This window comes from Perognathus longimembris, chromosome 6 (assembly GCF_023159225.1).
Source record: "Perognathus longimembris pacificus isolate PPM17 chromosome 6, ASM2315922v1, whole genome shotgun sequence".
Classification (NCBI taxonomy): domain Eukaryota; kingdom Metazoa; phylum Chordata; class Mammalia; order Rodentia; family Heteromyidae; genus Perognathus; species Perognathus longimembris.
The window spans coordinates 32133368-32277546 of NC_063166.1; the positions used below are offsets into that span (position 1 = coordinate 32133368).

A 144179-nucleotide genomic window follows, 5' to 3' on the forward strand; every position below is an offset into this window, starting at 1 on the left:
ATATTTCCAGTACTGAGAAGCAACCAAGAAGTTCTCAGGCCAGGTAAAGTAGCTCAAGGGAGTTCATGGGAGACAGAGATTAGGAAAATGGTTTGAGGAAAGCTTGGGCTAAAAGTTTTGAGAGATTGTATCTTAACCGCTGATTGGGTGTGGTAGTTCACACACGTCATCCCAGCTACGGGGAAAGCACAATGGCTGAGCACAGAGGAGCAATCTGTCTTCCCTGGTGACATGGGAAAGCATAAGAAAGACTGTAGTTTAGGCAGGCTCAGCCATAAAGCAAGACTTTATCTTGAAAATGATGCAAAACAGATTTGAGATGTGCCTCAAGTTGTCTTAGCAAGCATAAGACTGAGTTCACTCCCCAGTACCATAAGAAAGCAAAGGAGAGAGAGAGGGAGAGGAAGAGAGAGTAGAGGAAGAGAGGAATGGCGTGGGAGAGGGAGAGGAAAGAGGAGAGAGGGAAAGGGGGAGAGAGGGAGGAAGGAAGGAAGGGGGAGGGAGAGAAAGAAAATATGATGCTCTCAGTAGTAAGTTGGTTAATAATGATGAATTCTAAAGAATACAATAGTTTGAGTATTTCTGGTTTTAGACATTTGTCTTATTAAGCAAACTGTTATCTGACACTAGTTCTCTTCACTTCACACAATACAGGAAAACTTAAATTTCTGGTATAAAATATATAAAAATTTAAATCTAATATGGGGCAAAATACAAAATACACATGACTTTTTGAAAGGAGGATCTGTGTTATTCTGCTAGCCCAGCAAACACAAGACTCTGCATTCAAATCCCCAGTACACAACACAAACAGACAAAAAACAAACAAAAAACACCCAACAACAAAAAGCCATGCACATATTTGGAAATGGAATGTGGCACAAGTGTTAGAGTGCTAGCATTGAACAAAAAACCTAAGTGCATGAGTCCATGAGTTCAAGCACCAGAACCAGCATGAAATAAAGATAGATAGATAGATAGAGAGATAGAGAGATAGATAGATAGATAGATAGATAGATAGATAGATAGATAGATAGATAAGAAGCTGGGTATTGGTAGCTCATGCTTGCAATCATAGCTACTTAGAAGACTGAGATATGAGAATATTGATTCAAACCCAGCCTGGCCTGGAAAGTCTGGGAGACTCTAATCTCAATTAACCATTAAAATACTGAATGTGAAGCTCTGGCTCAAGCGGTAGAGCACTAGCTTTGAGAGAAAAAGCTGAGACAATACTCAGGCTCTGAGTTCAAACCCTAGTATCAGCACAAAAAAGAAAGGAAAGAAGGAAGGAAGGAAGGAAGGAAGGAAGGAAGGAAGGAAGGAAGGAAGGAAGGGAGGGAGGGAGGGAGGGAGGGAAGGAGAGAGGGAGGGAGGGAAGGAGAGAGGGAGGGAGGGAGGGAGGGAGGGAGAGAGGAAAGAAGGAAGGAAGGGAAGGATAAAAGGAAGGAGGGAAGGATGAAAGAAAGAGAACCAACTTCTAGCTCAATGTTTCCATTCCCTCAAAGTCCAGCAGGGTTTTATTTGTTTTGTTTTGTTGGTTGTGGGGCTAGAACTCTGGGCCTGGGCACTGTCTCTGAGCATTTCAGCTTAAGGCTAGCACTCTACCACTAGAGCCACAGCGCCACTTCCAGTCTTCTGGTGGTTAAGTGGAGATAAGAATCTCACTGACTTTCCTGCTGGGGCTGGCTTTGAACTATGATCCTCAGATCTCAGCCACCTGAATAGCAAGGATTAGAGGTCTAAGCTACTGGCGCCGGCAAGAAAACTTTCATTAGGAGAAACATTAAGGGAAAAACAGGATTTTTTTTTTTTGAGAACTTTCCTGAAACCATTAGGAAGCTGATACTAAATTATTGTGTCAATTGCCATGAAAGAAACTATTATTAACTTACGATTAGCAGTTGGAAATAACAGACTGTTGTTATTATCTAGGTCTGTGGGTCAGGCACCTGGGACTATCTTAGCTGAGCAGTTCTGGGACAAATATCTAATGATAGAGGTCAAGCAAGTACCAGTGCTGCAGCCTCACTTTAGTTCTTTACTACTTGGGCCTCTTCTAGGAATATCCTCTCACTATGTAAGCTGGCTTTTTCCAAAAATGAGTAGGAAGAGGAGAGAGAGAGAGAGAGAGGAATTTAGGAGTCAGCTTTTAATACAGTCTAACCTAGGAAGTGACCTAGCATCACTTATCACTTACTGGTTACCAATTTTAATTCATTGTGGAAGGAAACCACGCTAGGGTGGATACCAGGGATGAAGAGTGATTGAAAGGCAGTCTACCATATCCATGATTGGATATTTTTAACACAAGATAAAATTTGAAAATATCTTTATATCACTTTCATCCTTCTTCCCACTTAACCATTTTTAGCAATATGCCATGGTTGTCGGGAGGCCTCACATACCGTGAAGGCTCAGCTCAGTCAAGGTGATTGTGTAGGTCCAAGTCAGAGATGATGGCTCAAGGGCCCCTTGATGTCTACCCCAAAATGGAGCCAGAACAGACTATGCTTAGGGGTACAGAAAGAATGTTCTAGAGGAGCTGATACTCAGAGAACTGTTCACATTATACAACAATTGGAGAAAACGAAGACCATGAAGAGAGAGGAAGGTAATAGAAGCCAGAAGTGGAGAGGCCCACTTATATATTCAGCTGGGTTGAGGTTGAAATCTGAAAACACGACCGGCAGCACACTCCATAGCTCTGGGGAACTTAGAGTAAGGATTCAGGACTCGGTGGCACCCAAGACAGGCATTCCTATCCAGCACAAGCACATCTTACAGCATCTGGGAATGTAAGTAGGGTTTTTTGTTCCATCTGTTCTTCAAGGGCTTATATATTCCTAAACAATGCAGGTTAACTATTAGATATTTACACTGTGCTTATCTACACATGCCCAACTGCACTCCATCTTTGTATATGTGTCTGGTGCTGCTTTTTATCTTGCTACACTTTTGATGAGAAAGTCTCATATGAGAAATCAATGAGAGAAAGGGTAAAGCTGGCTCAGTGGTAGAGTGATTCCAAGTGTGCATGAGGCCCTATATTTGAGCCACAACACCACACAAAAATAATCAGTTACTATTAATCATTCTGTGATCCCATTGCACAAGATCAGAAACTAGTAAATGAGTGCAGACATCTTCCAATGGTGTATTCCCAGTCAGAAATGCGTGTACACGGTTAAATCAGGCACCTTTCCTAACAAGGTGGTTAGCCTTGCTCTGGTTTGAGCAGTCTCAGAATATACAAAGCAAGTCTAACCATGAATTTTGTTCACTAACAAATATGTCCTTCATCCACACACTCTTTGAAAGTCAAGGTTCTGTGGCCAAAGTGCCAAAGCAGTCTTTGGATGTACCTGGAAGTATTATTTTATAGTCTAACTTCACTTTGAAGCCTGATCCTTAGCTATCAATATGTGCTGTCGACCGTAATTGCCTTGCTTAGAACCCACAAGTTTGCTCTCAATCCCATCCCACTGTTAGAACTATGCCAAGTTCAGGTGCTACCCCCAAACCGATGCCTGTGATTGTGTCCACTCTAAAACCCAACAATACTATCGTTTTCTGGAGATTGGGTAATCAAGATAGTGAGGGAATGTACACTCTAGAAAGCTTTGCTAAGTGGTCAGGAAAAATTCATGAAAGGAAGTTAAATCATCATAAGCCAATAGGGTTTGTGGACCTGATAGCTATGCTGACATGCTGATAAAAAACCTCTAATTAAATATTTCTGTTACATAATTACAATTTTATCAAAATGCATTACACAAATTGCATTACTGAGTTACAGATGACCTTTGTTTTGATCTTTGCAATCATTTCTCATGAGAATATGGGGCTCCTGCTAGATGTGGAGTTTGAACATCATATTCTTATGAAGTGACAAACCTGTCCTCTAGCTCTTCAATAATTGATACAGAGTGACATATACTTAAGAATCTTTTAGATGAACATGCCTTTTTTTTAGATCAAATGCAGCCATGAATATAAACTTCATAAATAAGGAAAACATCTTTGAAAAGTTAAGCATGAATGGGATCCAGCCATTAGAAGCAAGCTGTATATTTCTGAATTTTCTCAGCACTCAGGGTCAAAATGGATCTTCGTTTCATTTCTTGTTCCTAGATATATTGATTAGAAACAGATCCCCTCTTTTATTATTCCATTTTACTGAGTGGTGCCACCATGTTTTCCTGGAAGTCTAGAAGGGAAAGAATAACCCTTCTAAATAACTTAACATCTCTGGAGGCGTGTTGAGGCATTGGCTAAAATGCACACATAGTTCTGCTGATAGAAAGTAGCATAAAGTATACTCTAGCATTTATTATTGTATGTTATAAGTACAGTTCTTTCCTTCATCTTTGTCCATAATATCACAACATTGATGTAAAGAAGGTATCTGGTCAACTTCCTCCTTGTATTCCATAAAGCAGAGATGACAGTGAGAGCCCATACTCAAGTCAGCAGCAGCTTCCCTGTGCTGATTAAATGAGAGAAGTGAACATTACTACAACCCAAGCAGATTTTGCATAATCATTATTGCATTGTATTTTGTGTTGGCAACCTGCAGTCTTAATTATTAGAGCAGTAATGTGTGTATGCGTGTGTGCGCATGTGCGTGCGTGCGTGTGTGTGTGTGTGTGTGTGTGTGTGTGTGTGTCTGTGTATGGGGGATCTAACACAGGGCCTCATGCATGCTAAGTATGTGCTCTGGCACTGAACTATTTCCTAGCCCCAGTACATGCATTTATGACTAAAGGAAAAGTGTGTATGATTTTTATCATATAATGCTCTTTATAAACTACTAACAAGTAGTTTCAAAATTAATAGTTGTTTAAAACTAGTTGTAAAAAGAAACTAGTATTTTCCTATCTAGGAACTCCGAGTCTATGAGTCACCTTCTGTCCAATGTTTGCTTTAAGGGTTGGAGGAGCTTGGATTTCTACATTATTTTAGCATTTTTCTTGAACAGAGTAAGTATACAACACAGACTTAGATATGCCAGATTTTAAAAGTTCTGAGACTTAGTGTGGTAGTTTTTACTGTTATGTTTTCTTTGTAATTTGGTCTGAGGGCTCTACTTAAAGTAAACGTAAACCCAGAGTGTTACTCCGTAGGAAAATCCTGACCAGGGGAACCATGTTAGTCAAGAGAAACACAACAGAAAAGTGAAAACAAAATGCAGAGAGTCAATTAGTGAGAAGGGAACAAGAAGCAGGGGAAGTGCTTAAGGGCCCCATAACTTTGGTAAGGTTCAGGAACATTATTCCCATGCCTCTGGTAAGGTCCATGGACGTTATCCCTTGAGTCTCCCAAAGGAAGAAGCTTATTTATATGAATCTGGTATTGACTGATAGGTTTTTTTTATCATAGTGAGCAGCTGGGCTTCAAATAACTTCTCTCAGGCCCAAATGGATGCTGATGAAGCAACTATATTTAAAATTTGTTTATGGCATTTAGTATCCTCTAATGGAAACACAATCTTGGTGAGTGCTTTCTTTTTCAAGAAAAGATGCAATTTTTTATTAACAGGACAAGTAAGGTAGATTTAAACAAATGTACATAGCAGGAGCTGACCATGTTTTTCAGGGAATTTAGAACACAGGACATTGGCAAACAGGTGTATCCAAGCTCGGGGCAGAGGCAGTGCCATTCTAGCTTCTGTCCTTGGTATGTAACATTTGGTTTTTATCTCCTATTACTAGCGTGCCATAATTGGTCATTTCCCATGAAGTATAACATTTCTTTATTAAATAAATTATTAGCTTATTCACTCAAGGCTGACCTTTAGCACTTAAACCATGCTTCATCTTCCAGATTTTTGCTGATTAATTGGAATAACATTCTCAAAGGTTTTCCTGCCTCTGCTGTTTTCAAACTGGGATCCTCAGATCATAGCCTCTTGAGTAGTTAATTTTACCTGCATGAGCTCCTTATATGCAGCTTCTTTAGTCTTGTTATGGATTTAGATAGTGTTAATGAGCTGATTGTATTGCCCCCAAATTGGTCTGTTTAAACTTTAAGCAATTTATTACAAGTGAAAGAAACTGTAAGGGGTTGTAAGAAATGAAGCCCCACAAGAGACATCATTATGCATATGCATTGATGGCGGCCGTGTGAAGACACCAGGAGAAGCCAGGATTGCCCACACCTTGATCTTGATTCTAGAATTGGAAGGAAACAGACTTTTGTGGTTTCAGGCACTCATTGGAGATAGTCTGTTATGGCACCCTTAGCCTACTAATATAGGGAGCTTTTCCATTCTTGTGAGAATTGCAAAAATAGCAACCAATTAACCTTCCTGTAGCCAGCCTCTTTGCATTATGGCTTTGCTGCTGAGGAAGTAGAGACTATAAACTATGATTCAGCTTAGAAAACCTTCCGCTCTAACCACCTGAATGTGCCTAATGTGATTTTCATGTGAGTCCTTAGCTGCACTTTCAGAGGTCCTGAAGGCTTCCATGGAGATTATTTCTGTGGATAAGAGCAAAGTAACTCACCCCCTGATGGTCCCAGCCAGCTAGAAAACTAAAATGCATATGTGAGCTTGACTCAGATAAGCAGAATTGTCCAGCTTAGTCCAACCCAAACAAATGGTTATTAGAAGCTGCAAACACTTGATGGTTTTGTTATGCAGAAACACTATCAGACACAGTCAGGTTCTGATCTCATCAGGACAGGTCCTGAAAAGCCCTTTGGTGTCTCATCAGTTTGCATAATTTATGTTTTCACTGAATGTAGTCATGCTTAAGCCCCATACCTACACCCAGGTCAGGAAGGCACAAGAGTGAAAAGTTACCTCTGCTAAATGTTGAATTATGTTTTCATAGTTTATCCAGTATGTACAGATGAGGGTTTCTGTTCCTCTCCATGCCTTCCAAACCAAGCCTATCCTATGACTTTGAGCTGGAAAGTAGTTTGCATCTAGAGAGGTTTGCTAGCTTTGATCCCTGTCTTTTGGTAGATACATTGAAGACCCTAGGGAAAGGCATAAGCTATTATTTTCCTTTTCTGAAGTTAATTTCACCAGTTGCTCTCTGACTTCCTTTCCTATCACTGAAGTTCAAAGGGAAAGGGAACTGTGGTTTTGTTTGAGGAACACATTTTAGTTCTCACCATCAGAGAGCTTTGGCTTTCTGGTATTTTTGCATCCTTGTCTCGAAGGAGAATTTGTAAAATGGGTCATTAGAGAAATGAGCAAGTTTTGTATCTATTAGAATAACATGTCCAGTAAGTCTGGTCCCAAAAGGAAAGCAGTAGTAAAGCTGACTTCTAGGCATTTTCAATTGCCCTCTCTTGGCAAGCATGGACAACCATGGGGCTCTGCTCCTGTCTAGTGCTCTGGGCATGCCTTCCAGAGCTGTTTTGGGAAGGTAAGTAAGGTGAGCTGCATGGAGGTCCTTCAGAGCAAATGTGTCGTGTGGGCTCCTTGCCAGGTAAAATCACTGCTTTTCACTGCTGTAGGGCTATCATCTGTACTGCATCATGTACATTTTTTGAGACAGCAGTAAAGGAATCTGCTCCAGATCATTAAAGTCCTGTGTGTGGGCGGTCTGTGTGGGGGAAGGGACTGCTGCAGAGGATATGTTTGACATGACTGTGCCAGACCCAAATCCTCCAGGGGAGAAAAAGCCTACTGCATGGACGGTGGGACTTTTCTAAGGCCAAAGTATTCATGTCTGTACATTTATCTATCATTTATCATCTACCTTCTATCTTTAACTAAAGCCAAACTATCTGCAATGTAGCTCAGCATGTACACCCCACCCCCCAAACACACCTTTCATTCCAGCCTCATTCATCCCAATAAAAATACATCAAATGTTTTGGGTCCAATTTCTTATTTCCTGTGAGTAGTCTCTGGCATTATTTTACATGGAGAAGTTCATTGGTAAGATGAGCAAATGCCTGTTAGCTCCATTCCTTGTAGGAAGTTAGGCCAGCAGGCAACAATTCTTATTAGACTGATGCCAATTTTCTTCTTAGAGTGTAGTCCTTTAATTCAGAACAGAAAGTTTTTGCTCTTTTGAATTTGTTTTACTACTCCACTTGATTTTCATTCAGAATTTTTCCCCCTTGAGTAGAGATGATTTGATCTCACAATGCCAAGTAACCTCAAACTTTCCTACTCCATAGTAAAGTGTGATTGGTTTTTAAAAAATTCAGAAAAAACCTAGGAAGTTTAGGTCCTTGGGTGAATTAATGATAGAGAATGGAGAGCACAGAATATTTAAGCTTTTTTCACATTCAACAATAATAGCATCTCTGAAACATTTTACATATTCCAGCTCTCTTCCATTTACACTCTCTCCCAATAGGCCTATAACATCAATGTGTGTCTTCATCAGAGGAACAAACAGGCATGAGCATTGTTCTGAAAACCTTCCCACTTTACACTGTGCCCATTTCATTGCTTTCTTCCATTTGCTTCCTAGTTCTGTGGTATCAACTAGGAATTATTTTCTCATTATCATTTAATATCAGGGTGCTCCTTCCAGTACTCAAAGGAGGGTCCTACAATCTCAGGGGTCTCATATGGACCAATATTTGGAGAATTTTCTCCAGCCTTTGGCTTCAATAGTTGCTGCTGAAAAAAATGCTACTCTCCCTTTCTGTCTAGTCCCTAAAAGCCTTCTGAAGCTCAGTTGATTCAATCCCCCATGTGAGGATTCCCCAGGAATCTTCACTCAGGGACTTGTGCCAAGGAGATGTGGGATTTTACATCCCATTTTAAGGTCTTGTTACCTTCCAGGGCCCGGGAAAGCAGGGCTGGAAGAAGGCTTCCCTGCTCTGTTCCACTTAGGCAGTGTGTCTTATTTTCTTCTGTTTCCTTCTTGTTCACATTTCCTACTATAGCATCCTCTGGAAGACCCACATTTTGAGAGAAAAAGAGCCAGGAAGCAAAGAGTAGGCAGAGTTTGTACACACAAGTTGTGGCACCACCCACCTTCCACATCTAAATGAGGAAAGTCACCTACAAAGAAGACAAATCACTAGAGACAACTGCTCAGCTGATAAATCACCCAGTTGGGTACAAATGAAGCCTTCTGAATCCAGGTCACGTGTTCCTTTAAAGTTATTATCTTTAAGTAGTTGTTTCAATTCAACATGTCAGTTGGTGAGTACAGGGCACCGTAGTCAATGTTATCCCTTTTATCATTCTCCCTCATCAGATCACATGGTTTTTAGAGACAGGAAAAACGAACCGACTGCAATTTCTGAGCTCAGAGGACTTTAGACATAGAATTATATGTGAGTGGACTCTGACATAAACAGGAGTCATTTGGGGCAGTGGTAGAGTGCTTGCCTAGTATGCATGAGCCCTGGATTCAATTCCTCCGTACCACAGAAATGGAAAAAGGCAGAAGTGGCACTGTGGCTCAAGTGGTTAAGTTCTAGCTTTGAGCAAAAGAAGCTCAGGGCCTCAGTTCAATCCCCGGGACTGGCAAACAAACAAACAAAAGAAGTAATTTTTACCCCAGAGAGAGTTTGACACACTAATTAACCACCTTTTCAATCTAGTCCCAAGTCCACAGAAGTTCAACCAGCAATGCCAAGACTGAAGGAGCTATGACTCCTTCTCGGCACTTATTACCTTTGATGTAGGACACTAGCCAGTCAAGCATCTGGGTGTCTGCAGACAGTGTGTAGCAGACTTCAATCATAGTCTTATTTCTCCAGGATTAGCTGTCTATTTTTCCATCTCATGGGAAGCAGGAAGTATTGTAGTAATTTTTACTGCTCAAAGAGAGAAAATCCAAAATGCAGAAGATCTGTTAGGACCACAGACTTTAAAGGTACTTCAGGGGTAGAGAAGCATGGGAGGGAAAACAGAAAGCTTGCTAATCTTTCGGAAAAAAGAAAATCAATTATACATTTTATTCTTTTATATTAAAATGATTTCAGATTTCTCCAAATGAAAATGAATATAGACTTATCAAAAAGAAGGTAGTATTGCTACAAATCATAGAAATCTTCTGCCTAGGGCATTCTGGCTTTCCTAGCTCAATCACCTTAAAAATGTGGCTTCATAGACATGATGGAACAGTGGGAGGCACAGGTAGGAAGGTTGTCCTCAGAAACTAGCCCTGTTAAAAGAAAAAACAAAAAAATTCATTTTCTAGCAAGCTGAATTCAAATCTCAAGACCACCAAAAAATGTAGCTGGGCATTCAGACCTCTTGCCTCATTTTTAACATTGTTGGATTGGTTTTCTCAAATGAGAGAAATTAAAATATGCTATAAAATATTATATACTTAAAATAACCCAGATGTAATAATTAAAATATGTGAACAAAGCCCAACCTCAACATTCAATAAGCTAAGGCATTAGCTGATACTATGAAATGTGCACATAAGATCAACAGATCAATAGCAACAACTAAATGTGTCATTTACTGCCTGTCATCAACATACCAACCTTTCATCCATCTATCCATTTACCAACCCATTCAATCATTCCTATATTCTTCTGCCTACATATCATTTATTCATTTATCCATCCATCCATCTGTCCATCCATCCATCCATCCATCTGATAATCCAACTTTCCAACCATTCACTCATCTACTTATCTTCACACCCTCCCACTCATCTAGACATCTACCTGGTGATCATCAACCTGCTTATCCATCCATCCATCAATCCATCCATCCAACCATCCATCCATCTATCCATCATTCTCTCAATTTAAAAATTAAGACAATCACAAGTTCCAACTAAACAAAATCCAAGTCTATTAGTGAACAAGATCTTGCAATATGGAGGTCCAGATAAGAACACTACTACCTGCTAGTGCCATGGAAAGAGTTTGGGTAGGCATAATACCGTGTGGAGAGTATATTGCATTTGTTTAAAGCAAATATTTCAGTAAGCTGAATACACTCTAGGGAAAAAATGTTCTAAGGGATAGGATGGTTAATGAGGGAGATATTAATTTGTTGAGAACTAAGATAAACTTTACTATATAAGACTTGGGACAGAAGAGTTAGTTGAGAGGAACTGCTCCACATAAAGTAGAAAAGATATGTCAGAGGCTAGCTTGAGAGGGAAGGGGAGAGGAGACACTTCTAGTACATATCAGATGTAATGTACAAGCTTTCTTTCTCTGGCTGATCTGTGAAACCTCAGCTAAGTTATGTATCCCTTCCCATCACTTGCTGCCAGTAAGCTCTTTTAGAAAGACAAGGTTTCTTTGTCCATGTTCATATTGGATTTTGAGTAAAAGTAGAGAGCTAGTTCTTGTAAATAGAAGGGCTGAGGATGATTTGGAAAATACATCACATATATGCTGTTGAATTCTGATATGACAGGAGTGGAGACTGCCCCAGATCCTTTGATCCCCTTTAGAGACCTCATCAATGTAACTTCATCAACCTGATTTTATGGCCTTATATGGTTTAACACCCATGATGGGAATATTTTATGAATTAAACAAAAGTAGGGGCATGGCTGTTATTCAGTGATTTACAGGTGTGTTGCCCACAACACAGAGGGCCTAAGAGAAAATATTTTAGTGAAAAAGGTCCTGTTGGAAAATTAACTGAAGGGAGCATGAAGTTGAATTAAACATACAAGTTCTTTGCTGTTGTATTATTATTTGTTTGTTTTTACAGGTGAGAGATTCAAACGCAGGCCTCACAAATGCTCTACCATTGAGCAAGACTTGCTCTAAAATTAATGGAAGTCTTTAATAAGATTTTATGATAATGTGTCTCCAACTCTCAAACTTTCAATTTCTGTAGCATTTTAATCATGGTCTATTGGTGGCAGAGAGGAGGAGGAAGAAACAGGTGAAAGAGAAATTCATATTTGTGGTATGGTTTGTGGAATAACTTGAGAATGTTTTATAGAAAATAGCTTTGGGGAGCTCAGTGTGTTGTTGGAAGGCAGGGAGTAGGACTAACATGCCCCTCCCTCAATTTACCAAGTTCTGGCTCCATCCCAGAAAGCAACTTGGTGCCACATTCTTTATTATCCAAATCTTTACTTCTGGAAATTGTCTGCTTGCCCAAAGCAATATTTAAGTCAAGTGAACTCTTCCAGGTGTGCATAATTCTTTGGGATATGTTAAAATGAGAGTTTGGAAGGAGGATCATGAACAGTGATGATAAAGGCATCTTGAGTCCCATAAAGGACTTTGAAAATGCCATATAGAAAAGTCCATTTGTGGCTATGTGCAGGAAGGAGTGGCTGCTTCTTGCCTTGGTTCCAATTTTTATTTCCCACAGCATTTGTGATAGAGAAGTACCTTAGTTCACTCAGGATTTACTAGGGGCTAGGAATACACCAGTGTATGAAAAGGCACAGGAAATTCTCAGGGATCACCCATGAAGCTGTAGGAGGTGAAAATAATCCTAGGCCAGAGGCCACATGAAGGCAACCTCTGGGATCATCTATTGCCCAAAGGTGTTTGAATCCTGAGAGGGTCTCTGGAAGTGAGGTCTTGAAGGATGAGGGGATGGGAGTAAAGGCACTTAAGCAAACTTAAAATCCTGAGGCTTGCACAGGGTGGTCACCTGGACATTACTTAGCAGTTAATTCTCCAGGAATGTCTCCACCTCTCCTGCCTCCTATGGCCTGATAAGAAGGCCCTGAAGGGTGTGTCGGCTGTTTCTAGACTGTATTTTCAAGTTTAATTTACACTTTCCAAGGGCTAATTGCCAGTTGGATTTCTCATGCTGACTGTAGTAGAGTATACCCCCATTTTAGAATTACTTTATCTTACTTAAATAAGGACAGTAGATGCCAGTCCCTGCACAAGTTCACACCTTTACCAAAAAAAAACTGGTGATACTATTGAAAGAGCCCATCCTATCAGCTCCTGTTTCAGTACTGGCATTTGGAAGGATAAATAGTGATACAAACAGTTATTTAAGATAAAGGTTAAGTTGGTCAGAATAGTTCTGATGGCTGAACCACAGCATACCAAACCCATTATTAAGTAAGTTTATCATTAAGAGAGAGAGAAAAAATGAGTAAGAATAATCAGTGAAACTAATGAGTAAAGAAAGGTGTGGGCTAGTTTTAATGTACCCTTTTTTTTCAGTCAAAAGAGAAACTAGTTTTTCTTGGCTTGTCTAGGCAATCATTGAGCTCAGCCTCTTGACTGCACGCTTGAAGAGAAAGGGGAACAACAGCAGCTGTGGCTAGCTGGTGAATTTCAGTTCAAGTTCGTCAGTTCACTTAGCCCTTGCTAATGGACCATTGGTTCAGAATTCCAATGGATGCCAACATCTGAGGGTGCGCAAGTCTCTTACATAAAGGCTATATTTGTACATAACCTATGAAAAGACTCCCCTAGACTTTAGATCTTACTTAAAAGTCAACATCTTTTTCTAATTTTTTGACCCATGGTTGATTGAATCTTAAAAAGAGGTGATAGTGCATTGCTACCTGCTTCCTAAAATTGTTAAAATTTTCTCTCATCCCAAATCATCTGGTTTAAAAAATTACAAATTTCTTCCTGCATAGAAAAAAGGAATGAGTTTACTTTTGTGCTTTTGTGACTGTGTCCCCCCTCCCCCGTCCTCTTGTGCTTGAAACAAAGCAAATTGATATGTGTGTTATAGGAAGACAGAGATGAGGACAAAAGACCCTGGTATGGTACGTTGAAAGTCTTAATCCAGGTTTTAGGTTCTTTGTGGGTTTACTTATCAGAATCATCTGGTAGGAAGGCAGGCCAGACTGCAGGTCTCAGACCACTGAACACATGAGCCCAGAGGTTTAGCCAATATGTAATGTAACTGATTACTTATTTTATGGGCTTTGAAACTGAGTGTGGATTTTTAAAGATGCATTTTATGAACAAGTAAATCAAAAAGATTTGATAAGCAGAACATTTTAAAACACCAAATTAACCTATGAACTGTATTATAACTATATATTTAAATTTCAGGAAAACAGGGAGAAGAGGTCTCTTGAAGAGACTCCACAAAGACTTCTATCATCTTTCATTCTTAGCAAATGTTTCTTGATATTTGCCATCATTGGCCACTGCCAAGGTCAGCTGAATCCTGGCAGGCTTCAAACCCCTGACAGGCAGCCAGGCCTCACTCCAGAGAACTCAAGGGTCCAGAGGTGGCACTGATGTGTAATGTAACTGATTATTTTTTGTGTACTTTTAAAATTCATTGTCATGGACAATTAAATGAAAATGATCTTTTAATAAAGAGAAAGATGATTATTAAAAATATGAATCTATTCTTAAAGATGGATTGTTTGGCTTTCTGGTTTTATATTTGTTTCATTATCCAATGACATCAGTCAAACTTGATCTAGACCTTGAAACCACAGACTCTTACTAGTTGGCTGTGGCTTCAGAGACCATTCGGACATTACTTTATGGGAAATTTTTGTCACACAATCTTGCATGTCAGCCAGCTCTGCCTGGTATTGTTAGTATGGGGCCTGCCTCCCACCTGGAACTACCTCTTCATTGTGAGCTTCTCCCCACATCTTGGGCTCTCTGTCAGTCTATGGATCTATGAGGACTTCAAGTGCTGGCCTCAGTCTTTCCAACACTTCTCTCCTTAGAGGAATGTGGTGTGTTCTGTTGTTTATGACATGACCTGGTTTTGAAACCTTCTCTCCCCTGTGGCTTGCATGAGAGGCCTCTGAATGTGACCAGCTCTTTGCCTCTAGAACAGTGGAATTCTGCTATTTGAATACTTCCCCATTCAGCCCCACAAAGAGCTACAGAGGAGAGAAAGCATTTAAGATCATTCTACTCACCAATTCTGACTAGCTATTTTCTTACCCTTTCCATTTCATTCCATCTTTGGCATCCAGGATTGTGACTGGCTGACCTAAAAGTCAGTCATTCCAGTCAACAATGAAGAAAATTACACTTAATTGGGGCCAATTAGGACCGCAATCCATGAAAACAGATATAGGCAGTCTTGAACATGTGCTTCAAGGTTTACAAAATGGTGGCTGCATTTATAACTGCAGACTAAAAGGGCTTGAAAGTTTGATTACTTGTTTAGGAGTTACACTTGGTACTGGCAAAAACTCACCTATCTTTTAAGAAAAGGATTATGTGCAGTCTCAGTCTCTGTGTAACATGAGTTCTTTGTACAGGGCAGCAGAGGTTAGCAATATTTCAAAGTTCAATTGTGTGGAAGGGCCATGTCCATAGCCTAGCTGAAAGGTCCAGCTGAGGCTGTGTCTGAGATTTAAAGTTGGTCTCTCAACTTTATTTTGAGTTTACCAAACCAATATTACTCCATTTTTTTTATTTATTTTACAGAGTGAAGACCTTCTTTGTACACCAGTAGGCTTCTCTCTTTTTTTTTTTTTTTTTGCCAGTCCTGGGCCTTGGATTCAGGGCCTGAGCACTGTCCCTGGCTTCTTCCCGCTCAAGGCTAGCACTCTGCCACTTGAGCCACAGCGCCGCTTCTGGCCGTTTTCTGTATATGTGGTGCTGGGGAATCGAACCTAGGGCCTCGTGTATCCGAGGCAGGCACTCTTGCCACTAGGCTATATCCCCAGCCCCAGTAGTAGGCTTCTCTTGAATCCCTATTTCTACCATGTCTTAGCTTTTGTAGTACTCTGTGAGAATCCTCAAGGCTGGAAATGTGAGTAGTGTTCACTCAGCATCCATTGTACCCTCCCTGGGTCCCTCCCTGATCCTCTCTGTTTAAAAAAGATGGAACAGAACATAGATAACAAGCTGAAGTCTTGGCTTTGGCATTTCCAAAGCCTAAACTCTGGTGAAAGATTGGACCCGAGGATTTGCATCATCAGAAATGTGGGCCTTCTCTCTGGGATCTTAGTGGTAGTTAGAATGGGGTTGGTAGCAAAGAGGTAGAATTTCTGTGTTGCCCGGCATATGTGAAGGAGTGACCTTAAGAGCCCAGATGTGCATGGATGTGCATGTCCTGGAGTGATGAAACATCTTAGGGCAGACAATGGACACGAGGGGCTTCATAATTAAGAAAGAGTGAAGTGACTTCCAGGATCAGTGACCAGAGGCCTTGAGTGTCTCAGCAGAATTAGAATGGGTGGACCCAATACCAAACAGCTGCATGTTATGCTTCCTGTCCTACCCTGCACCTGACACTTTGCACCCTTTCCTGGAATCTTCAGAAGACTCCGAGTTGGTGTAGTGTTCCTTCCACTTGTAATAGAGGTTTTCATTAGAATCTATTCACTTATAGAACAACTAACATCAAAAACACTGTGTCAAGAACATTCACGTTTGTGACCTGGGATAAACATCAGTGAATTTAGGGCTTGAGCATCCCTAACTTCTGAAATTTTTCAAATATGAAAGCTTTTGAGTATCAACTTATGTGTATGAGGAATATATGAAATATAAATGAATCTTGAATTTAGACATAGACCCCATTCCTAAGATGTCTCAGGTGTCTCCAAAAACATTCCAAAATCTGAAAAATAGCCCCAATTACTTATAATTTTGCTTCCAAGCATTTGAATAATGGTTTCTCAACCCTTTGAGGCAAATACATCCCTTATTCCGAATTAAATTATGTATCGTATGCATGAGCAAGGTGGGAAATATGAATGAAACCACATTAGGCTCCTCCTTGAACATGTAGCATATCCATTTCCAAGTGGTGACATCTTACATGAGTCAGGATAAATGCTAAGGTATGCAAATTTGGGAAAACAACAGGTGTATTTACTCATAAACATTTATGGAACATTCACTATACCAGGAATACTAAATAATACAATGCTAACTAAAATAAACAAGTTGTTTATAACCACTTCTATTGAGATTTCATCCTCTGAGTGCATAATACCCTAGCTTTGGAAAGCAGTCCACCTAAGGTTGTATGACCAGCACTGGTTTCTTTTCATATTTAACCACGCTTTTTCTTGGTGTGGTCACAACCATCACGCTTAAGGAATAGAATGGAGTCTGAATTTTGCTCAGTAGTTTACATATCTTTCTTACAGCTATATCAGTTGAATTTACAAATACATTAACTATCATTTTCTCTTGTGAGTGGAACTAAAAGAAAAATATCGTTATAGTGTTTTTAAAGACTCTGGGAATATGTAAAGAGCCATTAAATGAACTAAGGTTGCCATTTTTTGTGAGGGTACAGTTCTTTCATAATAGCCTAATTGAAATATAGTTTATAAACTACATATATTCCTATATAAAGTGTGAAATTAATGGAATTGAATATATTCACCGAGTTGTGTCATCATCTTCATAATAATTTTTTTTTGCCAGTCCTTGGGCTTGAACTCAGGGCCTGAGCACTGTCCCTGGCTTCTTTTTGCTAGCACTCTATTACTTGAGCCACAGTGCCACTTCTGGCTTTTCTATGTATGTGGTGCTGAGGAATCGAACCCAGGGATTCATATATATGAGGCAAGCACTCTACCACTAGGCCATATTTCCAGCCCCTTCATAATCAATTTTAGAAATGTTCATAATGCCTCTGAATACCTTGTGCTTTGAATTGATTCGTCTTTTCTTCTACCCAGCCACATTCCTTGAGAACCACCAATCCATTTCCTGTCTCCATAGATTTGTCTATTCTGGACATTTGAATGAACTGACTATGCAAAACAGGTCTTTGTCTGATTTGTTTCATTTAGTATTATTTTTTTAAGAATTGAAAATATTGGATATGATACCTGCTATATTAAAGATCAATATTTCATTCTTTTCATAACCAAATAATATTTTTGTTGTATGGATAGCACATAAAACCTACCCATTCGTCAGGTAATGGAATATAGATTGTTTCCACTTTTTGACTATTAGGAATAATTTATATATAAGTTTTGTGTGGATATGTTTTTTAAATTTTTTTTTGGTTATGGATGGAATTCCTGGATTTTAAGGTAACTGTTAACTTTCAAAACTTATTTATTTACTTTTTTACTTTTCATTTTTAACATTTTGTATTATATTTAATTGTACCAGAGGCTTCAATTCATCATGTCATTTTGTGAGTACAAGTAACTCTAACTTTTGAGAGGAACTTGCAAATCAATACCAATAAGTGGAATGCTTGTATTATATGGTCCTTGGCATTCTTTTCTTTTCTTTTCTTTTCTTTTTTATTGTCAAGGTGAAGTGCAGAGGGGTTATAGTTACATTTATAAGGTAGTGAGTACATTTCTTGTCAAACTTGTTACCTCCTCCCTCATTTTTCTCCCTCCTTCCCTCTTCCTCAACCCCTGCCCTCCTTCCAAGTTTTACAGTTAGTTTACAATGCACTGTCTTGTAAGTACTGTTGTTGCATTGGTTCACCTTTGAAGAACTTTCAGACAATTTTTCAAAGCAGGTGTACTGTTTTATATTCCTTCCAGCAATGTAAGAGGGGTCTAATTTTTTTCATACAGGCAACTGTCTCTTTCTGACTTCAGCCATCCTAAATGGGTGGGAATTGGTGTCTTTACATGGGAGAGAGAATTGAATATGTTTTCATAGGCTTCTCTGACAATTATCTGCCGTCTTTGGAGAGCTATCTATTGATACTCTTTGCTATATATATATATATATATATATATATATATATATATATATATATATATTTTTTTTTTTTTTTTTTTTTTTTTGGCCAGTCCTGGGCCTTGGACTCAGGGCCTGAGCACTGTCCCTGGCTTCCTTTTTGCTCAAAGCTAGCACTCTGCCACTTGAGCCACAGCGCCACTTCTGGCCGTTTTCTGTATATATGGTGCTGGGGAATCGAACCCAGGGCCTCATGTATACGAGGCAAGCTCTCTTGCCACTAGGCCACATCCCCAGCCCTCTTTGCTATTTTTAAATTGACTAAGTATTATTGTTTATGAGTCCATATATTTGAATATATAATGTTCAAATATTTTTATGTTCAGTTAATTGTTTTTATGCTTTTTAAATTTTGGGGGGGCTAGTTGTGGGACTTGAATTCAGGGTCTTGGGGCTGTCCCTGAGCCTCTTTATGCTCAACTCTATCACTTGAGCCACAGTGCTGCTTCCAGTTTTTGAGCGATTAATTGGAGATAAGAGTGTCAGGGGAACTTTTCTGCCAGGGCTGGCTTTGAACCTCAGTCCTCAGATCTTAGCCTCCTGAATATCTAGAATTATAGGCATGAGCCACCGGTGCCCAGGTTTTTTTTTTTTGGCCAGTCCTGGGCCATGGACTCAGGGCCTGAGCACTGTCCCTGGCTTCTTTTTGCTCAAGGCTAGCACTCTGCCACTTGAACCACAGCGCCACTTCTGGCCATTTTCTATATATGTGGTGCTGGGGAATTGAACCCTGGGCTTCTTGTATCTGAGGCAAGCACTCTTGCCACTAGGCCATATTCCCAGCCCCAGCCCAGCTTTCTTAACGCTTTCTTTATACTGTCTTTTTGAAACAAAAACTTTACAGTTTGATCACACTCAGTTGTCTATTTCTCTGACGTGTGTGTGTGTGTGTGTGTGTGTGTGTGTGTGTGCTAGTTCTGGGGCTTGAACTCGGCCTGAGCATAGTGTTTGAGATTTTTTTTTTCCTCAAGGCTAGTGCTCTATCACAGATCCTGGAGATAAGAGTCTCACAGACTTTCTTGCCCAGGCTGGCTTTGAATTAGGATCCTCAGATGTCAGCCACTGGAATAGCGAGGATTACAATTACTTCTATGAAGACAATGCATACAATTTTTTTTTCATTTAGAAATGTGAATATGTAATAGCAAATGGAATGTTGATTAGCCTGTTTGGATTTGATCATTACTGACTGCTTTAAGCAAAGAGGAAAGGTGTTTATCTTCCTAGCTGACATTTGTAAAACATTTTTGTTTACCTTTCAGTTTGTTATTAATATGAACCAAGGAAGTGGTTTCTTATTAGTAACAGTTTGTACAAGAAGAAACTGACCAACTTCTCTAAGAAATTCAGCCAGTAGGTTGCTGGGGAAAGGCTTTGAACCCAAGGCTCTGACTCTAATTCCCTTCTCCCTCCCTTCGAAATTACATTCCTGGAACTTCTGGCTGGTTGTGTTTCTGGGAAAGGTACTACAAGTTGAAATGATGTAAATTTAATCTACTTTATTAGTAGAAAAAAATTATAATGGAGGTTATGGTATAGACCAAGTGCTTGATTCCCAAACGTTATACTAAGAAAAAAATACCATATGTGATCAAGTTCAGGTTATGCACCTATATAGCACATAGTGAAAATTGGCAATGTAATACCTGCTCTTATAAAACTTAATTTCATTTTTTAATATAATCCTCAGGAGAGGGCCTGGTGGAATAGGATGAAGGGCTACAGGTTTTGTAGAGAGAGCTGGAGATTTCCTGACCAGGAACTCTAGAGGTTTTGTCTAAGGCTGAAGCTGAAGTCACCCACAAGAAAAAGCCATGGCAGGAGGGGAGGCCAGAGGAAGGTCACTGATTCAAATACTAGAACACTGCATTCTCAGTGGGGCTTTTTGGGAGGCAGATCTGTAGGCCCTGACACATAATGGCATTTGTCAACATGGGAGTCTCTTGAGCATTCAGGGAAGTTTCATCTGCCCTTTGACCTCAGGGTTAGCCTAAGAATCAGCATTGGACCCAGGCTATTTTGGTATTCATGAAGCTGCTTCTCCTTGCACGAAACTATGAAACCCTTTTGTACAACTTCTTAAAGATCTTAATTGATTTAAAAAATCACCTAGAAAGTCAATAACAAAAAATGTATGGAAAGTTGATAAGTGTGTATGTAGGAGTAGAGGTGTAGATCTTGGCCCACCTTGGAGGCTATTTCCCAAGCTGTTGGAGTAGGTTTCCAGAGAGAACCCCACTGCTTCTGGTCCTCTACTGAGCACTATGACCTTGATGCCCACTAAGAAAATGTCATAGAATGGAAAGGTGACTTGTCATGTTGCCTTCATTGTATTGTAAGACTTTTCCTCAGGACAAAGCCAAACTAAGAAAGAAGAAAAATCTTACAACAGCCAAGCTAAAAGAGAGTTCTGGGGTTTGTGACAAAACTTCACTCAGCACATTATTAGTGAAGATACATGTTCTTCAATATTGTCTTAATTTTTATTTCTATATTATATTCTATTTTATGTACAAACAAAACAAAAATACAAACCAGCAAATGAAACTTTAAAAAAAAAACCCAACCAGCTGATGATTACTTGGTCATTTTTCTCATGTTCCCTTCCATTCTCTCTTATGATTTATCTATCATCTATCTGTCTGTCTTTCTATCTATGTATCTATCTGTCTGTCTGTGTATCTGTCTATCTATGTATCTATCTGTCTATCTATGTATCTAGATCTATCTATCTATCTATCTATCTATCTATCTATCTATCTATCTACCCAAACTTGCAAAATAAACACAAAAGGCAGTGCAGATGTCTCTCCTCAGATTTTTCAGTGGGAAGTTTTGTCTCTAACTAGCTATGATAACATTGCTCCCTTGACCTTTTGACTTATCTCAGGGCTTAAACATGTGACCCAATAGTGCCTTATTTTCTGTAGCCCCTTTGAAAAAGGATATAATTTTTTTAAGGAAGAATGATAGAACTATAAGATTCTTTTAATTCAACTCTAGCCTCTTTGTAGAACTAAAACTTCTCTATACATAGATGATGAAAATGATTTTCTTTCAAAATTTCCTGGAAAACCTCATCTCCTTTAGTGATTTTTGTTTTCTGGAGTTGAAATTTAGCATGTTATCTGTTTGTTTTCACTTTAACAATATCAAGGTGGGATTAGATATCCCACTGAAGTGAACTTCTAATATTCTGCAGGTTAGAGTTTATTTGAAATGTTTGGGACCAGAACTTCAGCTTTAGAAGATTTTCAGATTAGAGATGCACAATATATGATAGTTAGATTGGTTACATTCTCATTCTATTCTCACGCTTTAGGAAATGGACATTTAACTGACCTGAGAGTATAATGAAAGGCTGGCTTCTTTGGCTTAGTGATTTGATTGCCAGTGAAATTGTCTTCTCCTATACCTTATTGTAAACTGACAATTTAGTACTCTTAACTCTTTAACAAGTTCATAGTCTGAGCTTCCATTCTCATGAGAAAAGCCAGGAGACGGGCAGGAAATGGGACCCCAGGGGTCTGTTCTCATGACATGGATTCAGTGGAAACAATGGGATGGGCCCACTCATTTCCAATTTTCAGCTGATGTTCTTTGATGAGCTTTCTTTCTCCTGACCTTTTTACCAACCCCAGTCCTCTCCCAGGGATGGGAAGCAGGATATTTTCAAGTCTGTCATCCTGGGAGGAAACATGCTTTTTTCCAGCCAGTCTCTCTCCATTGCAACTGCTCAGGTACCATAAACTTTCTGTGGGTTGGGCCCATCTCTGGGTAGTGAAAGCTTTCTTGCATATGTTTTAATCAAAAAGGAGGAAAAGACACCCTCAAGCCTATGTTAAGTCCTACATTATTCTTACAAAAAAAACCCAAAAAACAACCCAAACCAAACTTGAACACATATCAAAACAGTAACTTTGTTTTGGAAGTACTAGCTTTGCTTGTTAGGTAGGTGCTACAAAACTTGAACCATATCACAGCCCTTTTGGCCTTAGTTACTTTAAAATATGCCTTATATTGTACCTGGGTAAGCTTGGCATGATCATCCTATTTATTCTTTCCACATAGCTGGGAGGATAGATGCGAATCACCACACTAGCTTTTCATTGGTTGAGATAAGGGTTCTATGAACTTTTTGCTTAGACTGACATTGAGCCACTATCCTCTTGATCTCATCCTCTCAAGTATCTATGACTATATGTGTGAGACACCACACCCAACTCTAATGGTCCTTTTAGTGTCAAGGAGGAATTCATCTAACCTGTTAAGGGAAAGCAACATGTCAGTCTCAAGGAAAGAGGTCAGGAACTGTAACTCAAGCTAGCTATGATCCTTAGGAGGAGGTGGCCATCAGAGTTCAGGGTACAGAAAGGGCTCTACTACCACCAGTGGCCAGACTTGACAAGGAATGGAAATCAAGTGTGTGAATGCTGGTTACAGAATGAATGTTTTCTGCAACTGACAGAGAATACTTCAGTGAGTCTCTGTAATGTTTTCTAACATCCCAACTCTGCTCAGAGACATGCAGAATAGGTAGGATGATTTACTCCATAGTAGCTAACTAGTCAAACTAGACTCGGAGGTTTCGTCAAAGCTTTCTTCATCCGGCTTGCAAATGTAAGGTTGATTGCTCTCTACATCATAAGTTGTGATTTATGACCTTCCAATTATATTCTCACAATGGCTTATTGAATGGTATCCTTGAGTTTCCCACTAAAGAAATCCCACTTTCCTCTATCTCAGTTTTGATTTCCTTTTTGCAGTGCCCTTGGGTAGACTTCAGGGCTTGGAACATGTGAGACAAGTGCTCTGTTACTGAACTACACCTCTGACTGCACCCTATTCCTTTAAAGACCTACATTGTAATATGGGTTCAACCTCATTCTTGCAGAAGCAAGTAGATCCTCAGCCTCTGCCTTCAGAGATGGCCACACGTCTTTGTCTCTTTCTCTGGCACATGTCAGAAGCGTCAGTGGGTTTGTAAGATCACATCCCTCTGTTATTGCTATATTTTGCTAAAACTATACTACTAGGTAATCATTCTCCATGCACACAGTTCCTCTCTATCTCATCTTACATGGGTTATATATAGGAATTCAGAGTGGCATCTATCTGTTTTATTCCTCAACTTAGAATCCATTTCCTTGTGCTTGAAATAGGAGATGTTTGCTTTACCCCTGCTGGAGAGTGACCCTTCTTCCTCTGGAAACTTGCTTTGCAATCAGTTTCTGAAAAGGTGCAAAGCATTTGGAGTACTCAGAATACAGGTGAGAATTTGAAAATGAACAAAGATAAGTTTATGAAGCCATGTAGCAGGGATACAGATAAGATCCAGAAAGTTGTCCATGTTGCTTGCCTCCTCCTTTCCTGGCCACTCTCTTCATTTCCCAAACAGTTTTAGGTATGGAAGTCTTTCCCCAGCTGCAAGTGATTCCAGGCCCCACATCTGGGCACTATGGGCTATGTATATTAATTCCCTTAACTGGCCCCATAAGAATATCCATATTCTAGTACAACTTGTGAAACTCAAGGTACTACAGAGGTTCCAGGGGTTTTCCTGATTCTGTCCTGCAGGGAAGTTATTGATGTCAGATACTGATAACAAAAATAAGTAAACTTCCCTAAACCAAGCAAGATTTTTCCCTCCTCAAATGTTGCATGGCCCACTGAAAATTGGAAAAGAGCCATATGAAAACCAGGGCACATCTTAGCACCACCTGCTAACCCCAACTCAGATCTAATCACACAGAAGAATGTGCTTACTTGTATCCATAGGCATTGTTGAACTCTGCTCAAGGCTCAGTTTGCTTAGCTAGATAAACTAATTGGCTGCAGAAAAAGATACCTGCTCTTACTCATTTGTTTTAGGTTCCTGACTGAGTTTATATCATTGGTGTAGGGATCTAACTGAAAGTTCCAAGTGGCTTTATCTCATTTAACACAGTATCACTAGAGCTAATGTTCAGAATGAACTGAACTGCCACTGCCCTACGCAGGAGATAAGTTGTGAAAAAAGGTCTGCTGAAGTAATGGCTTGTAAAGTAAACTGTTTCTCTCTTTCTTCAATGTTCCTTAATACTTTCCTTGACCCGAGTTCTAAAAGAGAACGTGAAGGGAAAAAAGACAAGGCATTGAACCATCATGCATATTCTACTATTTTGCAAAAGCAGGAATATTTTTACTTTTACTTGAAACAAAACCAAGAAGTTTTAGTAAAATAAATATTTTAGCTGGGCATAGGTGGCTTAAGCTTGTAACCCTAGCTACTCAGAAGGCTGAGAGATTCAGGATGATGATTTGAAGCCAGCTGGAGTAGAAAGGCCCAAGAGACTCCACCTATAATTAAATACTGTCAAAGCTGGACTGGAAGTGTGATTCAAGTGGTAGAGCACCATTTGTGACTGAGAAAAGACAAGAGACAGAGAGAGAAAATAGAGAGACAGAGACAGAGGTAGAGAGACAGATACAGAGACAGAGGACATTGTATAAGCTCTGGTTAAAAAAAAAGAAAATTCTTTGGTAGATTTAATCTATTCATGTGAAACATAAACTTTTGATTTTGCTTCAATACATGGAATCTTACTAATATTCACTGAATCATGAAATTTTAGATTTAAAACTTTGGAAAATATATCCAATCTGATTTCAAATTCTGATATTGCTGAGAAATGCATCGATCTTGAGACAGAGGCCCTTGTGTAGGGAGAGGCATGACAGAATTTTAAGGAGACACTACTCCATTGATTGTAGTGAGGCCACGGAACAGGTAGTTTTACCTCTGCAGGAATGGTGGGATGAAATCTCACAGCTATTATCCTTGTTTATCCAGTGCTAGGAGTTACTATTTTCACACACCCTAGTAAGATGGAAGAATGAGGTCACATGGGAGTGCAGGAGTAGATGGATCATAGAGGCAGTGCTTGGGAAGTACTTTTCCAAACTTCAAGGCACCTTTTACTCAGATTTATTTTGTTTGGTTTTGTTTTGCTGGTACTGAGGATTGACCTCAAGGCCTCAAGCTCTAGTTTGACATATTTTACTCACAGCTGGAGCTCCACCACTTGAACTATACCCCCATTTCCAGCTTTTTGCTGGGCACTGAAGAGTCTGAGGGATTTCTCTGTCTACAATTAGGAGATCTCAGCCACCTGAGCAGCATGAGCTGCTACTGTAGATATGAGTAGTGTGATTGACAGGTATGAGCCATTGGTGCCCAGCTTTGCACTTTAATTATTATATTTATATTGGATTATAATTATTACTTTATATTAATTATATTACACTGGCTGTGGCCCTGACAACCTACACTTAGAGGCTCGCAAGACACAGTCATGGAGGATGATGTTCACTATAACACTGACACATCTGCAAGGAGGTCTGCAGAGATGGCAGCTGACTGCTGGCTCTATCCGTATTGATGGATGGAAAGTAGGAGAAAAGAGTTGTAAACTGGTACAAGTTGTTTGTGGAACCCCCTGGTGTGTGGCTTTCTTCCATGATTACAATGATTTCAGTGCTTGACTTTAAGATTTCTTACAAAAAAAAAAAAGGTTGTGAAGGTCACTTCTACCCTTAGGTTAGCATTTGGGCCTCACTCTCTTCTATGAGTTCTCAGTAAAACAAATTCTACTTTAGCAAAAGAATAAGGGCAGTGAAACCCAGTTCTGCTTGCTAACTTTTCATTAAGGAAATGAGAAAAATAAGTAGCTCTCTCCAGAGCTTTCCAAATGTTTTAAAGTGCTCATTTTTACCTCTCTGTTTTGTTGGTTTTAAGCCTCTTAGAATGATTTCTTCAAACAAGCAGAAAACATGCAGCTGCTTAATTCTAAATCAAAGCCAAACTCATTTTAAAATGAGAGGCAAGTGACAGCTCTCCCTTTTCAAGATCAACCAAGGGAATGTGACTTACAGTACTTTTGAACTCCAGTCAGTAGTCACCCTGAATATAGAGGCCACCCGTTCTAGTCATATCTAATTGAAGTTGTTCTGTGCCATTTAGTTTCTAATGATAACTATTTTGCCATTTCCCACATTAAGGTTGGTCAATTTGCCTCAATCTATCATCAAGCTTTCTCAATTAGTAGTAGTAATTACATCTCCAAAGTCAATAGCAGTATCAAAGCAAGGTCATGTAAACACCATAAAGTTATTAGGGATGAAAATATCTACAGACCTAGACCTAGAGATGTTATTGACAGACATACAGTAGACTCTGAGTACACCATCAGTCATAAGGCTAAGAATAGAGAATTTGGAGTAATGGAGGAGGCTGTGCTTGGGGCCTGTGAGGATTATGATAGAGTGGGACTGTTAACATCTTTCAGGCCTTTGTGTTATAAGTTACAGGTTTAAAACCAGCCCAAGAGTTGGCAATGGAATAATTATAGAAGCTTTTAAATGATTCATCAATGAACAACGTTTAAGCCTGATCTTGCTGATCTTTCCTTTGGAACAAAAAAGAAATGGAGCCCAGATTGCAAGCAACAACTTTAATCTATGTTTTTGTTAATGAGTTTATGTAAGGAGAGGAAATGAGATTGTATTGACCTAGCTGTCCCCTGCCCTTTGCTGTGGGTATTTCTCAACCAAATTGAACTTCAGCCCACACCCTGGAAGGGCAAAGAAAAGGTATCATTGTTGGGCACTCCCTGCTCTATTCTTTTATGAATTGACAGAGGACTTCCTGCTCTGGAGGTTATAAATCTCAACTCCATGAGTGTTTAAACTTTACTTAAAGTTTTATATCAACAAAAGGGCTTTGGACTTAAATTCTATTTCTCTGTTGCTCACATCTACATAGACTGACACTCACTAGGTGGCATATGTGTGCTTGTGTGAACACCTGTCTGTGTCAGACACTTCTTTGTCTGTTTGTACATTTAGCTGTCTTAGCACAGGCTGCTACAACAATATGCCACAAAATGGGCAGCTTAAACAGCATATTTATATCTCACAGTTCTGAAGTCTGAAAGTCCCAAGACCAAGATGCCAGCGAGGTTGCCAGCAAGATGCCAGCAAGGCTCCATCTCTAAACTCTGTTACCTGATATCTGTGGCTTCAACATACAAAATTGGTGGGGGGGGGACACACAATCCAATAAATAGCAATGACTGATTGATCAAATTTAGTTCAATGTTGTAGATTAACACAATTATCTGAGCTTTATCTGAACCTGATGCAGGGGTGTGGCTTTTAACAATGAGAAAGAACAAATAGTTATCCTGAAATATTACATTCATTCCTGAGGGAAATACTGTTAGGCAATGAGAAAGATTGAGATGTTCAAACAGGCTGAGATTAGATGCCCTTGAAAACAAAATAATGAACTTCTCTTTCATCAAATGACTTGTTTTTAAAGTTTATTATTGTTGTTGGCTTGCTACGTGTGAACTCTGCATAAAGCAGACAAAAGCAAATGCACCAGCTCCCTTCCCTGTCTAGTAGGTATCAGCACCCACAGGACTCCTGGTAGGCTATGTTCACTTGCCCCAGGCCACTCACAGGCAACTCAGAGTGATACTGTAGCTAGTGGAAGGATAGTGACTATATTGCCATACTCACTAGGGTTTAATGCCAAAGAAAGAGATGGGGAATTCTAATCAGAAGAGTCCCACTTCTCTTACCCAATTTGTGAAACAGAAAATTTCCCATTTCCAGTCAGCATCCACAATTGGGTCCACCATGGTGAGAGGTACATGCCTGTAAGCTTCTTTCCTTGGAGAATGGCAGTGGTGGGGACCGTCACACTCTCTTGAGTTGCCAAACTGCATAGTATATATCTTTATGTTGGTAACTACAGCAGGCTCCAGTTAATGAGCAAGAGTTGGTCTCATCAAACTATAACTTTCAGGCTCAATCTGTCTTGTGGTATGCTTTGGAAATAAAATTTTATAGGAACACACCCAAGTTTGTTTACATATGGTTGATGGCTATTTTCCCTCTACACTGACAGACTTGACTGACTGTGACAGACACCTTATTGTCTACAAAGCCAAAAATACTTAATATCAGTCCTTTACAGAAAAAATGTGTTGACTCTTGAGAAAGGCTAGTAACTCAAATTCATTACGTTCATACCATAGGCATCTGATATTCTTTGCATAAACCTATCTAGTTGCTACAAAACATCACTCATCATTTCTACATGCTTGGGAAGGGAAAACATTTGATGAAGTGAATGTAAGAGAAAATGTATTTTGTACTGTGTTTTCTAAAACTTTTTTGTTTCACTTCTTCAGTATTCTTTTTGTCTAGATATGACATCAATTAAAAGGATTCTCAAGGGCTGGGGATATGGCCTAGTGGCAAGAGCACTTGCCTCGTATACTTGAAGCCCTGGGTTCGATTCCCCAGCACCACATATACAGAAAATGGCCAGAAGTGGCGCTGTGGCTCAAGTGGCAGAGTGCTAGCCTTGAGCAAAAAGAAGCCAGGGACATTGCTCAGGCCCTGAGTCCAAGGCCCAGGACTGGCAAAAAAAAAAAAAAAAAAAAGGATTCTCAAGTTAAAAGGATTCTCCAATCCAAGAAAACCTTTCATTCCTTCCCTTTAAACCCTTTGCTTTGTTAATGGTTAATGCTTGTTTCTTGCCTTTCTTTCCTCTTTTTTTTTTTGTCAGTTGTGGGGCTTGAACTCAGTGCCTGAGCACTGTCCCTGACAGCACAAGGTCTTTCTTTCCTTTTTACCACTCTAATTCTGAACCATGTTGCTTCTCTTTCCTCATTAGTTTGTACCAACACTGACAAAACAAAATCTGGCAGCCATTAGGGAAAAGAATGCTCACAGAAGGTTGAGCCAGAGTTAGGAAGTATTTTGCTTATAGAGCATTTGACTCTTAGGTGGTCTGCATGTAAGTTCCACCTCTGTTATAACTACCAATCTGACCCTGATGTTATATACATAGGTCCTAAACCATGAGGCATATACAATACTTCTGTCACTCATGAGCAAATTTATGAATGACTTTCCTATATCTGAGTATTTATGAGTAAAATTATACCTGTACTATACAAGTGCATTTTTTCTGTCATTTAGTGAAAGTAATATTGAGTATCTGCTGTGCATGTTAGAATACATTGACATAGTTGTGTTTAGCAAATCTCCAGGTTGCTGTGGTAAACACACTTGTTGGGGATAGACAGGTGTTGTTATGTGGCTTCCATACTTGGTTATATCACCACCACCACTTGTGGAAGGAGAAGGGAAGACAGAGGGACACACATAGGAGATTTTGTGACCAGACTGCATTCTTCTACCTTCACTTTCCTTATTTTATATCACATGGCCTCAAAGTGCAGGATGACTAGGCAGTAAATGTGAGGGATGGGAGCTTACATTTACCTGTGAGACCTAGAGAAAAGATAGAAGAATGGTAGCTTAGCTATATCACTAATATATTTATATACTCTTATATACATACATTTACTCATATACACATTAACTCATACAACCATATATGCCTTTACTCATATACACACATATTTATATAGGCCCAATATATACCACTGTCAAAGGGGTTACAGAGAGGTACAATGCAGAGCTCCTCTGAAGGTTCATGGTACCAGGGCAGGAATAGGTCCTTTTCTGGTAATAATTTGTTTCTGATCCTTAAGCAAACATTCTGTAAGTAGAAGTTCATGGTTGGGAAAACACCCATGGTGTATGCAACAAAATGTCTTAAGTTGTGTTATTAAATACTAGTCTTTTCACTTCATTTATCTCTTCCTATTTTTGTGGCACTGGTGGTCAAATCCAGGGGCTTGCATAGTTAAGTAAGTGTTTGACCACTGACCCATATAACCCCAATTCTTGTCCTGTTGTTTCTCTTTCAATATACTGCTGTGTGCTCTGCTTTGTGATAATGGAGTTGGGACAAGCAATTTTCACTGGCCTGGGAGCTTATCTGACCTGGACAATAAGGAATACTGACGGATAAAAATCTAGAAGAGAGCAGAATGACTTTCTCCTCCCTGGCTGGTTTTTCCTTTTGGGTACCATCTTTTCTTTTAGATGCCAGCTTTTTTTTCTGCAGTCCCAGATGCGCATGCTCATCCTTCAGAAGTCCCAGAACTCTGCAGTTTACCTCAGGGGAGGAAGTCTGAGCCCCACTCTGTAGGGCCCCTTGTGGGCCCCAAGTACCAATAATGCCATTAACTTTTCTCTGTGTCACAGCCCATGGTACTAGCTGCTCCCTACAGTTGTGACAGATTGAATGTACCTCGTCCAAAGGTTTGAAGTGCTCCAAAGTATAATACTTTTGAAGTCCTGACATTGCACTTAAAAATGTCACAGCCAGCTTTCTGTGTGATGGTTGTATCTGAAATGCTGGTGCACCAACAATATTGTACCCAATCGCCTTCAGACTATATTGAGAGGATTCATGAAATACATATGAGTTTAACATTTAGACTGAATCCCATCTTCAGTCTCTCTCTCTCCCTCTTTCTCCCACCCCTTTCTTTCTCTCTCACACACATATACAAATTCCAAAATCTGAAAAAATGTCCCTAATTTGAAATAAATCTGGTCTCAATAAGTTCAGATAAGGCATGCTTAGTTTATACCAAGGTGTACATGTGTGCTTGTTCAGTTTGTACCAAAGGGTGCATGTGTGTTTGTTCAGTTTGTACCAAGGTGTATGTGTGTGATTTTACCAAGGTGTATGTGTATGCTTGTTCTTCCTGGCACCCAGTCAGCAGAACGTCTCCATTAAATTCCTTCTGTAGAATAAAATAGTCTAATTCCAGTTTTCCAGGTTGGACCTTGATGGAAACAGATGTTTTACAACTAAAAAAGTACAATAAATGATGAATCTTGCATTTTATTAGCTTTTTTGAAAGAACACTCAAATATCCTCCATGTTAATGACCACCCTGCAAAAAGCCAGTCTGTTTAGAGGACTCTTCATTTCTTAGCAAAAAAAAATCCCTCTAATTTCAGCATATGAAGTTGATTTATTAATATAATTAAAAAACTACTGCTGGCTAAGGAGAATTAGTTGAACTATGTACTCTCATAAAGTAAAAGTCAATTACAAGCTGAAACAAATATTGTTTGCATAGTTTAGAAGACCATATATAAATTTGTCCTTTTCTGCCTTTTGGTTTGAAAAACAAAATCAGTTTAAATGTAGGCAATCTATAATAGCAGTCTTTATAATGGTTTGAAAAACAAAATCAGTTTAAATGTAGGCAATCTATAATAGCAGTCTTTATAATCTAACAGGATCTTTATGTAAGCTCATAATCTACAATCTAAAATGTAAACAGATAATGATTAATGACTGTCATCTGTTCATTTTATACCAAACCCAGCAGATAGTATCAATGTTTGATATGGAGACCCATTCATATCATATGAGGGTATACTGTAAGCCCGTAGAGTGATCAACATGCTGGCTCTTTCTCCATTTCTGTTTGTAGGGCTGTCTGCAAAGCCACTCTCGCTGGCTCTGTGTCCTCTATGCTTCTGTGAATGTATTTATCAGGCTCCACTAGGATAATCTATTAATGAACCACAAAACCATAAATAACTTAAGTCAATGTCCTCCTTGTAAATCACTAGCCTGGCACACTTCTTGGCACTCATATTGTCAAAGAGGGCTTGTTGAAAGAAGCACTGGACAATGGGCCCTTTCTCAAGTCCTTCATTTACAAGGCAAGTCCCTAGCTGAGAACTGATGGGCTCAGAGGTGGTGAACATGCATCTGGCCACCACCATCAGAAATGTTGCAAGGTGGCCCAGTGCTTTTGTTCCTAGAGGTCTGTGCTGAGGACCTCAAGAAACAGGTAGCAGGCTGTTGCTGAGCTAAGAGGCAACCCTCAGTGAGTACGGGCCTTTTTTGTCCCCCTGCTGGGATTTGAACATAGATGAATGCCAATGGGCTGAGTGCTGCCATTGGAGTTTGCCCTCTTGGACCACCAAACTCAAAAGGCTGAGGTCACTTCAGCTGCCTCCAGCAACAGTAGGCTCTAGGCAACCCACTTTGCAGGTCCCCGGGGGCTCACTGGGAATCAGCTTGATTCTAATAGACAGAAGCTGGAGAAAGGGTTCTTTTCTGTTTCTTTTGGCTGAAATGACCTAGTATGGAAAGCTCAGACCATCCCTAATTCTGCCTTTGTGCCTAACCACTCATTCCCTCAAGCCATTCCTTTTATTACCCCAAGTTTCATATGAGTAATCAAAGCTGTTTTGCAGACAGCTGCTTTGAGGGTTACATGCACTGTTTTTTAAAGTTGGTTAGGGTTTAGACTGGTATGACTGATACATTTACTAATGTTAGAATTTAATTGAAATATTTAGTTTATTGGCACTAGTTAATCCAATTTATTTTTTCCTAGTTAAGGAACATGCCAAAAGCTGTAATTTGATCATTTTTATAGGAACCAAAATAGATTTTGGCTTCAGGATGGCAGGGGGGACAAAGATTTTATTTTCTTTCAAAATGGGCCTGACAGTTTAACTAGCAACATTAACAGAAATGAGAAGAAAGACCTTTCATGGGGGGAAAAGCTTTGAAAACTCCTTAGATGTTGTCACAGGGACCTGCCTGGGGAGTTGCCTGATGCAACCTTCAGGCCTTGAGCTGGACCTCCAGGGACCTCTTTCTCTCACTTCACACCTTCCTGGCACAGTGGGGCTGTGGCAGATGGGTGGCACTGGGTCCTCCTAAAGTTGGAGTGGCAGTGTTGCCTCTCCTCCCTCCCCACAACCAGTATCTGGAGGCTAGCAAGGTCTAGTGACATCCCTCTGTACCTAGCACACTCCATAAAGCCTGTTCCATGTCGGCGTTGCTAAGTGACTTTCCCAGTCTCTTCCTTACTCCTGTACCAGCATGAACTTCTCAGCCACAGGGCTGGCTGGACTGGGCTGACTCACCAGCAAACTGCTTTGTTAGCCCACTTCCCATGATTGTAACAAATACCTGAAAAAGAGTAAAGGTATACTTTAGTTCACTGTTGGGGGAGTTTTAACTCCAAGGTTTATTGGCTCTGTTGCTTTACACCTGTGGTGAGGCAGCATATTATGGTGGCAGTGGGTGAGAACAAAACTGTTTACCTTACATCTGGATTTTTTCAAGGGAGAGAGGAAGGGGAAGGAAATGGAGTCTTAATTCTTTCAAGGATGACCTCCCCCCAATGATTTCAAACCTCACATGAGGCCCCGTTTTTTAAAATTTCTTCCACCTTCCAAGTTGAAGACAAAGCCTTTAACACATGGGCTTTGGGGGGGGCTTTGGGGGGAACAAAGGCCAAACTACAACACTTCCATTCTACCATGATTGACTGTCTCTGTACAAAGCCATGTACTGACTAGGAGTAAAAGTGGTGAGTGGTGATAAGAAAGAGAACCCCTACCCTCAAAATAAACTGATTATTTGAGCATCTAATATATGCATATGTTGAAAGTTAAAACACTATAAGATGAAATGGCTGAAAGCATAGGTATCAGCCATCCCAGAAGACCATGCGGAGATAATCACAGACAGAAGAAGGTTCATAAGGTTTATTAGTAGGGCCATAGTTCCCATGGGAGAGGGAGCTACATGGCGTCTGCACCTTATCCAGTGGCAGCTTCTCTCTGGGGGTAAAGGGGAAGTAGGTAGGTAGGAGTAGCTCATTAGGTATGGATGGATCTGGGGGCTAGTGGGAATTGCTGAGGACCTGAGGCTAGGGAAAGCTAACAATGGCAACCAAAGATGATCATGCAGAAGAGGTCACTGGAAATAGCATGGACAGCTGCCAGATAAATGACATCGATGCAAGTGATACCTCTTTTAATGAGAAAAGGGCAGTGGCCTTTGAAAGGCCCTGTCACATGCCACTGCTTCCAGCGACTCTTGTACATGGCTAATAAGTGAAATCGCCTCTATTCCCAATTGGTTCATTCTTTGATGCCAATATGAGAGTGTTTTAGGAGAATTCTTATAGGTAAGGTGACATCAATCAATCATCACCATCATCACAATCTCCAGGTATGTGACCATTATTATCTAACTACGTTCATGAAACCTTTACTCGTAATGCCTTACCTCAAGCCAATGTATCTCATGAGCAGATTCAGCCTTGGTACCCATCAAGGTCAAGGCCTCCAGCTTTCCTGCTTTGGCTGTGGTGACATCTTTGGAATAACAGACTGGATTCATATTCTAGCTCATTCCTCAACCTGTTTCATATGGTTCTTGCACTTGAGCTGTGGCTGTTATAATCATACTTTCTCCTGCTCAGTGTTCAGAAACATGCCAGTATTAATTAGTAGGAAAACAAAATGTATGAAGGGCTTGAGGGCTTTTTATACTAACAGATGAGAGCATTTAATAAATGCATAGCACTGCTTTCCTTGTGGATACTGGATGTTCATATTTTTTTAAACATGGGATGTGAAAATGCTTTAATCAAAAGCTTCTTACACTAATGAAAGACTTAAAATCTGTCTCACTAACAGAGCAATACTTTCAGTGAGAGGAACTCTCTGACTATACCAAGTAGAGTTGGCTCTGGATCTTGGTGTGTGTTACATAGGAAGTCTGGGTGGAGGATGCGAGTACATGCTAAGGGGTTCTGTCTTCCATTCTGCTCAGTCCCCTGAGCTCCCTAGCCTCTTACCTGATGTTTAAGTAGCCTGGTGGGCCTGCATGCAGCTGACTGCACTTTCCCAGAGGACACACATTGTCCTCATTTCCCTCTTGGTATAGGCATTTCAGTGATAAGTAGTCTAGCAGCAAATGTTTCTGAAAGGCCATATTTTGGAATTTTCTGCAAAGATGTTAGGAGGTGTTTATGTTAAATTGTCTGAAGAAAGTGCTTGGGAGCCTGGTGTTGCCAAAATCTGGTATTATTTTACCCTAATGTAGGTCCTGGCAAAGGATGTGATGATGTGATTTGGCCTCAGCTTACCTTATTTCCTCTTGAATCACATGGTTTTCAGTGTCGATCCTCCCCCTTCCTTTGCACCCCAGGATCCAGCTGTCCTGGTCAGGGCTCATGGCTTAGGAATGGATGACAATTCTCCTGTCTCTGGGCTGGCTCTAGAGTCCTGTCTTGCTCCACTGTGTGCAGGGAACTACCCTCCCCCAGTCCCCAGATTTCCAGGCAGGAGATGGGCCCAAGAGGAGGACAGAGCAAAAAAATTCCACTTTGGTCCACCTGTGGATGCATTTCTCATCTGGGTTCAGATCTTCTCATTTCCCTCTGGAAAGAATCACTTCACAGCTCTATTCCAGTTGCAGGCCTCTGTTTCTAGTTTCTGAAAGCCTGAAGCCTGAGGCTCTTTACAACCAGTATGAAAGAGAAAAGAAAGAAGAGATCAGGAATTCACAATTCTCCTTGAGGACACCTTTAAAATAACCTAAAACCACCAACTAGGCCCTGTCTCCAGAGGCTTTATCACCTCCCAAGAACACCATAGGCTGGGAACACATAGGTCTTTGGTCAACACTGTAGATCCAAAAAACTTGCCTTTTGTTGTTGTTTGTCAGAATCTCATTAAATAGCCCAGATTCTCAATCCTCCTGTCTCTGCCTTCCAGGTGCTGGGATTAATTAGATCAATTATAGATATGCAACACTGATAAGTTCCTGTGTTTGTTTGTTTTGATTTTTTTATGTGTTGGTCCAGATGCTGAACTCAGTGCTTGGACGCTGCCCCTGAGCATTTTTGCTGAAGACTACTTGAGCCACAGATCTACTTTCAGCTTTTTGGTGGTTAATTGGAGAAAAGCATCACATAGACTTTCCTGCCTGGGCTAACTTTAAACTACAATCCTCAGATCTCAGCCTCCTGAGTAGCTAGGATTACAGGTATGAGCCACTTGCTTTAGCTAGTGTTCAGATTGGTTAGCCAGCCTTTCCATCACCCATGCTGCAGCTATCTATCATACTAGAGCTTCAGGGAGCCTAGGGTCTTACTACTGTCTCTGCTATAGTTGCTCCTGCCCTTGGGACCATATATATATATATATATATATATATATATATATATATATATATATATATGCAGCGATATATATATATATGCAGCGATATATATATATATATATAATATGCAGCGATGTCTTATCTGCCTTCTCCTACTGTTGTTTAGAAGCCTTATGTAGCCTTTCAGCAACAGCATGTTAGAAAAATATCTAAATCTAAATGGATTGGGACAGTGTTCAAATTGTAGAACGTGAGTTCAAACCACAGTACTAAAAACAAAAAGAAACTATCATTAAATCCATCTAGAAGTCATTTAGACTCGAGAATACTTTTTTTTCACATCATGAATGGACCAACTTTAGAGCTGGGAGGGAGAGTGGGAAGGGAACCTATCTAGGCACAAACAGGGCTTAAGGATCAGGCTTTCTCTGAGTCTGGCACAATGTTTAGCACGACATCCAACACATTAGAATGCCCAGCTTCCTTAGGGACCCTGTTATTCAACTTTCTATTCCTGAAAAAAAAAAATCTCAAGTTGAAAAGGTAAATTTATTTTGGCCCATAGTTTTGGAGGGCTTAGGTCATGATTGATTAAACTTGTTGCTTGGGCCTGAGGCAGCACATCATGGCCAGAGGAAATTGACCACCTCATGGCTAAGTATGAAAGAGAAAAGAAAGAAGAGACAAGGATTTCATAATCCTCCTTGAGGACATCTTTTAAATAACTTAAAACCACCAACTAGGCCCAGTCTTCAAAGGCTTTATCACCTCCCAAGGACACCAGAGGGTGGGAACACATAGGTCTTTGGTCAACACTCTAGATCCAAACTACTTCACCCTCAAAATTGTTTCCTGGAGTGGATTTCAGAAAGCATTGCTGACAACCAATGTGTACTCGATACTTTCCCTGGTACTTGCATTACCTCTGGGGACAAAGATACAAGCTCCCTGCCCTCATGGATTTTTCCTCCAGGAGAAAAGAAAGGGAGAGGGAGGGGGAAAGTAAGAGGGAGAGGCTAAGAGAGAGAGAAAGGGAGAGTGAGGGATAGGTGAGGGGGAAGGGGAAAGGAGAAATGAGGAGAGATGAGAAGTGAAGAGAAGAAATAAAATATGCATAACAAATAAGTAAATGATAGCATAAGATGAAATTTGGGACCCATAGACCTTTCCACAAAGGACCAGATAGTAAACCTTATAGACATGACAGGTTCTAATCTGTCTAATCTTTCTTTCCTGCCTCAGATGCTGCATAAGGACCCATGTCGACCCCAGATTTTCCATAGCCACGATGTTTGAAGATGCAACTATGATTGGATCACTGCTTTTCAGACTACCTGTGGATGGACTGGTATGGAATTTTTATTTGAAAAACTTAACAGGCCAAAAATTTTGTAAAATAGAGTAAAATGTGTTACTAGGAAGTAAGTAATGACACAAAATACAAGCACCATTATTTTATCATTCAGGACATGAAGCTACCCTGTCAAGTTGTTCCTTCGTCCTTGTCCTCCCTGTTCTTTCATCTCCCATTTCCGTCCTTGCTCGTCTTCCTTATCTTTTCTTGAGTAGGCCAGCACCTAGCCTGGAAGAGAGGAGGTGAACCTCTATGTTTTCTTATTGTTGGAGAAAGAAGTTACATGCATGTTAAAGATAAATCTTAGAGTGTTGGATTGGCTTGGGCATATTATGATTGCACTTTTTTAAACTGAGATAAAATGTATATATGTAAACATATATACATATTATACTGTATTCATGCATATATGCCTATATATCCTTGCTCTATTTCTTCTGGAAAGGCCTGGAAAAAATGGTACCCTGGTAACAGTACACATAATGTGCTTATTTTGTGTGAGGTGCTTAACTTTGAACTCAGGATCTTGTGCTTGCTGGCACACAGAACTACACCTCTAGCCCTGTTTTTTACTGATTATTTTTAGAATAGACTTGCTTCCTGCCTGGTTGTTAGCCTTAGATTCTGCATTAAGCTTCCCTTTGTAGTTAGAATCACAAACATATACTTCTGTGTTTTGCTTCCCTCTGTAAAGATAGAGTCTCCTAGACTTTTCCACTTGGACTGACCTGGAAATGCAGACCTACCACTCTCAGCCTCTCATATAGCTTGGGATGCCAGGCATTTGCCACTGATCACAGCTATGTGTTGAGAAGGAGCATCTGAAATGTCTCTCCATGGACTGGCCTCAAACTGTGATCTTCCTGTTCTCAGCCAAGCTAAGATTAGAAGTGTGAACTCAGCTATAGTTTGTATTTTAAATGTCATACCTGACTGAAAAGATTGAGAGCTTCTTGGAGACATTGCTGGGTTCTGGGGTAGTGCACAGAAAAATCAGCCTTATCCTAGAACATTTTCTTTTTGACCCAGAAAAACAGACAGGTGTTCAAAAAAAATCACAAGCCAGTTCAAAGTCATTCATGTATGTCTAATGGGACATCTACACATCCAAATTAATAGTGATGGCCATAGTTTGCAATGCTTTGACCAAGGTAGGAATCTGCCAGGTGTTTGCATGACGTAAAAGACTAAATAGAAGAGATGAGGGAGTTTTGTCCTCTGGTTGAAGTTTTAGTGGTGAAACTTTCTAGATTTCATCTTAACCAAGTGATAGATATCAATATTGCTAGTCTTAGGAAAAATGAATGTTGGGGGCCACAAGCATGTCACACTGGGGTTATTTCTAACCTTGCCCCAGTACTGAAAAAGAAGAGTCCAAATCTATTCTGAGGGACATTAAAAAAATCCATTATAAATATTTTGTTTGTTTACAACAATATCAAGATTATGGAAAATAGGGAGGCTGAAAAGCAATTTTAGGTGGAAGAAGAAATGTGTGATCCTGAATTGGGTTTGGAAAGGGAAATCGTTGGTACAACCAGAGACATGAGAACAGGACTAAAGTCTTGGTGGTGGTGTGAGAAGAGCGTGAATCTTGATTTTGTGGCTTGTACTTGGTTATGTAGAAATTGTCTTTGTAGGAAGCACACAATGAAGTAATTTAACAAGTAATGGGGCAGCAGGTCTGCAACCTATTATTGATGGTTGAGGAACACTGCCCCCCACCCCCACATGTGCACATGCTCACACGCACACATGCGTACACACATAAATGTTAACAACTACTCAGTCTGTGAAGAATGTATAGGAGGCAACTGTAGTCTTTCAGGAAATGTCTGCAAATTTGCAATTATTTGAAGACTTAAAATGTCAAAATGTGCTCGATAATTGTCTGTTCTCAATTCCTCCTCACACTCCACTGCAAGGGAAGGGCAGATAATGGTGAGAACTTCCAGGTCAGCATGGTACTCAACTGACTTTGATCTATATATGGCCAATACCTTGGTCAGGGCATGGAGACTGCGATGTTCTGGTGGTGATGGCACAACTCAGAGCCTCTGTGGGAGATAGGATCATCTGTAATGTCAGTCTTGCAGTTGGAGAAGTCTCCAGGATGCCCTTACATTAATATCCACCGGGGTTAACAGCATCTCCTGAGCAGTCCTTACTCTAGCTTCTGATGGAAATCTCCACTGGAGATATTTGCTGGGGACAAAAAGAGCCTTGCATGCTGTCCAGGTAGAACTCTCTAGAATTCTGTAAAACTCTTAAAAACTCTTGCTAGAGGACAGTGCCATTGGATGTTGTGACTGAGCCCATCAGGATTTTCTTTTTGTTTCTTTTTGTTGTTCTTGTTCTTGTTCTTGTCAGTCCTGGGGCTTTTGCCTGAGCACTGTCCTGGCTTCTTTTTGCTCAAGGCTAGCACTTTGCCACTTGAGCCACAGCGCCATTTCTGGTCTTTTCTATATATGTTATGTGAGGAATCGAACCCAGGGCTTCATGTATATGAGGCAAGCACTTGCCACTAGGCCATATTCTCAGCTCCTAGGATTTTCTTACAGAAAGCAAAAAGGGAGTTGGCAGAGAAGCAGCCCATTGTTTAAAGTTTTCTGGATACCACTTTTGTGTAACTCATTCAATTCCAATGATTTTGTGGAGTTCATTGTGGGATCCGTCTTATTACATTCTTTAGAAGGCAGCTTTGCTTTAGGCTGGGACACCTGTCCATATGAAAGTCCACAAATGCTTTTTAACAGGTCTTCAAACAACCCCGGGCACACAGCTGGTCAGATCTTGGCTGCAAGGGGACAGCTGTTTGGCTGACAGAATTGGAACCGGGCACAGGACATGTGCAGGGACTATAAACAGGAATGAAATTTCCCTAACCTTTATGATTCAAATATTTATTTTTAGAATATTAACAAAATCAAAAGAATTGCCGTGTTCTTTTAATTTTAAGTCAAAACACACTGACATGTAACTTTTAAGACATTTTATTTAACAGGGTAATCTTAAATTGAAGTAGAAACAAATTCAGAAACACTGCGGATTTCTTTCCCAATATATATAGCACTTAAGCAACATTTTAAAAAATCCTTAATGCTCTATAAAAGAAGTAATGAAATTCCTCTTTTCATAAACTATCCCTCAGATATTGATGAGCATAGTAAAAATTCCCAAGTAGGCAATGGCTAGAAAGCTCATGGTGTGTGGCATATTCCTGTATGTTGTGTGTATGTATGTATGTGTGTGTGTGTGTGTGTGTGTCTATGTTATTGTCTGTAACCCTCCACCCCAGCTCTTCTGTTCTCCTCCATTCCCTCCTGTCCCCTACATTTTTTCTCATGTGAGGAGAGGTAGAAGTAGGAACTGCACTTTTAGAGACTTGAACAGGAAAGGGGAGCTCTAGTCCTCCATGGTAAAACTCACTTCCTCAAATCTTGCACAAAGGCATTTCCATGGAGTATGATTATAACTAAAGAAAGAAAAAGCAAAAATAAAGGTATTGTTTATATTTTCTTAGAAGTTTTTACCTCTTTTACTTGGTTTCCTTGTAGATATAGGTGTTTCTGTAAAAGCGACTTTACATTTAAAATGTCCAGGACTAGCCCCCGGAAGCTTGGGGGCCCTGTGCAAAATGAACATTTGATGTCTGGTATTCAGGGGAGACAGGAACAGTAGTATTGGCTCAAAAAATCAGTGCCCCTCTGAGCCAGCTGCAATGGCCACCTGGGTCCCATACCGTCAGGATGTCCTACACACACTTCAGGATTTTGAACTGTGAGGTTCAAAGGAAGAGTAAGAAAGCCTTGTTTCCAGAGGAAGCAGTAGCCAATGACCCAGATGCTGCTATGTGTGAGTTTTAATTTGGGCCTGTAGCCAAGTTCAAATAGAAGCTATTGTTTTTAAACTAGGAATTGGAAGTAAGAATTCATAGTCTGGGTAAAAATGTTCAGAAACTGTCTCAAGCTTGTCAAATACAAGCCTCTCTTCTCCTTTACAAAATTGAAGTTTCAGGGCTGAGAGAATCTTCAGCGGTCACCCAAGTCCACCCTCCTATTGTATGGTCAATTGTACTGTTAAAGTTGTGGAAATAAAGGGGCCAAGAAGTTCAGTCTGTGGTGCTTGTGCCCGAGCCCTTGATTCTGGATACTGGATGGAACTTTTCTATACTTCTGTCTGTCATGAGGTTTGTTTCTGACTCTATGGTGACAAACAAACTTACAGAATAATAGGGGAGGGTTAGATGGGGAGGACAGACAGATGGAGGGAGGAATGGTGGGTAAATACTATTGGTGGGTAAATAATATTGAATGTGCATATGTGAAAATAGAACCACATAACTTGATGGGATAGAGGGGTTGGGAGAGATGAGGGAAAATGATAGAAAGATGAGATTGCTCAAGATGCATTGTACTCAAATTGATACATTGAATTGACACCTCTCTATACAGCTACTTGGAAATAATAATAAAAATTTAAAAACCTCACAGACTGGATGGTACAACTCTATAGACAGGAATCCTGATGAATGTGTCCAACAACTCAACCCATAGAGAACACCCAAGACAGCTTTTCTGGCCCCTTCTGCCATGTTGTACCTGACAAAAGGAAGGAAGTATTCATGAAAGCATGAAACAATGAAAAATCTTGTGTGTTATTGAGAAAAGTGTAAGTCACTACAAATTCCTGAGCTAAACTTTGCCAATCTATTAACAACTTAGTAACATAGCAATTCTATTTATAAATATTTATAAAAATAGAACCGAAAATATATTTCAGGAGGTAGTTCTAAAATAATCATTTGTAATCCACAGCTATTTGAGAGGTAGAGAATGGAAGAATCAAGGTTCAAGTCCAGCTTGGGTGAAAGATTAGTGAGATCCACTTCTCAACTAACAAACCAAGGGTGGCAGATTACACACGTAGTCCTACACAGAAAGCAGAGACAGAAAGTTCATGGTCCAAGAGTAGATTCGGGCCAAAAAAAAATTGAGACCATATTCTGAATAATAACTGAAGCAAAGAGCTCAGTGGTAGAGCACTTGCCTTGCAAGTATGAGACTCCTAAATTCAAACCTCAGTATCACAAAGAAGGCCATAAATAAGCAAACAAAAACAAAACTCATAGTAGTAATCTTTGTAAAAGTGTCCAACTGGAAACAACAACCCAAACTGTACAGACAATGAATAAATATATTTGGTATTTTTGTATCTTTGTAACATAACAGCAAAAGTGAATGGATTATAGCTGTATGGAATGATGTATTGAATTTCACAAATGATGTTTGGTAAAAGAGGAAATGAGTGTGATACCATCTATTTAAGTGTATGTAAACAAGATAGCATAAAGATAAACTCCTCTAAATAAGGCCAAAGAAATAACAAATAAAACATATCACAGAGGTACCAAGAAGAATGGAGAAGCACCCAGGACATAAAAGGGGGAAGGACTGTTATAAATATCTTAAGCTATTGTTGGTACATGCTTGATTACTACTCTCTGTCTGTCTGTCTGTCTGTCTGCCTCTCTCTCTCTCTCTCTCTCTCCTATTTAGCTATCATCTATGTATCAGTTGTATTTATCCATCACGGCTGTATATCATTTCTACCAATTATCTATTAATAGTTCAACAATATATTTCTTTTCTAGTAGTATTTATTCATAAAAACTATGAGAACAGAATAAAAGTGTAAATGACAGGTAAAATTTCATGGTGAGTCAATTTCTCCAATAACTTCTCAGGACATATTTAATAATCAAGATTAAGAAGTATGCAATAAAAATGCAATGCTCATCAGGCATGCTCATCAGGCACTATGTGATTGCAAAGATTAAAGTGCCAGGACAACATGACCACAAAAATCTTCAGGGCCCTATCTCAGTTGCAGAAATTGGGCATGGTTGTGCATACTTGCCATTCCAGCTACATAAAGAACCCAACACAGGTGGATAACTGTCCAGGTACATACCCTGATAGGAAGTAATATGATATCCCCAAAATAACCAGTGCAATAAAGGGGGCTGGAGGTATGGCTCAGGGATAAAAAAATCTGCCTAGCAAGCTGAGGGCACTGAGTTCAAATCCTAGTATCAGTTTTTTTTAAAGCAATGCTCTTAACCTCTTTATAGTTCATACCTTATCTTATGTAGTTGTGTAATTTAGACATTGCATTTGCCTCTGTTTAGTAGAACTTTGCAGCAAATGGTATACATAGAATAATGCTTACATTTCTCTTATAAACAATTGATGTTATTAGGGAATATAATTTATTCTAAGTCTCTATAGTGTGGAAGCCTTCTAATCATGCTCATAAGACAGGTTCTGACACCTAAGCCATCATATCTATGGTCTTGTTCTGTGAAATAATATGATTCAAAATGAAAGGGACAATCCATCAGAAATGTTCATTTTTAAAGAACTTTCCCGAAGGTTTGGAACAATGGTTTTTATTTACATTCCTTTGGCCAGAACCATGCCAAGGGCTCCCAATGAGCTGCAAAGAAGACTGGAAAACACAGCAAATGTGTAGTTGGATTCAACAAAACCGGGTCCTTAAAAGAAAAAGAAGAATGGGTAGTGGTGGGACAATGAGTAGTTTCAGTATGGCAATTTATTGCTTCTCATTAAACAATTTTGACAAGAAATGTACTCACTATCATACGTATGCAACTGGAACCTCCCATACACCACCTTGACAATAAAATTAAATTAAAAAAAAAGAGCTGAAATGAAGAGCTGATTCTGAAATTAGACATAAGTGCTGGAGGCGTGGCTTAAATAGTAGAGACCAAGGCTCGGAGCTCAAAATCCTCACACTGCCAACAGAGACAATTTAGGCAACTAAAAACACAATACTATCATGGTAGTGATTGACATTTCTCACACAAAAAACTGGGGGATAAATGATTATTTTTGTTTTAAATTTCAGAGATTCTTAAAATTTTATTTATTTGTTTGTTTATGAGACAAGGTTTCTTCATAATATATCTCAGGCTGGCCTCCTGCTTCAGCCTCCTGAGTGTTGGGATTAAGGTGTGCACTACCATGATGGGCTTGTTGTTGTCTTAATATATTTGCTATCAGAGCATGAATTTGACTTTTATTTAATTTGACTTATATTTGAACAACATTGCACACTAGAACACATTTGGATTACTTTAATGCCTATATTTGGTGAGTTATATATTGATGATAATGTCTATTCCTATTCATCCAGAATTAAGATGATCAGAAAATTCATTCAGCCAAAAATGCATTATTATTTCTAGCATTTCCCATTTGTATGTGTATTTTACTACATTTTAAAAAAACAAACACCTCATTCCAGGAGCTGGTGGCTCATACCTGTAATCCCAGTTACTTAAGAGGCTGAGATCTGAGGATCACAGTTCGAAGCCAGCTTGAGCAGGAAAGTCTGTGAGACTCTTAATTCCAGTAAACTACCCCCAAAGCCAGAAGTGGAGCTGTAAGTCAAGTAGTAGAGCATTAGCCTTGAGTAACAGAAGCTCAGAGACAGCACCCTGGCACTAAGTTTAAGCTTCCGGACCGACACACACAAAAGAATCTCATCAATGTATACATAGTTAGTACTTAGGTTTAGTGATTCCAAATAACTCTTCAACCAGAATAAATTGTATTTTCAGTACTTACTTTTTATACAATACTTTTAATGTAAGAAATGCCACTTATTTCTTTCAATTGTTGAACCCACCAAAGCCTGCTCTCTTTCAAATGTATTTTAAAATATTAAGTAAATTATTCAGAAATATTTCAGAAACAAAGCAAATTCCTTTTCTCTTCTGTGAAATTAAAACAAATTATTTTGCATCAGGAAGGAAAAAGAGAATTCTTTAATCTTCTGTATTGTTTCAAAAAAGTTGGCAATTCAAAATTCCAGGGACTGGGCTTAGAATTCAACTACAAGGTAAACAAAAGATCTAACACATACCCCCCACTGCTGACAATGAATTCCTTCAGTTGGGAACAGACCAATGCCCGTCACAATGACATCAGTGTATTGTAACCTTCCTTGGGTGTAGACAAAATAACTGATAGGTCCCTCAGATCTGTTCAGGCCAAAGCTGTGAGTCACCATCTCTGTGCCCTGCCATTTCCTGCAGGACACCCCACAAGGGGGCCACTTTTGAACAGCATCATTCAAAAAGACTGCTCCCCAATTTCAGGACTAATAGCAGATGTGGCCTTGTTATGCAATAGGTAGGCAAACACAGAAACACTGACATGGAGAGTAGAGGTGAGGGCTCCTAGGCAGTTCCAGTTGAGGGTGACAACTGTGATCATATGTTAGAAATGTTTACACATTCTTTTTTTTTTTTGGCCAGTCCTGGGCCTTGGACTCAGGGCCTGAGCATTGTCCCTGGCTTCTTTTTGGTCAAGGCTAGCACTCTGCCACTTGAGCCACAGTGATACTTCTGGCCATTTCCTATATATGTGATGCTGGGGAATCGAACCCAGAGCTTCATGTATACAAGGCAAGCACTCTTGCCACCAGGCCATATTCCCAGCCCCTGTTTACACATTCTTAAGGAGACATGCATATAATGCCCTTATGTTTCTTTTAATATCTATTGATCCATATTTCCAGTTTTTTTTAATATTCATTATATGCCTTTGCAGAGTTTAGGGAAACTAGAGATCAAGTTTTCCTCATACTTCTAATATTTTTAAGGGGGCCAGAAACAAATGTTAAAACAATAAAATTACATCTATAAAAATTTGGGGCAATTTACTGCACAAAGGTCTTCTACCTTCTGGACACAGACAGGGTAGGATTTTTATTATCTTTTTCCAGTACACTCACTACCTGTGTGAACTTCAGCAGATTACTCCATTCCTGCCAACTCTAGCAAAGTGAGAAGCGAATATATGCTTCTTTCAGTATTAAAATCAGAGCAAGTCTCTAATAAATGTTCATTGTCAGCAAATTAGCTGATAGAAACACTCCTGGCATGTGAATTGCCCCTCAGGTGGTCGTGGGTCGCACCTGTGGTATTCTGACATCCACACCACCACTCAGATAGCAAGGCTTCAGCTCAGACACATGACATACAGTCTGATCACTGGTCCCCACCATAGCTGTGCAAGCTGTAGTCTTCATCATTTCTCCTAAAATTTATGACATGGTAGCTCTGTCTGTGCGCTGGCTAACTCAAGCACAGAGAAAGGTAGAGTGACTCTGAACCCAGATTTTGGGAAAATGCCATTTATTTCAAGGAACAGAACTCAGTTATGGAGAGTGAAGTTACAATGGAAGGTTTCCTTCAGCTAATCAGCCACTATCATTTCTATGAAGCAATGATTTTTTTTTATCAGTTGAGTCAATCAGCCAATTGTCAATCAGGAGCTTTTCCTGCCTAGCTGTACTGAGATGGTCTTTGATACAAATAGTCACTATGAGTTAGTTGACATTCTTTATGTCTTGAGAAATTCTTTGAAAGGATAATGACTGAATGATCATCTCATCCTGAGCCCCAATTCATACAGCTTTAGTATCTCTTACCAAACAAGCTTGACACAGAAATGTTTTGGTTTTCAAAATATTTGGACTTGGGAATATTTGCATATACCCAATGAATGGGAATGGGACCAAATCTAAACACAGATTTCATTTATGCAGCAAAACCTTAGCAGGGTTCATGCCTGTAATTGTAGTTACTCAGGAGGCTGAGATCTGATGAGTAAGTTCTGAAGCCAGCCAGTGCAAAATGCTGGAGGTGGATCTGTGGCTCAAGTGGTGCAGCACCAGGTTTTGAAAAAAATCAAAATATCACTGTATCTCATCTGAATACACTGGATACAGTATATACTGGTATTAGAACTAGGGAAGTGAAAGGGAATATCAAAATCGAGAGACAAAGGATAAAAAGACAAATGACTCCAAAAGCAATACTTGCAAATCCATTTGGTGTAAACCAACTGAACAACTCATGGAGGGAGAGGGAAAGGGGAGGGGAGAAGGGGAATGAGGGAGGAGGTAACAAACAGTACAAGAAATGTACCCAAGGCCTAACGTATGAAATTGTAACCTCTCTGTACATCAATTTGACAATAAAATAAAAAAATTTTTTAAAAAGTCAAGCAAGAGCACAAATTTCTGTGTTCAATCCCAAGTACTGATGCACAAAAATTAGAAAATAAACACCTTTACATGTAGCCTGGAAGCAAGTTTATGTAATATTTTAATAATATACACAGGAAACCAAGTTTCATGATGTGAAATTTAACACCTGTGGTGTCATGTTGGTGCTAAGATCCTTTTGCATTTTGGATTTTAGATTTTCAGATTAGGGATGCTCAATTTGGATGTTGAAATCCTATCCCTAATGAAATCCTACCTCAAAAGATATGGGCTATCCTGAAAGGTGAGGCCATGAAGGTGGGTTCCTCTAGAGAAAGATTAGCATCCTTGTAAGAGTCCCAAGAGAGCTTCCTTCCTGTCTCTCTTGTGAGAATAAGGGAGACCATTCCATCTATAAGGATAGTTGCACCCACTTTGACCTCCATGAGGAACACATTTCCGTTATTTATAAGCTAGTCTGTGGTATTTTGTTATAGCAGCCAGATAATACCAAGGAATCATTGGGAATTAAAAGAGAATTATATAGAGAAAGGATAAAGTAGGACTTCCTTTTTTGTTTTTAAACAAATGTTATCAGCTGCTGGGCTACTGTGAGAGTTGAGTGACGGCTAGAGCTAACACCACTCCCTCATCCGTGTTCTATGAGTCCCTGTATCAATATTATATCTCACAGCTCCGCAGGGCGCACCGTTTACCCATTAAATCAGGAAATTGTGATGTGAAATAAGAGTGTGTGGATGTGTTTTCTTCTGACTTGTTAAAACACACATCTATTTCCTTTTGTGTTTTGTTTTGTTTAATCAGTGTGTTGAGCACCTGAAGTCAGGACCACTGGACTCTGGTTATGCACTGAATATGACTCTCCTGACTTTTGTGGGTAGTTTGATTGTGTCCTAAGATGCCACTCTTGGGAAAGACGGGAAGGTATTCTCTTTCCCTCCCTTGGACTCAAGGCCTCCTGCTTCCTTTCAGGCAAAAATACCTATGCAAAACAATTAGCATTTACTGAATAATTACTATGCAGCAAACACTAACCTGGACATGACCACCTCTCATAAATGACCACTCTATGAAGTCCATATCCTTACATCACTTCATAGATGAGAAGACTGTATCAGTGAGGGATTTGGCTCCAGGCCAGACTGACTTTTCCTTAAGCTACTGTTTGCTTGGACAGGAGATAGGGCTCACAGAAGGGGACAGTTGACTACCTCACCTATTACCTCATCTGCGTACTCATATCCCTGAGCTATTAATACACAGATGAAGAGCCCCTAACCAGGGACCTCCATGGGACATTGTTCATGACAGGTATGGAAGTGAATGTGCCAGGTAATCATGAGCAGAAAAATGAACAATCCAACATGGCTTGAATTGCCTAGAAAAGCCATCCACTTGTGGGTTCCAGCCACTGTGTGAAGCAAGGGAAGGTAGGTGCATTTCTGCAAAGAAAGTTCCAATCTCAGTGCTACTCAGATACAGGGCACAGAGTCCCCTCTGACTATAGACCCCCACCTCCTTCAAATCTAGCATCGGGAAAGCTATTACTTTCTGTAACAGAAAACTCAGAACATTCCAAATATTCTATTTGGTATTCATTATTTGTGAATGGTATACCCAGTTTACCTAGTGTGATTATCCAAACTCCAAATGCTCCATAACCCATACACACACACACACACACACACACACACATACACACACGTATGTATATGCACATATATGTTGGTCATGGGGCTTAAACTTGGCCTGGGCCAAGCTCTGGCCTTGTCCAGAGCTCTTCAGCTCAAGGCTAGGGCTCTACCACTTTGAGCCACGGTGCCACTTCCAGTTTTCTTGTGGTTTATAGGAGGTAAGAGTCTTACAAACTTTCCTGCCAGTCTGGCTTTGAACCACGATCCTCATCCTGCTGAGTAGTTAGGATTATAGGTATGAACCACACACAGCCGGCAACCCATAATATTTTAACTGTTGGTATCAAGACACAGTGGAAAGATCCACACCTGACTTCAAGTAATGGGGGACAGTAAAAACACAGACCCACTGTCACTATTGTGCTGAGTTATCTCAGGCTAGGGATGACTTTCATGTTTAGACTTGGGTCCCCTCCACAAGATACATGTCTATGCAAACATTTAAAAAATTTCAAAAAGTCTGAAATCTGAAACCCTTCTGGGTTCAAGTTGTTTGGATTAGAAATCTTTAATCTGTGCTTTGTTAATCAAAAGACCAAAGCGAGAAAGCCATATTACTGAAAGGAAGGTTTCTGAGGTACCTTTAAATCAACAACTAGATTATTTATCATGCCCAGGAAGCTGTAAGCCAGGGGTGTAGCTGTGCCCTCTTGCCTAGGGAGCAGGAGAGGTGGCACTGAGAACACCTCTTACTGCTTACACCTGAAGTAAACCATCTTGGAACTTAAGAAAGCTTTAAAACAAGAGACATGTATTCCTGGCTCTAGGTATGATGTGTATGTTGTGTATGTATGTGTCTATGTATGTGCATGTGTATATGTGTGTGAGTTAAAGACACACACACACACACACACACACACACACACACAGAGATTTAAGCCTGATATTTTAAAACATAAGCTGCAAGAGGACAAGGATATATCTGTCTGATACCCAAAGTGCCTGGCACATAGCAGGGTTTAATTGAAGAAATGAATGAATGGTAAGATGACAGGATGTTTTGATGTAACTCAGAATAAGGGACTCATAGAATAAAAATAATGACTCATAGTGATACAGCATAACATATTAACTACTCTGCACTCTTGGATTTAGAAGGGGGAAATTTAGATCTAGACATGTCCCATTGGTTAGTATTCTGTAGTGATCCTGGGATGTGACACATTGTGTCCTTCCATCCTTGTCACCTACCTGCTATTTGGAACCATTTATTCCACAGGATCTGCCCTCCCATGGGGAAATTTCATTCCAGATTGTAGTCTTCTTGAGTCAGAGGTACAGCCATGGTACCTAACTCTGGTCTTGTGGTGACAAGTATTTTCATCCCCAGCAAGGCATGGAGCCAAGCTTTTCACCTTTTGTCCTTTTCTCTGCGGAAGTTTCAGAGGACCTGCAGGGTGGCCTAGATGCTCTGGTTTCTGACTATGGATTTAAAAACCCAGAGCATATCATCTTCCAGGCCACAAGAGGACAGTAGCGGTTTGAGATCCACATTGCTTCTACCTCCTCTGGCTTCTCCTAGGCCCACAGTGGCAGAGCCACCTGTGTGACTTAAGGCTTGTTTTGTCACCCTATTCCAAGAGTATACTTGGAAGAATCGTTCACTGCTGAACATGCCAGAAGAATCCCAGCATACCAAACTGACACCCTAGGTGATCTTCATTCTTCCAGAGTATTTTTTGTTATTATAGAGTCTGGCTGAAGAAATACACAAAGCCATTTACTTAAAGTGAAAAGCAAAAGCAACTTCTCCTGTGTTGAATTACCTGCATAGTCAGGATTGGGACAATGCTTAAGATAGTGAATAGAATATGCTCAGTAAAGCAGAGCTAGCATTTCCATTTTTCTTAAAAATATCCCATTATTCTTACAATGAAATTTCATAACCACTATTTTTTTCTTCAAATAATTGTTGTAATCCAGGTGTTGGTGGCTCATATCTGTAATTTAGCTACTTAGGAGATAGATCTGAGGATAATGGTTCAAAGCCAGGCCAAGCAGGAAAATCTGTGAGACTCCTATTAATCATCAAAAAGCTAGAAGTGGAGCTGTGGCACAAGTGGTAGAGCACCAGCTTTGAGCAAATATACTGACAGTGCCCAGACCTTGAGTTCAAGACACACACACACACACATACACACACATACACACACACATACACACACATACACACACACACATACCATAGTTATTTTGCTAAAAGGAAAACAAAATATTTAATATGGCTATGTTTTAGATACATAATAGTGTTGTGTGGTAAAATATATCTTAAATCAGATATAAATCCAATCCAGAGGAAAAAAATAAGTCACATTTGAGAGGTCGACCTTTGGAGTCTTTTTTGAGACACTAGTGGACTGCAGGTGGCCAATTACCAAAATCTGCAGCCCCAAACAGAGCTTGCATCACGCTTTTAAAGACAAAGGCCACATGTTGGATGGAGACCAAAACCTCAACAAATATGCATAAACACAACACAAGGATGAGGGATAAACAATACAATGTATCTCCATGTTCCCCAAAGCAGAGCCCTCCTGGCTCTACCCACTGAGCCAGGTGTCTACAATTCAAAGGATGGCTTGTCTCACCTCTAGGCCTTGGAACTAAGTGAACAGCCTCCCATCTCCTGGCCATGAGCCAGGATGGCTGTGTAAACAATTGTTCTCAGCACCTGGCCAGATATGGAGATGGTTGTGACTCAGTTTCTTCAATAAAATAGGTGCTAGGAATACAAATAATGTGCAAGCCACAGTTTGGTTGAAGTTTGGGCAGGAGCCAGACATGTAAACTATTAGGTAGTAGCTGAATTTTATGTGTGTAATATTTAAATCACACAAAAGGGAGGAAGGGGAGAGTCAGTCATTGAGGGATCCAAAAGAGATCCAAATTCAGGTGAATTGTGGAACTAACAATTAACAGACAAAATGATTTTTTGGGGAAAACTTCTCCTCATGTCAAAAACTTGCTTTGCAATGGTAGTATTTAGTACTTTATGATATCTTTGTATGTATCAAGAGATGTAAAGAGATTCCAGAAGTGGTCTCATCCATCTCACACAGTCTGTCTTTGGCTCTACTGCCTCTTCTGCTGAGCAACTAAGGCTGTCAAGGCTGAGCAACTAAGGTTCAGGAAAGTGAACCCAGTTGCTCCAAGTCTCACAACTAGTATATGGGATACTGAGGCTATAATGTAGTCCTGACCCTGGTCCTGACTTTCTGTTCCTTTGCATCTTGTTTTGTACCTTTCTGGGTCTACGACCTTCTTGTCAATAAAGGTGCTGGAAGCTATTCATGAGGCAGCGTCTGGCCCATTCAGCAAGGATGGATAGGCAGCCTTGGATTTAGGTGTCTCTGAATAGGTCTAAGTAAAGGCAGAAGTAATGTGTTATTGGTTATAATATTATTGTCCCAAGTATGATGTCTGACATGTTCAATAAGAATTTATTATGAATAAACACATAAGTGACATGCTTGCTTTCTCATCTTTTATAACCGTATCTGGGATTCATAGTTCTTGACCTAAAAGAGGATTTGGGCATCATCCCCTTCCCCAAGACCCTGCATACATCTTGGTGGTGTGGGAATCAAATCTAAGCCTTGTACATGCTGAGCAAATGCTCTGAAGTGGGGAGATTGCGTCTGCTCAGTACCATCTTGGTCACACGAGGGATGGTAGGGTCTGGCATCTTATCTTCATGATGGGGGAAGGTGAAATACTCCTCACCTAGAAATCAATGATTTGATTTCATGTACATAAGAGCAGTGGGGAATGAAGTGAGGGAACTGAGTCTAAATAATGTCACAGCCATCCCGGTGCCTGACCAGGTGATGGGGGTGTTGGTTTCACAGCCATCCTGGCTCCTGGCTGTCCACCCCACTCCAAGACTTAGAGATGAAACAAGCCATCTTTCAAATTATAGATACCTGGCTCAATTGTGAGAGCCAGGAGGGCCCTGCATTGGGGATTATGTAGATACATTGTGTTGTGTAGCACCAGGGCAGCCTTACTCCTTGGCCGTGTTCACTTATAATGCTTTGCTGAGGTTTTGGTCCCCACCCAACATGTGGCCTTTGTGTTTAAAAGCTTGGTGCAAACTCTGTTTGGGGCTGCAGATTTTTGTAAAAATTGGTTACCTGCAGACCTATTGCTCTAATGAAGACACCAAAATTTGACCTCTCAAAATGTGGCTTCTCTATTTCTTGGGACTGAATATATATCTGATTTAAAGTACATACTCTAAGATTAGACCTTAACCCCAAGTTTTTCTTTTGTTCTATATTCCTTGAGCTCTGTTAATTCTTTGGATTTTGACTGAATTCAACAATATGCACTTAGAGGCCATAGTAACTATTTCATGGCAGCTTTTTTGTCTTGAAACCATTTTCTTTCATGAATACTGTGTGTGTGTTTGTGTGTGTGTGTGTGCATGTGTGTTCGTGCACACTAATCAGAAAGAGAGAGGAAAGAAATTAAGGAAGAAAGAGAGAGTATATGTGTTTGTGTATGGGGCTTGAACATTGTGCTTTTGCTTGTCTTTTAGGAAAACTCAATGCTGGTGCTCGATCACTTGTGCCACATTTCCATGTCTAACTTTTTTCTGGTTAACTGAAGGAAAAATTTCATGAATTGTCTACTTGGCCTAATTTTGGCTTTGAACCTGTTATCTGGATACTTTCTAATTAGAGCTTTCTCTCCAGGCCATGATAGCACCCGACATATAAAGAGCATGTCTGCATTTGGGTTCCTTTCCTCATGTTCATCCATCCTTCATGCAGTTCTCATGTCTACCGCAGTGGTACCCACCTTGAGGCTCCACTAGACACCTGGAAGTCTTGACTCTCTTACTTGTGTGTTATGTCAAAATGTTTAGAGAAGCAAGGAGAAAAGCTAAAACATTTAGAAATGTTTGTGAAGCAAGGGGAAAAGCTAATCGTTCAGGCTTCCATTCATCTTTAGCAATGTTCTCATGAGCAGTCTCTGTGGATTCTCACAGAAGAGACATCACTGGTTTGATGGTTCATATCCTGCTCACTTACCTGGCCTGATTCATCATAATTGGCACCTGTGAAAGTTGAGCATTTCTGAGATGCTGAGGCAAAGAGCCTACCTTTTTAGATAAGCCGATATTTTTAGATAAGTCATATTTATAATAATATCATGGGCTTTCAAGGCAAAACGAACTTGGAAGGCAAACACCTTCTTCAAAGTTGTAATTGAGCTTCTCTTTCACCATTGAGGGACAGGAGAAGAGACAAAATTTCTACTAGGATATATAAATTATATTACTGTGTATCAGTGATTAAAAAGGTAACATCTCCGTATTTTGCTTTTCCTTCAAGTAACTCAAAACAAAAATAATGTCATTTAAGGAATTATGAAAAAGTACAAGATTATAACTGAATGGAATGGATGGATGGAAGGGTAGGTTGGTAATGAAGTACATACTTATCAGCATGAACCAGGCCCTGGGCTCCATACCCAGCATTAAGGCAGCAGCAGTAGGAGCAGCAATAACAACACCTTTGTTTCTCATGCACATAGATGAACCTGTAAGCTGTTAAGCACATGAACTCTCAGAAATTTGTCTACCTCATGAGGTTATTGTAAGATGAAAAACTTAAAAAATGAAAACTCCTCTATCAATATCCTTATTTTGGTAATAGTGCTCTAGCTCCCTCCCTGCTTCACTTACTTCCCTACTTCCTGACTATTTTATAAGCATTTACTTTGAGCCTACAATGTGCCCAGAAGACACTGCTTGCTCATCGTTATCAAGAATAGATTCCTGTTTCATGCCTTGTCCATTCCTTTTCTCAAAAAATATTTTCATATTTACCCATGTTAAGAACCCTGGTGGCACCTGGAAAACCAAGGACTCCTGTCACTCTGGCCTTGTCAACAGAAGACAGACAGACAGTCAGACAGATGCTGTCCTGCTGAGTAGAGCTAAGTGATGAAGGGATCCTGGAAATCATCAAGGATGCTTTCCAAAGGCTGGAGACAGTAGTCCAGGGAAAGTTTGTGAAAAGATAGGGCTTAACTTAGTTCCTAAAGATGGGTAGAGGTATCTAAGTAGGGATGAAGCAGAAATACATCAGGGAGAGGAGGACCATACTTATAAGTGAACAAAATTCAGGAAGCTCACTGAATATGTGTAAGAGTACCTGGCTATGCTTTGAGGAAAAGCAGCATTTAATGGCACATAAAGGGTTAATAGACTTGCAAAAGAAACACAGATGGAGCAGCCAGAGGGAGGGAAACATGGATAAAAAATATAAAGAACCAGAAGTAAGGAGTAATGGCATCAAAAGAATGCAAGTCAGTACAAAATAGAGATATCTCCACACCCATGTTTATAACAGCACTATTCACAGTAGTAAAATTTGGACCAGCCCATCAACAGATGACTGGATAAAGAAAATGTGGTATAAATACACAATGGAGTACTATTTAGCCATAAAGAATAAAGTTATATCATTTATGTGCCAATGAGTAGAAATGGAACTTAGGATACTAAGCAAAATAAGCCAGACTCAGAAATAGAGATATAGCACGATTTCTCTCATATGTAGAAACTAGAACTACACAAAAAAGGAGAAGGGTATGAATGGGGTAGTATTTGGGAGGGAGATAATCTGGAAGTTGGAATGCAAAACAAAGAATGCATGTAGGGAGGATATGGTCCAAGTGCCTTATATGCAGGTATGAAAAGATTATAAGCTATAAACTAAATGTAGATCTACCCTTGGATCCAGCAATATCACTCTTGGCCATCTACCTAGAACATTGCAAGTCAGGCTATGGTAAAGATTCTTGCACATCCTTGTTCACTGCTACATTATTCATGATACCCAAATTGCAGAAACTGCCCAAATGCCCTACTATGGATGAGTGGGCCAAGAAAATGTGGTCCATATATGTAATGGAATTTTACTCATCTATTAGAATAGTATTTTTCAGAGAAATGGATGGACCTAGAAAAATTATAAGTGAAATATGTCAGGTTCAGAGAGATAATAGCAAATGTTTTCTCTCATATGTGGAAGTTGGATCTAAAATACAAACATGCATGATAACATATACACACAGTATATGCATATACACAAAAATAAGCTAACTAAACAATGGTATACTTAGAGGAGGAACCCAAAGTCTAGTTCCTTTCAACAATGAATAAACTGTTTATGAGAGTTAATACCAGGCAACAGAACTATGTTTGTTGAGAGGGCAGTAACTGGGGGGCACACAACTGGAGAAAGGAAGGGTGGGTAGATGTAATCATTATAGCCAATAGACATATGCAAAGACTGAATTTCAGAACTTAAGTGTAGGAATGGAAGGAGAACGATGGAAGGGGTGACATTGATCAAGAAGCATTATACTTATAACCTGACTTATGGAATTGTAACCTTTTTGTGAAAACTATTTAATAATAATTAAAAACCCATATAAAATTGTAAAAAAGCTATGAGGGAACCATGTAGAGGGGGTAAGAAAAAGTAAGAAATAATGTGAATATGATCAAAATACACTATATACATATAGAAATGTCATAATGGAACACTCCACATTGTGTAATTAATAGGTTCTAATAATAATATGGAAAAATAAAACCAACTTAGATAAAAAAAGAAAAGTGTGGGGAGAGTTCAGTATAATTGTAAGAAAGCCAAGTGAACATGGGCTCAATCCAGTGTTTCTAAGTAACTCATGCTTCTATGGCCTTGTTTAACCAGAATGCTTTCCTTTAAGGTTTCCATACAAATTTGAATTCAAGATACAGTTTAAAAAAAATTTATTGACAAGGTGTTGCTCAAAGGGGGTAGAGTTACATAATAAGGCAATGAATACATTTCTTGTGATATCTTACACCCTCATTTTTCTTTCCCCTCCCTAGATCAGATAGGCATATATACAATATCTAGTGTACCAAAGTCATATACAGTAACCATGTAGGGTACGCCACAGGAAATTCATCTAGAACTTTAAAGATAACGTCAACAATAGAATCCCCCTGTATCCTTCTCTTGGAAAGATAAAGTTTTGATTGAAAACTAGACCAGAATATTTTAGCCTACAGCTTTTGTAAAAATGATATGCTTTTGTAAGGGTTTTAGTTAGGTCTTCTGGGAAAGCAGGAGAAAAAGATTCTAGAATGACATAGAATCACATCTTCCCATCAAAGGAAGTGAGAGGCTTTCTCATGCCAGGCACTGTAGGCCTGCAGATAAACCAGATTAAACCAGATGATTCATGGTCTGATGCCCACGATTATCTCTATGATATGATATGTTTATCTCTATAATATGTGAGAAAATATGTGAGTTACGCAGTTTCAACAGGTTTTTTTATTTTAGTCATGAAATTATATATTTTCTTCATCATGCTCTCATTAGTTGAGAAAGTTTCTCCCTACGTAGTCCAAACTCAAACTCATGATCCATTTGCCTCAGCCTCCCAAGTGCTTATAATATCTTTGAACCTTAAGGCTGAAAGAAATTACTAGGTAATTAATTTCTTGCTATTAAATGTCACCATTACTCACTTTGTACTCAGCTCTGTTTATGTTGTCCACATAATGCATTGCTGTACAATTCATTACCATGGCACAGACAAGAGTGAGAAGACAGGAGGTATCCTCATGGCTGCAAGTATCTCATTGTTCATAGTGGGCATATTAGTTTTTATTAACTGGATATGGTGTTATTAAATTTGTGCATGTGGAATGGGTAGACTTTAGAAATCTGTGTGTGTTGGGGACAGTATGGTGCTACTAAACCAAAGCCCCACAAGGGAGACCAAGGCTTGTGGCTTGAGTGGGGACAAGATACCCTACTCTTCAAGACTCTTCACTTGGAAAGCATAGGTACATGTGAAGTTCTTTCCTCCTTTCCTTCTTCCTGCTTTTTCCTTTCCTTTCCTTTCCTTTCCTTTCCTTTCCTTTTCCTTTCCTTTCCTTTCCTTTTTCCTTTTCCCTTCCCTTCTCTTTCCTTTTCCTTTCCCTTCCTTCCTTCCTTCCTTCCTTCCTTCCTTCCTTCCTTCCTTCCTTCCTTCCTTCCTTCCTTCCTTCCTTCCTTCCTTCCTTCCTTCCTTCCTTCTTCGCTTCCTTCCTGTGTGTCTTGTTTCTTCTTTTTTCTAGAAGAGAAATTGGAAATGACTACAAAACACCTAGTTCAGGGGCTGGGGATATAGCCTAGTGGCAAGAGTGCCTGCCTCGGATACACGAGGCCCTAGGTTTGATTCCCCATATACAGAAAACGGCCAGAAGCGGCGCTGTGGCTCAAGTGGCAGAGTGCTAGCCTTGAGCGCGAAGAAGCCAGGGACAGTGCTCAGGCCCTGAGTTCAAGGCCCAGGACTGGCCAAAAAAAAAACCACCTAGTTCAGACTCCAGGAAAAAAAATGTGATTTTTTTTCTTCCTTCTATCTTTAACTTTTTGTTAAATTTAATTCGTAAAATGCCAGGATAGTTCAGACTAAAGGAAGATATTTAGATTAAGATGTGACCCCAGGGCAAAAGAAAAAGTTGGGATTTTGAGAAGAACTGAAAATAAAAAAAAAGAAAGTTGCGGGCTATGAGTTCATTAATATTTCTGCTAGTGGGCTTCTGAAGAGGTTTTATTTTTGTTTGAAGGGCATGTTTTATACAGAATACATTCATTTGTCTATAAGTTCCCAAAACAAAATAAAATTCAGCATTCCAATGCTGCAGTATTTTTGCAGGGAATTTGGGTTACTTTTTTTTTTAAACCTTGAATTAGACCATTTATTTCAAAATACCTGGAGTATTGAGTAGTTTTCTTACTTCTCAAATTATTCCAGGCTCTGCAAGCAGAAGAATTCATAGGTTCATTGTTCCTTGTTTTTTTTTTTTTGGGGGGGGGGTGTTATAAAGAGTTCTCTCAAAGTACATAGGGAGCAAACAGATACTGTAGAGAAAATAGCAAATGTGCTGTGTTTTCTAATAGTTCCTCCTCCAATTTGTTACATGCCTTAATCCAAATTTCTTTATTTCTTAAAGAAATGATCTCACTGAGATACTACAAGAAAAAAAGTGAGAAATGGTCAGTCAATAAAACTAAATCTTAAAGCTTTTTGCTAAATAAAAATGTGCTAGAAAATGATGATAATTACAACCAAAGAACTAACAATGAGCAAATTATTGAAAAGTTTATTTTTATGCTTTATTACAGGTCAAAATAATTTGTAAGCAGAGAGCAATTTCTGTGGAACATTTTCTTTACAACCCAGTTTTGTACCTTAATGGGCAATGGACCATTACATGGTTATAGAATTACTTTTAGAGCCCCTGGCTAGACTTTTTAAAATGCAAGATCATGAAATACAATTTAACTATAATGAAGTTATTTAAATGTTATCAGCTGCTTTTAGGGCACCGACCTCAATGGAAAAATTCCAAGCACTTAGCAATCATTTCCAGTTCTAGTTTTCCTCAAAGGAAGGTCAAGGAGATGTTGGTATTTCAGAGAGTTTGTTATAGAGGATGATTAGTCATAAAATCACCAACTATAGGGGCATTTTCAAGATAGAATTGCATAAATTTCACATATTTGCTCAAGTTATCCTTCCTATAGCTATAGCACTGTATGATGTCATAGAGTTTTAAGAGCCCTTATTAATTTCTATCTTCCCTTCTTTCCTTATATTCAATAACAGAAGTCTAGGATTAGATTTGGATAGGTTCAGTGCTAGACATGTTCGGAGGGGAGGATTCATCTGGGACCTTGGGTGACAGGGTAAAGAAGCCCCACTTGGACATACCCTGTGATCCAGCCATACCGTTCCTAAACATATACCCAGAGCAACAGGAGCCAGGATATAACAAAAACACCTGCACCTCCATGTTCATCATTGCATTGTTCACAATAGCCAAGATATGTAAACAACCCAGAAGCCCCACTACAGATGAATGGATCCAAAAAATGTGGTACCTGTACACAATGGAATTCTACACAGCTATTAGAAATGATAAAATAATAGCATCCACAGGGAAATAAACAGGACTAGAACAAATCATGTTGAGTGAGATAAACCTAGAACATAGAGATAAAAGGTACATGGTCTTCCTGATATGTGGGTGTTAGAAAGAAATAACAAAGAGACATGACAAAGAAAACAGGACCCGAGATACCAATTCACATGAGACCAAAGAAGGTCAGCCTTGGGAGAAAGGCACCAAAAAGTAAAACCTACACATAAATTCATATGTACATAAATTAATATTCAGAATGAATAGAACTCCAAAGATGAGGAAGCAAAGGACTTCTTCATAAGTAGTCTTAGAAAATTTAAAGGACCCTATATTTTTTACCTCACATATGGTGTACACACATGCATATCTGAGGGACGCTGGGAGGAGGGCACAGGATGAGTGGAAAATGGGGGGAAAATACAGTAGAGGGGGCCCAAAAGCTTCAATGGACACGATGAATGTAACTGTAACCCCTCTGTACATCATCTTGACAAAAAAGAAACATGCTTGGTAAATACTCACTCAGTTAATGTTAAATTCTCAGGAGTACTGGCACATCCAGCAGTCAGATGACAGTTTCAGACTGTCTCCTCTTCTACATAACAATGAACCTCAATGGCATGCTCACTGAGTGTCAGTTTTATATTCTTAGCTACTAAAAATTTTCATGTGTTGTTGATAGGACATGGGTCAGATAGATCCTCATTTAAAGAGTTAAAGAAAACCAGTTCTGTCTCAGCCAGGTGATAGAATGAATCCAGTCTGTGTAATATCGTGTTGGTGACATGCATTCCAGACATGACATAATACGATGAAATTGCATGGGCACTGCACATTGGTGGCCTTCATCCCGTGAGCACACAACCTGCTTTGACTATGAGGGAAGCATCTGGCAATCACAGCAGTGAAGAGGGGAATTCCCATTAAGGGACATTCTACAAAGAACCTGAGAAATTCTCCCACAAACTGTCATGGCCACTAAAAACTAGGAGAGTCTGAGAAGTCAAGCAAGAGCTAAGAGGAGCTTAATAACTACAAATGTGATGTGGTTTTAAGGATGAGACCCTAGTACAGAAAGAGGGTATTATATATCAGCTAAGAAAATAGGAGTCAAGAATTTACATTAGCTAATAACAACACATAAATATTGGTTTATTAATTATAGCAAATGAGACACACTAGGAAGTACTTGATAATAAGAGAAATTATGTGGGCTATAGATAATTTTCTTCACTGTCTTCACAATTCTTCTGTAACTCAAAAACTCAAGTTAGCAGTGTGTTTTAAAAATAAAAATAAAATAGATGAATCTGGTCAAGACCATCCCAAGTAGTATTAATGATAGCAGCTCATATTTATAGAGAATAAGGCACTCTTTTTTACAAATTGACCTATGTAATAGCAATGGGAACTTGTAAAATAGATTCTGTGATATCTTCATTTTACAGCCCAAGAAATGGATGCTTAACCTGGATCACAGAGACATTGGAAGTATGGAAGGACTTGAATCTAGGTAGGTAAGCCACTACAATCTTCTGCTTCTAAGCATGGGATTGAGTGTTAAAAGAGCTGCCTATAAAAGGAGTGGTCAGAGAGAGAAACGTCCCGTGGCAAGTACTACTACCTTGGATGAAGTCATTGTGACCAGCCAGGCATAAAGTAAGAAACTACAAAATTAAACAAAACAAATGAGCCCCTGGACAGTAGGTGGTACAGGGCTGTGACTCTTAAGAGAAGGGTCACAGTTCCTTCTCTAGGTTGTATCTGATACCACTATTGCTCCAACAAAATTTACGAGGCAACTAATTTTATACACAGAAAATTTTATTTAGCTCACAGATTTGGAAGTTTATATCCAGTAGTATGTTGTTCATTGTTTTTGCCTCTTGTGAGGATGTGTCAGAGACAGAGACAGAGTTATAGATAGATAGGTGAATATAAAAACCCATGGAGACACACACAGACAATGAGGGAAACAGTACAACAGAGAGAAAGAGAAATAGAAAACAATATTATGGAGGCATACCTTAATGATCCAGAGTCTCTCATAAGGCCTCACATTCTACAAGTTGCATCATCTCAGAAAAACGCCATCCTATGGACCATGTCTTTTAACACAGGGGCCTTTGGGGACATTGATTTTCAAACTACGACACCCTGCCTAGAGTACATTCTGGATTGCTCTGGGGAGATGAGTACAAGCAGATCGGAATATTCATGTTGAATCAGGACAAAAAGAGCTGTTGAAGAAGTGCTTGGAGGTTTCTGTAGAAGTGGACTCTGTGTTGTGGATTCATGGCTGTCTGTGCTTTACTGATGTGAGACTCCAGTTGACACATCAACTCCAAGCATGAAAGCGCTGCAGAGTGAAGGGGCAGATGTGTCATCCAAGCTCTAACTGAACAGTCAAAGGGAAGTGGTTGCATCAGAACATTATACATGCAACTGAGACTTAGGGAGCCATCATGCCACAGAAAAAGGTCTATAGTCCAGATTGAGCTTTCAGAACAGAAACATATAATACTAAAAGCAAATCTTGACAAAATCATGATAGGTTTTCAGAAATGTAATTATTAGCCAGAGTAAAGTTTTAATCCTCATTGAAGAAACATAACATAATCAAGAATCCACACAATAGTGTTTTCTGTGTCTAGCACATATAGATACAGACCTTAAAATGAGAAAGGAAATTCTGAGATTGAAAATACACAAAAAAGGGTTAGAAAAACTTGAAGAAAACAGGTACAAATGATCTCATCTGAGGAATAAATGGAGATCAGATAGAAAGTACAGATGTGGCCAAAAGGGAACCCTACTTAGTACATTGTTGGTGGGAATGTAAACTGGTTCAGCCACTCTGGAAAATGGTATGGAGATTCTTCAGAAGACTAAACATAGTGCTCCCCTATGACCCAGCAGCCCCACTTTTGGGCATCTACCCAAAAGACCACAAATAAAAACACACTAAAGCCACCAGCACAACAATGTTCATCGCAGCACAATTTGTCATTTCTAAAATATGGAACCAACTCACATGCCCATCAGTTAAATGAATGGATCAGGAAAATGTGGTACATATACACAATGGGATTTTATGCCTCTATCAGAAAGTATGACATTGCCCCATTCATAAGGAAATAGAAGGACTTGGAAAAAAGTATACTAAGTGAACTGAGCCATATCCAAAGAAACATGGACTCTATGGTCTCCCTCATAGGGAATAATTAGCACAGGTTTAGGCTAGTCACAGGAGAGGATCACAAGAGCCTAATAGCTATGCCCTTATGAACACATAAGATGATGCTAAGTGAAATGAACTCCATGTTATGGAAACAACTGTTATATCACTGTTGTAATTACTTTCAACATACTATGTGAAATCATAGCTTCTACTGTTGATGATCCTCTTGTATCCCCTTCCTGTGGTTGTACCCGCACTATCACTGTATCTTATCTGAGTACACTGGAAACTGTATATACTGGTATTAGAACTAGGGAAGTGAAAGGGAATATCAAAATTGAGAGACAAAGGATAAAAAGACAAATGACTCCAAAATCTATACTTGTAAAAACCATTTGGTGTAAACCAACTGAACAACTCATGAGGGGAGAGGGAAAGGGGAAGGGGGAGGGGGAAATGAGGTAAGAGGTAACAAACAGTACAAGAAATGTACCCAAGGCCTAACGTATGAAACCTCTCTGTACATGATTTTGACAATAAATAAGAATAAATAAATAAATAAAAGCTGAAAAAAAAGAAAGTGCAGAGACCCATGCACATTGGAAATCTATCGTTATCATAACGTGTATGCAATAGACCCACAAAAGATGATAAGGAGAAAGAAAGTTCTTGACAAAATAACAGCTGGAATTGCACCCAAACTTAATAGTACCAAGTTTTCAAATTCTAAAATGTTCATGAAACATTACTCAGGGTAAATAAGAATAATCACACCAAGGCATATAAATTGTCTAGTTTTGACAATGTGCTACAATAAGGAAATATGAATGACAGAGGAAAGCCTACATCTCCTACAGGGGAACAGATGTGATCCAGATGTTATACTCCTTAGCCTCAGTGGGGTTCAGAAACAATGGAATAGTATTTTTCTTTAAACATTTCCTAAAAATCAAATCCAGGTACATATGATATATGCATATCTCACATATGTGTATGTATATATGATACATACACTTATTATATAATATATCATATATTTGCATTACATATCATATATGTGAGCAGATTCTCACATTTATTCATCTATGTTTATATAGATACACATATGTCATATATGTATATATATACATATATTTTTAGCTGTATATCCAAAAGTCTATTAAAGCAATTTAAGACATTGCAGGAAAGAAGAGAAAATTATATGATCATCTCATAAATGTAGAGTTAAGATGTAATACAATTAGGAATTTATTCATATAGCACATTATTGGCAAACCAGGGAGCCTAGAAACACCTCTACAGCTATAATTATACTCCAAGATCAGAAACAAGCAAATGTGCTCATTTGGCTTTTCAATTCCACATTGTTTTAGAGATCCCCACCTTGGGATAAGGCAGAAAAAATGGATGAAATTAAAATAAAGTTTAGAAAAGAATAAAGCTGTGTTTATAAGGAATCATAAAGAATTTATTAAACATTATAAGCCTAATATGTGGGTTTAGCACATTCACATGATAGCTAATTCTCAAAACTCATTTACACTTCTATATTTTGGCACAAAATAATAAAAACTTAAATCTGAAAGTTGCATAGCTGCTAAAAGATCAAATAGGACTCATAGAATGCAAGATGTATAAGGTTACTGCACTGAAAATAACAGAATGTTGCTATGAGAAATTACACAAGACCCATGGAAGACAGTATAACTGAATATCAAATCTTCCAGCCCAGTGCCAGTGGCTTACACCTGTAAGCCTAGTTACACAGGAGGCTGAGATCTGAGGACTATGGTTGAAGCTAACCTGGGAGAAAATCCAGGAGACTTTTATTTCCACTAAATTATTCAGAAAAAAAATAAACTGGAACTGGCACTGTGGCTCAAGTGATAGAGCACTAACCTTGAGCAAAAGAAAGTTGGGGACAGCACCTAGATCTGAGCTCAAGCCCCAGGACCAGCAAAAAAAAAAAAAAATAAAAAAATCTTCCTAGACTGATTTGTAGAAGCAATGCAAGCCCCAGTTTTTGAACTCTGTTTCTAGATATTGACAAGCAGATTCTCACATTTATTTCCAAGTGTAAAGGAATATATAAACTTCATATGTCTTTTTTCGGGGGGAGGGGGATTAATGGAGTTTGAATATAGGGTTTTGTCCTTGTGAAACAGGCTCTCTACCAGTTTAGCCTCAAATTCATAGCTTCTAATAGAAGATGGAGTAGTAATTTCATTAGGGGGCACAGGGAAATAGACATGGACCAAGGAGATGAATAAGGAAACCTTGAGAGCCCTGGAAAATTTGACATTTGCTTTCATTTGGATCTTAAGTGTCCTCAAAGTCTATGTGTCAAAGGCTTGCTTTCTGTCCTGTGATGCTATTGAGAGGGGGCATAGCTTTTTTGTTGTTGTTGTTTGGTAGGTGGTTGGGTTTGAACTCAGGTCTGGGCGCTGTCCCTGAATTAAGAAAAATGCTCTACCACTTTAAACCGTAGTGCCACTTCCATTTCTTCTGGTGGCTAATTCTAGGTAAGAGTCTTATAGGCTTTCCTGCCCAGGTTGGCTTTGAACCATGATTCTCAGATCTCAGCCTCCTGAGTAGCTAGGAATACAGACATGAGCCACCAGTGCTTGGCTAGTATAGCTTTTATGAAGAGGAATTATTAGGAGGAAGTTAGAATACTGGAGGCATGCTCTTGAAGGGGATATTGGGGTGCCAGATCTCTCCATTTCCATTTCACTTTCAATTTTCTTCTCCCCTGCCTTGCGGTAAGTAAGCACTTGCCACTACCACTATGTGCTCCACAATGCAGTCAAATGAACATGGACTGAAATGTTCAACACTGAGCCAAATAAAGTTAGCCTTTCTATAAACTAGTTATATCAGCTGTCTGTTTCTATTGACAGAGACTGCCTCACACTGCCCCATAAGAGAATTGGTACACAGCTATGCATATGAAATATTCATCAAAAAATGGTGAAATTAAAGTAATGCACCTTAACTGATATATATGTATATGTATATGTATATGTATATGTATATATATATAAACTCAAAACAAAGACAAAAGAAGATATTAAATGTAAAGTGTGGTGGAAATACTTTTACAACTGATCTATAATGCGTATATTACACAATAATCATATGATTTAAAGCTAAAGTAGTACCTAAGGGTATTTTCATCTTAAATAATTACTACAGGTGACTCATGTCTGTAATCCTAGCTACTTGGGAGACCAAATTCCAGTGGATAATGGTTTGAAACCACCTTGGGCAGAAAAGTCCAAAGACGCCATCTCTAAAAGTAACCAGCAAAAAGCAGGGCTGGAAGTGTGGTTCAAGGGTATCAGCCTAGAAAGTGCAAGGCCCTGAGTCCAAACCTTAGTACCACCATAATTAATAATAATAATGATAGAAATTAATATTACATAATGATCCATAAGTTCATATTCCTTATTCAGAAACCAGAACAAGAATTAACAAACAAGTCTAAAGAAACAAAAAGAAAATAAATCATAATATAGGAATCACTGTACTAAAAAAAAGAGAAATTAACATAAAGAACAATGAAACTTTTTGTTGTTTTGAACAGGTTCATGACAGAAACAAATTCCTAGCAAATACAGTCTAAAAAGAAGGATGATGAATCACAGAATTGACCAAGAGAAGTAAATACAATCGAGAAAGAAATTATTAGCAAATATGAATGAGTCATATGCAGATAATGTGGTAATAAAGATAACATGAGAAATTTTCAGGGATGAAAATAAGCACGGCCTTTTATAAAATGAAAAACAGACAGTGGAATGTCCAAAGCACAGAAGGTCTGGACCCTCATAGGGGACTTTAAGAATGTCCTTGTTAGAGTCAAGGATGAAGACAAGGATGAATGCTGTAATGTTTCATATCTCAAATTGAAGTCTAGGCAACGTGTACAAGACATGAAAAAGAGAATGGTATATAAGATAGAACGTAACTGATGCTATTCCTTGAGTAACTTATAACATAAGTCACAAATTTTGTTGAATGAAATACCAAAACTTAAAAAAAATGGTGTTATCATATATCACCAATATCCATCAGCAAGTGTCAAGAGCTTAGAGAAAAAAATTGCTCATTCGCAATCACATAAGGAATTATAACATACCCAGGAAACCTACCATATCTCTGAAGGGAGAAACTGAACAAGGCTTAGAGAAGGCAGATTTATTTAAAATGAATAAAACTAAAATACTTAGGCTATAAAAAGTACTTCTTCAGAGATAAGAGAAGGGAAGAAGAAAGAACATTAGAGGCAAGAGAAACAAAAAAGAATTCAAGGGGCTGGGAATATGGCCTAGTGGCAAGAGTGCTTGCCTTGTGTACATGAAGCCCTGGGTTCGACTCCCCAGCACCACATATATAGAAAATGGCCAGAAGTGGCGCTGTGGCTCAAGTGGCAGAGTGCTAGCCTTGAGCACAAAGAAGCTAGGGACAGTGCTCAGGCCTTGAGTCCAAGGCCCGGACTGGCAAAAAAAAAAAAAAAAAAAAAAAGAATTCAACAAAAAACATCCAAATATGATGAACATAAGATATTCTAAGTGACTTAATCAGCCACAGAGTGTGTAACAGAGGGTGTGACACAGGTATCAGCAGGTGGGAGAAGGAGCAGCTATGGTTCTTGAACTCTAGTCATTTTACCAATTGTAGCCACTTTGAAACACCTTGAATGAGAGCTAGAAAAGAAGAAATTGTATATCATCTATAGTTTCATACTTTTAATTCCAACTATATACCTCAGAGAAACTCTTGTGCTAGGAAGCTTGTACATAATGCAAGAAATACTATAGCTTTGAAATAACACTGCAGTTAAAACAAATGATCTTATATGTATCTGCGTGGACAAAGCCTAAGCATTAAAAAGTATAAATGCAAGTTATACAATGTTTTATGTCATGTAATTTGTGGAATATTTCAATACACCATTTAGAGAGCAGTGCATGGTTTTGGAACATCGACATAGTAAATTCCGTTTGTGGAATCATATGTACTAATATGAGTAGAGAAGTGTCTGAAAGAAGAGAAGTTGATGTACAAGAGGCCTATGTAGATCTGCCTTTATTTGTGATGTCTTATTTAAAGGAAACATAACAATAAAGTGAAATGTTAACTACTGTTAATATCAGCGAAGGTAGAGATTGTGTTTTACTTTTCTCTGTTTAAAATGTTTCAAAAAGCAACAATATGAAACAGTAACCAATTACCATCATTGTCATTACCATCATCATCGCAACCATCAAATCCATCATCACTATCTTCTTCCTCTTACCACCATCATCACCACCTCCACAACCACTCTACCATTAGCAGCAGTAGCACTACGACCATCATTAGTGTGATATGAATTATGTATGTGAAGAACTCCATAAACAATATCATTAGGAACTTAATTTGATTATAGATTATAGATTATAGATGACACATTTCTCTGCACATATATTTATACACACATATATGTATATTCTCATATGTATATTCTTTAGTTGGTAATATAGGTTGACTATTGTTCCAGTTAATAAATGCTTTAAATTTGGTGCTCATCCTGATTAGAGAATAGGGGAAATACAGTGGCCTAATACTGCTAAGATAATGTTGCTGGTTTTATGTCAATTAGTGGGCATGGCATAGGTAATGGATTTTGATTATGTGAGGGCCAGACTTGGGTCAGGTGAGATGGTGCACTGAAATAACTGAAAATACATTTCTCCACTGACTTCTTAGAGCTAGACCATGGGATGGCACTGTCCCTATCTTTAGAGATGGATTGGATAAAAATGAGCACTATATGGTGATAGTTGGCAATGTGTCAGAGCTTCTTCAGAGGTGTCAGGTAAGTTTCACCAGGGAGGCTGATAAATAACTCAATCCAGCAAGAACCCAGATGCTAGCTAGCTCCAAGGATCGAATGCACCAGAGAAGTTCACTGAGCAGCACTAGTTCATAGTCCTGGGTAGTTCAGATCCCTGAACATCAGAGCTGCCAAATAAGCGTGGGTGAGCAGGTTATATTCAGGTCCTGCCAGGAAGCCAGGGACTTGGCCAGATCTGAGATCTCACAGTTGGATTCAGCAGGTGCATTGTTCCCCACTAGAGATGGCCTTGATGAGTTACGATTCTTCATCTTACCATTTCAATGTTGCTTTGAAATGCAATGCCAACATCAACCCATAGAAACTGTACTTTGTATTAGGATCTTTTCCTGAGATAGGGATATGGAAAGGCTGATGTTGGTTTCATGAGAAAATCTACTGAACACTCTGCAGTGTACTGTGCTGCTAAGCAAGGGTACTCCATGGGCTTGGTGTCACCCGCATTTTCCACTTGTGGCATTTTGCCTTACAATGGGATGAACTGGAACACAATCTCAGCATAAGTGGAGGGCCACTTGAAGTTGTAGGCTGTCTCAGCACTCTGTATTTCTACAATGGTTGGAAGGCTAGAGGAAGGTGTAAGAGAGACTACACTACTGGAGATGCCTGTGTGGTTTTGTCTTTGAGAGTCTTGGATGGGGTAGCAGGAGGAGTTCAGTGTAGTGCAAGGCAGAGAAAATAAGTCCACTACCTTGCAAGGCATTTTGTGCAAATTAGTAAAATGAATTCAATTTGTGCAAAAACCCAGCAAAGCTCTTCTCTGTCAGACCACACAGGGAAGGAACTAGCCATGTGTCTTCGTGAACTGTAAACCTGAGCAACTACAGCAAACCCTAGAAAAGTCTCTTTAAGCTATGCTCAGGAAAAAGCCCATGGCTTTTTGTTGTTTAGTTACGTATGAAGTGGCTTGCATGGACGCCAGAGGGATGGCTGCCAGGCTCTTGATTTCTGGCAGCCTGGGCACTCTTGATTCCAATTCATACCATTTAGGATCCCGTTGGGGATCCTCTTAATCCTGAAGAGGCAGGCACTAGGCACTAGGCACCACCCCTGCTAGCCTCTGGATTACCAGAAAGCAGAAAGGGCGAAATAGGGCAGGACCCCAATATCTTCTTCAAGGCCCTACCCCAATGACATAATTATCTTCCATAGGCCCCTCCTCCCAATGGTTCCAGCACCTCCCCAAAGCACTACAGACTGGAGAGCAAACTTCCAACATAGAAGCTTTTAGGGGGCACTCTACAAATCAATACAGAAGAAGATTCCTGCTAAGCAACTAAAATATAATATTACCATGTTAATTTTAATTAATAGACTTTATTTTGTCTTGTAATTAATATTTTATTTAATAAGTTCAGCTTCCTAAACTCTTCATTTTCTTTTTCCTTTATTTTGTGTATGTGAATTGTAAAAGTATACTTTGATCAAATCCATACTCAATTCCTTTGCATCAAGAACTGTTAGTTGTAATATTTTATTTTTACATATGCCTATCAAGTACTTTGATTATATTCACCCTCAACTTCATCCTTTTTCACCATGGCCACTCCCACTGCTCCCCCTCTACTGTCCAGTAGAGTCCTATTTGTGCCCTTCCTTCCTTCCTTCCTTCCTTCCTTCCTTCCTTCCTTCCTTCCTTCCTTCCTTCCTTTCTTCCTTCCTTCCTTTCTTTCTCTTTCCTTCCCTCCCTCCCTCTCCTTCCCTTCCTCCCTCCCTTCTTTCCTTCACCTTTCTTCCTTTCTTAATATAGATTCCACACATAATATAGAACATACAATGTTTGTTAATAGACCTTATTTTTATTTTTTTTCTTATTTATTGTCAAAGTGATGTACAGAGAGGTTATAATTTCATACGTAAGGCCTTGGGTACATTTCTTGTACTGTTTGTTACCTCCTCCCTCATTCCCTCCTCCCCCTTCCCCTTCCCTCTCCCCCCATGAGTTGTTCAGTTGGTTTACACCAAGCAGTTTTGCAAGTATTGCTTTTGTAGTTGTTTGTCTTTTTATCCTTTGTCTCTTGATTTTGATATTCCCTTTCACAATCCTAGTTCTAATACCAGTATATACAGTTTCCAATGTACTCATAGTGCGGGTATAACCACAGGAAGGGGATACAAGAGGATCATCAGCAATAGAAGCTATGGTTTCCCTCATAGGGAATAATTAGCACAGGTTTAGGCTAGTCACAGCAGAGGATCACAAGAGCCTAATAGCTATGCCCTTATGAATGCATAAGATGATGCTAAGTGAAATGAACTCCATGTTATAGAAATGACTGTTATATCACTGTTGTAATTACTTTCAACATGCCATGTGAAACCATAGACCTTATTTTTAAAAGAAGTTTTATGTTCATAGCAAAATAGAGCAGAAGGTATAGAAGTCTTATACTCTTCTCCCATTCCTTGTACCAGGACAACCTCCCACTGCCAACATCTCACTCCTGTACAGCACTTGGTTACCCATAGAAAACCTGTGTATTATCACCTTGTTGTCTCTTGGTGTTATATCTTCTGGAGGTGGACAAATGCATAAAGGCATGCACCATGAAAAAGACATTTTACACTGCTCTTGAAATGCTCTGTGCTTTACTTATGTATTCTTCCTGTCCCTAGTCCCTGAAAGCCAATGTTCTTTTTCAGAGTCCTTATCATTCTATATTTTTACACAGGTAATTACATTTAACAATAAAATTTCATCAAGTAATAAAATGAATGAATGAAATGAAACAGAATGAGTAGATAAGATATTTTTTGGACCAGGGGAAGAGAGAAAGGACTAGCCCTTCAACAGATGAATCCTGACCATTGAACCCTGATTTTTTAATGTATTTGCACTTACTCTCTTTAAGACTCAATGACACTGACATTTTGATTTGTGGCATAGAAGTTGTAGGGCCCTTATGGAATGTGACCCATAAAGCCAGGTAGGCAGTTGAAGTTCAAAGCCTGGTGTGGTTCACACCAGAAACTCCCAGTTTAGGAACTTTGAGAGTCAAGTAGGATTCCACCTAGAATTCTCCAGCTCCATGACATTTGCTGGGTATGTTCAAAGTGCTATCTCAGTTTACTGTCTTGAAATTTCTGTAGAAAGGCACCAAAGGCTTTTCTGACTATAAATGGGAAGGGAGAATTAATGATTATTCTTTTTTCCCCCACATGCAAACTATCAATAGTCATTTTCTGGATTAGGTTTATGAAAAAAATCTGAAAAATAAAAGTTTTAACCTAAATACAAAGAAGACTAGATTGCTGTTATAACTGGGTGAGAAGTTTCTGGAAGCTGGAGTCTCCCTTTTCCAGAGGTCTTATATTTATCCAGGTACATTTTTCTTGGATTTAAAGCCCTTTTACTTACACTGTTCTTGTGCTCAGATCCTATCATATTAATAAGTAACCATGATGGTTTTGCTCACATGATTTTATATATACATATATAAATAATATAATAATATGCTTACATTGGGAAGAGTAACACAAAAGAGATAGAGCTCAAACCACTCTCTGAAGAACACAAACAGAAAGAAATTTTATCAAAGTAGCTAGGAAAGACTTTCTGGTTACAACAGTTCCTCAAGAGCTGCATATACTGGTTTGTGTAAGGATACAGATGCTATAAACAATCTGATTTCCCAAGTAGGAGAAAGATATCTGAAGCCATTTTTTGTGTCTCTCTAAATACCCTTGGGTGCATGCAGTATTCTGGGCCTTTAATGGCAAAAGGTTCAAAGTTTAAAGGTTAAAGTTTAAAGTTTTCAGAGAAGGGAACTGAGAAATGGGAGTTTGTAGGCTGGGATTCAGATCTCCTCATTCCCAGGCCCCGGCCAGGTGCAGGAGTACTAGGGACAGGCTATGCCCGTAAAGCCTTGAAAATATTCAAACTAATTAGTCATAAGTCCCACTACTTCCTTCAGAAATCCTCATAAATACTCTTCCCCATAGTCACCCTTCCCATGTCTCTCAATGACGCCACACCTCCTTGTGTGGCCCTCTATGGCAGAGCATGCCACGTCCTCCTGGGAATTGTTGAGTAGCAAACTACCTTTTCAGTGACAATCATCTCTTGATCTGTTGGTTGTAGTGAATTTTCTATTAATACAGTGTATTTTAGAGCACAGATGTCAAGGCCCAAATCGGTAAGTCACTTACTCCTACACCTATCCATTCCACAAGGCAATCTAGGCTCTTCTGGGACCTGCAGAGCCCCCAGATGGGCTTCTCCTTAGTCTCCACCACTCTTCTGGTTACCTGAAAGAAGTGTGATCTTTGCCAGATGGAAAATTTTCTTGAAGATCTCCTCTAGCTACCTTTAATGTCCTGAGCTCTTGGCTTCAATCCCTTTCTATTTGGTGGGAATTGGGCTGGGGCTGAAATCCTAAACCTAAATCACTGTCTCCACCCAGGACTCTAGCACCTGACAGGAATAATATCTTCCCTCTCTATTACTATGGTAAGATGGCTGCCAAGCTCTAAGTAGTACCAAGAAGTTGGTAAGGGAAGAGTTGGCCTGGGCTCAATTGTTGGTGAAGCTGCTGAACTCTCTTCAAAGAGGAGGCAAGGACTATGTTCCATGTGCAGATCAAAGAAAGTCAATGTTGGCCATGGGTGTGTTAATATGGTCACTGTGACCATATGCCTAAGAGAAATAAGTAGCTTAAGGGAGGAAGATTTATTTTGTGTTAGGGTTTCAGAGGCTTCAGTTGATAATCATTTGGCCCCGTGTACTTAAATAGAACATCATAGCAGTGAAAACATGTGGAACAAACTTTTTGCTTCATGGAAGACAGGAAGTATTCTCTAGAACTTTCTCTAGAAATGTCTGCTTGTTCTCTCCATTCCTGTTTTACTTCACTGGAGCCCCTAGACTGTGGGGTGTGCTATCCATATTCATGTTGGTATTCATCCTTAGTTAATTAAAACTCTCTCACAGACACATCTAAGGTATATTTTAATAACCTCTTAGGTGCTTATCAATTCAGTCAAACTGACAATCAAGATTAACCAGCACAATGGACAACAATAGGTCAAACTATATTTGATTTCAAATTTAATCTTACTAGCTGTGTGGTCTTGGAAAAAATTGACCTCTCTTAGCTTCATTTGTCAATAGTAATATGAAAAAGGAAATAATGAGATGTGGCATTTGCTACATAATTCCAACTTCCCTTGTTGTCATATTATATTTTATTAATTAAGTCAGACCAAGATATAAAGAACAGAGGATCTGGACATGATAACTATGTAGGCATAGTCTATGAACATTTACCACTTATGGACTGCGAGGGCACCGAGAACTTGGGTGGGATTACCAGGGGAGAGAAAGAGTGAGAGAAGCCTAAGCAGAAAGATGTGTTAGGCTGTTTGGCAGAATTGTGGAAGGAAAGGGGCTTTCTGAGCTGGGTAGACATTCAGGATGGATATCAACGATGGAACAAGCCATAGCCTTCTATGTTAGACACACAATTTATGTGTTGGCTCTACCACTCATCAAGCATTCTGGTTATACCTCTATGTTCTTTAGGATACCAGATCTTGTGATCACGTCCCTGGAGATAGCTTCCAGAAGAATCTTCTGGCTATACAAAAGCTGGAATTGCCCAGGAGTTGTACCAGTGCATGATGTATCACCAAAACATGGGGTGTGAGCTATAACAATATTGTCTATCCTATAAAAAGGAGAGCATTTAATATCTGCTTGTATGTAAAGAAATTTAAACAGGAGTTTTGTGTACAATGCCAAAAAATTTGTTTGCTATTGTGACATGAATCTTTCTGCCCATTGAAGTTATGTCCTAATTTCCCAATATCTTTTCTTCCAAATACATATGTTACAAAAAACCCACTTGTGTTCACAACTAGCAGTTCTCAGTCCTCGAGCCTGTCAAACTCTCTGTGAGGCATCTCTTGTGCTTTTGTAAACCTCACGTGGCCTGTCATCATACTGGCCTTTTCAAAGAAGCTCTGGTCTATTTCCAACTATCTCATTAAAAGCTCTTCAGAAGTAGGAGCAAATGTGAAAAATTGGAGCTGTCTATGAAATTGCGATTCCCTTGAGTAGAGCTTATAGGCGTGGTTCCAAAGGTGTTCATACACTGTGAGGCTCAAGTTACAGCTGAAGATTGCCATCCATAGAAAATTAACCCACACACCTACTCTCAATGGTATGGTCCACAATTTCACCTGGTGAAATGTCTTTCACTGTGGTGTACTTCAAAGGTTGCACTTTCAAAGTAAAGCAACCTGATCAAAGACTTAAGGGGATTTCTGTGTGTTTAAAGCTCAATTAGCCGGTAAGTTTTCAGAAAATTTATATATCATAGAAAATAGCTATTTATTGTCTGCCTTTGAATTGTGACTGCTTTATGGTTTTCTTCCATCTGGTTGTCACCTTGAGACAATTTTGGCATTTGAATTTAATTAAAAGTGTTTGGGAACAATGATAAACTTTCCCACAACTTTTTTTTTTTCCAGTTCTGGGGCTTGGACTCACAGCCTTGGACTCACTGTCCCCGAGATTTTTATGCTCAAGCCTAGTGCTCTACCACTCAAGCCACAGCTCCACTTTCAGCTTTTTATTTTCTTTCTTGGTAATTTATTGGAACTAAGAGTTTCATGGTCTCTTCTTCATGGGCTGTCTTTAAACTGTGATCCTCAGATCTCAGCCTCCTGAATGGCTAGGATGACAGGAGTGAGCCACTAGTATCTGGCTTCCACATATTTTTTTGTTATGGAGAATTTCTAACATAGAAAATGACTGAGGGAATAAGGTGATGAAAATCATTTCATTTCTGTGTAAATTCAATGATCATTCTTGCTTTTCATATATACAATTATATATAATATGTATTTTACATATATTATTTAAATATACATTTGTGCAAGTAAATGCAAGTAAGTCTATAAACATATGCAACTGTAGAGACCAAAGAATTGCTATAAAATTGATTTAAGGGCTGGGAATGTGGCTTAGTGGTAGAGTGCTTGCCTAGCATGTGTGAAGCCCTGGGTTCGATTTACCAGTACCATATAAACAGAAAAGGCTGGAAGTGGCCTGTGGCTCAACAGGTAGAGTGCTAGCTTTGAGCAAAAGAAGCTCTGAGACAGTGTCCAGGCCCTGAGTTCAAGCCCAAGGACTGGAAAAAAATAGAATAAGTCAAATATTTAAGCTTAAGTACTATAATTATAAAGTATTAAGTTATCAGCATATATTGCTACACATTTGAAAATAAATTTTACTATAGTGATATCTCACCTTTATTTTTAGCATGCTTGTCTTAGAGGTAAGAACAACATCCTATGAAGATATAATATCATTTTCATAACTAAGAAAACTAATAATAATTATAATTTCTATTACCCAGTTAATATTCAAGTTTCTTCAATTGTTTCAGAATGTTTTAAAGTAATTCTTTGTTACTTCCTAAACCAGGATCCAATCAAGGATTACACATGTCAATTGGTTGTGTCTTCTTGGTCTTTTATTCCACATCTATATACACATTGTCCATATATGCAACTTAGCATGATCTATTTAGTATATTGGCAAGTAAAAATGAATAGTTGAAATAATATAGTCAATCTAGCCTCTTCAAAACATATATTCAGTAGAAACATAGACATATATAAACAATGACATTTTCTTATTTTCCATACTGAGTCTTTATAGTTTGACCTGCTTTTTGCATTTCTCTCCTTTTCTCTTTCTTGTTTTCTCCCTCTCTTTTTCTTGGCTTTTTGAGACAAGGTCTTCCTATGCAGCCTAAGTTGTCCTCAAACTCATAATTCTCCTGCCTCAGCCTCCCAAGTCTTTTTGAAGTCAGAGCCACACACTTGCTTGTCTTGGCTTGCATGATTGTTACTCTGTCACTTGAGCCACAACTCCAGCCTGACTTTTTTATGGTTATTTTGGACATGAAGACTCATAGACTTTTATTCTCAGGCTGGCTTGGAACTGCAGTCTTTCAGATCTCAGCCTCCTAAGTAGAATTATAGCCTACTGAATTTTATTTTGTTTCTGACACAAATATTTGCACATATTTATGAAGTACAGCATGGTATTTTCCATTTTTAAATTTATTTATAATGGATATAAAATATGAAAATTACACACATTAGTGTGTCAATACAGGTATATATTAATCAATGTTGTATTTTTTGAGGACAAATTATGAATCTTTATTTTATTATTATTTTTTTTTTGGCCAGTCCTGGGCCTTGGACTCAGGGCCTGAGCACTGTTCCTGGCTTCCTTTTGCTCAAGGCTAGCCCTCTGCCACTTGAGCCACAGCGCCACTTCTGGCCGTTTTCTGTATATGTGGTGCTGGGGAATCGAACCCAGGGCCTCATGTATACGAGGCAAGCTCTCTTGCCACTAGGCCATATCCCCAGACCCTATGAATCTTTATTTGAGAGCCACAAGACTGCTGGTGAACTCTTGTCTCGAAATCTAGCAGCCCCAAATGGAGCTAGTACAAACCTTATATAGGCCAAGACCATATAAGGTATGTGGAATTAAACGTAACAGAAGTGTTATTCATAAGCAAAGCAAACCTGATGAAGACACTTAAACCTAATAGAAAAGCAAGCCACATAGGGAAACGATCAGGGGAAGTCAAGGGCCAATTATTTAGGGGAAGAACAGAGCCAGTCAGCTTACTTCATCAGTGTTATATTTTGATTCATGTTTATATGAGATAATGATTGACTCAAGAGAATATATCCATCATCTTAATATTCCAAATATACTTTTCTGTTTTAGGATGGGCAACACTTCATTGTCAATTGTCTTTATTCTCCTGTGCCGTAGCACACTAGAACTCATCTCTCCTCCTCTAACATTGGGCCTGGCACAACCTCTTCCTATTCTTATGCCATTCTTACTCCCCAGCCTCTGGTAAATACTATTCAGTTCTCAACGTTCATGAGGTTCACTATTTTAGACTTCACTCATGAGTGATAAGGTGCAGTATTTGTCTTTCTGTGTCTGGCTTATTTTATACCCTGCTGTCTACTTACCTAGTATGATTTCCTGCTTTTCAAATCCTTCCTATGTGTTTGTCTTCTTTTAATGTATTAAATTCTATCTCTATTTCCCTTCTCCTATTTATTCTGCAAAATACCTACATTCTGTACCATATAGTTTTCTATTTTATTCATTGTTTTATGCAAGTATTATATTTATTCAATTATTAACAAAGGAGCATGCCTTCTTCAGTAGAAAGATTTTTCTAAGCACTTGGCTTGTACGGTTACATAGTTCTCTAACTGCTTAGTGTCCATGCATGCTTCTGTTAACTAATCTATATAAAGTATTATAATAAATACATTATATGGTTTCATTCTTACTGGATTATAAAGAGACAATACCCAAGAGGAAAACATTTGTACATTAAGTATCAAATAAGAGATATAAAAGAATTTTTTGATATGTGGGTAGTAAACATAAGAAAGCTCTCCACAAAAAAAAAGCATTGCTGCATGCTGGTGGCTCAGGCCTGTAATCCTAGCTCCTCAGAAAGCTGAAATCTAAGGATCTCGGTGCAAAGCCAGCTCCAGCAGGAAAGTGCAAGAGACTCTTATCTCCAGTTAACCACCAGGAAACTGGAAATGGTGCTGTGACTCAAGTAGTAGAGTGCTAGCCTTGAGCTGAAGAGCTCAGGGACAACACTCAGACCCAGAATTCAAGCCCCATAACCAACGAAAAGAAAAAGAAAAAAGAGAGAGAAAGTGTTCACTACGTTCCTTATATTGGTTCATTTTCTTCCCTAATGTGACCTGGCACCACTAATCATACAAAACAATCTGATTTTTCTTAAAGTTGGGAGGGGGAAATCTATTCAAACATGAATGTTGCATTTCTACAGATCATTTCATTTTATAGTATTTGTGCACTGGGACGTTATCAGTTGGTTTAGCAAAGGTCACACTTTGTTAATATACAGTCAACAAATATTCATGGTCTTGTAATCAATACTAGCTAACTACCGGAGAAGACATCAGAATTAGCTAGGGATGAGAGAATGGTAGAGTTAACTGGCTTTGCTTTATCATGAGACAGAAGGAGTTACTATGCACCTTCTCTCCTCTCATTTCCTTTTAGGTTGCAAAATGGCAGCTTATAATCATACACTGAAAAACAGTTGAACAGTGGACACATATACACATGCAGGGTCAGTATATTTTTCCCCTAGTCAAGCTATGTTGGAAGTGGTATTTTTCTTCTATAACAAAAATGTGCACTGTTTAAAGTTTGAGAAGCCCCAGGAGGAAAAATTGGGCTCTGTGTCTTTGTCTCTCTGTTTCTGTTTCTGTCTCTGTCACTGCCTCTGTCTCTTCCTCTCTCTCTCTCTCTCTCTCTCTCTCTCTCTCTCTCTCTCTCTCTCTCTCTCTCTCTCTCTCTCTCTCTCATTGGTTCCTAGGGCTGGAGCTCAAGGCCTGGGAAATCCCTGAGCTTGCCTGCCTGCCTGCCTTCCTTCCTTCCTTCCTTCCTTCCTTCCTTCCTTCCTTCCTTCCTTCCTTCCTTCCTTCCCTCCCTCCTTCCTTCTTTCCCTCCCTCCTTCCTTCCTTCCTTCCCTCCTCTTTCTTTCTTTCCTTCTCTCTCTATTTCTTTCTTTTGTGTGTGTCAATAATAAGCTTGAACTAAAGGCCTGAGTAATGTCCCTTAGCTTTTTTTGCTCAAGACTGGAACTCTACTATTTGAGCCACAGTTCTATTTCTGGCTTTTTGTTGGTTAATTGGAGATAAGAATCTCACAGACTTTTCAGCTCAGGCTGGCTTTGAACCATGATTCTCAGATCTCAGCTTCCTGAATATTTAAGATTACAGGTATGAGCCACTGGCACCCAACTATAATTCTAATAGGTTGATCACATCAATTTATTGTCATAAATATTTTTCAATGTTATTAAGTATTAAAAATCATAAACATAATTTTAAGCTATGTTTTCCAATATGAAAATATCTTATCTCAATTATTCCTTTTGACAGTTTATATGTTTTGTGATATTTAAATACTAAAATGCTTGTGGTAGCCTATTTTTGAAAATGACATCCTGATACTATTTTTATTCTTTCAGACAAATTCTTAGAAAACTCTTGCTACCTCTTGAAGGTTTGCTTTTGAGAAACTTGCATGGACTTCTTTCCTATAGGAACTTCTAAGAATAGTACAATTTCTACCACATTGCATTCTTTCCTAGTGCTAGGCAATGAAATATGAAGTCACAGAGGCCTTTCCTTAATGCTTCCATTTGCTGCTGTGGCTGTGGCTACCTGCTGGCTGGTACATTCCGGTCAAAATGTCCTGCTGCCAATAAGTCTCTTTGCTATGAGCCCTTTAGTGCCATGGCCACAGTGGCTCCCACCCCAAAGCATTGCTTTTACCTCAGACTTACTTTCCCTGTCTTTCCTGCTTATGCTGCCATTACTGCCATATCTACTTCTGCACAGCCGGAATTCAGAATCATGTTAGACAACTTGTGCTTCCCCAACATTGAGTCATCTACTACAAAATCATCTTGGGCATCTTTTTCTTTTTACTTCCCTTAGTCTCGCTTGTCTGGATTCTCCCATTCTTAACTGCTATTTCCATCCATCAATATTCCCAATTTCCAACTTTTTTTCCTTCTTAGAACACCGAAAATATGCACAAAAAAGAACACTGAAAATATAGTTGAACAATAAGTACAGTTATGAATTACTCCTATTTACTCACTGCTGAAAGAATTTTGACTACAGTCTGACAGCCCAAGACAGCAGCCTTCAGACATCCCTATATCTTTTTTTGTGGGCTCCAACCATATATGATGCACCCGAAGTCCCTGCCTTCTCACCTGGCTCATGCCTATCTTTCAGTTGACTTCCTTCTCTAATTCTACCATACTCAGTTCATACTCAGTTCAAGTGTCTTTTCCTTTCTATAAATGACCTAATTTCTCAGGCAAAAATAGTTTCTAACTTTTCCTTTTATTGTAGTAACTAGTATGTTGCATACATTGATGTGATTATCTCCTGCTTTGAGCAATTTGAGGTCAGAGACTGTGAGTAGATAATCTTTGTATCTTAATAACAAACAAAAGACGGAGCCCCCAACTTCCCAACATACAGGATGTGCTATGATAATGTCTGTCTTGTTTTATATACAATTGTGTTGGTTTTCATCCATGCAGTATTTTCTTTGCTAAGCCCGTTATGTAATAGTATATACTGGGCTAGATGGGCAGTGGTTAAGCAATATTTAAACAACTCATAACATTTATTTTAGTATGTAGTAGATTATTTAGATGGTCTTAAAAACCATAGCAGCCCATTTCTTATCTATTGTTCGCAGTAGCTGGGAAAGTCAGAAGCATGAAAATATTCTATTCAAAAGATCCAAGAATAGGAACAACTAAGTTTACTTATTATTCATATCAATTGACTGAACATTTCACTTTTTCATTGCAAACATTCAACATTCGAAAGCAACCATGTCGTGAGATTTTTGGAGAAACAGAATGGATTGAGAGAGTACAAAATATAATGTGTTCTAGGACAAGATTACAGATAAATTCCTAGAATGCTTCCCACTAAATTTGAAGGATATCATATGGTCATTGGAGTACATTCTATGGTCATTTTAAACTCTTGGCCATAGACGAGTTGATTGTCATCTTGCTGCTATAGTTGAACGTATTTTGCAAATGTTGACCATGACAACTTGTCTGAATTTCTCTTTTTGATCTTAACCTTAAAGGTGGTAGAATTTGTAAGTCAATTTAAAACCCCTTCAATGGTTCTAAATTAAAAAGCCAACATAAAATTATTTTTATTTAATCCAGAATTTCTTTTCCTCTTACCACTAATTGCAACAATCTTTCACATATCTGCATGTGATTTCATGTGCAGAACTGGTTAGGCTTCATTGATATTAATTCTAATGACTATATAAATGACTTCCTGGATAATAATATTCTTTTATAGATTAATACATAAATGTATGTAATTACCAGATGACTACAAAAGCAGTCTCTTTCTGTTAATTATTATTGATGCTTAGTGTTATTTATAAAATGAAATCAATATGATCTTTATTGCACATTAGCGAAGATATTCTGGGCTCAACTCTGTTTAATTTTCCAATTAAATTATATTATTTTTTCTTATTAGCTCTTGAAAGATTTCTGTGGAAACAAACTCAATATTTCTGAAAATGTCAGTCAACAAAATGCCCTATGGGAAGGCTCTGTACTATATAAATATAAAAAAAAATCAGTTCTGTGTTCTGTCATTGGAATTTGATATTATTATTATTATTATTATTATTATTATTATTATTATATCCCTTATTTTACTCTCTTTTTTTCTTCCTGGTCCTGGGCTTGAATTCAGAGGCTGGTCATTGTCTCTGTGCTTTTTTTGCTCAAGGTTAGCAGTCTACTGCTTGAGCCACAGCTTTACCTCTAGCAATTTTGAGCTTAACTAGAGAAAAGAGTTTCATGGACCTTCTTGCCTAAGCCGGCTTTGAATTATCATCCTCAGACCTCAGTCTTATGAGTAGGTAGGTTGAAAGACATGAGCCACCAGCACCCAGCTATATGCTACTTTTTTACAAAACTGAGTGGCTTAGAAGCTATCTATCTCTCTCTCCTCTCTCTCTTTCTCTCTCTCTCCTCTCTCTCTCTCTCTCTCCTCTCTCTCTCCCGCCCCCTCCCCGAGAGATGTCCATATCCTGATTCTCAGAATGTGTCTGTAACACCTTACCTGGTTGAGAAACTGCATACATGTGTGAAAATTAAGCACTTGAGATGAGGTGGTGATTGTTGATTCCATGTGCTCATGTTAGGCCCATATGGTAACAGAGTTCTTAGAAAATGAAAGCAGGGTGTCAGAGAGAGGAATGAAGAATTAATAATGTGGGAAGGGTGAAGAGTCTGCTTCTAAGGATTCTTTACATAGCCTACTCACAGCTTCTGACACAGACATGCAGCACTCTAGCTCAGCACCATATAAACTTTCTAGAATATGACTTGTTATAGAGTCCACGTAAAAAACTGTCCACTAACAGAAGACAAATATAAAAATTTTAAGCCCCTCTGTATCATACTTTGACAATAAAGAAAAAAAATTTAAGAGGTTGACCTGATTCCTAGCTAGGTTTAGTTGGTTTGTTTCAAGGAAATAGGCAGGATTTTAGTTATGTAGAAATGATGCAGATTTATCATATGAAGATTTTCCTAGACATAATTTTAATCTTTCTTAGGTGAATGTTTGTTTTTTATTGCTATTTTAATAAAATTCATCTTGTTGAAGGGGAGAAACAGCTATTATGTCCATATCAATCACAGTGTGAAGAAGAGCAGTGCTATTAAGATTTTTTTCTTTATTTCAACAAGACTCCTTGATGGAAAAGCCTTAGGGAGAAAATTTGCTGAGCTATTTTGTCATAGGGATAGTTAGCCCATGACCAGTATAAAATGGTGGTGAAGGCTTGTTTCAGCCCATCTTTCTGTACCACCACTTTTGGCCTTTCTGTGAAAGCGTCAATGTCATAAAGAGGTCTGTGGTCACAGTGGACTTTGTCTCGTGCTCCAACTTTAGCTAGACTACCTGCTCCCTGCATTTCCATGAAATATTGGCTCAATCCACAATCTTGTTAAGATAAATGAGGACTCATCTGTTCAGAAGGATTGATGTGCAATAATATTTTTAATTTCACTTTTATTTTCTAAGTGTAACTACAACTTCATAGGAAATAATTCAGAAAGTGTAGATATCAATAAGATTTTCCTGATACATGATTTATCATACAGCCTTGAGAAATCTTAGATGCCATTCAATCTGCACTGAATAAAATTAAAGATGGTAAATGTTAACAGTTGGCTGTAGATAAAAAGTGCTCACTACCTGTGCTGTTAACTCATTGTGTTACTTTGGGCAAGTTGTTTAACCTTTAGAAGGGGCTCAAGTAATAGGACCTGAGGAATGGAAGGTATCACATATATGGCTCCCACTTTAATAGCTATATAAATTAATTCTGAAATTTAGAAAAATTAAATTAAATCCTTCCATTGCTAGAAGAACATAACAAATTCTTATTAGTTATTTGTCGAGCATACTTTCCCAATTTGGTTGATTCTGTTATTGTATTCTTTTCATTGTTCTATGAACTGAGGCTCAGAAAAATAGTTATTTTCCTTCATGTCAGCTGGTGCAAGGCCAACAACTGAGTTCAAGGAGTTCAAGTCATATAGTAGACAGACTCAGTGATAGCCTATCAAACAGCACATGGCAGAATCCCATGAATCTTCCTCAGCATATCTCTCACCATTTGCTTTCACCTTCTCTTTTGTGTGGATAAAAAATCAATGGCCATGACAAATTCTTCACTACATTTTTCAAGTAAAAAAAAAAGTAGGACAGGTTATTGGCATTCTAGTTGCTGCTACATCTAAATGATACCCTCCAATCTGACCCCCATGCTATTTCTATCACACAAAGTGGCATGCTAACTGATGCTTCATTGGCTGTCTCTAAAATAACCTCCAAAAAGCTTAGCTGGAGTCACAGCTCAAGTGGAAGAGCACCAGTATCAGCAATAAAAACAAATGAGAGTGTCAAGACCTGAATAAAAGCCTTGGTATAAGCAAAAATATTATGTTTTACTTGTGCAGTTTTCATTTATCATCTTTTTCTTTTCTATTCTAGTGGAATGGTATCTAGGATTTCTCAAAGCTGTCTCTTAAGGCAAGTATCAGAATAATCTTGTTTGTATTTAGTTTGTAAATTATTTCCAACCACATTGTAGCTATTTAAAAAATAAAACTGAAATTTTAAAAGATTACCGCACACAAATCCTTCTGACACATAAATTGACATGTTGAATTGTAACCTATTTGTACAACAACTTAAAAATAAGGAAAGATGGTTAAAGCAAAAAGGAAAGCAACAATCAATGTTATCACGAATGAGTTATTTCTATTATTTGAAATTCAATACTATGTTGTTATTTCTAAATATGGCCAAATTCTGAAAAGGTTATAAAATAATATGTTTCAAACATAGTTAATCATGTTGAAGTTCTCTAATTACTTTCTGTTTTTTTTTTTTCTACAAGAAAGACTTAAAGAGCAACTAATAATTGGAAGAGCAATGTAATTTTTAGTCCATTACTGAGAGCAGACTGGCTGATCTAGAATGGATCTGTCTGCTCTGGTGTCCTGTAGCAGTACAGCAGAGTGAGCCACTAAGCTTCAGTGTGGCTCATTGATGCAAGAATTGTGACATACAACAGATTTTCAATATAAAACATGTCAGCCTTTTTCATCTATTACCAACTGAAATAATGTTATTTTAGGTATACTACATTAGATAAGATGCAGTTTTAAGATTATTTTTAGTATATATGTTTATCTGAATTAGGGAGGGGAAAGGGAGCATCAAAACGGTGAGACAAAGGACTAAGGGCGAACCAATGCAACAGTGATGCATGACAGTGTGTTGTAAACTAACTGTACAACTTTGGAGGGCTTGGGGAGGGGGGAGAGTGTTAGAAAAATGCAGGAGGAGTTAACAAATTTGGCAAGAAATGTACTCACTACCTTATTTATGTAAATGTAATCCCTCTGCACATCACCTTGACAATTAAATTTAAAAAGAAAGGGATTAATTTTATTTTTATTACCTTTTGCTTTGGAAAAAAATGTCATTCCTGGCGTGTTTTTCCCTTGTGCTGGGGATTGTACCCAGGGCCTCTTGCAAGCGACACCTTTAGATTATTGGAAAGAATTTAAATTACGCATATGGTACGCACTTTTGTTTCTTGCTCTATTTCTACTAAATGGTGCCAATCTAGGGTCTCCAAGGAAACAGAAGCCCGTTCTGGTTTTCTGCTTTTCTGAAAAACCAAAGTATCTCCTTCAGTTTACTCAAGAATTCATGACTCCCATCCCTTATAACTTTGTACCCTACTAAAAAAAACAAAAACAAAAATTAATTCAGGAAGTAACTGCCTTTGGAAATGTTTGCCTTAGTATCAATTAATTTAATTGATAGTAATACTAATGAACTAAAAGGGAATTGCTTCACAATTACAGTTTCTAAAGAATGAGTAGTAGAAAATTCTGAGAGTGTTTTTATACCTAAGTTTACATGTACCATTATGCATATTACATTTACCTTAATACTACACTGTTATAATATAAAACAACATGATTATATATTTGTCTTTATGCTCATCTCCTTAGGTACTGGTAAGTTGGCAGAGGTTAACAAAAATAAAATTAGCTTCTTAACAGGAAAGCATAATTCGTTGTGAAATTCTTCTCCCATCAAATCATTAAAACATGAGCACATGCAATGACTTGTAATTCGCTCTTGTTTGTTTATGGGCTGGTCGGTATCTCTTTATTTTCATCATTTCCCAATTTAGCTTGGAATAGCTGTGTTCTTTGAACTAAAGCAAGCCTGGCTCTTTAATTCCAACAAGCAGAATGATAAACACACTGAAAGACAAAGTCTCCAGGTGCCTGTGCCCATCTTGCTGCCTACAGAGCCTGGCTAGTGTTTGTGTGTCCCCATCATTTTCACACCAGGGTATCTTTATTCTAGTATGAGTGATTTGTGTTCATGCTTGTACAAACTAACAAATGATCTTGTCAATGTCTTTATATTCTTTGTGAGTTCTGTTTATAATTATCTCTGCCCTTATTTAATCTCTCTCTACCTCTTTTTCCTCCATGAAAAGCAAACTAAAAAGGCCACATTCAGTGCTTCCAGAAAATACTAAGCAAGAACAGAGGATGAGGCGAGTGCTAGAATCAGTTCAGTCAACATGAGTAGTTTTAGAAAATTAATATCAAGTGAAAAACATCCAGTGGTTTGTTAAAAGCTGATTTCATGAAATGACACTTTTTACTGATTGAAACAAAACAGAAATGTTCCATTGAACAGGAAATATTATAGACTAGAAAGATGGCAATGGATTAGGTTTATTTACAAAGTTTTAGACATTTTTTGCTCATTAAAGAAGTTATGTTCGAAGTAGTTGGAATATTGTCCATGAAATTCTCAAGGCCAAGCAGCTGCTAGAGAGGAGATAGTGTTTCACATCTTCATCACTCAGCCAAACAAGTTGTATTTTCTTGTTTCCAGTGAAAAGAGACAACCAGAGTCATCTGACTTTTCTAGAGACAGAATCAAGCATACTCTCTAGAAGACCACTGGCCTGCAGCCAAGTCCCTCTGAAGTATTTTCCGTAACCTTGGGCCACACAGTTTTACTTAAGTTCATCAGAGCATTTGGACCCATTTCAGGAGGGAAAAAAGAGGCAGGATCTCACTGTATAATCAAAGCTAGTCTCTAACTCAGGATCATCCTGCCTCAGCCTCTCAAGGGCTAGGATTCTAGATATGCCTCATCATACCTGGTTAGCAAGGACTTGTAACATGAGTGATCTTGACAGGAATTTGTTCTCTCAACCTCACCAGAGGTCTGATGTATAGCTAGCTAAGTCTTGGAGGCCTGGGCTTCAACATTTCACTTTTTTATAACCTATTTTGTCTTCTGGTCTTTGCTGCCTTATTTTGCTTACCTGACCTTCAGCATATCCGTGGGGAAGAAGCTGCCTATGGCGCTGTATTCAGCAGGAAGTGATGGTTCCTGCCCTTCAATGTGCCTACAGGACACCTGATGGCAGGCATAATGGGTATAGTCTGTGATATACGCTGACCTGGAATCAGAACCTCAGAGCCAGAAGCCACATGGGCTTTGAGACTACCAACTGAAGTTGCAAGGAGGCTCTTTCCTGGGCTGTCAGGGGTGCTTTAGTTGCAAATAGAAACTTCTAGCGTAAAATCTCTGTGTTGGAACGTGCAAGGAAGAAATCTAGGGCAACATACTACAGTCTTTAGCTCTTTTGTATTTTCTAGCATTGTCTGACTTTTCTGTCTCACTTCTCAAACACTTTGGTGTGCATGCCGGTATTCCACCCATCAACGTTGTTCACAGTTCCTCCTATTTTTAATAACAGGGTTAATATAGTTCACTTTCACCAAAGATTGTTGTTGATACCTTCTTCGCCTTAAAAAAAATCTTCCCAGCTTCACATCAAATCTATTTCCCTTCACCAAATCCTATAAAACGTTCATCCTAATTTTTCTGTTTCTTCTGACAGCATTACCTTAACCACTCAGGTTCTTATCTTCCCCATTCTACTCTCTCCTGACCCATATCTCTGCTTTCCTAGAGATCCAATCCATCCATCTGTCCTCCACTGTCAGATTGTCCCTGCTCATCATGCCATTGAGTTCCTACTGGTTAGTTTCTAGCCCAACAGCCAAGATCCTCCATGTAGGGCTTAAGGTCTAGCTCTCTTGACTTCAGGTGATTCCAGAAACAAAGATACTCACTTTCTCCTGGGCCTAGGATGATTTTTACACCATTATTCCTGATTAAATCCTGCCTCCTGGTTTTTACCCATGTTCACTATGAGTACTGAGGCATAGTGCTTCCATGACTCTTTCCAGATGATCATGAGCTCTTCATGAACTCTTCTTGCTCTTTATGGCTCTTAGTGATTATACTCGTCTTTGGCTAATCATGGGGTACCATGTTTTTATTCCTCTTTTAATTTGGTCTTAAGAGAGATCTCATTATTTTACATGTGTTGTCTATATACTCTTCACTTAATACAACCTTTCTTCTCCACAAGATTATATATTATTCTCCAGAAGATTATACATTTGTAAGATAATTTTCCAGGATTTCATAGATTCTTTTTTTTTTTTGGTCAGTCCTGGGGCTTGGACTCTGGGCCTGAACACTGTCCCTGGCTTCTTTTTGCTCAAGGCTAGCACTCTGCCACTTGAGCCACAGCACCACTTCTGACCATTTTCTGTATATGTGGTGCTGAGGAATCGAACCCAGGGCCTCATGTATATGAGGCAGGCACTCTTGCCACTAGGCCATATCCCCAGCCCCTTTCATAGATTCTTGGATCTTTGTTTCAAACAGTCAAGGTTTACCCTCTGAGCCCCTATAGGCTCCTCCTTCAGATGCCTTTGTTCCTGTTACTTCATTCATCTCATTCTTTGCACACTAAAAATGGCTTGTTTAGCAAGGAGACTATTTACATAATGTTCCAATAAAGTAGTAAAAATTTCTTCCAGTGTTTCATCTTATTGTGAAAGTTTTTTAACTTTGTTTTGTTATTGGCAATAGTTTTTGCTCCATTAGTGCAAATGCTTTCTTAAGGAAGATCATCTCATTATTGGAGGATTGTGGTGTTACCAGGCATACTGGAGGAATTCAGTTTGTGATTCTGGAAGAAAGAACTAAAATAATCTCTGCAACCAATGCAGAGAAAGGAATATAAGGAGAGAAAAGAGAAGGCTCAGTAAGGAGAGTGTTGAGAGATGAAAAAGGAAGGATAAGCAGCTATGAATGAGACCATAGTTGGAGACAGAAACAGTTCATTGGTGTGACTGATGTTTTCCACAACACGGGTATTCAGTAAAGCAGATGATTTCCTGATGTTCCTGTGTGGATGAGTTGGGAGAACTAACAGGATGTTGACCTTCACATCTGGATCAACAGAATGTGGAAACGGGGGAAACTTATTCTGGGTTTTGTGTCTCTTATAAAGACTCACAATACTGAGTCTTCAGTGGAAGGATATGAAAACTCACACGTGTCCTATGGTGCACAGCTCACAGATGCCTTTCTTCTAACAAAAACTCTGCCTGGAAAATGGGAGAAAATTTATGAATTCCATATTGTAAACTTAGTAAAGGAATTCAGAAAAGTTAGGTCATTTGCTAGAAAGCAGACTGAAGGCCATGATCTGCTCTTTTTATTTTAACATCTAGTGCCATTTCAATAGATTCTACTGCTACTCCTTGCTCTGCTAATAGTTAACTGGGGTATAAAGCAAACTCATAACATTAATAATAACTAATTCACAACATTATTTTTTGTTGTCAGATTGTTTTTAGAAATGGAATTGTTCTGTTTTTTTCCCCTTAGTGTATAAAAAAGTGTGGCCTAGATTCTTCAGACATCAAAAATGTTTGGTTCTCTGCACACTCTCTAGGTTTAAAGATATCTGGTACTCTGCCACTTGGACACTGCATCACTTGTGTTTTATTGCTGGTTAATTGGAGATAAGAGTTTCACAGACTTTCCTGCCTATGCTGGCTTCAAACCATGATCCTCAGATCTCAGATTCCTAAGTAGGAGGAGTGAGCCATTGATGTCTGGCTTAAATACTCATTTTATAATCAAGTATAATATTGTTATTTGCTCTTTGAATTCTATTGGTTTATGGACAATCACTTTTCTTCTGTCATTTCCCTTGGTACATTCTTGACACATTTTCTTCCTCATTAGCTCTTTCACTGTTTCTAGTTCTGCTTTGAAATACATTTTCAGATGAAGATTTTAATAACAATCTTTTCTTTATATGTATACAAAGAAATATATATTATTTAATTCTTTTGGCTATTTGTTATGAATAGTCTTCTCTTTGCAAGTTAAAAATTATCTTTTAAAACAGAAATTGTACAGTCATAGATTACTTTCTGATGAGTACACATTCTAAGAAATGTGTCCTTGGGTGATTTCGTCATTGTGCAAATATGCCAGAGCATACACTGAAGTGCTATAATCTTCTACACACCTAGTTGCATGGCATAGTTCCCATTATACATGCAGTCAGTGATTGACTAAAATGTATTGCAGATGACTGTGTCTCTTTCATTTGATTTTTTCCCTCAGATATGCTGGAAAGGATTGGAAAAATGGATATTTTAGTTATTTTTTGTTCCATCGTTGAACAAAATAAATGTGCTTTAAAATAAATGCCATTAGGAACCACTGGCATTAGTAGAGAAAACATGTGCTCAACCTCTAGGGGAATTATTAAAGAATCTAAGTCTATATTATGAGTGCTTTAAAATATACAGTGAGCAATTTGACAGCATTTGTGCATTTTCACTAGCTCATACCACTTCTAAGAACCCATTTTACAGAAATTATCATAAATACAGGTAAAGATTTATTATAAGGATGTTTCCTGAGCAAATTTATAAAGATAAAAAGGTAGAGATTTAAGGACAATTTTGTCACTAAGTGCTATATGGTCAGAAAATCGTATTTTTAAAGGGTAGATTTAATGAAAATGATCATTATACACTATTGAGTGAAAAGATTGCAGGTTACCAAAATGTATATTATAGCTTGATCCCAAGTTTCTTATATTCTTGATAAATTAATTAACCTTCCATTATGTATGGTGCTTATTATGCTTGACATGAGAATTTCAGTATCTTTATATTCTTTATTTTTAGTATAGTAATATAAACAGCATCTACTTTGTAGTCATTATTAAAACATAGAAAGTATGTAGAAAAGAAATACCATCTGTGCTACTCTGGAATACATTCCTTAAGCAGACAGAGAGAGGAGGGTAATTTGGGTCAGTAATTCATACATTGGTCCTCTTGGACCAATCTGCCAATTAACATTCACCAGTTAGCAATCCCCATAGAAGTAAAGGCCTTTATCAAAATGAGGTATTCTAAAAAGATCTTGTTTCCACAGACCATTTCATTATGAGGTGCTTCAGAGAGGGGTGTAGAAGGCTTAAGCAGAGTTTAAAGACGTCTTGCACTTAGCTTCCACCAAAGAGAGTTTTGAATAATGAAGCCAATGAAATAGAAACAGATGGCTCAAATTTTCTTTGAAATGTAGACAGATTGAAGATGAAGAAGTTTGGCAAAAACACATTTGGGGTTTGGCCAAACTGAAAACATTTGATAAATGGTATGAAACACTGGAAAAACATTAAGGTGCCTTAAACACTTGCATTAAGTGTAATGTGATAGATACACAAAAGAAACTGCTTGTAAAGACAAAGCCCTAGATTCTGGCTGGCCATCACAGCAATTGTTTCATTGTGAGTGAGTTTGGCTGGTACTTCCTCCTCAGAGTCTAAAACTACTTGTGAAACTGAAACTTCAGTGTCTGTAATAACTCATGAGACTGAAAAACACTGTAAGACTATGACTACTGTAACCTGAAATGACTTGTGTGACTGTTGAAGACCTGTGAGACTTGAATGATTTGTGTGACTGAAATATGTGGTGGGATTGTTACAACTTATAAAGCTGAAATGGCTAACTAACATTAACAGTTAAAAAGTAATTTAGCTACCTGTGAGACTGAACAGCCTGTATAATACATGTACAACTGAGAGACTTGTGTCTTGTGTGACTCAAACAACCGAGGTAAATAAAGTATCTTGTGTGACTAAAACTATGTATGTGATGTAATGGCCTGTGTGATTGTCACTGCCTGTGTGAATAAATAACATGTGGACTGTAACTTGCTGTGGGACTCAATGACCCAGGAAAATGAAGCAATCTGTAGGACTGATGAACTACAGTGACTATAATGACATCTGGGACTCTACCAGCCTGTGTGACTGAAGTAACCTGTGTGACTGTAACAATCTTCATGGCTTTAGCTGCCTGTGAGAGTAAAATTACCTTGTTTCATTGTTAACAGTCTCTTTTATTTTTTGAAGTAGACTGATCTAATGTTCTTTAGCAGAACAAAACACACTCCTACCATGATTTTTGTTCTCTGAGGAAATGTGAAATATTTAAGCTGCCTTTTATGGCGAGTAATTAACATTCCTGAAAGCAGTATTTGCTTGAGAGCTTCAAAATCTTTGATCACAAATTTGTGTTTCCAGTTTCCAACAAGTCTTTCCTTAGTAACATAGGCAAAAGTTATACTAATGACCAAGGAAAAAGGATATAACACCCAGAGATGAACACTATGGAATATAAATTTCTGCTTAGATTTTTGAGATTGGTGTTTGTAAGGAGATTGGAGCACCTGATTTGAAAGCACTTGAATGGATACATTTGAAGGATTCAGGAAAGAGAAGAAAACCCAAATGATCTTATTAAAGTGCCACTTTGAACAGAATGAAAAAAGTAGAATATATTTTTCAGAGAACCAGAAAAATATACTGAGCACAAATATAAAAAATAAAATACATGCAGTTTAATTCTTAAAATTTTTGTGTTGGGGCTATTTCTCCCAAATTTCTCAGACATGATGGCAGGGAACAAAACATCATAAATAAGAATAAGATCTGGAGGCTGGGAATGTGGCTTAGTGGTAGAGAGCTTTCCTAGCACGCATGAAGCCCTGGGTTCGATTACTTAGCATCACATAAGCAGAAAAAGCTGGAAGTGGAGCTGTGACTCAAGTGGTAGCCTTGAGGAAAAAGAATCCAGGAACAGTGCTCAGGCCCTGGGTCCAAGCCCCAGGACTGGTTAAAAAAAAAAAAAGAAAGAATAAGAACCAGATGCTGTTAGATCATGCTTGTAATCCTAGCAAATCAAGAGGCTCAAATCTGAGAATGGAGATTCAAGACTAGCACAGGCAAACAAATCTCTAAGACTCTTATCGCCAATTAACTAGCAAAATGTTGCAAGTGATAGAGGGCTGGGTGTGATAAAAAAAAAGTTGAGCAAGGGTGTGATACCCAGAGTTCAAATTGGTAAGCATTATCAACATTGACTTTTTCATTCCTGTCCTGGGTCTTGAACTCAGGTCATGGGTACTGTCCCTGAGCTTCTTTATATTCAAGGCTAATGCTCTACCACTTGAGCCACAGTGCTACGTCTGGCTTTTTCTAAGTCGTTTATTGGAGATAAGAGTTTCGTGGACTTTTCTGTCCAGGCTGGCTTTAAACTGTGATCCTCAGATCTCAGTCTCCTGAGTAGCTAGGATTACAGGCATGAACCACAGGTGCCCAGCTAACATTGACTGTTTGATGTTATATTTTTCAGGGTGGCTTATGACAGAGTCCTGCTTTCTCAAACACAAATTTAGGAACTATGTCACCTGGATTGCATTCTCAAGGCATCACAGTTGCTCTTGGATTTTTATCCCCTCCCATTCTCCCTGACAATTTAGTTGTTATTACATATTAATCCTCTGTTTTCTGAATGAGATGTATTTTTGTTTGTTTCTAGGCCTTATTACATAGAGTACATCTCTCTTAACTTCTTAAGAAAGAACTGAAAAAATGTTCTAGTTTCCTATTCAATTGATATCTTGCCTGGGAATAGACCTTTAGGATGAATATAGTTTTCCTTTCGAAATTAGAAAGCATTGTTTCTTTTCAATCAACTGCTCAGTGTTGCTGTGGGGAAAGAAACAAGCTGAGTTCTCATTCTTTTCCTTTTCTTGTGACCTATAGATGTTGTTGCTGCTGTGTGTAGGTTTTCTTTCAGAAAGTTTCCCGGATCATTTTTGTCCTTATTTATTTGGAATTCCAAAAGGATTTTTACTGATTCTGGAAGTATTTTCATTAACTATTTTGGGCTTAGTGTCTTCTTTACTCTAGAAATTGATCTACTTCAGTTCAATTCTTGGTAATTATTAACACTCCTATATTGGTGTTTCTCTTTCTGAATTTTAGGGATTTTCATGAATACAATGTTGCTCAAAAAAACCCCACTATGAATGTTTAAAATGCGTGTGCGTGTGTGTGTGTGTGTGTGTGTGTGTGTGTGTGTGTGTGTGCATGCCATTGCTGGGGCTTGGATTTATGCTCCAGCTCTCATTTCACTTTTTCACTCAAGGCTGGCTCTACAACTTGAGTCACACCTCCACTTCTGGCTTTTTGCTGGTTAATTGAAGACAAGAGCCTTACACACTTTTCTACCTGGGCTGGTTTTGAATTGTGAGCCTCAGATCTCAGCTTCTGAGTAACTAATATTACAGACATAAACCACCAGTGCTCAACACTTCAGACATTTTTGTACCAGAGATAAATATCTTTCCCCAAATGAGATTATTCCTCTCCTTTTCCTTTTTCTTCTTCCAGAAAACCTTTCTTAGAAGAGTATAATTTTTTTTGTGGGATGGAATATTTCTATTTTATTTAGTGTCACTGATAATAGAGCCTAGGCATTGAGGAATATATAACCTTTTCATAAAAATAAATGATTTTTCTTTATTAAATTTGCATATGTTTTAGTATAATACTATATAAAGTCAATGTCTCAAAGCCACCTTCTAAGTGAATACTTCTTTTCACTTAGCAGCTGTGTGGACAAAGTAAGCCAGATAAATCGCAATTAAATGAGTGACATGTATGAAATAATTTGTAAACAATCACATAATGCCCCAAGGGTAAATATGTCCCAAACTAGGAAATGAGTGATTCAATTTGAGATGATGATACACAGAAAACTTATATTTTCATTTCTAATTAACATCACATGGAAGGAAGTATTTGAAATTATAAAACACAATAATACATATGGTATAGGTTCTCAAGAAGAAAAAAACAAAAACATCTGATTTTTATTTAGGAAAACATTTCCAGGAAATATACTCTCCATAGTAGAAAGAAATTAGGTGCCCACAAGTCAAAATTGTGCTATTTAGTGTAGGCACTATGTAAATATTTGTTAAGAAAAATTTAAAGGAGTGTGTACTAGTTTGCTATGACTGCTATAACAAATACCATAAATTGGGCACCTTAAAAAACAGAAATTTGATTTTTCTGGATTCTGAAGGCCAAAGTTCTAGATCAAGGTATGAACACGACTGGCTTCCCCTGAGACCTTGCTCTTTGGCTTGTAGATGGCTGTTTTCTTCTTGAGCCTTAACATCCTCTTCCTCTATGTCTATGTATATTCTAGTCTCCTGTTTAGAAGAACGTGGGTCAGATTTGATTAGAACCAGTTCTATTGATCAAGTTTTAGCTTAATTATCTCTTTAAAGACAGACACATTCTGAGTTACTGGGGGTTAGGGCTCTAATATATAAATTTTGGAAGATACAATTCAGCCCAAACTACAATGAAGTGTGTAACAATGAGAAAACTCAGATGAGGAAGAAAACTTCTAGGAAGTCAAAAACAAGGTTAGCATTTCCTCCAAAGGTGGTTTTTGGAATCTACAGTTTGGTAAGAATAAGGCAAATATGTTTAGAATGAGTTGTTGGTAGAAGACTCTAGTGGCACTTTTCCAGCCTTCAAGTGCCTATGTGGAAAAGACCCTTCTGACCATATGGCCCATGGAACCATGGGACTCATAACCCCACATTGCCTTGGCCAGGCAATTTCAGTAGACTCACAGTCTGGTTCCTGTGATCCTTGTTCTATATTTAGGTGACAGAAAAATACCTTTCCTCTCATGCAGCCATGGTAAGAGCTACATGAAAAAATACCTCATTTGGATTTTATTATTTCAATTACTATCAGCTCACAGTTCAGACATTCTGTGACATGAGCCACCATTGTCAAACTAGCTGTGTCTTACAATCATCTGGGGTTTAAAAATCTCTGCTACCTGTCTCCCATCCCAGTTAGTCTGGGGTTTAACTTGGAAATTGTGATGTTTAAAGACCCCAGATGATTCTAATTATCTTGAGAACACTGTGCCGGGCTATTCTACACAGATTCTTTGCCACAAATTTGAGAACACTTACTTTTTGATGATTGCTGCTTTTGTAGTAAATATAATCATTTCCTTACAATTGGGAAGCTCTTTTAGTCCCTAGTATTGAGTTTATGTTGCTCAGTTTGGGGCATCTGACACCTAACATTGCACTCATCCCATGTAAGATGTGAGACTGATTAAGACGAAGACATTTATCCCCAGCCTCATTCACAGGTGAGGGAGAGGGTCTTAGTCCCAGATGGTGTGCTTTATAGCCCCAAATTTTCAGACCATTTCATTGCATATATTAAAAAACTCATTTAACTATTTGAAGTTGGCTGACTAGTATTTTGGGAGAAATGGCATGAAATTAAGGCATTTTTATATCCTTGGATATTTAATGAAAATCCTAACCATCCCAGATGGTAGAACTGAAGTTTCTGAATATAGTCCTAAAGTATATTAAATGGAAGGATGCTTGATTCCACCTCCAAACCGTGGTCAAAATTGGAGCAAAATTAATTTCTTTCTCTCTAGAGCTTTCATTAAGTTTTTTCTTCATACAATATACTTGCATCTTTAAAGTATTTTCTTTGTAATCCTCTTCAACCCCATGATTCTGCAAATGAATTACAATTATTTCTCTGTGACTATATAGTTTATTTATTTGTGCTCAGTATGCCATGATACATTGGGAATAGCATTTTTTCTTCAGTAAACCTGTTATAACTTCAAAGAGACAACTTAAAGGATGCTTTTTACTGGATCTTGTGATCTGAGCTCGTTTCTCCTGCTGTCAATGTTGCAGATTCACTGACAATCTTAAAGCAAGCAGCCAAAAATCTCAGACTACCTTGTTCCTGTTCTGTTCTGGTAATAACAACTTCTCCAGAACTCCTCCATAGTAAAAACCTGAGCTAATGGGCAACTAGGCCATAGCATTTACATGAGACTCTTTCACCTATGCATGCCTTTCTTACTCTCTGTTCCCATTTCTCCCTGTTTAACCTGGAACCAATGTTTGTACCTCTGAAAAGGGATGAAGACATACTGAAGTGATATCTTCCAGTGGTTTTCATGCAACAAATCTCCTTTCTTTGCCCTTCACCAAATATCTCTTTATTTGGCATATGGGGGTGAGTGGCTAGACTGAACTGGGGACTCCTGGGCTTTGGATTTGGGGTTTAAAACCCTAGTTCATAACAAATATTACGTTTGAGAAAGTGGCACTGTGGCTCAAGTGGCAGAGTGCTAGCCTTTAGCTCAAGAGCTCAGGCACAGTGCCCAGGCCCAGAGTTCAAGCCCCATGGCTGACAAAACAAAAATAATAATATTTGAGCACTTTCCTCTCTTTTTACTTGAAACTACAAGATGCTTATTTATTTTTCCTTTTATTTAATATTATTTAATATTTTATATGAGGTAAAGCATCCTTGTAGTATGTTGAATAGAGGACACAGATCAGGTTATGTGGACAAGTATACCCACCCCTCACAAGTTTTCAGCATGAAGATGGGATTCAAGATGCTTCTTTGCAAGGAAAGAGTGAGTGAATCTATCCAACAAGGTATCTCAGATCTGGGGAGACTGTATTTAATGCATGGAGCAAGAGCAAGAACAAAACATAAACAGCTTAGAAGAGTCTGGTACAGCCTCAGAGAAAGGCCTAGGGGCAAAGATGAACAGGTGATATATGAGCTTGACTCAGATGTCTATACAGGATAAAAACAGCTAATAACAAATATTTCAACACACATCACTCTTGGAAGCACTGGAACATTGAGCTCCAAGAAGTAGCTATGAAAATCAAATAACACTATGGTCTCAACAGGTTGGTCATCTCTTGTTATTTAAATTTTAAAGGAAGATTTATGGAGAAAAGACCTCTCTATTCTTCACTTATTAATTAAAAGAGTATGAACTATCACATTATTTATTAGACAATAAACTACCAATCTGCTAGCACTATGCTATTCTGATATTTGCACCACAGACACATTGATTTTATTTACCTTTTTTAGAGACTCAAATTTTTCTGTATTTGAAAAAGGTGCACTAAGTATTTCCATGTGTCCAAGTCACTTAGGAACACAATTCTGCAAAATGTTTCAAAACCCCTTGACCATCTTAAATATGAAAAAAATTGTATTCAGGCCATCCACAAATTATAAATCTCATAACTTTTTGGTGTTTCCTATGGCTTTTTGGCACCAAAAGAAATACCCCATAGCTCCATATGTAAAATGCCCATTTTTACACTTTAATAGTTCATGATTTTGTTGCTTTCATAGGATATAGCAAGGGAAAGTCTCCCTCTCACCCCAGCCTTTCCACCAGGATCCCTGGGTATGTAAAACTGAACATCGCTCCCTGGATTTTACATGTCACTCAGGGTGGCTTCATAACCAACATTACAATCCTGTGCTACTGTTGAAAAAGAGGTACTCTAACAGCCATCGTTCTCACTTGTGTGGCAGAAGCACCTCCATGGTTTTAAAAATTGATGCCTAGTTGTTACAACATAGCTGAAACTGGCCTGGACATTTCATGACAGCTTCACTTGAAACACTGTACATTGTGATATCAAAACTCCCATAAACCCAGAGACCTAGATGAAGCAGGTATGATGTACCCTACAAAGCCTGCCATTAGGGCATGGCTCCCGGTGTGCCCAGGGAGCAATTGTCCATTTAGAGTGCTCATCTGAAGGGTTGATGACTAGTATTTTTCCAGTACTAAAAACTATCTGAGGGAACATATTGGAAATCAATGCACTTTATCATGCACGCACCAGAGTACCAAAGTGCACACCAATGTCCACACGCGGCAACACCTAGTCCTATGGGTGCCTCTGCTTAGTAGCACATGTACTGTGGCCCATGCACTGCTTTAAATCCTCACAATCACTCCATGAAGCTATGCATTATTACCGAAGGTAAGAGAAAGAAAGTCTAGTGCTTACTTTCACACAGCCTGGAAATGACCTCAACTTGTCTATTCACAGTTTGTTCCCTGCACTGCATGAGACCACAGGCTCCTCATAAAGAGGCTTGGGAGGCTGTAAGGGCAAGAAGCGGATGTTCTGATAAGTTGATAGGATAGGGATTTTGGCCAAAGTCACTAATGTAAGATCTTAAATAAATAGATGAGATTGTGGTAGAGATGGTGATTGGCCAGTCTTGCTCCTTCTTGAGACAGGACAGAATCAAAGAAAAACTCATGAGGAAATGTGATCAGTATTAAGAAAGAACATGGGGCTGGGGATATAGCCTAGTGGCAAGAGTGCCTGCCTCGGATACACGAGGCCCTAGGTTCGATTCCCCAGCACCACATATACAGAAAACGGCCAGAAGCGGCGCTGTGGCTCAAGTGGCAGAGTGCTAGCCTTGAGCGGGAAGAAGCCAGGGACAGTGCTCAGGCCCTGAGTCCAAGGCCCAGGACTGGCCAAAAAAAAAAAAAAAAGAAAGAACTAACTGTAGTTAGCTTGGGGGATGTTCTATTCTTCATGACTGTTAGATACCAACTCCAGTCTACTTTGAAGAGAAGCTCTGTTCTGTGGGAGAATATTGAGGTTGGTGGCAAATTGAGTTGACTTTTAACATTCCTCAAATGATAACTTTGGGCCTGGTTTGTCCTATATAAAATTTCTTTTTGGAAAAAACAAGAACAATATTCCAAAGGGGAATAAAGACTTTTTTTAGTATAACTTTATTTTTTTTTCAAATTTTTATTATCAAACTGATGTACAGAGAGGTTACAGTTTCATACGTTAGGCATTGGATACATTTCTTGTAACTTTAAATCAGAAATGATGAGTGCCTGGTACATGCTGGGCAACCAATCAATGTGTGCTTCTGACTTCCCACTTCATAACATACAAGCAGCCCTGAACATCTGCATGTTCTGCAGCCTCAAATTCAACCAACTGTTGATAGAAAATAGTCTTTAAAAATTGCATCTTTCCTGAATATGTACACATTTTCTTGTCATTATTCATTAAACAATACACTATGGCAATGTTTAATGTTGTATTACTATTACAAATCATCTAGAGATACACAAAATGGCTAGTGATATGCAAATGCTATGCATTTGTATAAGGACTTTTATAAATTCCACATCTGAAGATTTATGTATTCTATGGTGGCTTTGGAAACAGCCCTCTTAAAGGCATAGAAAGATCACTATAGGTTGTAGAATCTCTGTAGATATTTCTCCTGTGTCTCTATTGCTTTTGAAGTGTTAGTTCTAAGATCATACACTACAAAGAAAATTTTCGGAAGAAAATGCAAACAATACCAGAAAAAGCTAAAGGTACAAGATTTCTAAATTATTAGTAAAATGAAGATCTGATAGCCAAAGACTGATGGAAACCCATATGTCACAGGCCACCAGGACAGGACAGCCATGCTTGTCTACCCATAGCTGGGACATGGAATTATATCCCATCACTCCTGTGTCCTCCCCTAAGTGTCCAGGTGCCTGCACACATGGTGAGGAGCAATTCAAGCGCAACTTTTCATGTCCTTTGCCATATCTTGATCTCTGTCTGAGTGTATCTGGCTCTTAACAAGCTACAGCCACCCTAGTAACTTTACTTACTTCAATATTTTGGAGGTTTTTTAAACACACAAAACATGTTCTAACAGAAGAGATTCATGATTCAGGACTCTGCCCCAAAGCCTTAGGCTAACTTTGTGGGTAGCACAAGCATATGAAAACTGGGCTTGAGAGCAGGGTGGGGCTGGTAAGTAAAATCTAATTAGGTATGCTCTATGTTGAATAGTTTCATGTTGCTTAAGGACAAGTGATAATGACAAGAATCTTTTCAATTTATACAGAAAATTGTTGAGCTATCAATAGACTTAAAGAGGGTATACATTTAGTGTTTAGACTAGTTTCCTAGGGAGACAGTTGTCAGCTGTGATTTTATCCTGTTCACCTTTCCCTGGGATCCAAAAGCCAATTCAGTGCTCAAATTTACTGTGGCAGCAGAGTTTCTGGCATTAATAATGCTTCTATTCCAGGGCAGAATTCCAGTATTTCCTGGGGGTGGGGCGGGGGTGGAGGTACTATGTGGAGTGTTGAATAAATCCAAGCCATCATCATTAGGACAAAGTGAAACACTACTATCCTATGCCTCCAAATCACATGACCACCTCCCCTAGAATGTCTCCTGAAGGAGCGAAAGTGTCTGAAAAATACCCTATTGCCTGTCTGAGCAGATATTCAATTCCTGAGTGTTAGATGAGGAGAATTCAGGCCTGCACCAGCCTCTTGATCACCTGACACAGTCATTCCCTCCTCCCCAGGAATCTGCTCAATGCTACGATTTTAATTAATTCTTACCAATTCTGCCCACTACTCACTAACATGGCCTATGTGAATATCTGCAGCTGAGAGGGCTCTCCACGTGCAGTCCCTGAGTGAGCAGATCATAAAGGAGCTGGCAGCTATGTCCTCTCTCCTACATGGGACGAACATTCTCCTGTGTGAGCTGACTTTCCAATATTGTGACAAATGGCTGAGATAAGTGACATATGGGGATAAAAGTTTTATATTTGTTATCATTTTGAAGGCTTGGTCATGGAAAAACAGCATGCTGTGGCAGGATATCATGCCAAACAACTCACCTCATGTCCAGAAAGCAAACAATGAGTGTAGAAGAGTTGAGATTTTTCAGTTCCTTTGGAAACCATACCCTTAATGACCTGTAAACATCCCAGAGGCCCCACCTCTTAAAGGTTCCACATCTCACGAAGCTGGGACTAAGCCTTTAACATACCAGCCTTTGGGGATACTTGGTTCCAAACTACAGCATCTCATCCTTGTTCTGTGTACACAAAGGGGCTCCTTTTTTCCAGGAGCTCATCATTTTCCACCTGTTCTGAGACATCAGTTATCACCACCCTCAGCAGCCTCTTTAATATCCTCAAGTTGTCCGTACTGTAATCCCTTCTTTTCTGGTTATACCTATTCTCAAGATGTATCCATCCAAAGGAAAAAAGTTTTAATATCTCTCTTCTTGACCTATAGGCCAACAACCTTACTTCTTTTCTATGCCAAGATTTCAGATAGGCAATCCATGCTATCTTAATTTTCATTCACTCTGTTGTGGTTATTTAGCAACTGTGAGACACAGTCCTCTGTTCCACATATGAAATTCACTGGTTTTTAGTGTATTCAAACATAGATGCAACCATTACTACTGATTATTTTTAAAAGTATTTTCATCACTTTAACAAAGAAACTCCACATCTGCAGGACTCTTCCACAGCTTAAAGCGCTTTTCTGTGTCTACATGTCTGTGCAATTCCTTACTTAGGACATTCATTTGAATATAATCACATAATAAATATTTTGTGTATGTGTATGAGTGGCTCCTCATACTTAGTACAAAAAATTGAGATTCATTCATGTCATCGAATATATTAGTAGCCTTTTTGTAGTCAAATAACATTTCATTTATGTATTCATGTAGTTTGGATCATTGTGTATGTGTGTGTGTTTGTGTGTGTGTGTGCATGCATGCCAGTATTGAGACTTCAAGACCTGGGCACTGACCTTTGCCTTTTTTTTGCTCAAAGCTAGTGATCTACCTCTTGAACCATAGCTCTACTTCCTGCTTTTTGGTGGAGATAGGTAGTAGTCTTAGGGATCATTCCTGTCATTGTTAAAGGCTTGATTCCCCAGCCTGTTGCTGTTAGGAGGTGGTAGAACTTTTTGTGTGTGCTAGTCCTAGGACTTAAATTCAGGGCCTAGACTATCAGTCATTGACAGGAAGCTTGAAAATTTTGAACTAAAATCAAATAAGAATCAAATTTCTGAGTTCTACACTAATTCTGTATTTAACTCCTGAAGACATGCTAATGTGGTTGTGACATTTTACATATGTGTCATTGTATAGTCAGATTTCAGTCTCTCTACGTCCTCACCATTTGTTACAATCTCAAAATGTCTGACAGAAGTATAATGCATAAGTAAACAGTGTTGCAGTCATATATGAAGTACTATAAAGAGGAAAAAGAAAATTATCTCAACTTGTAAAAAAAAAAGCAAGTTGAAGAAATGTGTGTAATATTTCAATTAAATAGAAAAAATGTATATCATGGTGTGTTTTCACATTTCTCATCTAAAATATCAAATCTATCATCTATATCTCTACTTATCTATCTACCTATCTTTTCTATCTATCTATCTATCTATCTATCTATCTATCTTTTATGTCAATCTATAATTTACCTGTCCGTCTATCTGATATACATCTTTTTTTTTATCATTTTAAAAGAAAGCCAAGCACATGTTGGTGCTGATGGATCTACTGTAGCCTTGTTTGTGGTCTATTAAATAAATGCCCAGGAGTAGAATTGCTGTTCTATATTTAGATTTTTGAGGAACCTCCATACTGCTTTTCAAAGTGGTCTGACTGAGGTGAGATGGAATCTCAGTGTTGTTTGGATTTGCATTTCCTTTATGGCCAGAGATGCTGAACATTTCTTCATGTGCCTTTTGTCCATTTTTTAGTTTCTCTTCTGAGAAGTCTCTCTTTAGGTCATTATCCCATTTACTAATTGAGTTGTTCTTTCTTTGAGGGTTGAATTTTGGGGGCTCTGAGTATATTCTGGATATTAAGTCCTTTTCTGTTGTATATCTGGTGAAAAAAAATCTTCTCCCATTCTGTGGACTTCCTTTTTAGCATAGTATGTCCTTTGCCATGAAAACACTTTTAAGTTTGATGTCATCTCACTTATCCAGTCTGCACTATTTACCATAGCCAAGAAATGGAATCATCCTAGATGTACCTCAATGGACAAAAGGATAAAGAAAATAACACACACACACACACACACACACACACACACACACACACACACACTGGAATTTTACTAATCCACTAGAATGACATTGAAGCATTCATATGGAAATGGAAAGACTAGGAAAAAATTATATTAAGTGAAGTAAGCCAGACCCATACAAAGATTGCTCTTATTTGTGATAGCTAGAATGTACCTTTAAATCCATAAATAAACATACTGAGTGGAAGTCAAGCAGTTACAAATGAACAAATTGAAGTATGATAGACTCTATAGAGAGCTCAAATAATATAATTCTTTAGAAAGATTAAGGAAAAACCCAACAAAATAAGTACCAGGGAACAGATGTTTGCAACAAGGAATGTTCAACAAGGGAAAGGTGTAGACAAATGAAGTGGGATGGGGGAGAATGTAGTCAAGAAGTCATTGTAGATACCCTGCCATGAAATTAAGAAAAAAACAAGGGAAAATGTGGATGAAAGAGGGTTGAAAATGTTGACGGGATGATCCAGATCAAGATGCCTTATATAAATTGCTTTGCTAAGTGGAAAAAACTAATAAATATCCATCAAAATTACGACAAGTGAGGGAAGAGATGAGTTGAGAGGACTGGGTGTGAATGTTGAAATAGGTGTCATTGATCAAGGTATTTTATACTCATAAACTGCTTTGGTGAATGGCAACTCCTTTGTACAACTATTTAATGGTAATATATATATATTTATTTATTTATTTGCCGGTCCTGGGGCTTGAACTCAGGGCCTGAGCACTGTTCCTGGCTTCCTTTAACTCCAGGCTAGCACTCTACTACTTGAGCCACAGTGCCACTTCTGGCTTTTTCTGTTTATGTGGTGCTGAGGAATCAAACCCAGGGCTTCATGCATGCTAGGCAAGCACTCTACTACTAAGCCACATCCCCAGCCCCAGTAAAATATCTTTAAGTCAAAAATTATTACCAAAATATTCAGAATCATAGTTAGCAATGGCAATCTACATAATGGTAACATTCTATTTGTTAAACTGTCTGGTAGAAGAGCAGGTATTTGTTCTACTATTCCAAATGAATATGAATGTAATATTCTTGAATGAAAAACATATTCAACAAAACCAACAAATAAAGTATTTTTTTCTGTAGGTAAGGTGTTTTCCTCCCTTTGGAGGTCTTACACCATTATTTGTGCCAGGACTTGTACTTGGGGTCTCTCACTCACACTGGTTTCTTCTTGCTCACTCATAGCTTGTGGGTTTTTTTTGTTTGTTTGGTTTTTTTTTTTTTTTTTTTTTTTGGCCAGTCCTGGGCTTGGACTCAGGGCCTGAGCACTGTCCCTGGCTTCTTTTTGCTCAAGGCTAGCACTCTGCCCCTTGAGCCACAGCGCCACTTCTGGCCGTTTTCTATATATGCGGTGCTGGGGAATCGAACCCAGGGCTTCATGTATATGAGGCAAGCACTCTTGCCACTAGGCCATATTCCCAGCCCACTCATAGCTTGTGCTCTAACACCTGAACCATACTTCCAGTCTGGAATTTTGCTGATTCTTTTAGAAATGGTGTGTTGGAGACTTTTATGTTTAGGCCAACCTCAATCCTTTGGCTCTCAGCCTTCTGTGTGGCCACTGGCCCATGGCCCATTATTGTTGTTTTAAAATGTTTAAATTGAATATTTACATATTCACAGATCTTTGAAAACTGCATGATTTGAAAACAGCATGACTAGATTGGTTTATAAGACTATAAGATAACAAAAGAAAAAAAAGTCAATTGTGAATGCTTTACCTAGTAATTATTGTGAATCATTTTATGAGGCAAGTTTTCCTCTCTGAATTATAAACAGTTTTCAGGAGATTGATACCCGTCTATTGTTGGAGTCAGGGTGTCCAGGGAGCCTGTGCTAGAGAGATGGCCCTAAAGGAGATTCGGGAATGTTCTCACGAAGGAGATAAAAAGGGAGGGAGGAAGAACACCTACGGGGAAGGGAAGGAAGGATGAGGAGAGAAAGTTGTCTTCCTTGTGGTCTCAACGTTGCCTCAGTTCACCCACAGAGGCCTGTGAAGCTTTAACATCCCTTCCAAGTTGTGTCACATTAGAGTGAGAGGACAAGCTCTTTCTATCACACTGAAATCACTGGAAGCCACTTGGGTTCCATTTGGTCTTCAGCTAAGGATAATGCGTCTGAGGTTTGGGGAGGAGCAGGTATTGAGATAGCTGGAAACACAGTGAGCAATAGGTAGAAGTCTTCAGTTCTCAGTGCTTCAGCTCTCAGTGGATAGTGCATAGCACATCTGAATTCCACATAATCAATGGAGGTGTGCTAAAATGTGCTAAAACATGTGCTACAGGGTTCCAAAATGAGTAAGGTAAGGCCCTGTTCTCAAGTAAGCTCATATCTTAATCCTTTAGGGAGGGGTTAAGGGGAGTAATCCAGGGAGTGGTGGAGACCAATTCCAGCTGGAAGAACCGAGAAAGGGGGATTCTAGCAGAAGCTCAGGAACTGCCCTTCAGCTTGTGAAGGCTGCTGTGAGAAATGAGCTAGACTGGGGCTTTACATTCATTCCAACATCACCTCCCTACAGATACACAACTAGGTGAGGCTTTTCTATGTAAAAATGATTCTCTCCATAAACTTTGGCAGCCAAGATGAGGAGAAAATACTGTTTCCTAAGTTTTGGATTGGTGAGGGGAAAAGCATTGAGATGAGGTGGAAGGCCCAATGACCCATGTGACTGACTGCTATTCATGGTCACCAGCCCCCTTTTCCTGGAAACTCATTCTCACTTGTTTCTGTGCAGGAGGCCAGGAAAAGAGGAGGGCTGGTAAAGTGGCAGAGGTCAAATATCTGAGGTCATAACGGCAGGAAATTAACTTATGTAGCAAAGTCATCGCCTATTGAGTAAACATATTGTGGTAAATATATCATGCAATTAAATATTATTCAGTTATGAAAGAAAATGAATCTATGCATGACATGGATAATAAGGAAAAAGAAGTCAGCCACCCAAGGCTACAGTACTACCCCTTTATCTGTATTAAATGCATTCCGTAACAATGCAGGCGTGGTCTTTACTGATGTTTCAAGTGATCAGATAGGAGAAATATTTATTTCATTAACGATTTCCAGCCTAGTCTGTTAGACTAATAACACTGGCATAGTGTCTGAGAGATAGAGTAGTTGGCTGGATAGATCCTAGACCTAATGTAGAATCTTTTGATGTTCACCTGCTCCCCACCTCCCCCACAACTAGCCACACCAGAGAATGCACTAGCATAAACTCCTTTGCAAAACTCAAACAAGTAGTGATTGGATCTCGAGAGCAGAACATTGGCCAAGAACCAAAGAGTAAGCTGTGTGACTCAGAAGCCGAATTTACCGAATAAGCTTGATCAGCATCCATGGTTGGTAAAGGGAGACAACACCAGCTCAGATACAGGCTTTATGTCATGGCCACCAACCTTAAATCACATTCAAAACAGAATTAGTCCTCCCACACATCGATGTTCACTCAAGTTCAACCTTTGGGATGCACACAAAACAATGGTTTTACAGTGTAAAGCAAATTCTTGCATCCCTAAATCCACATTTGTGAACTCTCTCTAAAATGTGGGAAGCGTGGTTGCCATGTGCTTTTAGTTTAGACATGCTTTCCAGTTATAGAAATAAATACATCCTCTGAGTTAAAATAAAAGGATGCATAAAATATGAATCAATTTGACAGTCTCATGTTTTTACCCTCTGCACCTTAATTTCATGAAAACTTATGCTATGTTAGAGTATTAAACTTGCATGCTGTCTAAGGATAGGTAACGGTATGCAATTAGAAAATGGCCAGAAAAAAAAGTTTTTAGAAAAACAAAACCAGAATGTTCCATGTTATAAAATAGCATTATTAAAGAAAAGAAAGTCTCCAACCTTGGCATCCTGAATATCAAATTGAGTACACACAGGAAGGCCCAAAGATAATAATGGAGGAATTCAAACGGGAAACAGTAGTCCCATCACTTTGGCTAGGTCCTCATCATCACAGTCCAAAGCCTTGGTTACCCTTTTCCTACAACTCCCACAACTCCACCATCCATCTGACTTACATCCCACTTCTCACCTTCCACTGTTCCTTCTTTTCTTTTTTTTCCAAATTTTTACTATCAAACTGATGTACAGAGAGGTTACAGTTTCATACATTAAGCATTGGATACATTACTTGTACTGTTTGTTACCTCGTCCCTCATACCCCCCCTCCCTTTCCCTTTCCCCCCATGCGATGTTCAGCTCACTTACACCAAACAGTTTTGCAAGTATTGCTTTTGTAGTTGTTTTGCTTTTTTTACCCTGTGTCTCTCAATTTTGGTATTCCCTTTCAATTTCCTAGTTCTAATACCAGTATACATGGCTTCCAATTACTCAGATAAGATTACAGAGATAGTGTAGGTACAATCACAGGAAGGTGATACAAGAACATCATCTATAATAGAAGCTACAGATACAGATGGGAAGTTGAAAGTAGTTACAACTGCAATATAACTATCTTTTCCATAACATGGAGTTCATTTCACTTAGCATCATCTTATGTGATCATAAGGGTATAGCTATTGGGCTCTTGTGATCCTTTGCTGTGGCTTGCCTAAATCTGTACTAATTATTCCCAATAAGGGAGACCATAGAGTCCATGTTTCTTTGGGTCTGGCTCACTTCACTTAGTATAATTTTTTCCAAGTCCTTCCATTTCCTTACAAATGGGGCAATGTCATTCTTTCTTTTTTTTTTTAAGTTTTTATTATAAAACTGATGTACAGAGAGGTTACAGTTTCACACGTTAGTCATTGGATACATTTCTTGTACTGTTTGTTACCTTGTCCCTCATACCCCCCTTCCCCCTCCCCCTGTCCCCCCCTGAGGTGTTCAGTTCACTTACACCAAACAGTTTTGCAAGTATTGCTTTTGTTGTTGTTTCTCGTATTTTACCCTTTGTCTCTCAATTTTGGTATTCCCTTTCAATTTCCTAATTCTAATACCAGTACACACTGTTTCCCATACACTCAGATAAGATTACAGAGATAGTGTAGATACAATCACAAGAAGGTGATACACGAACATCATCAATAGTAGAAACTACAGATACACATGGGATGTTGAAAGTAGTTACAACTCTGATATAACAATCATTTTCATAAAATGGAGTTCATTTCACTTAGCATCATCTTATGGTATCATAAGGGTATAGCTATTGGGCTCTTGTGATCCTCTGTTGTGACTTGCCTAAACCTGTGCTAATTAGTCCTAATAAGGGAGACCATAGAGTCCATGTTTCTTTGGGTCTGGCTCACTTCACTTAGTATAATTTTTTCCAAGTCCTTCCATTTCCTTACAAATGGGGCAATGTCTTTCTTTCTGATAGAGGCATAAAATTCCATTGTGAGGCATAAAATTCCACATTTTCCTGATCCATTCATCTACTGAGGGGCATCTGGGTTGGTTCCAGATTCTAGCTATGACAAATTGCACTGCGGTGAACATTGTTGTGCTGGTGGCTTTACTGTGATTTTGTTTGTGTTCTTTTGGATAGATACCCAAAAGTAGGGCTGCTGGGTCATAGGGGAGTTCTATATTTAGTCTTCTGAGGAATCTCCATACTGCTTGCCAGAGTGGCTGAACCAGTTTACATCCCACCAACAATGAAGTAGGGTTCCCTTTTGGCCACATCCCCATCCAACAATTGTTATTGTTAGTTTTCTTGATATATGACATTCTTACTGGGGTGAGATGGAATCTCAATGTTGTTTTGATTTGCATTTCTTTTATGGCCAGTGATGTAGAGTACTTTTTTCATATGTCTCTTGGCCATTCTCATTTCCTCATTAGAGAAGTCTCTGTAAGTCTTTAGCCCACTTGATGAGGGGGCTATTGGTTCTTTGTGGTTTTGTTTTGGAGGAAGGTAATTTTTTTAGTTCTGCATATATTTTAGATATGAGGCGTTGTCCATTGAATGGCCAGTAAAGATCTTCTCCCAGTCTATGGGCTTGTTTTTTCATTTAAATGGAACCGCATTGCAAAATAAATGACTACAAAATTAGAAGTTCTTTGAGATATGTATTTAGTATTTGAAACATTCTCTCTCTTGTCTAGTTTTTTTGCTACTACCCAAGAGTAACCTTCTTTGCAAGTTACCTCAGATTCTCAATAGAAAACTAATATTCAAACAAACCAACTTATTCGAGTCAGTCTTCCATATCTGCAGATTGTTCAATGATGAATGCAATCGGTCACAACTAAAATATTAGGAAAAATACTCTTGTACTGAATATACATGCACATTCTTATCATTATTCCATAAACAGAACAGTATAACAACTATTCACCAAGAATTTTATTCTGGTAGGTTTTTTTTTTGTGTATTTTTTCAGTAGTGGGGTATGAACTCAGGACCTCATATTAGCTGAGTTTGCGTGGCTGATGCTCTACCACTGGAGTCACATCCTCAGTCCTACTGAAGTCGTAAAGTGTATAGAAGGATATGTGTAGGTTGCATACAGTACTGCACTGCTTCATAGACAGGGATTGGCACCATCTGAGGAATCCTGGAACCAAACCCTCAAGGATCTTAAGGAATGATTGTATATCCAAAGTATCATTGCAGATGGTATCATTTTTTGCCTAGACTTAAAATTTTTTGAAATTTGTTTTGCTGCTTCATTGAGGGAATATTTCATGCTTTCAAAGAAGTTTCAAAGTATGAGGAAACATGCTCATTTGGCACAATCTAATACTTATAAACATAGCATAAGGATTAAACTCTAAAAGTTAACAATGAAAATAATGTCAACTAATCAGTAGACTTTATTCATTTTTCCAGTTTTGTCCAAACTGCCTGGTGTCTGGTCCAGGAATCATCTGTCTATGTCTTCTGCTGCTGGGTGGATGTAACTACCAAAATGTTTGGAGATAGGAAGATTTACAGAGTAACTTGTAAAAGTCCAAATTGTACTATACAACATTTTTCTGAATAGACAAATAGGACTGAATCAAATTAAAAGCTTTTGTGTGACAAAGCAATGAGTATAATGAAGAAACAATCAGTGGAATGGGTGAATGTCTTGGAAATTTGCAAATTATGCATCTGAAAAAGATTTGAATATACAAGCAACCCAAATAACTCATTAGCAGATAATATTCCAAATAATGGGCAGCAAAGGATCATGAAAAAGACCATACTAAAGCTGCCAGCACTTCCTTGTTCATTGCAGCATTATTTACCATAATAAAATATGGAACCAATCCAGATGCCCCTCAGAAGATGAATGCATCAAGAACATGTCACACACACACACACACACACACACACACACACACACACACACACACACACACAGGAATTCTATGCTTCTATCAGAAAGAATGACATTGCCCCATTCCTAAGGAAATGGAAAGACTTGGGAAAAAAATCATACTAAGTGAAGTGAGCCAGACCTCAAAAACATAGATTCTATGGTTTCCCTCATTAGTAATAATTAGTATATGTCTAGGATAGTCCTAGCATAGCATCACAATAGCTCAATAGCTATGTACATATGAACACAAAAGATGATGCTAAGCAAAATGAATTCCAAGATATGAAAACAAATAGTTTATTATTATTGTTATTGTTTTAATGTACTATGTGAAATAATAATAATTATTTATTTATTTTGTTTTGCTTTCCTATGGTTTATCCCCAGTTGTCACTGTATTTGACTTGGGCACACTGGGTATTGTATATATATTTATATTTAAATACGATATTTAAATACAATATTAAATACAATATTTAAGGGAAGGGGAAAGCAAAGTTCTTACACTAAATTTATGATACAATTAGAAACTTGGGTACAGTATATCCTTGAGTATCAATTGTACAATAAAGTCATAAATTATATTAACTTAGGATACAATTAGAAACTTGAATACATTAGAGCCTCCTCACCATTGAGGAGCTAGTAGGATAACTTGGTGCTAAAGATTACATGTGCAATATCCATGGCAGGAGAGTTTGAGGTATAAAATATTGAAGGTTTAGAAACAGCTGCTTTACTTTGATTTCTTCAGTAGTGAGCTTGAACTACACCTAACTGCTCTTGAAGTGGATTGAAATTTCCTAGTGGCTGTTACTTAAACAAAAACTTGTCTTTACTATCACACTAGTAGAAAATAGTGAATAGAGAGTTCTTAAAAGAACACATACAAAAGGTCAGCATAGAGGTAAACAAATGTTCAACATTGCTGATCAACAGAAAAATGCAAACCAAAGCCTCAGTGTGGGATCACTTCATCCCATGAACAGATGGGCCAGAGTTATGGAAGGAGTGACATTGATGAAGATACCTTACACTAATAACCTCACCTAGTGAATTGAAACCCCTTTGTACAACTACTTAAAGATAATTTTAAAAAGAAAAAAGTAACAATACAAAAAGTAACAAATGCTGGGGAGTATGTGAGAATAGGAGTTCTTCCTCTGGTGAGATTCTACCTCACTATCTCCAAAAAAAGTTATTCTTGTCATCATTTTAGGGGAATGGACACTTCATTGTTGCCTGGGACAGTCTTTCCTGAGCTTTTGGCTATTCTCTTCTTTTGGGGCAGTTTCCTCCAATGCTCCTTGTAAACATTTTCTTATATGGCCTGACCAGATGCTTGGCTTTTATCCCACTTTGAATTTACAGGCTCAAGAAAGGAGTGAGTGCTTTCCAGAAAAAATAGTTTAAGTAAATTTGTAGTTATAAGGGATTGAGAATATAAAGAATGAGGAAAGATTAGTCACTGGGCAAACATTTCCTTCTTGTCTTTACTAAATTTGTTTCAGATTATGCTAAAAGGAAGGCAGAGAGGAAGATAAAGGACATGATAGCTTTCTCTGTTTTATTAAAGCGTATTTGTATATGATGGGTATTGCATTGAATTTGTAGGTAGCCTTTGGATGTATCGTCATTTTCACAATGTTAATCCTCCCAATCCAGGAGCAGGGGAGGTTTTGCCATTTCATTAGTCCTGCTTTAATTTCCTTTTTTAGGTTTTTAAAGTTTTCATTGTAGAAGTCCCCCCCCCCCCCCAACTCTATAGCTTTATTTGACACTCACTGGCTAGTTCTTTTCCACATTGACTACCTGCAGATTTTTTAACGTGGTGAGGAGGACATAGGTCACCAGAATATAGAGCTTGTTTGGTGAGTCTTCATTCTCATTGCGTTTCCTGGACAAGCGCACAAGGATCCTATAGGGGACATTTCTTATTCCTTTGGCCCAGACGGCTTTGTTGAGCCTGGTATCGATGCGCATATCTCGAGTCCCTATTTCCTTCATGGCGAACTTCCAGATCTCTTTGAGTGCACGAGGGGCCCACTTCTTAAAGCCTACTTCATGGATGTGCTTGTGAATGTTGATGGTGTATTCTTGGGTCACCACCTCGTTGATGGCAGAATGGCACTTCTCACCACCCTCCTTTGCGGGAGCCATTCTGCCCCGCCGAAGTTGGAAAGGAAGAGCGCTACGGATTGTGGGAGGGAAAATCCATTGTAGAAGTCTTTCACTTCTTTGGTTAAGCTTATTCCAAAGTTTTTTGGTTTTTTTTGAGGCTATTGTTAAAGAAGTTGCTTTCCTGATTTCTGCCTCACTCATTGCATTGTTGGCATACAGAAAATCCATTGATCTTTGAGGATTTATTTTATATCCTGCTATTTTGCCGAAGTTTTGGATCAGCTCAAGTAACTTGGGAGTAGAGTCTATGGGGCTCTTTAAATACAGGATCATGTCATATGTGAAAAGGGAGTTTTACTTCACCTTTTCCTATATGGATCCCCTTGATATTTGCCTCTTGCCTTAATGCTCTGGCTAGGAATTCTACTCTTAAAGAGAGACTTCTCTGAAGAGGAAATGAGAACGGCCAAGAAACACATGAAGAACTGCTCAGCATCACTGGCCATAAAAGAAATGCAAATCAAAACAACATTGAGATTCTACCCCACCCCAGTAAGAATGTCCATTATCAAGAAAACTATTAACAAGAGATGCTGGCAGGGGATGTGGAGAAAAGGGAACCCTACTACACTGTTGGTGGGAATGTAAACTTGTTCAACCACTCTGGAAAGCAGTGTGGCTAAACATAGAGCACCCCTATGACCCAGCTAAAGCTATCCAGCACAACTGTGTTCATCGCAGCCCAATTTATTATTGCTAAAATATGGAACCAATCCAGATGTCCCTCAGATGAATGGCTCAAAAAAATGTGGCACATATACACAACAGAATTCTATGCTTCTGTCAGAAAGAATGACATTGCCTCATTCATAAGGAAATGGAAAGACTTGGGAAAAAAGTCATACTAAGTGAAGTGAGCCAGACCCAAAGAAACATAGACTGTATGGTTTCCCTCATTGGTAATAATTAGTACATGTCTAGGATATTCCTAACAGAAGATCACAATAGCTCAATAGCTATGTACATATGAACACAGAAGATGATGCTAAGTGAAATAAACTCCAATGTATGGAAATAAGTGGTTTATCATTGTTGTTATTTTCAACATATCATGTGAAATTATGCCTTTTTCTTTCATCCTTCATCCCCAAGGTTTTATTCCTGATATCACTGTAAGTGATTTTGGTACCCTGGTTATTGTATATACATTTATCTGAAGTAGGGAAGGAAAGGGGAACATCAAAATGGAGAGACAAAGGGTAAAAGGCAAACCAATGCATCAGCAATACTTAGAAGACAATATGCTGTAAAACTGTACAACTTGAGGGGCTGGGGATTGGGGAAGGGGTAGGTGGGAGAGAAATGAGGGAGGAGGTAACACGTTTGGTAAGAAATGTACTCACTGCCTTACATATGAAACTGTAACCACTCTGTACATCACCTTGACAATAAATAATTGTTTTTTAAAGGACACATTAAAAGGCACAAGAACTGGCTATAAAATAAATGCAAATCAAAACAATACTGAGATTCCACTTCACCCCAGTATGAATGGCCATTATCAGGAAAACTAATAATAACAAATACTGGAGGGGATTGTGGCCAAAAGGGAACCCTACTACACTATTGGTGGAAGTGTAAACTTGTTCAACCACTCTGGAAAGTGGTTTGGAGGTTCCTCAATAAGCTAAATATAAAGGTCCCCTAAGACCCAGCTTTTAGGCATCTACCCAAAAGATTATAAGCAATACCACACTAAAGCCACCCACACAACTATGTTCATTGCAGCACAATTTGTCGTTGCTAAAATATTGAACCAAGTAGCTTTTAAAAGAAGAATCAAGTTATGTGATGGATGGAGCCAGAGAAAGACAAAGTGGCAAAGTGCTAGTGGTGGGAGAAGAGAGATGAGGACATTTGGAGATTATTTTGTGATATTCTTGCAACTTTTCTGCAGTTTTTGAATGTTTTCAACATAAAAATCTTATGTTAAAAATGATTTCCTGAGAGAACCTGTAGGTAGAATTGATTCTTTCTAAAATTGTGATCACTTCATAGTGATATGTGATATTTTATGTAAAAATATTTAAAACATGATTCAAAGAATGCAAGTCATTTGTCCTTTTAGTTCCCTTATTTAGCATAGCAGATATTTAGGATCTGTTTAGAGTTGAATACACTTTTCCATCATACTCTTTTGCATAGTGTTTACAAGTATGATTTTGCAGACTTCAAAATATGTTCCTAATTATTTGAAGATAATTTTTAGATGTATTACTTTTTCTATTTATTATGTTCTCAATATAGACACCAATTTAATATTTAGAAATATGGTTTATAGTTGTCAAAACTATTATTTCTTTTGTTACTTAAAAATGTATAAAATGCCATGATTGACACTGGAGGTTAAGGTCCTGCATCACAGAGATTGTTGAAGTCAATAGACCATTTTATTTGATTGGAAAAAATAACCAGATTTCATTTGTGGTATTGTTTCTTAAAGATTTCTTTCTTTCTGTCTCTCTTTCTATCTCCCCTTTTTCCCCTCCCTCCCCCACCCCTCCATGCAGGAGATCAAACCTAGGACCTCCTATATATCAGGCCCAGAAAATTCTGTATCTCTAGTTTTCTCCTACCTGATTTATCTGGCATCTTCTGACCCACCTGCTTGTTACTACAGGTAGCCAATGTATTTTTCCTCATTCACCACCAGAGTGCTTTTTAGATAAAGAAAATCAAATGTGCCTTATCAACTTAGGTTCTATGTGGTTGAAATGCTCCTTAGAATTTTCATAGGACTATTACATATTTTAAATTCAAATGCTGAAAAAGATTCTTAACCGTGTATACTGGTATTAGAACTAGGAAACTGAAAGGGAATACCAAAATCGAGAGACACGGGGTAAAAAAGACAAACAACTACAAAAGCAATATTTGCAAAACTGGTGTAAATGAATTAAACAACTCATGGGGGGGGGAAGGGAAATGGGGAGGGGGGAGGGGGAATGAGGGAGGAGGTAACAAACAGTACAAGAAATGTATCCAATGCCTAATGTATGAAAATGTAACCTCTCTGTACATCAGTTTGACAATAAAAATTAAAAAAAAAAGATTCTTAGAACCATCCTGAAGCCTTTCTGGAAATGGTGAATCAAGATGCAATGACATTGGGTGGTTGTGAGAGAAACAGGCTCAGTAAACGAGCAGAATGGAGTCCTCAAAAGTGCACTGGATTCCAGGAAAATATAGCTTAGGGTATTTGTTCAGATCCAAGGGCTCCAAATCATGCTTCCCTTTCAATAAGGGACAAAAGCTTACCCTAAGCTTAAGTGGGATGAAATGTTAAAGAAGAGCTATAAGACATTCAGTTAATGACCACCAGCTGTTTACTTGTATAAACACAAAGGAAATGTTTCAGATTTGTCAGAATGCCCTATCAAGGAAAGAGATAAACATAAAAGTGGGAGTGGTGGGGAAAGGTGATGGTTATCAACAGTGTGCATGGGTCAGTGAATAGGAGATCCATAAGATCAGGTTGACCAGATGTGCCACAGAAAATGTCTCTCAGCATTTATGGGCTTTGCTCTTTTTGACATTAGCTTTGGTGATCTCAAGCCTGCCATGGTCCCTTCAGCACCTACTGTGCCCTTTCCCTCACCCCTATACCAGTTCCAAGGCAGGGAAGTGCCAGGAGGCAAAGCTGTCCAGAGGACAATCAAGAAGTGTCAATTGTCCTGTTAAGGAGGGAGGTGGACTACACAGTAGGTGTGAGTTACTTCAGGAGCTGGACTAAACTGTAACGTGGGCCCTTACCAGGTTGTTAACACCATTCTGAAGTTCTTTTATGGATCTTAAAAGACACACTTTTGCTCTGGGTCTCAGAGATACCTTCCAAACTACTGAGCCAGCTGGGAAAAACAGGCTCTCTAACCCACTGGGCAGAATTCTGCCTTGGGGTGGACATTGAAGTGAGTTGAAGGCCATGGAGTAAAACCTACAAGCCCTGGGCTGGCTCTGTAGGGCAGTATGAGCACTTGGCTCATACTGAAGAGCTTGTTTGGCTATTAAGGAAGACTCAGGGGCCTCTGGTGTTATAAGGGGGAGAAATCCAAGGGTTCAGAGGTTCTGTTGCTCCCCTTTCTTTCCTCTTCTTTTCTTCCTTCTCTCTTAACTTTCTTCCTATACTTCTTTCCCTTTTCTATTCCACCTCCCTTCTTCACTTTTCCCTCTAAGATTCCTCCACTTCAACATAAACTTGTTCAACGCTTTGGAAAGCAGTATGCAGGGTCCTCAAAAGATTAAACACATACCTTCTCTATGACCCAGCAATTCCACTCATGGGTATTTACCCAAATGACCACATAACAGACCACAGTAGTGCCACTAGAACAACCATGTTTATTACAGCATTGTTTACCAAAGCTAAGATATGGAATCAGCTCAGATGCCTCTCAGTAGATGAATGGATCAAGAAAATGTGGAATTCTATGCTTCCATCAGCAAGAATGACATTGCCCCATTTGTAAGGAATTGGAAAAACTTCATAAATATTATATTTGGTGAGGTAAGCCAGACCAAAGAAACATAGATTGCATGATTTCCTTATTTGCAATAACTAAAATGTCTGTAAATCTATAAGTTAATCCAATGGATAGTAAAAGACAAACAATTGCACTTGGACATAATTAATTAAACAGTAGTCTAAGCATCACACTGTGAGAAAACAGGACAATATTATTAAGAGAGGATCACAATGGTTCAATAGCTAAGTGCATATGGCCATATAAAATTATGTTTATTGAACTGAACTTCAAGAAATGGAAACAAGAGGATTTTTATTGTACTGTTTGCAGTTATTTCTCTTTTCTTTCTCTTTTTTTTCCTTTGGTTTATCCCCTGTTATTGCTGTTTTTTATTATTTCTGTATTCTTTGTGTTGTATATAAGTCTATCTGATTCAGGAAAGGGAAAGTGAATCACAGAAACAGTGGGACAAAGAGTGAACCAATTTAACAGTGATACTTGCTAGACACTATGTTGGAAATGAACTTTATAATAAGGGGGGAGGGAAATGCGGGGAAGTGGGAGAAAATGAGGGAGGCAGTAACACTATTCAAAAAGAAATGTACTCATTACCTTACCTATATATAGCCCCTGTGTATATCACCTTTGCAATAAAATTTAAATTAAAAAATAATAAAGGGAATTTAACTGTAAAAAAATGTGACACATGGGGCTGGGAGTATGGCCTAGTGGTAAAGTGCTCACCTCGTATACATGAAGCCCTGGGTTCGATTCCTCAGCACCACATATATAGAAAAAGCCGTAAGTGGCCCTGTGATTCAAGTGGTAGAGTGGTAGCCTTGAGCATAAAAAGAAACCAAGGACAGTGCTCAGGCCCTGAGTCCAAGCCCCAGGACTGGCAAAAAAACAAAAACAAAAACAAAAAAAAAAAACCCAAAAACAAAATAAGACACAAAAATGTGACACATAACTCGAATCTCCCTCTATCACAGAGCTGGTGTGTTTTCAACTAATAATAAATGATATCTCATAGAAAAATTTTCCCCTACTTCTTCTTTCCCCTCCTTTCCCCCATCCTTCCTTTTTACCTCCCTCCCTTGTCATTTTTTTACCTTTCTATTGAAGAAATCACTTGTTTTCCTTCCTCTGGATTGCTGTGTCCTGCTTGTCAGTACTGAAAGGTCTCCCGGGGTCCTGATTACTAATCCTGTCACAAATAATATGGAGTCAGCCTTTCTTTGTCACTTTTCAAAGTGGAGGAACTCCAGGAGCTGCTTTGTATAATCCTTAGCACTAACTGCACTGGAACTTAGGCTCCTTTGGTTGAGACTGACTCTCCTCCAGAGACAGGAAAGCCAAAAAGCCTTGGCAAAGGGCACAGAGTTGGTGTCATCACAACCCTGATGAACTGAAATTGTGATACAGGGTGCTCTCTGCATCAGTTGACAAAGAGTCCAGTTCTTCCCAGTGATCCTTGCTTCCTACCTTTTCCCACTTTGATCCTTTGACCTTTTATCTCATATAGTACTGTGATATCATCCTGGTAAACCGGTGCTACCTGAGAGGTCCTTTGTCCCTATGCTCCAAGCTGCTGGCTCTAAAGCTCATATACAGCAGCATCAGCAATGAATGCTGTGCGACAGAGCTGATGACAAACGTCAAGTACTTGTTTAATGTGAGTCTCTGTCCTGTAAACACAACTTTCTGGAGCTTAGAGCAAATGAGCTGTAACCTGTGTCTTTATGGCTCAGTAAACACACAACAAAAGAACTATGCTTCACAGGGAAAATCAAGGTCATTTGATTCTGTCTGTAAATGTATGTACAGGTACTACAAAAGATTCCTCTTTTAAGTGGTTTGAATTGGGCAGCATGAAAAACACATCCAACTGATTCATTTAGTTCAGCCTTATTTTCGAGGTTTACCCTACAGCAATTGTTTCTTCTGCAAATAATAAGTTCTTTTGTTCCTCTCAGTTAACCTGTTTTCCTTCAGTAATTCGCTCAATTCACTTAGAGTTAAAGGAGTTTGCCCATCTTGGAGGTTCTTTATTTTCTTTCTTTCTTTCTTTTTTTTTTGTCATGAGGTTTGAACTCTGGGCTCAAGGCTAGTCCTCTACCACTTTGAGCCACAGTGCCACTTCCAGTTTTCTGGCGGTTAATTGGAGGTAAGAATTTCCTGCCTGGGCTGGCTTTGAACCCCCATCCTCAGCTCTCAGCCTCCTGACTAGCTAGGATTGTAGGTGTGAGCAACGGGTGCCCAGCTATTTGGAGGTTCTTTTTTCACCAGTTTTTCTTTTTTTTTTTCCCCCTTTCTCCATCTCTTTTTTTTTTTTTCAAATTTTTATTATCAAACTGATATACAGAGAGGTTACAGTTTCATACATTAGGCATTGAATACATTTCTTGTACTGTTTGTTACCCTGTCCCTCATACCCCCCTCGCTCCTCCCCCTTTCCCTTCCCCCCACCCCCAGGTGTTCAGTTCACTTTCACCAAACAGTTTTGCAAGTATTGCTTTTGTAGTTGTTTGTCTTTTTTTACCCTGTGTCTCTCAATTTTGGTATTCCCTTTCAATTTCCTAGTTCTAATACCAGTATACATGGTTTCCAAAATACTCAGATAAGATTACAGAGATAGTGTAGGTACAACCCCTGGAAGGTGATACAAGAAGATCATCAATAATAGAAGCTACAGATACAGATGGGAAGTTGAAAGTAGTTACAACTGTGATGTAACAATCGTTTCTGTAACATGAAGTTCATTTCACTTAGCATCATCTTATGTGTTCATAAGGGTATAGCTATTGGGCTCTTGTGATGCTCTGCTATGACTTGCCTAAACCTGTACTAATTATTCCCAATAAGGGAAACCATAGAGTCCATGTTTCTTTGGGTCTGGCTCACTTCACTTAGTATAATTTTTTCCAAGTCCTTCCATTTCCTTACAAATGGGGCAATGTCATTCTTTCTGATAGAGGCATAACATTCCATTGTGAGGCATAAAATTCCACATTTTCCTGATCCATTCGTCTACTGAGGGGCATCTGGGTTGGTTCCAGATTCTAGCTATGACAAATTGTGCTGCGATGAACATTGTTGTGCTGGTTTCACCAGTTTTTCAAGGGATCACCAGGGCTACTTCTCAGAGGGCTTCCTGCCTTCAGTCAGAATCAGTGATTCCACCACCCAAGTCCTCTGGATTTCCTTTGCAGAGCCCAATCCTATGGAAATATGGATCTTCCTGGAAGCTTCCCTCTGCATAATCAGAAGGTTGGACCTGTAACTTTCAGAATGTGGCAAGACAGTGTGAATTCAATAATGATTATAAAAGAGCCCATCCCCAATTTTACTAAAAATGGTACCTACATAATTTGAAAGATGGTAAAAGTATGATAAGGGACATTATTTATTTGATCTGTAAATTATGCCTGCTATGTGCTTAGCTTTCAGAGCCAAATTCAATCCCATAGGTTTACAACTTTCTCATGAGTATGGTAGTGTCCCTGTCTTCCTCATTGTGGTGGTCTTCTCATGAAATGACCTCAATATGTCAATCTTTCTCAGGAAGAGAAAGAGCCAAAAGAGCCACCAAACTGTCTCCATAGAGATAATTTGAGATGTAGCAGCTACTTCTCATACCCCTAAACCTGAGAATGGGTGAAAGAAATCTATCTATGGAGGGTCCCATGGAAGGGAGTTCATATGCATCTTTGCGATCTTCACACCTCCAAAACTGAGGAGGCACACCCTGTGATGTTCAAAAGACTTCATCTCACCTGCTAGCCAACCACTCACCCCATCTCAATGTGCTCTTCTTGGTGGTAGGAGGAGCTACCAAGCTCAAACCCATAATCCTGCTACTGACTTCTTGATCCCACCGCTCTCTTTCCAGTCTTATTTTTTTTCCTTTAATTTGTAGGAGACACTTTTTATGAACTGTCACTGTCATCCACTGTTTTTAAGTCCTGGTGAATATAGCCTTTCTTTCTTTTTTTCTGCATTAAACTTCAACTCCACCCATTCTCTTCTGAGAACCCATTATGAGCTCAAAATGAAAAACGTACTTTGGTTAAAGCTTATGAAATCACACTGTATTTATGATCTTTTCTTTTGATGTAGTGAACCATTAGGCCAAGTGAAGCTGTACAACTCACAACTCATCTTATACAAACATTTCACTTGCAAGTTTACATTTGCTGGAGATTATTTTCCTGCCTCTACAAGACAGATTTTTCATGAGCCTTAACATTTTGTAATAAATATTCTTTACTCAGTGTTTTCATTTTTCACTGGGGTGGGGAGAGGCTCCAAGTAAAATGATTTTCAAGATCTTTAGTCTTTCTTTCTTTCTTTCTTTCTTTCTCTCTCTCTTTTCTTTCTCTCTTTCTTTCTTTCTTTCTCTCTCTCTCTTTCTTTCTCTCTCTCTCTTTCTTTCTTTCTTTCTTTCCCTCTCTCTTTCTTTCTTTCTCTCTCTCTTTCTTCCTTTCTTTCTTTCTTTTTTTCTCTCTTTCTCTCTCTCTTTCTCTTTCTTTCTCTTTCTTTCTTTCTTTCTTTCTTTCTTTCTTTCTTTCTTTCTTTCTTTCTTTCTTTCTTTCTTTCTTTCTTTCTTCTCTTTCTTTCTTTCTTTCTTCTTTCTTTCTTTCTTTCTTTCTTTCTTTCTTTCTTTCTTTCTTTCTTTCTTTCTTTCTTTCTTTCTTTCTTTCTTTCTTTCTTTCTGCCAGTCCTGGGGCTTGAATTCAGGGCCTGAGCACTGTCCCTGGCTTCTTTTTGCTCAAGGCTAGCACTCTACTACTTGAGCCAGAGTGCCATTTTGGGATTTTTTTTTTAATTTATGAGGTGCTGAGGAATTGAACCTAGGGCTTCATGTATGCTAGGCGAACACTTTACCACTAGGCCATATTCCCAGCCCCAAGATCTTTATTCTTAATAAGGCTTCCTCTTAGAGTGTTTCTGTGTGTATGGTGTGTGTGTGTGTGTGTGTGTGTGTGTGTGTGTGTGTGTGTGTGTGTGTGTGTGTCCCAGACCTGAAGCTTGAATTCAGGTCTGGGTAGTCTTTGAGCTTTTTCAGTCTAGAGTAGTGCTGTAACACTTGAGTCACGGCTCCACTTTTGGCTTTTGGTGGTTAATTGGACAAAAGAGCCACAGACTTCCCTGCTCAAACTGGCTTCAAACCACAATCTTCAGATCTCAGCCTCCTAAATAGATAGGAGTACCACCAGTACCTGGCACACAGCCTTTGTATTTTTTAATAAATAGAATGCCCACAAAAGTTCATTTGTAAAGACAATGCTCCCCAAAGATCCATTCAATTGCTTGCTTTAACTTAGCATTCATTTCTAATATTTCTGGACATATTTTAACTGTATCAAGGTACTTTTCTCTCAAGTGCTAATCCTCAGCTCTCAATGATAGCCTCACCTGGAATATGCTCAGGTTTGCAATGACAGTTATTTTTACAAGGGCTCAGGCCAAGCTTAAGTGGTCTTCTTATAGCTTTTATTTCCCCTAACAATTCTTAGTGGCAAGTAGAAACCTAAGATCCAAGAAAGCTAAATGACTTGCGCAAGAACACAACAAATCAATGTGAGCCTCTTTTAGGCTTTTTAGCTGCCATAAGGTGACTTGACCCACCACACACTCCCACTATGATGTGCTGACTCTCCATAGGTCTCAGAATCAGTGGAGCCAATTGACTATGTCCTAAAAGCTATGAGCCAAAATAAGCCTTCTCTCCTTTAAAGTTGATTCAGATTATGTCGTTATAGTGCTGTGAAGCTGCCAAAGGGAAAACTTAATTACTGATGGGCTAGTATTAGATGGTGTGACCTTTTGGAGGTGATTAGATCATAAATAGATTAGTGCCCTTCATGATCCAAAGTCATAAAGGTCCAAAGAAGCCTAAGAAATGGACTAGACTCTTCTGCAGATACAGCAAGAAGAGAATGTGTTGTCTTCAGAAACTAAATCAGCTGGCACCTTGATCTTAGACTTTCGAGCCTCAGAACCCTAAGCTATAAATTTATGTTCTATGTAAATTATCCAGTCTGAGTATTTTGTTGCAGCAGCATGAGTGGATGAAGACAGTCCCTCTTTCCTCTGTAAGGTGGTTCTTCAGGGCCACTTACATAACAGAACACACTTCACTGAAATTACAAAGGGAGCGAGACCAATCAGCTCCCTCCACATCCCAAGAAGACCCTAAAGGAGCAAAGTGGACTTCATCTGAAAGGCTCTCATTGCACAAGATTAGCTTCCCGCACTTGGAGTAGGTTTCGAGAATGCTATAGACAGCTTGGTATTTGGATGCTTTGGCCATGTTCATTCAAGTTCCTTCATGAACAACCCAGGGCAGCTGCAGGGTTAATCAATCAGTTCAATCTCAGCAAGCCAGGGCTTCCCTTTGTACAACCATGCCAACTAAACCCCAGAGACACATTAAAAGATGGGGTGTTGGTGACTGCCAATGCATTTAGAATCACAGACAATCTTGTCAATTATTTATTTGATTAAATGTTTCACTGCTTGATATGACATAGGGAAACACATATAGCTTCACACTCACACAATTATATGACTCTACCAACAGCTTCTAATGCTTCTAAGATAGAAATTAATCTAAACTCAGAAGACAGAGCATAAGACAGAGCATTTGAATCTCCTTTGAATAAGCATCCTTGGTGGCCCTACCTGCAGTAAAAATCTCCAGTTTCCTCCTCCTAAAATTGCTTAGGAAAAACAACAAGTATCCCAGGACTTGCTGTACTTTTGAATATTTTATATTTACTCAGCCACCTATTTATACACTCATTTATTTATTCAGTAACCTTGTGCACATGTTGAGCAGTGGTTCATACTGAAGCCTAGTTGACAGGTGGTTCAAGATCTATTAGGACCCTTAAGATAGTTACAAGATAAGTACAACAGAATAGTTATTTGACTTCTATAACAGAAGTACAGGCAACAAGTTCTGAGAAGACAGAAGAAAAAAGTAGGTCATTTTGCCCCCGTGAAGGGATTGTATTCTTTATACATCTATGGAAACTGGTCTGCAAGGGTGTAAATAAAGGCTAGATGGAGAAAAACATCCTTGAGCTGAGCCTTGGTTTAGAAACTGATGGGTTAACATCTGAGAGGAAGAAGAGCAGAAGGAAATAAAGAGACTCAACCCGAGGACCTGTATTAAATAAGGTGTGTGTTAAGTAAGGCTGTGAAAGAGAGACCACAGGAAGCTCCATCTGATAAGAGCATAAGCGTGACAGATGATTATAAGAGAGCAGAGACTGGGGACACAGCATGTGAATGACCCAGTGAGACCCCAGCTCTCACTAGTGAGGGGGAAGGGAAGGCACATTTTCATTTCTCTGACCCGTACTTTATTCTACAACTGGTAATTAGATAACTTTAATTGAGGGAAAGGTCTTACCTATTATAATATGAAAGGTGGGTGCTATGCTAAATTTTACATATTGAAAAGTCATGGATAGAATAAATATTCACAAAAGTCTTAATTTTTAGGTTTGCCTGAAGACCCAGAAGATAATGTTCTTAAACAGGTAAACTGAAGAAGAGTGCCAAAAGAACATTTTCCTATATATTATTGCCAAAACATTTTTGTATGTAAATTTTAAAGATCAATAATTTAGCACTTTATTAATAATATTCACACTATAAGTATGGTATATATTTTTCCACTTTAAAATTCTAAAACTATTGTGTAATTCTAGATACTGTTGGCCCTTTACTTCCTCAAATTCCACCTCCAAGGATTTAATCCATTTCACATTGAAAATATTTTTACAAAATGACTCCATATTGATCATATACAGACACTTTTTCTTTTTCCCTAAGCAATATAACGTAACAATTATGTACACATAATTACATTATGGTAGGCATTTACAGTCATCTAGAGATGAAATAAAGCATACTGGAGAAGTGCTTATGTTCTATTGAAATATTCTTCCAATTTTATATAAAGACTTGAACATCCTCAGATCTACATATCTGTGGTAGGTCCTGTAACTAATCCTTCATAGTACAAAGGGATAGTGAATATGAAAAATCAAATGATGATATTTACAGAATGTTTGTAGTTCTTTTTTTCCTACTATCCACATGACTTCCTAATTTTCTAAAAGTTTTTTGACACCTCCCTTTCTCCACATAAATCACAGGACCAAAGGTCTAGGTTGGAATCCAGGTTCTTTTAGCCCACACTGGCTATAGTCTTGGACATGCTGCTCAATCACTGGGTGCTTCCATACCTCTATTTGCAAAGATAATGTAATCATAAAGGGATTATGGTGAAGATTAAGATGTAATAGCTATTGAAGTCTTAGCTCAAGCCTGGGGCATGGTGAATACAGTTAATTCTGTTGCCTTTGCAACAGGATGATAAGCCCTATGGAAACTCTCTGTCCCCATTGACTACTACAAGATTTCATCTGCATGTCAGTGAAGTGTTGCTGACAGGACCCCACTGGCTCCAATTCTCAGATTGCCCAACCATGTTTTCATCCCAAGGACAGAAGTTGTGATATATTTGTGACCTTCAGAATGCTAGGTGCTGTGCAGACTGTAGGCTCTCAGTTCATAAGTCATCCCCCAGTCTTCATGGTGGTAGTTTGGCTCCAAGGCCCACTGGGACACCCAAACCTGTGACTGTGCAAGTTTTTTTTTATATAAAATGCCTTAATATTTCTCTGTAGCCTTTACATAGCTTCCCATGTACTTTAAATCATCTCTTGTAAATAACAAGTATAATGCAAGCAGTCATTAAGTTCTATTGTTCAGAAAATAGTGTCAAAAGGAACAAAGTGAATGTCTGGTACAGATGCAGCCATTATATACATAAGTACACAGAACAAGTTACAAATGATGTAATCTTATTGATTCTACAAATGTGGAAACCAGAGGTACAGAGAGCTGGTTATACTTACAAAACAGAAGTTAACATATTAATTCATATTGAGAGCAAGGAAACAAGTAAACTGGTGATTTGGATTTAAGATACCTGAGAAAGAGATCAGTTGACACATGAAACAAATTCCAGAGGAAGAATATGCCAGTCACGAGTGAATGTCCACAGTGCCTGGGACCAGCAGTATGACATAAGAGGGTGGAGCTCAACTCTCAAAGTAGACTAGGCTCACTAAGAGAGTTAGGAAAAACATTCAAGGTGCCATCACCCCACCTAGAGACGTGGAACTAATCAATGTGAATAACACATAGCTGAGCAACTTGTTGTAAAGCTCCTTGTATGATTCTCTTCTGCCAGCAGTAAGAATTCAGGTGTTGTGGGAAGACTACAGGCTAGAATTTTTCATTCCTAACTGTGCAACCTTAAGTAAATCATTTAATCTATCTGATTTGAAAAAAGAGAAAAAAGTTAAAGGATATACCTACCTATAAGTTGTGATGCAAATTAAATGAAATATTAATGTAAATTCCTTGTATGTTCAAGAAATAATAAATGGCTTTATTATTAATTTCCCTTTACTATTAACTTCAATTCCAATATATTATGAAAAGAATGGGATCATAATCCATAACTTTTTCTTACACTGGAAAAACTTTAATTGAACGGATTACAGCAAAAATATGTCGCCATCAAGCAACTATCACAAAAAGTCCTAGAAAGAATTAAAACTATAAATGAGTGCATATTTACTTGATTTAAAAGAAACTATTTGATAACAGAATCCTTGGTAACTGAAAGGCTTAGACTTAGATTTTCTTCTTTTATTCTTAAAGTATTCAAGAAAGCGTCACTACAATACAGGTTTAAAACTTGATGCTTTTAGGTCAAGGAGTCATGAGAGCCTCAGAAAGCTGTTGCCAACAGAGAGCAGTACTGACCTGGAAGATCATGAAGCCACTTTTAAGGGACCAGCATCTCCAGTATGGTAAGAAGGAGGGTTCAAGGAAATAAACATATAAGAAATTATCTGCCATTCGATGTGAAAACCCAAAGGGATCTCTTTATTCTTTAGTAACATTCTAGTTTTTCCCTAAGAATTCTTGTGTGTGGCAGAGAAGAGAGTTCTTACTAAGTGTTTCCACCTGTACATCCCAGAGCTAAACCTCATCCTGTTTCAGTTACAGGCTCAAATAATAAACACAAGCATTTTATACATCAGGCTAATTTATATGATCTGCTTTCCTGGCTTTTCCAAAGAAATTCCACTCCATATACATTCAGAATGGAAAGAGCAAATCTGTTCTCTGGGCTGCCATACAATTCACATTGTTTCAAACTGTAGGGACTCATGTTGTACATATGACCCATGTTCCATATACATCCCATTGTCATCTATGTTTGTGAGGGTAATTGCAATGTTCATTAGTGAGGACTGCACTGATTTTGCACAACCAAATGTAGTCCTTTGTGTGAATAGTGCTTCTCAAGTTTATTAAATACCTTTTGTGGGCTACTTGGTTATTAACAAGTACAAACCTCCACAAAATGATTCTGTTGTCAGTTTTATAACTTATACTTCCCATACTGACATTTATCACCGAAGTGTCTGCCAGGTGCTGGTGGTTCACACTCATAATCCTAGCTACTCAAGAGGCTGAGGTCTGAGGATCATGGCTTAAAATCAGCCCAGGCAGGAAAGTCTGTGAGACTCATATCTCCAATTAACCACCAAAAAGTCAGAAATGAAGCTATGACTAAAGTGGTAGAGCACCAACCTTGGGGGGGAAAAAACCTAAATGAGAATATGAAACCTTGCTTTCAAGACCCAGTACACACACCACACACACACACACACACACACACACACACACACACACACACATTAAATTTAATCACATCAGTAATGACCATAAACCATTCCATTGAAAAGCTGAAGTAGTTTTCACCATTTTTCCTTATGGTGCATAAATACAAGATGTTAGGCATTCTTAGCTTTCATGCATTATTTAGTATTATAGACCTTTTTAATTGTACAAGACCTCATTGATTAGTTAGTGAGACCAAATTGTATTCACTTTCCAAATGAAAAGATGAAATTGAGATTAAAGTATCGTCAATTATTTCCCCCTAAGATTATGTCTTATATTAGAAATTAAACCAGACTCTACTGTAGTTTTCCAGTCAATATTGATATTATTCATTTGCTGGGCATCTTCTATGTGCTATGTACCATTCTGGGCTCCAGAAACAGATACATTAGAACAATTCCTTCCTTTGGGACCCCAGAGAATCTACAAGAAATGAATGGCCAGGCAGTTATAGTTGTGAGTATTGCGATCATAACACATCTATATTCAAAGAGGAGGAGCTTCCATCAGAAATTCCTGGAGAAGATTCATCTCATTTTTAATGCTTCTTTATTATGATAGTAAATCATGGGAATAGGTTTGACTTACAGAAATCTCAAAATCTATATTTGAATTCAAATTCTGCTATATACTTGGGTCTATGACCTAATCTTTCTTAATTCCTGTATCTTTAAGGATGGAAACTAACTCCTAGCTGTTGTTTTTTTGAAAGGATTCTATAACAAATATAATATTTTAAGTACTCTATGGATACTAATTCCTAGTTTTTTTAAAAAAAGGATTCTATAAAAAATATAATATTCTAGGTACTCAGTAAGTAATGTTATTATCCAACACATAATTCAATAAAATTTTGCTTTTGGGAAAGATAGTGCAGTTCAGGCTCCACGTCCCCTTCTGTCTTCGTGTGTGGGGAAGTGCCAGAGAGACCCCAAGGCATATGTCATCATCCCACAGAAAGAAGAAAACAAAAACTGCAGAGACGTTGAGTTCCACGGAGATCACAGGCACTGTGGCTTCCAGACAGGCGTGGGGCAGGATGGAGCAGTGGGGCATATTATGAATGGTCCTCAAAGAAGACCTCTGTGCTTGCTGTCAGAAACAACATAGAGTCAAACTGGGGCTGGGAATGTGGCTTAGTGGTAAAGTGCTTTCCTAGTGTGCATGAAGACCTGGGTTCAATTCTCAGCACTACATATACTGAAAACGCTGGAAGTGGCACTGTGGTTCAAGTGGCAGAGTGCTAGCCTTGAGCAAAAAGAAGCCAAGGACAGTAGTAAGGCCCTGAGTTCAAGCCCCAGGACTGGCAAAAATAAAATAGAGTCAAACTAAACTAAAATGTAGCCAGGAGGTCATATAGAGGACTTCATGCACATAGGCTGACATAAAGAACTATCACCAAATGCTACACCAGAGCCATAATCTTACATAAAACTACCTTTGAAAGGACATCTGCCCAGAAACTATGTTTAGCCACAAATGGATGCCAACCTTGTTGCTGAGTCTCACAGCCAATGATGATTATTTCAAAATAGCTTTATACAATCTTCTTTGTTTTACCTTTAAAACAAAGCCCTTACTGTTAGTTGCCTCCTTAATTATTCAGAGTTTACTAGGGTCTTTGATTACTTTTTTTCCCCTGGCTAAATTCATTATCTTTGGAGAGATACTCTGTTTGTCATTTACTTTTGACACTTTAAAAGAAATCTGTTTTCCAGTTCATATAAATTACTTTAACCTGCAGGACTCAAGAATGTAAACCAGTATGGTAGTAGATATTTAAGGGTATTTTGAATAAAGACTCTGATGAGATGAGTGAGAGTCTGTAGTAGCAACTTGAATTCTTGAATTCTGACTGTAATTTACATGTGAGAAACCATGGTCCACAATGGCGGACTGACTTGGCTGTGTTCACTCATAAGAAGTTAAGATGCTATTAAATGTGTATGTGTTTTATAATCCCCTTGAAGACAGAAGAGGGAGATATCAGGGAAGGGCTTGCAGTGTGCGAGGCACCCACTGGTCCAGAAAAAGGTTCAGAAAGGCTCTAGGGGAAGTGTTAAAGCACAGCTCTAAAGAGACCTATCTCACAGAAAGGAACTAGCCTGCCACCCTTTATCCTCAGCTCTGGCCAGGAGGACAAGGAAGAAATTGTGCTCTGGAACTGGGGATTCGTAGTGCTCATGGCATCAAAATGTCCCATGTGCTCTGGGAGCCATGCTCCTGGGCTTGGCAGGGCTTTGCTCAGAGGATGCCTTAGCAAAGGGAAATGAGTAAAGTGGACTGTGTTCCCCTTGATTTTGCTGACTTGAGAACTCAACAGATCTTTGTCCTCCCTTGACCCTGCTATAAACATCCCTCGCTAAGCAACTCAGGTAGCTAATCAGATAGCCTGAAGTGGTCAGGCCCTCGGTAATCAGCCAGACATGCCAGGAGTATCCATTCATGTTTTGTAAAAGCAGCCCAGTGCTTCCTTCAGACCTGGATCCATTTCCTCTGCCATAGCACTATGGATAACACTAGACACATGGTCACTTAATGTCTAATGGTCAGGGGTTCTGCCTCTGGAGCTCCAAGTAGCACCCAAGACCTGTGTCTCAATGGTACAGAGCTCTAGTGCAGATGGTATAGCCTGGCTCAATCGCCCCAAGGTCTGTGTCATGAGTTTCCTGTGGGAAGACCTCTTCCTTTGTAGGATCTGGCCACACCGAGTAGTGGGTTTGTCTGTAGTGTTGTGTACACTACAGTCTGGACCTGCCCCAAAGACTTTTCCCTCTCTCTCCTTCCCTCCCTGTCCTGCTCCCCCCTTTCTCTCCTCACTATATCTGTCTCTCTTTCTCTCTGCCTCTCTCTCTCTCTCTCTCTCTCTCTCTCTCTCTCTGTCCCTATCTTTTTCTTTCTCTTTGTTTCTCACTGTGTGTTTTTCTGTTTCACTTTATTTCTCTGTCCCTCTGTCTCTTTCTGTCTCTCTTATGGGATTTTAACTCAGGGATCTGTGTTTATTTACCTTGCTTTCTTAGCTGTCCCTCATTTGAGCCATGCCTCCAGTCATATTTTTTGCTGGTTATTTGGAGATATTTTTCCCTGAGGCTGATTTTGAAGCTTGATACTCAATCCCCTGAGTAGCTGCAATTCTAGATGTCAGTCACTGGCTCTCGGCTCACTCTCTTTTGATTTTCTTTTTGGCTTACTTGTCTTTTATTGGACCAAGAAGCTTTTTATTTGTGTTTATTTAATTTTAGGGAAGCCATTGGTTGTGTGTCTATTTCTAGTGCTACAATGAGTCACCAAGCTTCATATACTTTCATATATGGTACATTTGTTCCAGTACCATATATGACATGTGCTATTTTCAGTTATTTGTTAGCAAGGAATGCTTTCCCCCTTACATAATGAAAATGAGTGAAACATTTTGTATTGCTTGAATAAATGGGCCAAGGCTGAAGCTAGTCTTTTGCCCTGCAGGTAGTACTGCTTTTAAAATTTGGTAGCTGCAGTGCTGGAAAAGGTACCAGCAGACATGGACACTGGCCACGTTCCTGTGGCCTTGTTAAACCACTCTGACAGCTGGACCAGGGCCACTACTCTGTCCTCTGGAGTCAATTTCTGCAGCGCCAGGCCTGACAATTCAATGCCACCAGTCTATACCCTCCAGGCCTTTCCTGGTGGCCCATTTTTCAGCTTTCCTTCTCCCACCTCCTGCTGAGATTCAATTTGGTTTTTCATTTTCAATCTTGGCTGCAGGTTTGGGTGCAGCATTAGAGATTTTCCCATTTCCACTTAGACCTCCTCTCTGGGGTAACTCTTACCCCACAAACAACAACCCTCATTCTGGTAGCTCCAGCTACTCAGTGCACTCAGTGCCTACTGTCTAATATTTCATGGAGAAACTGGAGGAAGATCACTGGGTGTGGACCCAGAAAGAAGCCCAATATGAGCTGGACATGAGCCAGGTCAATGCTTTTCCTGGCCCCATGAATCCCATGGAGTCCTGTGGGGCTCTGGGCCACCTTAGATGTTGTGTCTAATAATCTAATAGTCTGGTAATTCCCTCTCTCCAGCGAACAATCCAATGATTGTGTGGTCATAATTCCTCTTGAGGAAGACCTAGGGGAGTTTTCATCCTGGTCACAATGCTATGAACTTTTTCCCAAGGTGAGCTAGCTTCTTAGCAAATGAGATTCAAGTCTGGAAACTGGGTTGTTTGGAGAATTGACTGTGACTCTGAGAATCCATTCTCAGCCTCCTGCTCCTTGTCCTCAATTCTTCCTCTTTAACATTTTATTTTTATTTATTTATTTTTTAGATTTTAATTTTTGCGCGCCCACAGCCAGCGGCCGCGGCATGGGTCTGCCCTAGAACCCACTCGCGGGTCCCGCGCGAAAACGTCATACCCCGCACACACACCCCCCCCCCCGCTTGGGTACCGCGGGACACGGGCGACACCGAGCCGTGGGCTGGTTTCTCCGCAAATGCCAACCCACCCCCACCCCCCACCGCCGTGAGATGGTGAGGGACCACTCACTCGCCCTCATCCCTCCACAGCAAGAGCGTTCAAAGTGTCAATGATCAATGTGTCCTGCAATTCACATTAATTCTCGAAACTAGCTGCGCTCTTCATCCACCCACAAGCGGAGCGATCCACTCTTTAACATTATTATAATAAGTATTGAGCAGTCCTCAATTCTTCCTCCTTAACATTATTATAATAAGTAATGAGCAGCAAACATGTTGGCAGACATTTCTTTTGATCCTAAGAAACAATCTGCTCTCCTTATTATCTCTGAAGATGTAGCTAGGTCCCATAGCACATGTTTACTTCATTCTTAATTAATGGTGACCCTCACTTTCCAGTCCTATGACCTTGCATCCATCATCCCCATGGATGCTATCAGCTCAGTTTGGTGGCTGCCTCACTAGAAGGTTTTCACTGATCAGCTTCCTGGGTAGCTTCCTAACACCTGGGTGGACAGTGTGTCCTCCAGCCCTCCTTAAAGCACACTGTTGGATTCTTCATTCCTACCTTTCAAGTTTGATTATATTTATTTATCATTATTTCTAATGTGTTCATAGCCACCCCAATAATAGGGCTGTCCCATTTCATAGTATCTTGGCTAGGATATAAAACCTATATTAGCAAAACTTCTCAAATGGGTGCAGAGGCTCATGCCTGTACTTCTAGTTACGTGGAAAACTGAGATTAGGAGGGTAAAGGTTCAAGGCCAAGTTGGGCAAAGAGTTTGAGTACCCTATTACAGTCAACACTAGGGCATGGTGGCAAATGCCTGTCATCCTAGTTACAGTGGGAAATATGAATAGGACGAATGTAGTCCAGGCACCTGTCCTTTAAATGTGAAGCCCTGAGTTTAAATTTCAGTACTGCCAAAACAAAACAAAACACTTCTTAACCTTTGCTTCTATAGCTTCACATTCTAGCCCCAGTGATCAAATACTCCCAAAATTCAATCCTAGGCAAACCCTCTAGGCTCCAGCGTTGGTACTTATCAACTATTCTTTCTAGTTCTTTTCCTCTCCTCTCAGGTCAGCACATTCACAGTGGAGGTAATTCTGGGGTTCAAGTCTGCCTGCCAGGAAGAAAAGCATCTGCTGACTTTCAGGGAGACAGCTAGGTCTTTCCTGGGAAAGGATAGGCCACCTCAGCCCCAGAGAACACATGGGATCTAGAGATCCATATCTTGGGAACTTCTATCTTCCTGCTGTTTTCAAGAATCCCAGATTTTAACACCAAGGTCCTGTTTGCAGGTCACAAATCCAATCAACAAAGCTCACACATCTCTCAGGTACAGAAACTCTCCAGAATAGCAGCCTCTCAGCTGTATCTGCCCACAGAGGCTGAGTGATGAAGGCCTCTCTGGGAGGCCACCACTGAAGTTCTCTGGTTGCATATGAAACCATAGGACTGCTGGTTAATACACCCAGCCACTCTTTTTTTTTTTTTTTTTGGCCAGTCCTGGGCCCTCAATTTAGGGCCTAAGCACTGTCCCTGGCTTCTTTTTGCTCAAGGCTAGCACTCTACCACTTGAGCCACAGCACCACTTCTGGCCGTTTTCTACATATGTCGTGCTAGGGAATTGAACCCAGGGCTTCGTGTATAGGAGGCAAGCACTCTTGCCACTAGGCCATATTCCCAGCCCCACCCCAGCCACTCTTTTCCTTCTAAAAGAAGCTTCTACTATGCACTCCTGAAGTTACTACTGAGTACTACTACTGAGCAGTGTAGCTTCTTTCAGAAGCAGCTATTCAACATAACAATAGCAATCAACTCTGCCGCTTAGGAGACCATTTCTATCCTATATTGTTTAAATGCTTACATCATTTTGCGTTTATCATCATGTATCCCAATGCCACGTCTAGTGAAATCTTAAACAATTTAGTTGCCATCTTGCATAAAGGACAGCATGTGCTCTATTCTCTTACTAACCAGGATAAGTAGCCTTTGGTCCAGTTCCCAATCTGCGTTTTGCCACATCTCTTCTCAAATCACTCTCAGTACTGTTTTAATCTCAGTGTTCTGAGATGCAGATGGGAATTCATATGGTTGACCTCCCATATTCACAAAGTCTGCATCTGCAGATGCAACAAGCTGAGAATCAAAGGTGTTTGGAAAAATAATTGCATCTGTACTGAACGTGTAGAAACTTTGTTATCATTATTCCTAAAGGAGTAACAACTACTTGTTACACAACCTTAGGTGTTATAAGTAATCTAGACATACTTTTAAATATACAAGAGGGTATGTGTAGGTTCCATTGAAAGTGCTGTGTTATTTATTTATTTATTTATTTATTTATTTATTTATTTATTTATTTATTTGCCCGTCCTGGGGCTTGAACTCAGGGCCTGAGCACTGTCCCTGGCTTCTTTTTGTTCAAGGCTAGCACTCTACCACTTGAGCCCCTGGTTTCTTCTATATATGTGGTGCTGAGGAATCAAACCCAGAGCTTCATGCATGCAGAACAAGCACTCTACCACTAGGCCATATTTCCAGCTCCCAAAGTGCTGTTATTTTATATAAGTGACTTCAGAATTTGAAAATTCCCATATCCACAGGGGATCCTGAAACTAACAGTAATGTGGATAGTAGTGGATATACGGATAACTGTATATAACTTAAACTTTAGGAAAAATGCTATGTGAAGAGGACTGTGAGAGCATTATCTCTCATGGGAGACTATAAGTTCTAAGAAGAGCTCTGTAAATGTTTAGGCTTTTTTTTTTTTTTTATCAAAGGCAGCCTTCAGAGGAACCCATCTCCTGAAATCCCAGATGCACACAAGTTGGTTGAAAGCCACCGAAGCACAACTTTAGAGCAAATGAAGAGACAGGTATTCATCCAAGCGGCTGCTGCTCTGTGCCTGTATCCTCTGCAGTAGAGTGAGTAGAAGCCAAGCCTCTTCTTCCAGAGCTCCTTCCAGATGCTTGGCATCCTCTGCACATGACAAGTTTGCTCTAATGAGACTCACTAGGAGCACAATGAGGAATTAATTTATGCCTCATTAGAAAAGATTTTGAACTTTCTTTCTGTGGCCTGAAGGTGAAGCCAGATGTGGTGACAGAGGGGTCTGGAGAAAGGAAGATGCCATTGTGCTACCTACAGCCCACTACAGTCTTGTTTGCTGCCCTCCCACAATCTAGCAACCATGGCTTCTCAGAACTTCATGGAATATGCAGTCCTTTTTTTCTAATTAACATTTTATTGGAGCTCCAAGCCCTCACAGAATTATAAGAAAATATAATATATAGAATTAGCCACATAAGTGCTAGTAAACTGAGTAATTTATCAGGACATGCAGTCTTGATAAGAAACACATGGATGAATAAATAACAGGGATAAAGTTTCCTAAATGAAACTCAGGGGTAGTGTCTGCCAGGAACCCCACTGTGGAGGGATGTTTATTCAATGTGCAAAGACAGGCTGATGCTTTTATGAGATGTTGTGGTTTTGTTCTTGGGACACAAACACCAATGGAAAGAGCAGGAAGTTTCCACTTTGAGAAGTTCTACATGGACTATTTAATACTCCAAATGTAATAAGTTAGGCCCCTGCTGCTTTGCATTTGAGACTATAAATATATACTAAACTAAACCAAGCTAAATTAAACTAAAGTTTACTGTGACTATTTGAAAATATACTTCCTAAGAGTGACCTTGAATTTTCATGTTTTAACATTTTTCCAAGATTTTCCAGGTGGCATTCATTGACTTGATATAAACATATATTGTAGCTCTTTCCTGACAAAAGATATTCCTCAGAACGAAATAAATTATGAAGTCAGTCCCATTATTATTTAACTACATCTTGTTCTTTCTTTTCTTTCTTTCTTTCTTTCTTCTTCTTTCTTTCTTTCTTTCTTTCTCTTTCTTCCTTCTTTCCTTCCTTCCTGCCTTCCTTTCTTTCTTTCTTCCTTCCTTTCTTCCTTCCCTTCCTTCCTTCCTTCCTTCCTTCCTTCCTTCCTTCCTCCTTCCTTCCTTCCTTCCTTCCTTCTTTCTTTCTTATCCTTCCTTTCTTTCTTCTCTTTCTTTCTTTCTTTCTTTCTTTCTTTCTTTCTTTCTTTCTTTTCTTTCTTTCTTTCTTTCTTTCTTTCTTCCCTCCTCCCTCCCTTTTTTCCTTCCTTTCTTTCTCTTTGTCTTTCTCTTTCTTTGTTTGTCCCTTTCTTTCTTTCTTCCTGTGTGTACACTGGGACTGGTACTCAGGGGCTGGGTACTGTGCTCTCCCTTAGCTTATTCACTTGAGGATAATGTTTCATCTCTTGAGCCACATCTGATTTCCAGTCTTTTACTGGTTAATTGGATATAAGAGTCTCATGGACTTTCCTACCTGAGCTGGCTTCACTCTTCAATTCTCTGAAAGTCTGAAAGTTTTTTAGTAGCAAGGATTATAGACATAAACCACCAGCATCTGGATACAACTGTGTGTTAACTTTGCCTAACCCATCTTTATAGTTTTTTTCTTAAGTTCCATTTTATGTGATTCAATTTTATTTTTTATAAAAAGTTCACAACGTCTTTTGAAACCCAACCATTCTACACAAAAACATGCTTTATACCAGTATTTAAATAATAATGTAATATAAAATGTATTTTAACTCTATGAAGAAAGGTTTATTATAATTCATGATTTGATATGATAAACTTCCATTGTAAATGTTAAGAATATATTGATAGCATCCTATGAACACTGATGTGTTCATCAGCACTGATAATTAATTAACTCCATCCCACCACTTCAGTGGTTGCTAGAATTAGCACTTTGTCTCAGATCCTCTTGTGAGAAGCACCCATAACCTACCTGGAGCATGTGCACTATGGCCATCTATCTCTGATGATAAAGTGTTTTGAGCAGCTCCTTGTGGAAGAGGGAACACCCATGAAGACCCTGAACAAGGCAGACACTGGCTAGAGCAGAGCCTGCCACCACCTCCTCCCCACCCTGCCGGCACCACCTGACTAGAGCAAGGGCAGGCTTCTTCCTTTACTGAACACCTGCCCTGGCAGACAAAACACCAGAGCTCCATTCTTTGTTCCCCTTTGCACAGCTGAGGAAGCTTAGAGTTTTCAAAAGAAATTTTTACTAAAACATCATTAGAAAACAAACAATACGTGAACAAATAAAGAATGACCAAAAGCATAAAAACCATCTTCAAAGTTCTGAGATGGAGTCCTACAAAAGTTTTTAAGATTGCAGGCTTGTTTAGCAACCTGATCTTCAAAGTTCCTGTTTTTCTGCCTCTTTCCTGAATGAGAGACATTATATAGAGAGAAGTGATGTGACAAAAATGGGCTGTTGTCACAGCTGGAAAGCCAGTCCTTTCCCAGCCCAGGAAACCTCTAGATCAAGGGTTGCTCACTTCTTCCACAGAGCTGGGTGATTAAGGAGTTGCACCAGAGATACAGAACTTCTGAGCAGGAAGACTTAGACAAAGTGACAGATTTGAATGTCCCCCAGCACTCTCAGTCAATAACAGGGAAAGACTGGTTTCTGTTCACAGAGGACAAGCAAATAAGATGAAACGACATGCAGGAGGAACTGAACATAGACCTGGACTCAAACTGAATTTTTATCTTCATTACACAGGGATAATGATCCTAGATTCTCAATCTCTGAAGACTGAGAACCAGAGAGCCACAGTTCCAAACCTGCTTGTGAAAATAAGTTCATTAACAAAATTCTTAACAAAAGCAGCTGAGTGTGATGGATAATGCCTGCCATTCCAGCTATGTTGGGAAATGCAAATAGGAAAAGCTCCATCCAGGTGGACAAAAACAGAGACTTTATCTCAAAAATAAGCAGAGCAAAAACAGGATTGGAGGTGTAGATCAAATGGTAGAGCACTTGCCTAGCAAGGTGCTAAAAGTCCTGAGTTTGAACCCAAGCATCACATACACATACACTTTCACACTTACACATAAAGGCCAATTTGAACCTGGTCTCTCCAGGGCAAACATACAGCATCTCGATTCATGTTAGCAGAATTGTGTGACACAGCCTCAAAGTGCTGCTCTCTGGTCAGTTATCACTCAGTGATGAGTTCAAGTTTAGCCTGGGCTGTGTAGCAAGACTTTGCAAAAAAACTAAACTGTACTGAACTGAACTGAAGACTCATGCCTAGAGGGATATTTTAAAAGTTAAAGACTTGAAACTCCCCTCAGTTTAGTGCATGGCTCACATCTGCTTCTGTCACCATTGAAGCTTTAGCCCTAGTGTGGTGACTACCATATGACATATGCTCGATAAAGAAGAATGCTATCAATCCTGTTAAAATTGTTAAGATAGAGCTAAAGGGGAGAACAAAAGATAATTCTTCTAATCTCTGAAAGTCATAAAAGTAGAAGGGAATGAAGATGAGTAAGAAAAAAAATATCTGAAGTTAAAAGAATATGGGGGCTGGGAATATGGCCTAGTGGCAAGAGTGCTTGCCTCCTACACATGAAGCTCTCGGTTCAATTCCCCAGCACCACATAGATGGAAAACGGCCAGAAGGGGCGCTGTGGCTCAGGTGGCAGAGTGGTAGCCTTGAGCGGGAAGAAGCCAGGGATGGTGCTCAGCCAGGACTGGCCAAAAAAAAAAAAAAAAAAAAAAAAGAATATGGAGGCGTCCTCCCAGACATAGTGATATTCTCATTTCTGGGAAGTATTCCTGGTTGTCTCCATGTGCCACTTCTCACTTCCACACTGCACCATCATTTCCAGGTACTGTGCTTTGAATGGAATTGAATTGTCCTAGCTAGAATATGGGCCCTGTGTTGAGTTAACACAATGCTCTCAACTCTCCAGTTGATTTATTCAAGAATAGAGGTTTCACCCAAATGACCTACATGAGTCAGCGACAACACCAACATTTTTGACAGGTAATTTTCCCCTCCTGAAATTAGATGAGAAATTGTGTTGGCCAAAACATTGAGCCAGCTGTTCAGGACCACCAAGGGAAGGCTTGCTTGAGAATTAAGGCATCTGTGAACACCAAGTTAAGACAAAGAGAGAACTTGTCTCAAGGCTATGTGGTTAGGCCTTGGGTAAATTACATTTGAAGTCAGACATACTTCTGGACTGTTCTTTAAAGACAATAGATTTTGTTTATATTTTGGGCTATTTGTTGACATAGTAAAATGAAAGGACTCATTATAAACATTGTATATTATTGTAGTGCAAATGAAAGATATTTATTTAATAAGCTCAAATAAAACCTCAATTTAAATAATGTAGCAGAAATTCTGGCAATAAATTATTAAGGAATGATGAAAATAAGTTTTAAACTCAGAATTATAGGTACATAAGAAAATATAAACATTGTAACTCTTCACAGAATAAAAGCAATCAAAATCAGATGTTTAGGAATGAGGAAGGGGTACTCAAAAAGTTAATTCTCTTAACTTTTCTCATAAGAGGAAACCAATAAAAATGTGAATAGTTATTGCAACTGTATTTTTAAATTCCATATTAAATTACACAAGGGAATGGAAAATGAGAAATCTTTTGGTGACCTTAAAATTGGGGATCAGAATATGTGGGGTTTTTTTTCAGTTTTTAAGTTTTATTTATTTATTTTTTTTTAAATTTTTATTATCAAACTGATGTACAGAGAGGTTACAGTTTCATACGTTAGGCATTGGATACATTTCTTGTACTGTTTGTTACCTTGTCCCTCATGCCCCCCTCCCTCCCCCCCTTTCCCTCCCCCCCCCAGGTGTTCAGTTCACTTACACCAAACAGTTTTGCAAGTATTGCTTTTGTAGTTATTTCTCCTTTTTTACCCTGTGTCTCTCAAATTTGGTATTCCCTTTGAATTTCCTACTTCCAATACCAGTAAACACGGTTTCCAATATACTCAGATAAGATTACAGAGATAGTGTAGGTACAACCATAGGAAGGTGATACAAGAATATGTGGGTTTTTATATCAACTTTAGCTCCTAGCTTCTAGCTCATTTGTTTTGGCTATATGGAGTAGAAAACTCCTACTGCATACAGGACATACATATATACAGGATATATGCATACATACACACATACATATCTATATACATTTATATACAAAAATACACATATAACATTCACAAATATATACATATGACATATATACGAATACACATATACATACACATGCACATGTATACATGCACATATACATAATGTATACATAAATGTATCACATTTGTGTGTGTAAACGCATGTATATACATTCATGTGTATACAAGCATGCATATGTACACATGAAAATGTAGACACTAGTCTGGGAGATGAGTATTTCTTGGTCAAAGAAATCTGTCAGTCTCAATAACTGTGAATCACAATGTTTCTCCTTCATACATTAGCAGACAAATGCTCAACTGGGAAGGAATAAGTTCTTCAGCCAATTAATTGAAGAAAACTATCCGACAAATAGCCTATTCTATTAGTCAGCAATAAGTGCATAGCAGAATACCTGAGACTGGGTGGAACAAGACGCCAACATTTATTTCTCACAGTACTGGAGACAGGAATCCAGGTGAATCATAAAAGATAGACAGTGAACTCAACAGACCAACAGGCTTCACTCAGGAGTGAACACTGGGAAGGATGACTAAATCTCCTTCAGCCCTGCTGAAGGGGAAATGACTCACCCCACCCTCCTTACAATGAAAAATTAAATCATAAAATAACTGTCCAGTTAGGCTCTGGTGACTCCCGCCTGTAATTCTAGCTACTGAGGAAGCTAAAGTCTGAGGACTGTGGCTCAAAGACAGCCAGGGCAGACACTTATTGCCAATTAACCAGCAAAATGCCTGAATTGGAGGTGTGGTTAGAGTGGTAGAGCACCAGCCTTGAGTGAAATGGTCAAGAGGCCCTAAGTTCTAGCCCCAGAACTATCACAGACACTGACACACGGACAGACACATACAGACACACAGACAGACACATACAGACACAGACACACAGACACACGCACAGATACACACACACACACACACACACACACACACACACACACACACACACACCCCACTATTCATCTCATGTGAAATAACTCCCCAAATTTTGCAATAGAAAACTGCACTCAATAGTTACAGAAGAGGGCTGGGAATATGGCCTAGTGGTAGAGTGCTTGCCTCGTATACAGGAAGCTCTGGGTTTGATTTCTCAGCACCACATATATAGAAAAGGCCAGAAGTGGCACTGTGGCTTAAGTGGTAGAATGCCAGCCTTCAGCAAAAAGAAGCTCCAGGAACAGTGCTTAGGCCCTGATTTCAAACCCCAGGACTGAAAACAAGCAAACAATCAAATAGTTACACAATAGAACATTATATGCATAAATATTGGATGGGAATGTAAAGTCACTTTGTTTATATATGATATTATTATCTACATGAGAAAAGAAAGAGAATTGCTGGATTGCTAATTGGAAGTAAAATGGTAGAGTCCTTATGGAAAATAATATAGCAGTCCCACAAATTGTTAGAAATAGGATTATGATACAATTTAGCAATACTACTTCTATAACTAGAAGAATGAACACAAAGAATTAAAAGTATGAACTCAACCAGAAATTTGCATACGAATATTTGTGGCAACTTTCCTTCCTTCCTTTCTTCCTTCCTTCCTTCCTTCCTTCTTCCTTTCTCTCTTCCTCCCTCCCTCCTTTCTTTCTTTCCTTCTTTCTTTCTTTCCTTCCTTCTTTCCTTTCTTTCTTTCTCTCTTTCTCTCTCTTTCTTTCTCTTTCTTTCTCTCCTTCTTTCTTTCTTTCCTTCCTTCCTTTCTTTCTCTCTTTCTTTCTTTCTTTCTTTCTTTCTTTCTTTCTCTCTCTCTCTCCTTCCTTCCTTCCTTCCTTTCTCTCTTCCTCCCTCCCTCCTTTCTTTCTTTCTTTCTTTCTTTACTTCTTTCTTTCTCTTTCCTTCCTTCTTTCCTTTCTTTCTTTTTCTTTCTTTCTTTCTTTCTCTCTTTCTTTCTTTTTCTCTCTCTTTCTTTCTCTCTTTCTTTCTGCTTTCTTTCTTTCCTTCCTTCCTTCCTTCCTTCCTTCC

General features: G+C 38.9%; 1 protein-coding gene across 1 annotated transcript; it reads right to left on the reverse strand.

Annotated features, from left to right (window-relative positions):
• Positions 1–114020: 114020 nt before the first annotated feature.
• On the reverse strand, positions 114021–114420 carry LOC125352263 (60S ribosomal protein L31-like). Its single transcript, XM_048347385.1, has one exon. It carries the CDS (start codon positions 114390–114392, stop codon positions 114021–114023), a length of 372 nt encoding a protein of 123 aa, XP_048203342.1. The 5' UTR covers positions 114393–114420.
• Positions 114421–144179: the final 29759 nt, after the last annotated feature.

Excerpts from the sequence above, each read along its gene's own strand:
- LOC125352263 (XM_048347385.1), bottom strand. The coding sequence starts at position 114,392 with ATGGCTCCCGCAAAGGAGGGTGGTGAGAAGTGCCATTCTGCCATCAAC.